We start from the raw sequence: 144,179 nt of genomic DNA, 5'->3' as shown, positions 1-144,179 counted from the left end.
TCGTTGGCGATCTCGTGGTATTGAACCAATACCGAGATCGTGCCAAGGAATGGTACAAGTGGAAGCAGAAGACAGGAGTACGTGCGAACAGTACCGAAAACCGCGGAACAATGATGGAAGGTAATGGAAGCACAAAATGGCTATAATTAGCACAGTTAAACAAAAGCACGTCAAAACAAACACTGGTACAGTTGGTTATAATAATAATTGTTTTTATTAAACCAGTCGTGTTCTCGTGGTAAATGTGAGTCACTATAAGTCAACGTAGTATTCGTTTTCTGTAATTACCGAATTACATTGACAGTTCCTTTAGTTTAAATCAAATGGAAAAAATAACAGATCAACTGAAGACGTGTAAGATAATCATTTCTTTTAACCAACTGTTTTAGAGCGGCTAAAGCAGTCATTTGGGAGAATAATTTGATTTCTCATGTTTTAACTGAGGCCGAAAGAAGTGAGCCATAAAAAGTACGACAATTGCGACAGTACCACTACTAAGTCCTTACATTTAATTTCGACCTTAATGCATAATTATTACTTACGGTGTCATTGAATAGTGTTCCTGAAGAATTATTGCAAATCTTTGTTTGAGACTGCTCCAGAATGTTTTTTGTCGAAAATTATATTTATTCAACACTAATTGTTGTTGATAAAATGGTTAAATGAAGGTGTTTCCCCATTTCACATGCTCACTCATGGTCAACAATTCGAATAAACATATCGATCATTTAATCCTTCTACTAATAAATTGCGAGAAAGTGAGTATTATTTTGACTATACTGTAAATATAACTAAACAAAGTATGTACTAAAAGTTTACATTTTGTGTTCTCAGTCAAAAAGAATTGATCATAAAACAACATAAACTGTTATACTTTGGCCGTTTCCACATTATAAGCATTTGTATTATGTGAAGAAAACTTTACTATCCATGAGTTACATCAATTGTTGGAAATAAATAAAATGATTCAAATAGTTGATGAGTCTATGAAGTTTTGTTGGTCATAAGTATCCAGTTCACATGTAACCTATCTTTTATGAAATTCACATAGCATTGACTACGAGATCTTATTAATTTAAGATATCCATTTTGAATGCTAACAGAATTAGGAAGCAGTTGTTGTTTGTGTATGGATTGATGATGATCAGAAGCATTCGAAATATTATACGAACTAGGAATCCCCGAAATAGTGCAATTTACTGTAAGTAGAACTAGATGAACACAAATGAACGTATTATAGGTGAAATTCGTAATAAGATGGTCGTCAAGTACAAAAAGATCATTAGTTCATACAGATACCACATCCACTACAGCTTAAATGAGAATCCGAATTTCTGCGTTCAATTGTACATCTCTTTAGGTTCACCGTATGTCTGTCAGACTGTGTATTTGATGTAGACTCTGTATGATGTAGAATATACTCATTAGTATTAGAATTATCAACTGAAATTGGAACAAACAAATAAAGTCTTGTTCCTGTTATTATAATGAATTGATTGAAATTTAGGAATAAACTTTCAAAACATCGATTATCTCTATATTTTCATTTCACGGTCACATCATATATGTTCATCAGTTCAATATGCCAATTATCAACAATTCACGCGTGAAAAATATCGCATCAATTATTTGAGGTCATCAGTATGTTTTGATGAGTCATTTCATCGACCTCTTAACAATTTTATTGTTCATAATGTGAGCTACAGTGACTCACGTCATACAGTAGCAATTTCAATTGTATCGCATGTTGATTATAAATATGTGTCTGTGAATTAATAAGAAAAAAAATAAATTTCATTTCGTTGAATGATAAACACAAAATTTGTTTATTATCTTTTACCCAATGTGTTATTATTATTCTTCTAGTAGTGCAGTAAAAATTGTTTTCTTTCCTCCTATTTTAACTGTGTATAAAATAGGTAGTAAACTTATTCCCTATTATTTGTTTATGCTTTGCCCAATCAGTTTTATTAATGATCTTAGCTGGTCTAATTAATTAAGAGTCTATTAATTCGGTTAAGCATAACCAGGAAAACACTAATGCTCGCGCGCGAGACTGATAGGTCCTGGGTTCGGATTCAGCGAGGCGGGGTCGTGGAGACGCACTGCTGAGGAGTGCCACAATAGGACGAAACGGCCTTCCAGTGCTTCCAGGTCTTCCATGGTGGTCTAGCTTCAATTGACTCATGATTTCAACCTGTGAAATACTATGTGTAACACATGACAATAACTTTTAAATTCTAATAGCGCCATTTTTATGTCAAAACTGAGTAGTTATCATTTTCAAATTCAGGCTTCTTGTGATACAACACTAAACCTATTTAACATCAGCAGATAGTAGATTATATGAATAATTGCTCGCAAGCTTATAGACTTCATACTCAAATTAAAACCCGAAGAACTTGACAGAGATTTCTTGTGTGGTCATTGATGACTTTCATAAATTATAAAAACTTTATTTTTTCTATCATAACCAAGAGTTTAAAGGTTTAATATTCTTATTTTGATATCTCAACCAGTGAATCTCATCCATCAACTTGTATACAAACTTTTCTCATGAATATCATATTCTGCTAACATATAACAATCTTATTTATTGTCATTTCTAATCACATGCTTTAATTGGCTTTTATCTAAGTCCTTATACAATTACATTAATTCTATATATTTTCTTGAAAGGTTATAATTCATTATCTTGAACTGAAAAATGGTGCATTTTATTTCTATCATTTATTTTTCTGCATAATGCACTGATATTTAATGACAGTTGATTGATTTTCTTTTGTTCGAAATGTATAATAAAATAGAAATATTATTATAGATTTATTGTAAAAAGAGCAATAAATCGTGTCATTTAGCAAATAACAATCAGTTCTGCGCTCGAGTCCCACGTGTGGGATCGTGGACGTTCATTGCCGAGGTATCCCATACTAGGATGAAACGGCAATTCAATACTTCTAAGTTTTCAATGGTGGTCTAATATTTTAGGTAAAATGATTTCTGATTACTAGTGTTGCTATTTATACATAATTGAGAGTGTTTATTTCTGTAAGGCTTAAAGTTAATCTAAAATACCAACTGAAGAAAAACATGTACTTTTACATAGCATTTTCTGTATAATAGACCATGTCATTTGAAAGCAGACTTTTGTAATGAACTCAAAATACAAAAAAGATATCGGTTTGTACATGTTTGTAATTGATTTGCAATCGGTTTTATTGTACAATACGAAAGCTTTTAGAAAACTTATTGTTCTGTGACAATCACAGGTCAATTTTAAGAAGAGACTAAGTGTTTTGATTAATTTAAATGTTGAACTCATTACATTGAATACCTCAATTGTTATTCAATGAATCTTCACTTGCCGGACCAAAATATTGTGATTTACTTCTTATAACTGATTGACAACTACCGAAAAATCACAGAGTAGTGGATAACAGTTTCAGGACTCTTTTGCAAATCTAGTCGTTAATGATCACAACTTTGTAATCAGTGGCAAAGATTTTGCGATTTTTTGTTGAAAATCAAAAACCAATAAAGTCCAGCCATTTCCGTAGTATGATAGATATGAATGATAGCATTATGGCTTAGTACTGACGATTGGACTATGAACTGATGAATTTGAGAAATATGTCACTAAATTCTAGATAATCATAAAGGTAACATAAATGTTGAGTGATTGGAGGTAATTGAAAGAAAACTCTGGACTTAGATTTTATGTTGTCTGACATTCGTCAGCAAGGTGTAGATATTTGTTAAAGGAACTAATGCACAAAGATGAACCCAGTGTCACCCGAGTTTGCAATCTGAGATCTTACCGCCGAGTTAGAAGAGGGCGTATGGGCAAAATCAGCATTTGAACATTATTAGACGAGTGTTTATGGTTACGCTATAATTTTTGGACGACATTTGAGCAACGCTGAAGTAACCTTGAGAATGTTTACTTGCTTACTGGGATCAAAAGAGGATAGGAACTAGTATAAGGAATTAGGATTTACAGTTGATGGTTACGGTTAGGAACTAGATAAAGCGTTTTCGTCATGAACTGACATCAGCTGAAATGCCAAAACGCTATTTAGCCAAATGGATAAATGAATTTCGTGCCAAAATCCAAGATCTGTTATCTTAAATCTAATTGATTTTTCCCTAAATATAGTTTCGCCTTACTTATTTCAGTTATTCTTGGTCTTACTTATCTGTCAGAGTCCTCACTTTTATAACTTTCCAGAGGAAGCTTGAATCTATTTAAATTATGACCACTGAAATTTTAAAAAAATCACCTGTACACTTAGTATCTTCTAAATACCTAGTATAGAATTCCAAAGAAACTTCAAATATTCACGAATGTTTAAATAAGATAAACCAAACTATTCAAACAGATAACTTATAGAAATCAGTGATGTTTGATGATAAAATAATAGTCGGAAATTTATTGATAACAACCGTTTTATCTTACCAATACAAAAGGTGTATTAAACTTTAACAACAATGTGTTAAGCTTTAAATACACCTCTAAGGGATATAATAAGCACACAAGCATTATTCATTTACTTACCCAAACTAAGCATAATATTAACTGCAATGTTAAAGATATCAAACTTACTTGTTCTCAGATGAAATTCGTACACAATTAGACCTTTCTAACCTAGTTCTAGTTAACCGAATGACTAAACTTTTCTGGATCTAGATTATAGTCTATAAAACTGCCGTATATATACCAGCTGATGTTGGATTGATTGACATAAAGGGAACGGAATGTAGTGCAGATAAACCACGAACGAGCCGCCGTTTATTCTGTTTATTACTTCTTATGTAATCATAGGGTTAATCAATTGTCATTAGCTTCTAGAACAAAAGATTAAGTGAAAATGAATCGAAAACTATAAAATATTAGGAAACTACTCACTGTAAGTTTATTGCAATTAGCAAAACTGGAGTTAGAATAAGAATCATGAACTGAACCAATTGAACTTCAGTAATAAATCATCCTCATATTTACATGTACAGTAATATAGTATCATTGTATGTAGTAGTGAACAAAGTTGAACAACTATATTTCCGATCTACTTATTGTATTTCTGATGATCTATCAATCTCATAATCGTAAAATGCATATTATTTGCGTAATAACTGAATAGTATTTTCTTCCATTAGTTTTAATAAACACTTTATATAGTTAATGTTTAAACTAATTGTATATATATATATATATATATATATATATATATATATATATAGATTGAATACAAAATATACCAGTGTAGACTTCTTAATGTAAAAATCTTGTCATTGAAATCACTAATATACAGAAAAAACAGTAAATTCCAAGTTCAATTTACCTAAAAACAAAACAAAAATGAGATGAATTTGTTTTGTTTGGTTTTTTTTGTGAAACAGAAAATTGGTAATACACATTTATTTATGATCGTACTATCATGTGAAAAATCATCATATAGTCTACCTATAAATGTTTAATATAAACAAAACTGACTGAATACATTTTAATCCAAATAATAAGAACATACATAATCTTATAACCCTAATTATACATCAATAATTGGAAATGATAGCAAAAACAAAACGTGATAAAGTATCAATCAACTAAATCGTTTAAAAGTATTAAGACAATGAAAAATGGATTTGGCTTCATGTAGTAACTTCTGGTCAATTGATCATATTTCAAGTATTCTGAATATAGAACAACAAATGCCAACATAAAAATATATAAATAATAAAATATTTTACAAAAACTAAAAGAAGCAAACAAGAATTTGAATTTACATCTGAAGATGTATGTGAATTTATTACAAAATAACTCAAGAAAGCATCGATAAGAAGTAAATATCAGATATCTGGTTCAGTATAAACAGTGAATTGAATCAAAACCCGTTATAAACTGCTGTGAATGTCATGTTTATCAATAGTCAAAGAAGATAAGGCAATAAAAATAATGTTATATTTCTTTACCTCATGTGTAGTATTTCGGTTATAGCCTGAGGTCATACGCTTTAACTAATGATAAAAGTCAATTAGCATGATTAAACTTAAAGTCGAGGTAACTCAAACTTACATTAGTCCGCCGATTTTGTGTTCCTTCATCTATCCTGAGTCTCGAGTCCAAGTTAATTTAAGCTAATATTACTATATTTCAGGATCACATTATATTCATCTCACACATCAGTATACACATGAATTATCAGACCGTTAATCACTCTAAATAAGTGAACATTCTTTACGTATATTCATGCTATAAGTAAGCGAAAACGTGGCAAAGAGAACATAATTAATTAATAATAATTAAAGAATAATATGAATTATAACAATAGCTAATAAATCTAATGGAAGCTCACCATATATGGAATAAAGAAATATGATACTTCGGTCATCTAACAGTTATACAATAAAAGTATAAACAATAGAAATTTGTAAGGAAGTCAACTTTCGCTCCGTTTCAACACAAATCTAATTACGAAATATTTATAATAAAGATTAAGAAAACAATTCCACATTTCTATACAATTATTATGATAAATATGTTAGGCTACATTGTCTTATTTTTAAAAAATAATAATGTCATCAAGTCTATAATCGTACTCATAGTCTTGAATTATTATGAACCGTTAGATGGTACTATCGTTAAGGTCTAAGCTTTTTCCATTTGTTATTACAAAAGAAGTTGGTCCATCTCATAAAATGCAAATCACAATCATTATTATTAGGTCTAGTAAGCACAGTCTGAGATTCCTAACATACACTGAGCACACAATCAATACGACGTGAACACATACATCTAAAACTCAGCCTGTAGCTGAACCATCATCATAAGTAATGCATGTCTACGGAAACGATGGTCAACATTCAAGAAAGGAAGAACAAGTAGATAGCAATTAATAACAGTCGAACAAGAAGAGATAAATTCAAGGCACACACTGCATACACAGAAACAAACAGGCAGGTAAAGAGGAGCACTCGAGATGACAATCAGAAATATGTGGAAGAGCTAGCAACGACTGCAGAATAAGCTGTAAGAGAAGGAACTATGAAACAACTATCTGACATGACGAAGAAAATAGCAGAGGAATATAGTAAACCGGAGAGACCTATCAAGGATAAACAAAGCAAACTAATCACTGAGATTTAAGAACACAGGGACAGATGAGTAGAACGCTTTGAAGGACTCATCAATAGATCGGCCTCACTGAAGCAACCAGATGTCAAAACAACACACACAGACTTTCCTCTGGATGTCACTCCAACAACGATCGAAGAAATCGAGATGGCCATCAAACAAATAAAGAGTGAGGAAGCAACAGGACCTGAAAATATACCACCTGGTGCACTGAAGTCAGACATAGAAGCAAATGCAAACATGTTCCACGTTCCATTCAGCAAGATTTGAGAGGAGGAACAAGTGCCACTGACATACTCGAAAGAAGCACATCTCTTGTCAAGTGTGAGAACTAAGGAGGCATCATGCCACTAATAGTAACATGAAAAAATATTGACAGGTCGTTGCTGAACCGGATGAAAGACTCAGTAGACACCCAACTTCAAGGTCAACAGATCAGATTCCATAAGGATCGTTCGTGTACAGACCGAAAAACGACACTATGGATAATCGCTGAACGACCAATTGAATGGAATTTGTCACGGTACATCAAATCCCTTGACCATGAGGAAGCACTTGACAGGGTGGATAAGAGAACCTCATGGAACCTTCTCCAACACTATGGTGTACCTGAGAAAACTGTCAACATCATACGAAATTCATAAGATGGACCACATTGCAAAGTGGAGCATGAAGCGCCGCTGACAGACTCATTCCGAGTTAAGATCGGTGTTAGACAAGGCTGATCACTCTCCCTCTTTCTCTTCTGATGGTTGATTGGATTGCGAAGACCTCGACATTTGACCGGAAGCACGGAATACAATGAACAGCTCGGATGCAACCAAAGGATTTAGACTTCGCAGACAACCTACCCTCCTGTCTCGTATACACGAGCAAATGAAGTTCAAGACATACAGTGTAGCAGCGTTCTCTGCTTCAGTAGGCCTCAACATACATAAGGGAAAAACGAAGGTCCTCAAATACAACATGGCAAACACTTGATGAAGAAGCTCTGGAAGAGGTGAATACGTTCAAGCATCTGAACAGCGTTATTGGTAACTAATTGAGGATCTGATACAGACGTAAAGACAAGGATTGGTAAAACAGGTGTCTAATTTCCACATTTGACGAACACATGGAATTCAAAACAACTGTCAGTCAACATCGAAGTCAGAATCTTCAATACGAACGTCAAGACAGTTCGACTGTACAGAGCTGAAACTTGGAGAACTACAACTATCACCGAAAATGTACGAGTATCTCTAAACAATTGTCTACCCAAGGTACTCAATATCCGTTGACTGGAAACCATCAAGCACAGCCTACTGTTGGAGAGAACAAACCGGCTTCCAATTGAAGATGATATTGGAAAAGACGTTGGACGTGGATAGGACATGCCTCGTGAAAATCATCTAACTGCATCACGAGGCAAGTGCTAACTTGGAATCCTGAGGGAGAGGGAAAGAGTGGAAATCAACGAACACACTGTACCTAGAATTGGATGCAGACATCGAAATAATGAACAGCATCTGTAAACAACTCGAAAAGACTGCGAAGGACAGTGTTGGATGGAGAGTGCTGTTGAGCGACTTATGCTCCTTCGCGAGGTGTAACAGGCGTAAGTAAAGAAGTCACACACCTTAGCTTGAATATGTTGTTAGACCCATTATATAATAACCAAATCATTCACAGTTTACTGATGCACAATTTATTGGAGTCTGTGCATATTCTACCTTACAAATAATTATATTTAAGTTTCTATAGTTGTTTCTATTAATGGTTGAAAGCGTTTTCACTAGTCTAGTGAAATTACATAATCTTTTATTTTCTTTATGAGAAGACATAGGATTTCTACATAAATACAGTCTATTTGATTGTGAACGGTAGCCTGGTGATTCATAATTCACGGCATGACATATATACTGCGTTTGGGCAAGGAAAAAAACTATCAACAAATTTTGAAGTGCAATAATGTAGTTTTGTTAAAAGCAAAAGCCTAAACCAAATCACCGTTTATATAACAAGGTATTTCGAAACTTACTGATGAGTCCCGAGTTATGTGACTTATGGCTGGTTCTATTCAACCATGAGCTAACCCTACATATTGGAGTTGAAATGTCCTCTAAGTACGATGGTTAGTGATGAAGTATAATGAAACTTTCTCAACTTAATCATCTAGCTTAGAGGACGCAACAATTTCGACATCCTCATCCTAAGCCATTAATATTCTCGATCATTTCATTAACCCTGCAAATAACTTTACCATATGACTAATAAGGTGAAAATACATCGATTTTATTTCCGTGACAAGTCGTATTAACAGTGACCAAAGTCATAATAGTTGTATTAGTAACAATGCATAGTGGATAAACAGGAAAATAGAATGGAAACTTAGAAACACTAAATCGATTGGTATTAAATTTGATTATTTAAATATTTGTCAGTTTTCTTCACATATCCAAGTTGCGCGTGTTGTACCTAATGTAGAGCCATAATTACATCCTTGTACACTATTATTCACATTGGAAATTTATCATATTCTACCAAGTGGTCTAATTTAATAAGTTCAGAAAGTAAACACTATCCTTTACATATGATATTAGACGCATTTGAACAGAGACTGTGTAATAGTAAAGTGATTATATCGCAACTGATTTCGCTTTATATGGTATTAGGTCAATCAGATAATGCCAAGTTTTCTCGTCCTTCGATCAATGAATAAAATTGTAATCGGTTACAAGACAGTACTGGAATGAAAATGGTTATGAACACCAAATCGTATCACGAATAATAAATTAAGCGTCAGTTCCAACAGAGTTCGAAGATATAAAATCGAAATTGAGCACATGTTGTCTTCTCTGAGCTTTAATTGATTTTCTTTGCAAAACCTTGAGTTAGTCGTTTTTTCACATGAAATACTTTCACTTAAAATTCGAATGATGAACAACTTATTACGGCTGACCGAATAGTCGTTTGTCACTTTTGATAAATTTTTATCTAAGGCACATCCAAACATTTAAAATTTAAGTACTAAATAATCTGGATTATCCGAGTAATTAATGGTAGTTCGTGAGTACATAACTCAATATTTTGGAAATGTTTAATCCTATTTGTCTTGTTTAATGACCTTGTTTGTGACGGTAAACCCAGTAATCATCTCTAAGACATTAACATCATTGGAACTTCAATATATATAGTTATCCTTCATTAATGATAACTAACTTTTGTATATTCAATCAAAGATAAGCTAGCTATTTCGCAAATATTGAAGTCAACCTCTGATACACGAAATTTTTCGACTTTGTTTGATGGAATCACATCATTTTAAAGGCCACCATGTGATTTAAACTCGTGAAGCAATTAACCTTTGACCTTTTTTTCTTAGGTGTTCACCTAAATGCTGTAATGTATAGCGAAATACTGGCGCAGTATTATGCTTCGATTCCAAATAAAAATAGTTACCTTTTGAATGAAAAAGTTGATTGGCATTGATGAGAAAATCTTTTTTTAAAATATATAGAACCCAATAACATAAGAGCAGACAAAGTATCTGAAAAACCAGTATCCCAAAATAGTCAGTAGTGAACTTAGTGGCATATTTGGTTAACCATCATATAAGCAAGTGTTTAAAATTAAATATTGTTAGATCAGTTAAGACGGTTAAGTGAATTGAAGTAATTTTCGTATCATAAAAGAATTACTACATTACTGAAAAAGCGTACGTGAAATCATGATTTGAAAAACAACTCATCAATTGAATAATTTGGTGGTATAATTTTTGATGATTCAAAGATATTCGAAATTAACCTGATCAGTAATGCTCTATTTCATATGGCATATCTTATGACTGAATAGAGAAGCATCTCATTGAAATAAGATAATCTTAAACACTGATATGTTTCTCGTAGTGAAAAATAAAGTATTCAAACGACTAAAATTTAATAATAGAAATGTCATAAAGCAACATACTATCACTCATATTAGTAGGAAAATTCGTCTATATCAATAGGAAAAGTGAGTTTATCTGTTGAATATAATGAAATTGTTCAATAATTTTCCTAAATATATGTCTATAGATTTATTGATGCAAACAAGTTTCAATCAACAGGATAATAATACAGTATACTCCAGAAATGAAGTCCAAAATTACTCTCAGGAAAGAGACAACATGCATAAAACCCTGCAATTATTAAGCAAACAGATCTAACTCTTTCTTCAAACATTATCATGTTTACTAGATCGCAAAAGTAAAAGTGCATATAAACCTGGAGGATTAAACATATATTCAGTTGTGTGCAGTCTAACATACCAATGAATGATAGCAAAATATTCACAATTTCAGTCTGAAAAGAAAACATGATATAAAAACAATATGATCTTCTATCGACAAATATATTATTTAATTAGGTCATAAAAACTCTTGAATCCTGATATTACACCCGTCAATAGTTATCTCAAGTGTTTATTTCAGCGAAATAAAACAGAAAATGTAGACACATAAATAGGTATAAGAATAGTTTAGACTAACCTTGATTAGGCCTAATTCATTGTGTATGCTAGGTGTCATAATACGGCATTTTAGTTTTTTTACGAAACACTTTCTTTCTATTCCTTCAATCCCTGAAAAGAAGGCTTACAATGAATCACGAACCGTCACAGAATCTAATTTTTCTACTCATTGGCATATTACAAGTATATTATTTTTATTTCTTCCATTCTATTTGTTTGTAAACTCATGCACTGTCAAATATATATCTGATTGAATTGTTCGAAAAATTTTACGTAACTACAACACTGATTTTAGATGAACAATTTCTACTCATTGAATGATTTAAAAGACTGACAACTCGAGTGATATACACCATTTAGTGTTTTGTCTGTCGCAGTTATCCAGAGGATTCGATTTGATCAATCACCTACTTAATAATTTCGTGGATGATGAAAGAAATTTCTAGCATATTAACTAACTTAAAAGAACAATCTTCAAATATAATTTGTGAATGTCTCCAACATGTCACAATTTAAGGGATAGATGGCCCTAATTATTCATGAAATGCACACTGATATGCAACATTCTTCATTAACAAAACGAGGCAGTTCCAATTCATCGTAGAAACATAATCATTATAGCCTATCACTATTAATCACAATAGTTTAGATAAGGACTGTACAATATTTCTCATTAATAATCTGCTTTGGTGGATTGAATTCGTCACAGATTGATCTTACTTGGGTTGTTAGTAAAAATCAATGGAGCACTGAACGACCGTTTCGTCTATGATGGTGTTCATCAACAGTAAACTCCTATGAATCATAGTAGGATCGAACATAGGTTCTTCAGCACTTTGCATTAGAACTACTAGAAGAGTGTTTAACGATACTATCCATTTTCAATCAATTCTCAACATGATGTGATGATCATTTCATGTCATCGGTAACAACAGTTTCACCGTCAATACGCCTGAATTGACAGTTATGAGCATTTTCAGAACTTTAGAAGTATTTTTAAATATTTAATAGATAAGCTTGCATTTAAACCAGTAGACAGTATATGATAGCACACTCATGTTGTAGTTTGACAGTGCTATTCTGTTTTCAGTGCATAACTGTAAATTCCATTAATGCATGAGTTTATTAGAGCGATAATTATCTATAACTACTGTTAGTGAGAGATTATTGAAGATGATAACTTAATCAAGTGGTTCTAGCGACTCTGATTTTCTTTTAAGCTTTGACACCTATGCTTTCTCCTCATAGGATTGCACATGACACAAAGTTGAGTACTTCGATTTTAGTTGTATTAGTCTCAATACAGCAATGGTCAACTGAAAATACCAGTTGTATTTCATCGTCGACAAAGTGTTAACAATCAAAACAAGAAAATCTAAACAGCATTAACTACTGTTATAGTGCCATGTGATTTATTCAGACTTTTGACAGATAAATGTGTCTAATCAGTTCAGTTATTTCGTCACTTATAAATTTACTGTTGATACTTGTTCAACTGTGGCTCTAATCATTTTTCATGCTCATGCGTATGATAATATTTATTTTTCTATCCACTTTCTGTACTTCTTAAGTGGCTTACGAAAGCCGAGTCATTTCATTGTTCGTCGAGTCAGTGCACTACCAAACGCCGATTCTTCATAAATTCGCTAGATCTTTCATTCCTTTTCTGCCGTTCAATTTCAACATGTTTAAAATGTGAGTATCATAAATAAAACTCGTATTCAACTTTTGATATCTACAACGTATCGACGTGATTTGTCGACAGAATGTATACGAACTAAACTGCATGAATATTTCAACGGCATCATTACCGCATCAACACGATGGGGTCAACGATGCGGTTCTCACATATGAAATTTGCTAAAGACAGACAGAACAAAGTCGTTTTCTAGACAGAGCACTTTATAAGCTAAAATATTCATTTCAATAAGGGTACAAACATAGAAACATTCTTCACAAAGTATAATTCATTGCACAAAATATTAAGCGTAACATCCAATTCAATCCTTGGGCAGTTTTTCGATTATCTTTTCAAACCATGATTGCATCAATTCAGCACGTTGAGCACCTGTGGCCAAGACTTCTTCGTGGTTCGCCTTCACACTGCTTTCAACATCCAGCACACTTATATTTGTAACTAGTGAAACGGCGAACACTTGAATTCCACAGTGCCGAGCAATTACAACTTCCGGAATCGTACTCATACCTGTAATACATGGTGAGATAAGCGTTAGCACATAGACTTAATGCTCTGTAAATAAATAGACGAAAATGAGAGAGTTTGACTGTTTTTCTTCGAATTAAGAGAATGTATCCTACCTAAAACACGGATCAAAGATGTGAGTTAATTACTAAATGACGTTTGTTACATGATTATTTAATTACTTGTTGAATATTCGAACAATGATGAATTAAACATCTACAACATGTCTGAGTTGGATCGACAGTAAATGCATATGAAATTCGCCAACAGTCAACCAAGAACATGCTCTCAAATATCACATGAGCATTTACCGTATTTTCTCTAAACAATACAGAAATCTGGAGTGAAGACACACCGCTTGCAACTTATTCTCATAAAACTGAATGAGTAGCACGTTACTTCAAAGCACTCAACAAATCTAATCTGACGACGTAAGGTTTTCTCATTATCTGATCAGTTAATTGAACAATAACTGACTGCAGACAGGCACTGTCTGGATGAAAATGGTTATTAAATACCGGACTGTTCCAGAACATCGAAATATCTTACTGGTGATATACAAGGTGTCTTTTGCAATCACCTTCAGAGGTTTCATCAAAAGTCAATGGATAGGCAGTTCCCCGCGTTTGAACTGATGTTCGTTGAGAAAATTTGAGTAAGTATTTTACTCATGCAAGGTACTTTGATTTAGACTAAATATCTGCCTAAAGTATTCTAAATACCAATCGATCATTGTTCTGATATTTTGTGGTTCCCACAACATACATGTTTCATTTTAAATGGATTTCAAAGATTTAATATCTTGAACAAAATAAACCATAGTTAATAGTCACAATCAGACTGATACAGTTTTGAAGCTGCCCCAAAATAAATACACTGTTAGCTACGTCTCTGAAGTATGCATGGAGCTGAAACATTTCCATGTGACCTGTTATCCGTTGATCACACGGAAAATGCTTAACTGATTAAAGCTAGCGTAGAAAATGTCTCCTGTAACTAAAAAAAACCATCATCAACATTCTATTTTAAAAGCATGCAGTTTAAATGTCATTTAAATTCAGTAAATAAATGGTTGTTTAATTACCGACTACATCACAACCCATGTTAAGAAGCATTGTGCACTCAGCAGGTGTTTCGTAACAAGGACCACCATTCATCACGTAAACACCTTGGTGAACCGAATCCCCAAATCCGTTTTCTACAGCTACTTGCATAGCCAGTTTTCGCAGGTCACTGTTATAAGCATCCGAAAGTGCTGGGAATCGAGGACCAAATCTACGGAAATGAGATTAAACACAATGTAACATACTCCTCATGATTCGGTCCGACCAAAACATTATTTAATCCCAGTCCAGGAAGATAAATATGATCTTTTAAGATCACGAAGTCACCAAGTTTGAGACTTCTGTTGAGACCACCAGCAGCATTACTAACCATAAGAATTTTGACTCCCAATAACTTCATCACGCGTATGGGAAGAGCGATCTATGGCAAAGAGATAATTGACCATCACCAATGTATTACCTTGTCATTGGTATATCCCTCGTACATGTGAAACCGTCCTTGCATTACGACTACTTTTCGGCCGCTCAGAGTTCCAAATATCAGGTTCCCGGAGTGTCCAATAACTACAAATGTTAATTTAACGTATGCATCTACTTACCAGACGTTTGAGGGAAGTTGGGTATCTTTGTGTATGGAATTATGGTTTTATCTTTCACCCCATCAGCCAACTTCCCCAGACCACTTCCACAAATGATCCCAATTTCTGGTACGATACTTATCATTTTTTGTATATGATCTGCTACTTTCTTGACATTTTCAATGTTAGCAATTACTGACTCAGGCCTGTGATCAAAATAAGATGTATCTTTTATGTTAACTTACATTTACAAGCAGCAACTTTTGTACGATGCTGAAAGTAAGAGGAGAAAATTGAATAAAACGCAGAATTCATGTTAAAAAACATTAATTAGTTTCCAGAAGTTCAAAGCTAAATAACCGTTTGTTTGATCTATTTGATCGCTTAATTTTGCCGCAAACATGTAATTTGTGTTAACTCGAGAAAAATAATGAATTTCACCAAAAACCTATCTTTTCTTCAGAATTGTCGATTTCATCGCAAATACACTTCCCGCCAGCCGTTTTATGAGAAAAATCGATGAAGGTTTAGAAAATTTTATTCTCGTACGTCATTTTACATACAAGTATCTACTGGGTATCGCTATTTGTAATAAATTTAGTGGTAATGTTCATTTAGTACATCCAGAAGCCTAAGTTATGTAACCTGATTAGGCAGTAATATAATCACAATGATGAACACAATCTTAGCTTTCATTAATTCGCGCACTTTGAGTTGTGGTACATGATACACGTCTAAGATAATCAGTTTGCTTCATTGCCATACTAAAGTTATGTATGGGATCTTTAAGGACGCCAAAAGCGCAAATCATTGTTTTGTTTATTAAATAAGTAGTCTTCAGAGATGTACGCTTGGTGTCCAGGATCATAAAATGAACAGGCTAAAAAGCCCTTAACAGCTACAGAAACTGTCTATAATTGTTCAGTGGATGACTGAATGAGAAAGCTTTGAGTAAGCGAGCTTAAGTGGATTCAATATAAATGATGACCGTTGTATTTCATGTAAAATAATATTTTCGTAGTGATCACTGGAGCCAGGAGGACTGAAAATTTATTTTTATTAACCACTAAAATGTGAGTATCTGAACCGTAGGGCTGTCACTCCCTGGTTACAAAGAAAACAACTGTTTTCAGAAATCGGTCAGTTTACAACACATCAAAGAAAACAAAAATCAACAAAATAAAGTGCAGATAAGTTGAATCATAGTGAGATATACACTAAAGCTGAGCACGGTAGATGTGATGAATAAAAAGGAATGTAAAACAATGAAAATAATAGGATAATGGCTTAGACTTAGATAAAGATGACACGTTCATAGACATAAAGAAATATCTTTAGTTTGTCCCACTTCATTTGTAGTTTCAAAGAATATTATGACGATCGGCAAGCCAACTTTGTTATAACCTGATTAATTCAGATTATACGGCGTGAACGTTTGCAAAATATTGGATATGTAGATCGATCGAATGTTTATAATCTGCATTCTTTCGATCCGGTGTGTACAAAGTGCATGAAACATCAACATAGAGCACGAAACGACAAAAATAACCCAGAAAACATTTATTTGAAGCTATGTTGATAGTTTTATACCTCGAAATTCTCTATAATCACTAAAGATATTATCTTTGAAATTACGAAGTAGAATTCAAATACGTTTTCCGAGTTTGTTCATTTTAAAAATCGATAACAGCATAACGATGAATAGATGGAGACAAAAGAGCCATACAGTTTGTAAAACCTAGCGGGACTTACTGGGTTAACGAGCTGACGCGAAAGCCGGTTTGGAATTCAAAATGATATAAATAGTAAACTATGACCGTCAATATCCAATACATTTGTCAATAGCTTGTATACTTAATTATATCTGGTACAACTCGCGAAGGAGCATAAGTCGCTCAACAGCACTCTCCATCCAACACTGTCCTTCGCAGTCTTTTCGAGTTGTTTACAGATGCTGTTCATTATTTCGATGTCTGCATCCAATTCTAGGTACAGTGTGTTCGTTGATTTCCACTCTTTCCCTCTCCCTCAGGATTCCAAGTTAGCACTTGCCTCGTGATGCAGTTAGATGATTTTCACGAGGCATGTCCTATCCACGTCCAACGTCTTTTCCAATATCATCTTCAATTGGAAGCCGGTTTGTTCTCTCCAACAGTAGGCTGTGCTTGATGGTTTCCAGTCAACGGATATTGAGTACCTTGGGTAGACAATTGTTTAGAGATACTCGTACATTTTCGGTGATAGTTGTAGTTCTCCAAGTTTCAGCTCTGTACAGTCGAACTGTCTTGACGTTCGTATTGAAGATTCTGACTTCGATGTTGACTGACAGTTGTTTTGAATTCCATGTGTTCGTCAAATGTGGAAATTAGACACCTGTTTTACCAATCCTTGTCTTTACGTCTGTATCAGATCCTCAATTAGTTACCAATAACGCTGTTCAGATGCTTGAACGTATTCACCTCTTCCAGAGCTTCTTCATCAAGTGTTTGCCATGTTGTATTTGAGGACCTTCGTTTTTCCCTTATGTATGTTGAGGCCTACTGAAGCAGAGAACGCTGCTACACTGTATGTCTTGAACTTCATTTGCTCGTGTATACGAGACAGGAGGGTAGGTTGTCTGCGAAGTCTAAATCCTTTGGTTGCATCCGAGCTGTTCATTGTATTCCGTGCTTCCGGTCAAATGTCGAGGTCTTCGCAATCCAATCAACCATCAGAAGAGAAAGAGGGAGAGTGATCAGCCTTGTCTAACACCGATCTTAACTCGGAATGAGTCTGTCAGCGGCGCTTCATGCTCCACTTTGCAATGTGGTCCATCTTATGAATTTCGTATGATGTTGACAGTTTTCTCAGGTACACCATAGTGTTGGAGAAGGTTCCATGAGGTTCTCTTATCCACCCTGTCAAGTGCTTCCTCATGGTCAAGGGATTTGATGTACCGTGACAAATTCCATTCAATTGGTCGTTCAGCGATTATCCATAGTGTCGTTTTTCGGTCTGTACACGAACGATCCTTATGGAATCTGATCTGTTGACCTTGAAGTTGGGTGTCTACTGAGTCTTTCATCCGGTTCAGCAACGACCTGTCAATATTTTTTCATGTTACTATTAGTGGCATGATGCCTCCTTAGTTCTCACACTTGACAAGAGATGTGCTTCTTTCAAGTATGTCAGTGGCACTTGTTCCTCCTCTCAAATCTTGCTGAATGGAACGTGGAACATGTTTGCATTTGCTTCTATGTCTGACTTCAGTGCACCAGGTGGTATATTTTCAGGTCCTGTTGCTTCCTCACTCTTTATTTGTTTGATGGCCATCTCGATTTCTTCGATCGTTGTTGGAGTGACATCCAGAGGAAAGTCTGTGTGTGTTGTTTTGACATCTGGTTGCTTCAGTGAGGCCGATCTATTGATGAGTCCTTCAAAGCGTTCTACTCATCTGTCCCTGTGTTCTTAAATCTCAGTGATTAGTTTGCTTTGTTTATCCTTGATAGGTCTCTCCGGTTTACTATATTCCTCTGCTATTTTCTTCGTCATGTCAGATAGTTGTTTCATAGTTCCTCCTCTTACAGCTTATTCCGCTCACGTTGCCATTCTCAGTCCATTGCTTTCTCTTCTATATCTTGGCGGGAATAATCTTGAGGACGAGAGTCTGTTTGCGTAAGATTTGTTCTGTGGCTCCATCACACATTCAGTTCCGTCTTCGTGTACCTGTTGAGAGAGCTTTATTTGTCTTGAAGTGAAGGGTTGAGGTTAAAATTTGGACATCTCATTGAGGAAGTGCAGGCGTTTCTAACAAAACCAGATGCGAATCTTATGTGTCTGCGTCATGTCTTCCCATAGAATGAAGAATCGCGGTAACTTTGGCTATATCCCAGTATTGATGTGGTTGGTGTCTGCCATCCCTGTAGTTACAAGCTCTAGATGCCTCCTGAGGATACTCTTAGGAGAGGAATTTCGTAAAGGAGTACGTCATTTGTTTATTATGATACAGAATTTCGATGGGATGACATTAAGAAGTTTAAGTCCTAATGCACTGTCTACAGTTAATTATCTCTATTACTGTTAAGTCATTTGCAAGCTCAAGTGAGTCCTTCTATCCCATTATGGGCAGCCACCTATTCGCGTCGTCCGTGAGGATTAGTGCTACTGAGTTAAGTTGTTTTACACTTTCATCAATAAGAAATAAGATAAAGGAATGAACAGAAGATGGCCCTCTTGATCCACCTTGATGCAGAACATTCTGCTCTGGAAGTGATTTCGCAGCCTAGATTGAAGTTAGTCAGTGAGATTCGTCATCGATTGCTTTGCTTTAGACATATATGTGGTGCGATGCTAAACTTGTAGTCAAATTCGAAAAAGATTGTATGAACTGGAATCTTCCGGTTCCAGCATCTCGTCCATATGTCCCATTCTATGAAAAGATTATACGCGTTAGACCTTCTTTTCTTGAACTCAGGTTACGCATCCTTGAGGGCGCTGCTTTTGTTCAAGCATCTCCTTATTTCGTCATTGCTCGACACTATTTTGGGTAATGTGACTGGTCTTTTATCAATAATGAATTTTCCTATCTCCTTTCGGAAGATTTGGTATGACATAGGTTGATACCGTTCTTATGAGGTTGTTTGGATTGAAGTACTATTTAAATATTTTACATACCATTATTCTGATGATATCAAATCCTGAAGCCTTTCCCGGTCGCAAGGACATCAGCTCATTCAGAACTAACTTTCAAGTTAGGTGGACGTTTCCCAGACTGTTGCCTGGTTACAGTATAGAAGTACGTATCACATTTTGTAGCCTCCCAGTTTTGTTAGGTGTCAAAATGAGCACTGAATATTTTTGTCGCTTGTCGGACGTTAAAGTTATTTACAAGTTCATCAGCTTTTCTTGAACATGAGCGGGAGAAAACATTCTGCTTATCCTTGTATAGAAATTTCTCCTGTCTCTTGGCACTTTGGAATTGCATCCGTTTCTCAGGATCAAATGAGAACTGTTATTCAAAATGTTGTAGAGAATCCTTCCACATATACTAGGTCCTCCATTTTGTTTATAATACGCAGTATGTGCCTAGTTTGTCACGTGCCTTTTCAGCTTAGGTTTCGCTGTCTGAATGACAAAGCAATCTATCTCTCTGTTGTCACACACTAATTGCTCTCATCACTCTAGTCGGTATGGGATGTGTTGAGGATGTTCTCTCATAACCGCGCAGTCTACATGAGTGTAAAATAATAAGACGTATTCTGCTTCTCCCGCGATAACTCACTTATGATCGTACTAAAGATCACTGTACCTATTTCTTTTTTGACCGGTTAGTCAAACTAAGAGCAAGAATCTAGATAGGTTTGCCATTATTAGAGATTTGTTTTCGGTATTTAAGTAGAGTGGCCTGAGTTGTTCACATTATTATGATGTTTGTTATCTTATCTTACTTTCGGTTTTCGTACTAGTCTTTCATGTAATCATAGTTTAAGTATTGGTCGAAATGTTAGTACTGAGAATATTACTCAGTAGTCTAAAGCGTTGGATATGGAGAAATGTAAGGAAGAGGTGTATAAGATTAAGTGTTCTGAAAGCTCTATTCTTCTATAACCTTTATACATACATATCTTTTGTCTTTTCCGTCAAAAGTCTGAAATTGCGAAGTCACATGTGATCGTTCTGACAAGCACATTTGCATCGGTCTAGTAACTTTGTCACGAGTCTTTTGTTCATGAATAATCACGTGTGCATGTCTTGCGATCGGTGCAACTCAAAGTGATCTAACTTTGGTATGACTTTGGTTTTCATATCATTGTGGTTACTTTCGAATAGGGAGGATATATTTTGTGTCCTTGGAATGAATTAAATACCTCGATTCGGTAGTAGAAACTACGTTTTCAGTTATTGGTAACAGGTCAGCTAGATAATGTCAGTTCGGAATTTAGACTCCAACCAATGTAAAGAGGATGTTTATTGAACTCGCTTGGTTGTGGTACGTTATGGCTTCAAGGTTATACTGACTTCTGATTGATAATCGTGTTGTGAAAACTATGAAGCCTATATGAGTAATTAGGACAGAAATCGTCAAAAGTAACGAATAATGTAAGTGTGCAAACGAATGGCAGATAAACAGGGCAAATAAGAAGCAAAGTAGGTGAAAATGCTGTTTAATCGGTACTAACGGAAATGGTGATTGTGCTATACATGGCGATTTGTTAAGCTTCCAAGTAGCCGCCACACTAGTCGAAGAACCACAAACCTTAGGCAAGTACGGAATTTTCAAGGCTTTTTTACGAAGTGGTCTCTCAAAAGGGCTGTTGCCACATTGGCTGGGAGATATTTCTTGATAGATGTGAATTGCAATAGGAGGTTTGAACCTACCTGAGTGTCTGACAAGTGAATCCGTGCGGTGTCATGTTTTTGACAAAGCAAGAAACAGTTCCAAGTGGTTGTTATCTTCCGACTACGAAAAAATTGACTTATGTTCTCTCTGTATGACCACTGGCATCCAAACTCTCAGAATTCGACCGTAAAAACTTCCTTGAAGGGGAACCGACACAGGCTAAACTTATCGTAGTTATATTGTTCTCAATCGATTAGTATGTAGATGCCCCTATGGGGGTTATACAAGTCCCTATCTTTTTACTAATGTACAGATTTTGGTGTAACTGGTGCAAATGAGGGCTGGTTGGCAAATTATATGTTCAGTCATTGATGAAGATTAAGGAGTATTAAGAAGATTCCTTGTGATATTCTAGATGTTGTGGACCTTCAATTTGCACACAGCACATTTACGTTTGGCCAAAACCTCGACTTTTTTGGCTATGAGTAGGCGGTTCGCTGTCAGTTGATAACTTTACACTGGAACAAAATTCTCAATCCCTACCATTTATTTTGTTCAGGCACTATATTCCATGCAGCACACTACGTTATTGTTGTAAATGGTCCAACTAGACAATAAAAATGTCTCCACTGACTTCGAACCTCATAAGGAAATATATGATCTCTACAGCGATGGAGCTTGATAGACTTTAAACTCGACTATGTTGAGAAGCTGGAACGTTCGGCAGTCTAGCACAATGAATGTTCACAATCGCGAATATCACCGGTGATATAAATACCGTTTCTAATAGGTAGCTGCAGACAAATGCATTCTATGCCACAAACAAATGAATATCAAAGCACAGTCCCTAACTGACATCTAGGATGCCATTTAAGCACAACTGTAACTGTACGTTTTATTAAATATATAGACCAAAGGCATCACCGGACAGTTCGCATAGTGAGTTGCTACAAAAGCTTTTCACAATCGAACCTTTGCTACATAGGTAGATGAATCGCAGAAGCATACAAAACTAATTGTTCTTCGATATGAAAAACTGTTCCTGGAAGATAGTAAATGACCAAATCAATTGTAGATAGCCATACACGGCAAACCAAGAGATTAACTGCCAAGAAATGGGACTGTTTGAAAAACCCGTGGGTAAAATACCCCAAAGTAGCAAATATTTGGTTAAATAACTAAAATTAATAGTGATTCATCCTTACGAAAATATGAGTATGCTAAATACGAGTGAAAACACTGAGGGGAACGATGATAAATACAGCGTGAAACAAAGGACTACTGTTATATTACATGCGGATTTTAGGGATGCTCACATACTGACCAGTACAAAGGATATGACATGTGAAACATGTCACTGTTAATCACCGACTCCAGACATTACGAGGGAAGATTCGTATACGCTAGTGGAGAGAAGCCTCTATGTCACTAAGGTAGGTCCTCAAACATATCAAGATAAACGCTTTATAAATGCATATTGACTGAAACAGGACGGTTGCATCTATGCATCGTTGGTATGGCGAATAATCTTTCCATTTACGTTGGATTTTTCTGCTTAGCATTGCTTATTTCATCTTCTTAACAATCACGCAAAGTTGATCCGTTAATGGTCCAATGGAATATAAAGAGTTCAATATAAACCACCTCTAACAAATTAGCAGCCAACAAAAATTTTGAAGTTTATTGATGACCGTCGGTTCAGAATTACTAGAATTGCAGCCAATTCTTCAAACTTTGAAGTGCATTGAGCCTTAGTGTCACACATGAGAAAATTCAATGAATCTGCTCTAATTCTGAAATCTTTGTGTGTTCACAGTAGTGAAGTTTCTGAATTTTTTTATGTTAGTGTGATAATTAGGAGCATTTGAATTATTGTACGAACTAGGAGTCCTAGAAATAACGCACATTAATCAACAAATGGTAGATGAGCACGAACGAATGTACTGTATTTGAAATTCGAAATCATGCAGTCAGCAATTACAAAGGAATCATTAGTTCATGCAAACACCAAATCCACCACAGCTTAAATGATGATCTGAATTTCTGCAATCAGTTCTACTTCTTGTACTTAGGTTCATCCTGTCTGTCAGACTGTGTATTTGGTGTAGACTCTGTATGTTCTAGAATGTATTCATTAGTATTATGATTAACAACTGCAATTTGAACGGATTCACCTGGGTCCTGGAGTGTTATACAATCACTATGTCGGTTGTGTACTGAAACCACTGATATCTGGAATCTGAACCATAGACCTTTTAACACTATCCTCCCCCACGAAATAATGTTGAGTCTTCATATCCTCAAGTTATGAATGAAGAGGCTTCATCTGAAACATGCTTCTCACATTGACTAGAGTATTCATTAGAAGTGACATCATGATAAGGATAAACAACAGTTGATATGAAATCATCCGAATCGTAATCAAAATCGAGCTCATTTAGTACTTGTGCTTCTCATTGAACAAGTTTCCCACAAGAAGCAAATGCATTATGAGGATAAATAATATATGATATGACATCAAGATTTTATTCTTTTGAAATATTTTCCTCAAATTTATTAAGAATGTCATTGGAGAGTAATGAATCATTAGAAAAATCAGCTTCTATCAAAACTGCATCAGATTTTCGATTATGATTTGATTCACTCAACATATTTTCCCAGATTTCTAAGAGATTTCGTCAGAAATATATGAATCATTAGACGAACGACATCTGGTGCAGTAACATGAGAGATCTGATAGGAAGTCGGTTGATTAGAAAATTTTTTCTCACAATTAATCTGAGTTTCACTCAACTCCGAACTGCTATGTGACTCTATACCGCTTTTTGAAGTTGTGGATAAAGATAAATGATCGTTAGAAACACCCAACCGAATATGATCACAATTACAAATTTAGGCATTATTTGCAGCTGAATGAGCCATAGTATCATAAACTGACTGAATGCGTCTAATCTCACCAAATTTAAAATTACTACATACGCATGGATTAAATGAGTTAAACCTGGACAAACTTTGACCAAACTTGTGCCCATCATGGTGAACCGCATCGCTACACCGCAATGAATTATTTGCACAACCTTGGGAACGCACAGGATTGGGATGACGTAGTAATGTAACGGAAATTTTGATGTCCTGATGAATTATTATACGAAATGTTTCGTCTTTACCACATTAGAAAGTTGTATACTTAACATAGGCTAGCGGTAGTTCGTTGAGAGTTGCATAAGGAAGCGAAATAGGCTTTTCTGATAAAACCAGAGTGTTTATTGAGATGTACGCTTCTTTCCCGATGAATGTGAGGAAATCTGCCACAATATTAACATCCTCATCATCTTCCTTGGTCATAACCCAGATTTCAAACCTTTGTAGTGACTTACTTTTACCAAGAGAACGCGATTGATTATTATAACCAATCGTACCAGTGATTGTTTCACAGTGCTCGTTTGTTTAAATGTGCTAAAGACAGCCATATTACTGCTCCATGTCGATGTCTTTGGTCGGCTAAGTAAGCTTGACACAGGTAAATCCACGGGGCCCGATGGGTGGCATCCTAGGCTACTGAAAGAGTTATCTAACTTCGTTGCGAACCTGTCCGTAACGCAGGGTTGTTTACCAAAAGGAAGGAAGAACGCCATAGTAATTCTTGTCTCCAAAACAGGTACGAAACACAAACCTGAGAATTACCGAACCGTAAGCCTAACTAGTGTGGTTGTTAAAATCTTAGAAAAGATTATTCGGAAGGAGCTGTTTAAGAATCTCGATAAAAACAGGATCCTTTCGGAGAAGCAGAACGGTTTCAGAATAGGTTACTCTTGCCTCACTAACTTATTAGTGGCTCGTGAAAGCTGGTGCGCTCGTAAGGACCAAAAGTTACCTGTGGACGCAGCCTTCATTGATTTCAGCAAAGCTTTTGACAAAGTTCCGCACAACCGGCTGTTATATAAGTTAAGAAATGTCGGGATTGGAAGCAATCTATTGATGTGGATAAAAGACTTCTTAGTTGGGCGTCAACAAAGAGGATGGGTGAACTCAAAGTTGTCTGGCTGGGGAACTGTGCTTCGTGGAGTGCCCCAGAGCACAGTTTTGGGGCCAGTGCTATTCCTCTTGTATGTTAATAACCTTCCTCGTCTCCTATCATCATCGGTCTTGCTATATGCTGACAATGTCAAGTTATGGAGAACGATACGATGTAAGGGTGATAGCTTAGAACTCCAAAATGACCCGAAGAAATTATCTGAATGGTCTCAAACCTGGCAGTTGCCGATAAATACTTCCAAGTGTGTTGTGTTGCATATCGGTCATCAAGGTTCAGATACATACACGATGAATAACACTGAGCCACTTGTCGTCCAGACACGTAATGACTTAGGAGTCATCGTTATCCAAGACCTAAAGACTACTGCACACTGCCGTGCAAGAGTCGTCAAAGGTTTTAGAACCTTATGGTCAATACGTAGGGCTTTTGGTCATGTCGACGCTAAGACGTTTTTGACTTTGTGTACAGTGTTCTTACGTCCTAAACTTCAGTACTGCATACAAGCGGCTAGACCCTGCTTAAAAAAGACAGCAAGCTTCTGGAAAAGGCTCAGAAAACGGCAACTAAGCTGATTCCCGGAATAGCGAAGCTTTGGTATGATGCTCGACTGGCCAAGCTGGACCGTTTACCGTTGTCATATTGCAGAACTAGAGGCGACTTGATTACAGTTTTCAAATTGCTTAGTGTCAAATTCGCACCTGATATGCCCTCATTTTTCTTCTCTTCCAAAACAGAGAATTTACGAGGACACTCCAGAAAAGTTCACAAGCCCAGGACAAATGACTTGTCAGCTGACTATTGACTTTCCCATCGAATCATCAACGAGTAGAATACGTGGTTGACGCTCTATCAGCCGACTTTTTCAGAAAAAAGTTGGATCAACTGAGAGACCACCATTGACAGGACTAACACAGGCCATCAAGCCTCCTCTCCTCCCGAAACTGGAACTGATTATCCTTTGATTGTGACCTTGTACGGGTTCAGTGACGCTCGGTAACCACGCTGGTACCCTTTTCGGCACGATAATAATAATAATAATAATTTTATTCTCAAATAACAGTTTGTTACATGAGGCATGCCAGTTTACAGGCAAGATCAAATTGATACAAATGATACAATATCCACTGTAGTAAATTACATAGCTGGGTTGATAATTTATAAGATATGAATGTAGATGGTTTTAATCAGTGCTGCAGTTGGCGCGCTTCACGAAAGTTGCGTTGCGAATGTGCAACTGATGCTCAAGGATAGGTCCATTGAAGATGGGAGCTTCTAAATGTCGCAACCGTATGTCCCTTTGGAATGTCTAAGGCTTTGAGGATGATGCAGGATGAAATCTTTCGTTCCATATCACAAGGGGGCTGAAAGAGGGAGCAAGTAAAAGAAAGGACGAGAGGCAGGATAGCCAATATTCATGAAGAAATGTTTAAGGTATGATTACTCAGTCTAATTTTCGTTTATTAAGGTATTTGTTAAGAAAGAGCATTTTAATAGGTTAAAGAAAATAAGTGTTAACAAGGTGTGAGTGGACATACAACTGACAAATGGAGGCGATTCGGAAAGGAGCTGAGAGTATGGAATTATGTGTGATTATAAAATAAAATATAGTGCTAGAAACAGTATTGTGATATACAATTGGCTGTCTTTCTTTTTTTATCGAGGCTATTGGAGCCCTTTTTTTGTATTTTTTTTTCAGGTATTATAGGGTCTTGAGTAGGCTTCGTCTATTCGCGAATTGTCTAGTTTGCTTGTAATAGGATTACTGAGTAGGAAGTGAAACCAATTCAACGTTCGTAACACGATTTAAAGAGGTATTTTGCGTGATAAACCAGCATCAATACCATAAGTTCGTGACATCCCACTAAATCATAAGGAGCCGTAATTAAACAAAATGTTCTGCCCTACAGACATGGGTGGATTGAATTTATCTCCCCACCATCATGTTTGCTGGTCAGTAACGCCACCCTCCCTCCTTTTGTGATGTTAGGCTCTCTTACGTTTGTGGTGAGTATGAATACTGCTTTAATCAAAGCCCATAGTTGGAATACACTGTCTCTACTAGGTCCATGTTACAAGCAAATCAGATAGTTGAAAAGTTTGTTTTATGGGTTAGATGTCCATATAGTATATCACACTGCTATGAAAATAACTAATGGTTTAAAGGAGTAAGGGCTAATAGCAAATCAAAAGATATGAGAGGGTATAAAATTGTAGAAAAAAAATTTCAGGGTAAGACAAATAAAGCATTGAGAAACTCACAAGACTTTGTGGCCAAATTTTGAGCTTTGTATGATCGGCCTTGGTAGATCAGCATCCATAAGATTGAGCTATCTGTCTACTTGCAGTAGAAAAAAAAGCATGACTTTTAGGAAGAATAATGTACATTTAACCTGTAGAGATTTGGGAACTGAAAGCTAGGGTTAGGAGCATAAGGCCATGATTAATAAACAATGAATAATAGAAAAGGATAAGCCATATATTCTGTGATTTGGTTATATTCGTATTAGTAACAGTCGAACTTGTTATAATCTCGGCCTCCTTTCGATACCACGAGATCCCCAACAAATACACTTCGACTACAGCCATCAACTGCCTTCTGATATTTGGTTTACGGGGGATTTTATTGGTTAACTGGCACGTAGTCTTCTCGTAGTTGTGTTCATAGTCAACCTCGACTCGACTCCACACTACACCTTTTCAAGTAATCCTCAAAAGCATGAAAATCTGAATGTATGTCCAACCATCCTGCTAGCGATGCCAGTGTGATAATTAGGTGTATTTGAATTATTGTACAAACTAGGGATCCTAGAAATAACACAATTGAATCAAGAAGTATTAGATAAACACGAACGAATGTATTGTATTTGGAATTCGAAATCAAGCAGTCATCAGTTACAAAGGAATCATTAGTTCATACAAACAGCACAGTTAGTTACAGAATCCTGATCAGGGCTTTCAACCCAACAGACTTTAAATTATGCATGCAGGAAGGTAATAATTTCGAGAATATTGTCAATAAGGCGTTGACAGTTTTGTGAAACGTCCACATACTCCGAGTAGATTGAGTAAAACGTAACTAAACTAAATGGGATTAAATAACCATTACTAGAAGTTCTTCCTAGCTCCATAGGGGTCTGAATATTTTTGAAAATAAGATCACTTTTTCAGATTAGCTTTCAGGTAGTTGCTGTAGGGTAATGGATAACGACCTCAAATGTTTCTCTGTGTCCTATTGTCTTTATCAAACGGTCACTTTAAAAATTATATACAACAGGCGACGTGTGTAGATAATTTGATGGGATAAACTATTCTAAAGACAAGTGTTTGACAACCCTTACACTTTCAATATTAGCTTTTCAGGAATAAATATTCTCACGTTATTCTTAAATTCTTTGTATAATTGCTGGCTGCTTATTGTAACTTTATTAATGATTTAACGAGTTCAGGATATCTTTGGGATGTGTTAAAAATAGGTATCATTTGTGTTTCTTATTCAAACTCGAAAAAAATGTGTAATCAAAAACGTCTAAGCAGCGGATAAATTAAGGTACGGCTTTCATATATTAACTTTGTTTGCTCAGGATCCTTGTACACTAGTAGGTTTAGTTGAGAGAATAGCATTACATTGTCAGACTTCTAGCAGGATTCGTTGGGAAAACTCTAAATGAGTTGGATGTCAAGATTTAAAGTAGACAATAAGCACGACAGGAAAAACTGGGAATAAAAAGGGAACACTATTGAAAAGCACCTACTTGCAATTGTAGTTCTGTAAGGTTTTACGGAGGTTGTGTATACTTAAGTGGAGCTACTTGCTTCATATCTCACTGTCAGCTAGGTATTCGAGACATTCACAAATAGATAAACAAAATGAACAATTAATCGAATTTACAGCAACATTCTTTGCGAATGAACGACATAATAATGCAATAGGTCTCCGACGAAGAGCTATTTTATTAGGACCATTATTAATAAGATCATCTTGACAATTCTCAACACCTGTAGATCACCAACTACACAGTTCATCACTCCTTGAAAAATGGCTGCAAAAAAACGTAAATCAAACCGAAGGTCATCGTATTTGGATAGACCGAAAATAGTGTTTACCTAAGAGAATCTGAAAATAGACATTTTAAAAAATCAAGTTTCGAGGATATTTTAAAATCATGAAATCATTTCAAGACTTTTTCAGCTTACAAGGTAGTGCATGATTACTTCGACAAATAAGAGTTCAGTGTCGTCTTGTAATGATCATATGTTCAAGGGGTTTTACCATCAGAATTCAAAGGCGCAACAATAAAAGTACTACGCTCTGGGGACTCAACCAATTCGAACATTTTTTTCTTTCACAAGTCATTCACCGATCTGTGCACTGCTTCTCGAAAATTATAAAAGTTTACTCGTCTTCCAGGAAAGAATGGATGACCCTTTACTTGGGAAAAGCATTAAAGTCATTATAGATACTTAGTAAAAGCAGTCCCACTTCATGAACTTCCAAATGTTTAAAACCTAGTATTGACGGTTTCGTTTTAATTACTGAAAACTCACAAGAGATGAATGAATAACTTATCTCAAACTTGCCAATGGCAACATTTCCGAATAAAAACTTTGTGTCTGGTGATCTTACACATCGCTGGATCATATTTCACTATTAAAACTTGAAGGTTTTGGAATTTTCAATAAAGCGATGTACTGTTTACTGTCTGTTTAATTAATAATCTCGTAGAATAAACCAATAGAGGAGTATAGTTGCTCCTAAATATGGAAAGGATCTTTTAAAATCGCAGATAAAATAACATATTATTACGAAAGGGACAAAAAACATATAACTGAACATTGATACATAAGGAAACGACATATCATGCTTCAAACCAAACACTTTGAGTCATCATGTTACATGGGTCTGCAAAGTGAAAAATTCTCTTTGGAAGTTTGGAATAAAAAGACTGAGTGACCAACTTCAAGCAACTACACATGTACTTTAAAATAACTTTGACTAAGACAAATATCTACTGTTTTAACAACTGAAGAAGCCCAACCCAAATCGGAACAAAATTAAGTAACATGTTTCAAATTAGACATGAATCGAATTAAATCAAGAAACCAAATTCTATGAAATATGACTCTTAAATAATTTCAAATTAAGATAACTTTTTATTTCTCAAACTGTTATGCTGAAACCAATTGATGACAATCAAACAATGGGTACTTGAGAAAAAAAAATCTACAAAATAAATTATCTTTCATTCATAAGAATATAAGTAAACATAAAGCCTAATAGTTGGAAATCATGGAAAGAATAGCAATACATGAATAAAATACAAACTAACTAAATACCATCAATCTCAATAGGTCTAGAACTCTAATAAGGTGCATGTAAGAACTCTAATTTGAAGTACTCTATATGAAACTGTATTGTATTGTTATAACAGATTTAAACATAAAATAAAACATTTTATCTTACAGTGAATGTATTAGTTGTGTTTTTTACTATACACTGTTACAAAGCGAAATGTAGTTGATGAATCTCAGGACATGAAGTCATGCTTTAACTTCTGATTACACTTCAAATATTTTGGATATAGATCATTAGCCGATATAAATTCATATGACTAGGAAAAGGTTTGACAAAATCTTAAAACTTCGGCCTTGATATATTTTTATAAACATATTTAAGTTTATTGCAAATAACCTAATATAGTTTTACTGAGTATACTTATTACCGTATTAAAAATTATTGTGTAGACATTTTATTAAATCACAATATATGAATGACCTCATTATGAAATATACACTCAGAGGTCAATTTCATATTGTTACTCAAGTACAGTTTATTCTTAACATGCATTGTAAGAGAATAAAGTTTTATTTATTTGGCAATAGTAGCAGAATATCTGTTAAAAATGAACAGAAGAATGTTATAAAAATTTCAATGGTTTATATGAATTAATAACAGACTGTTTTACTTGTATTCTTACAGATTATAACAGTCGAACAGTTGATGTTTTTAAGTAAAACATCCATGACGATACGAAATCTGTTTTATGGCCAATTATCTTTGTTTGTTGTAGAATATCAGTGTATTACATTAAGGAAGTTTGACTTTTTATTTCACAGTTGATTACGATCAACATATAACGGAAGTATTAGTGAAGCTTGTTAGATTAAATCAATGCAAGAACTTCCATGTACACTGGAAATAAAATGCAGACAGAAGTGAAACTGACTTCCAGTGGTTTTTGGTTTCAAATAGTTAAACCATCGGTCCTTGTCTAAATCCATTTTCATGTTAACTATTCACCTTACATATTATGTTGAATAGTAAGTGTATGATCATTAATTATTGACTTCAATACGTATTTTTGAAATCACAGTAATCGCGACCGGTAATATTCTACAGTTTTAACAATGAGAAAAATGTCACTGAAGACTATGGATATCTAGAGCAATATATCAAGAATTAATTGAAGCTAGAATTATCGACAGCTGGGTTCCGACTAAATGAACTAAAGAGAACGTTCTCATCACGTAAACAAAATACCGTTGGTTTGATCATAGTCCTCATTGTCCGCAGATTAAGATACTAGTGACATGTTGAAAGTCGTATTTGTGGCGAAAAAAATCTTAGTACTCAACTAATTGCCAGAATAAACCACATCACTGGTGACTGCCTTTTCATGTCAAGACCCTCAATTTTAAAAGTTGCGGCAAATCTGTTAACCATTTAGAAACACCAATAACTGTAGATATGTATAATTTCTACTTATATACCTCTGAAGAACAAACGATTATGGTGTGACTTCAGACTTTGACTATGTGCATTCTAAAATGCCCAAGCGATTTTCAGTTTAACAAGTTATAAAAGCCATTGCATATGTTGCCTTACTATAAGTGACATAAAAGTTTCGATTGTTGCTACGGTTCAGTGGCTAAAAGTGTTTATGATAATCTTTTGAAATTATGAATCTATGTATTTCTTTTCCAGAAAGTGACAGAACAAGCACTTAAGTACAGGGTATATCATGGTGAAAAGTAGTCTGTTTCAGACCAGTGATGTGACGTATGTGATATACCTAGACAAAGAAGTTCGTCAGAGAAATGTGTATCCGTCAACAAAACTCACAGTACAGCCGTACAGTACCACTAATAGTCTAAGGTCAAACTGGAATACTGTTCACAAAGCAAGTTATTTACGAACTTACTGACTAAGCGCAAGTTGTATGGGCTATTGGTGATCAGATGCACCCATTAACTAACTCTGCTGATTGATCGACGAAGCCAAGTGCAATGATTCGTAATCATTTAGCTGACAAGAGATCTACATTCACCTTAAAATAAACCTTATATACAGCTACGAAAAACAAAATAATCATGAGAGAGCGAGAGACAAAATTAAACAACAAGCACTTGAGAACACTTAAACATCAGATTTTAAATTCAGTTTTTTAGAATGTTTCCAATTTATCCATATATACAGGTTATACAGTCGTAATGTTGAATGTGCAGGCGTAATCAAGTGTACTATCCTTCTCCAAATAAGCGGTGTAATATTTTATGGCGTGAATGTTGATACTATATGCTATACACGATATTAATCATATTTAAAAGGAAATTGTGTGATATATTAGTGATTATTATGCAATCAATGGGTGTTTATATACCATCAGGTTAATCAGGATGAACAGTCCTTGACGTAAACTCATTTAGGTGGTGATGTTTTCAATCACTACTCATAAAACAGAGTGAGAAGCGTGTTACTTCAAAACATTCAATAAATCTAATCTGATAACACAAAAATTTTCCATCATCTGATAAATGAATAGAACAGTAATTGACTTCAGACAGACACTGTCTGGATGAAAATGGTTATTAAATACCGGACTGTTCCAGAACATCGGAATATGTTTCTAGTGATATACAAAGTGTCGTTTGCAGTCAACTTCGGAGGTTTCATCGAAAGTCATTGGATTACCAGTTTCCCGCGTTTGAACTGATGCTCGCTGAAAAAGTTCGAGTAAATATTGGAGTAAGTACTTTGACACAAAATCCGATTGATGAATTACCTATTTTGGTTGAATGAATGATTTTTCGCCACGTGGGATAATAAGTTTTCTAATATAACACACATCCAAACACTTTTATACTGGAATGGAGTTCAAGTATTTATGTATCGATGCTTGTTATTGGTATTCAACCCCTAATTGCAGAACGATGTCTACTTCTCAAATAAGGATTTCCCTGTTGCATTTTAAACTACATTTGTAGTACACACGTATATCAGTCCATGTTTTTCAAGTATTCTTTTCTAGTTACTGTCTTGCTGATTCTACCAGTCACGACATCAACAAAATTGATTTTGAAATTTACGAAGGTAAACATATATGCTAATTTGATCCAATATGTAGTTCTCGTTCCTTACCAATATGTGTACCTAAGTTGGAAACACTTAACTAATAGTTGCCCAGTTATTCGATAAACAATGGTCTCTTCAAATAATAAATGAAATATTTTAACTTTGCTTGATATGATTACTTGGCTAAAATTGTCACCATGCAACTAGATTCTTTCCATATCAATTAAATTTTGATCACTGTTCAATTCGAGTTCCTTTGAAAATTACGGTTTCTGGTATTCTCTTAGTAAAGTATTGGTTTTTGAAATCAATGCTGATCAATTTAATTCGAATGGCATTAAATGGAATGTTCAGTTGATGTTAGTTATAAATTATGAAGGTTTTGAATTATACAAACTGTCAAAAACCCAAAGAAGTGTACAGTTAATATTTTCAAGACAACTTCTACTTGTTACATAATTTAAAACATAAATATCTCAGTCCATTATTTTTATATTATTAAGAATCAGGAATAAAGAAATCATAGAGAGATAAGAATGAAAAAGCTTGAATTGAAAATTCAAAATAGGATATCACAACATGGAATAATAAAGAATCAAAACACACTGTGATGAAACATTCGAAAAATACAGTAAATCAAATATTCACTTAATACACTAACCACAAATCAAATGTTTTTTTACGTATCTTTGATGTACTCTTGACTTATTCAAAATTCTGCGCGATATTGTTCATGGTTCTGTTCAAAGATTTTCACTAAAATCATTTATCTAATATACTGGATTATCAATTGAGTCAGGATTAATAAATGAGTTATCAGAATTGAATGTAAGACCACTAAATTCCTTAGTTTTTAATTGATTCACTTTCTCATTGTGAAGTAAATGATTATTTAAATAGACAAACTTCGATATCCAACCTCTAATCTTTTGAAGCATTATTTGTGTCCAAATTCCCTTATGTTTTATTCACTAAATGAATTAAGATTAAAGAAGATTTAAGCTCAAAAATTCGGTGATTAACTATTATTTAATAATCTAGAAATTGGAACTATATGGTTTCCATTCTGACATAGAACTGTATCTATACCTAAGTCAAATGAATCTGTAGTTGAAACTACTATCACTTAGAAACTGTTAAATGTTCTTTAACATATCTTATAATAAACTCTAACGATCAAACATGTTTAGAAGAATTAACATGAACAATTTTTAACTTAGTGAATCTTTAACTCACAAGAGAAAATTGTAACTCACAAAGTTAATCAGTTAATTTTCATGTCTCATAAGGGAACAGTTATTAGTGAGAAGGATAAATAGTTCAAACTTATTGTAAACTGTCCAATGTTATACGATGTTCTGTATAGAAAAACAAAATGTGAAATAATCGTGAATACCATCGGAATCACAAACATTACAGTTTATCATAAATAACTTTTTTCAATAGTTGAAATCATAAGTCAACTGAAGCTAGACCACCATGGAAAACCTGGAAGCACTGGACGGCAGTTTCGTCCTAGTATAGGACTGCTCAGCAGTGCGCATCCACGATCCCGCCCTCCGCGAGATTCGAACCCAGGTTCTATCAGTCTTGCTCGCTAGCGCTTAACCAGTGAAATTACTGAAATCTCCGAAAAACCCCTTCTGATAATTTTTTCTTAAATTATTTAAAATATGAATGCAAGACACATTATTTTCTAAATTAATTACACTGATTTTCTTTCTTTTCTAGAAGAAAAAAGAACAAAAATTTTAATTTCCAGACCATTAAAATTTTATTTTGTTTTTTAAAATATTAACGGAAGTTCAAACTTCGGTATTAATTATTCAAAATATTGTCTAAGTTAATGCCAGTTCAAAATTTGTGTTACTACAAAGAAATTAAAATAATATTTTTTGTTTGTTTGTTATTTAATCAGATTTATTATTATTTTTTAAAAATATTTTATCGCTAAAAGTCACAAAATTAAAATACCTAATTAAAAAGTTATTAAATTTTTGCACATTCCTTAATGATATATAACTTTATCACAATAATTAATATGAAATAAAATTTAAATTCCATACTCAGTATAATGAGATCTTGTTTCTCCGGTTAGATTTTTTCTAATAATAAGCAAAAGAAGTTATCTCAATCATGATATCGGATTAATATTCTTTAACTCGAACTGGAGCCTCTCAGAGGGGCTACTGCCGGCTCCACGTTTGAATAAAGAAAGAGGGTTAGACATGGAATGAGCAACCCCATTCAGTAGAAAACGAACTCGCCAAGAAAATGCTAACCAGAAAAAATGATTCAAATCAATTAAACTCTGTCCTGAGAGTCGGAGGGTCTTCATATAGAAGAGTCATGACGCCTCATGGTGAAAGTCCAGTTCCTTCGGAAGTCACGAAGCTGATGCTCCTTCTGACAACCAGAGTAACCATTTGTTTAGGTACATAGAATGCTCGTACAATGTGGGAGACCAAGAGAGTCTTTCAAATCGCTGCAGAAATGAGGAGATATAACCTGGAGGTGCGTGAGATCAGTGAAACACATTGGACGCAAGTTGGACAACAACGATTAGCTTCAGGGGAGCTTCTGTTATACTCTGGCCATGATGAAGAAAATGCCCCACATACACAAGGAGTTGCATTGATGCTGTACAAACAAGCACAAAATGCACTTATAGGATGGGAATCTCATGAACCAAGGATCGTCAAAGCTTCCTTCAAAACAAAGAAAGAGGGCATTACAATGAACGTCGTCCAGTGCTATGCACCTACGAACGACTACAATGAAGATGTTAAAGATCAATTCTACGATAGGCTGCCGTCAGTCGCCTAGAACTGCCCAACAAAGGACTTGACCATTCTGATGGGAGACCTAAATGCCAAGGTTGGAATGGACAACACCAGAAATGAAGATATCATGGGACGACATGGACTGGGAGAAAGAACCAAAAATGGTGAGAGATTCGCCTTCAATAAACTGGTCCTGGGCGGAACTATATTCCCACAAAACCACATGGACTTCACTGGTTCACACTACGCAAAACCAAATCGACCATATTTGCATCAACAAAAAATTCAGGAGGACGATACAGGATGTGAGAAACAAAAGAGGAGCTGATATAGCATCAAATCATCACTTGCTGGTCACCAATATGAAACTGAAACTCAAGAAGCACCGGACAATGTGGCGGACAACAGCACCAAAGTTTAATACGGTCTTTCTTCGAGATAATGAAAGGCTCAACGAATTTAAGATAGCCCTCGGTAATATGTTCCAGGCCTTTCACGATCTACTCACTGGAGTGGGAACTACTATGAAGAACAACTGGAAGGGAATCTGAGAGACAATCACTGCAGCATGTCATGAGGTTCTGGGCCACAAGAAGCACCATCAGAGGGAACGGATCACTGTTGATACACTGTGTAAGATTCAAGAAAGAAGAAGCGAGAAGGCAGCAACCAATATCAGCCGAACAACAGCAGTGAAAGCCAAGGCACAAACTGAATACACAGAACTAAACAAGCAAGTGAAGAGGAGCATCAGGGCTGACAAACTCAAATATGTGGGAGATTTAGCAATGACGGCAAAAAAGGCTGCAAGAGAAGGAAACATGAGACAATTGCACGATACAACAAAGAAGCTCGCTGGAAATTTTGGTAAACTAAAACGACCAGTGAAAAACAACGAAGGCAAGGTAATCACCAACACTGAAGGACAACGAAACAGATGGGTAGAACACTTCAAAGAACTCTTGAATCGAACAGTTCTACTGAACCCACCCAACATTCAAGCAGCACCCACGGACCTCCAAATCAATGTTGACTCACCAACAGCTGAAGATATCAGCATGGCCATCAGATAGCGGCAAAGTAGCAGGACCAGACAACGTTCCGGCAGAGACACTGATGTCACAGTAACTGCAAAGATACTCCACATTTTCTTCAGCACGATTTGGGATGAAGAAAAAGTACCAACAGACTGGAAAGAAGGACACCTGATCCAGATACCAAAGAAGGGTGATCTCAGAAAGTGTGAGAACTGCAGAGGCATCACTCTTCTCCCAATACCAGGAAAAGTCTTCAACATGGTATTGTTAATCAGAATGACGGACTCTGTAGACGCTCAACTTCGAGATCAACAGGCTGTATTCCATAGGAATCAATCGTGTATCGACCAAATCGCAACACTCTATCATTGTGGAACAATCAATGGAATAGAATTCACCACTCTGTATCAACTTCGTTGAATTCGAGAAGGGGTTTGGTAGCGTGAATAAAACAACACTATGCAGGCTTTTTCGCCACTATGGCATGCCTCAGAAAATAAACAATATCCTACGGAATTATTATGATGGATTAAACTGCGGGATCGTGCATGGAGGACAGCTCACAGACTCATTCGAAGTAGAGACTGGTGTCAGGCAAGGTTCCTTACCATCACCCTTTCTCCTAGTGACCGGCTGGATCATGAAGACGTCAATATATGGGAGGAAGCATGAGATACAGTGGACAGCCAGGATGCAGTTGGACGATCTAGACTTCGCAGATGATCTGGTTCTTCTATCACACACGCAACGACAAACACAGAAGACGACCAGTGTAGCAGCAGCCTCAGCAGCAGTAGGTCTCAACATAGACAAAGGGAAAGCAAGATTCTCCGATACAACACAGCATGCATCAATCCAATCACAACTGACGGAGAAGATTTGGAAGATGTAAAAGCCTTTACATATCAGGGCAGAATCATTGATAAACACGGTGCATCTGATGCAGATGTGAATGCGCGGATCGGCAAAGCAAGAGCAGCATATCTACAAATGAAGAACATCTGGAACTCAAAACAACTGTCAACCAACAGCGAAGGCAGAATTTTCAATACAAATGTCAAAACAGTTCTACTGTATGGGGCGGAAACCTGGAGAACTACGGAAGCCATCATCCAGAAGATACAAGTATTTAATAACAGCTGTCTACGCAACATACTTCGGATCCGTTGGCCAGACACTATCAGCAACAACTTACTGTGGGGGAGAACAAACCATATCCCAGCGGAGGAAGAAATCAAGAAGAAGCGCTGGAAGTGGATAGGACACACATTGAGGAAAGCACTCAACTGTAACACAAGGCAAGCCCTCACATGGAATTCTCAAGACCAAAGAACACATTACGTCGATAAATGGAGACAGACTTGAGAAGAATGAACAACAATTGGATAGAAGCAAAAAGAAAGGCCCAGGACAGAGTGAGTTGGAGAATGCTGGTCGGCGGTCTATGCTCCATTGGGAGTAAAAGAAGTAAGTAAGTGAGTATGTAAGTAAGTAAGTAAGTAAGTAAGTAAGTAAGTAAGTAAGTAAGTAAGTAAGTAAGTAAGTAAGTAAGTAAGTAAGTAAGTAAGTAAGTGATTAAGTAATATTCTTTACAGTTTCCAACAAGTGAATTTGAATTCGGTTTGTGTCTAGAAAAGGAATATCTAATTCAGCTGCTGACAAAACTGTGCAAAGTGATGTTACAAATAAGGTAAAACTACACTCAATATGCATACATTAACTTTAATTTAATAATAAATATTGTATGTCTCCAAAATCAAAATGTCTCTCAAAACACATTTTGCTATGATGAGATTTATTGGGAATGTGTTTTATTTTTTATCTTGTGAACCATATATCAGATATTCTATTTAAAGATTGTCAGAGTCAACAGTACAAACATGCGAATCCTTTGTCGCAACAATAATCAAGTGGTCATCAGATAATAATTTCGAATGGTAGTTCCAAAGAGTTCTAATAAGAAGACGTGATCAGTGGAGTTCAGTTGCGTCAATTGTGAGGCAGTTGCTGTCCAATTATATTAGTTGTAGGTTGATTGAACTTAGCTATGTAAACTAACAGTTCTCAGCACATCGGCCTACAATTTGAAATATCTACGCGACACATGAGTGTTTTATGTTTAATCACCGGTAGGGTCGAGGATATATGCTTATATTAGAAGAATATCAGTATGAAGCAGTTGTTAGTTGCTTCCTTGTTTTTAAGTTAATTATAGATCAAGGTGATTCATGATATTAACAATAAAGTTCAACAATCACCAAAAGCCACTGGGCAGGCAATTAACCATAGTACATTATCCTAACAATGTTCTTGCTAACTTAACTATAGCATCATAACTTACAAATTTTATATAGTTTAGTCAAGGAGCTCAGTTCGAAACGTTAGTTTGATTAGTTCTGTTGGCTTCGTAGTAAGCAGAACAGGTAAACTTCCTCTTCATCATTATAGTTATATATCACTTGGTCAACGTAGAAAGTAATTATTTTTCATACTATTAGCCATAAATTAAAACAATAACACCACATGTTCAAGCACTGTGCTGTTATAATCCTTTCTGTCAGAACCTAAATAAAATTGACCAATTGTAAGTGCATCTACAATTCTGGGAGTGAAGAACATAATACTTCTTTAACTATTAACTTCAATTCATAGAAGAAAAAGCAATCGACATGAACTTTTCATAAGGAACTATTCAAGATGAAATAACTGTCAACTGGTTTAAACAACATTCATTCTAACTCAAGCGTTATTATTCATTATATTTTGATCATCCATTTGATCATGAATATTCGTTTTTCTATGAAACACTTTCTTTCTATTCCTTCAATCCCCGAAAAGGGGGGTTACAATGAGTCACGAACCGTCACAAAATCTAATTTTTCTACTCATTGGCATATTACAAGTATATTATTTTTATTTCTTCCATTCTATTTGTTTGTAAACTCATGCACTGTCAAATATATATCTGATTGAATTGTTCGAAAAATTTTACGTAACTACAACACTGATTTTAGATGAACAATTTCTACTCATCGAATGATTTAAAAGACTGACAACTCGAGTGATATACACCATTTAGTGTTTTGTCTGTCGCAGTTATCCAGAGGATTCGATTTGATCAATCACCTACTTAATAATTTCGTGGATGATGAAAGAAATTTCTAGCATATTAACTAACTTAAAAGAACAATCTTCAAATATAATTTGTGAATGTCTCCAACATGTCACAATTTAAGGGATAGATGGCCCTAATTATTCATGAAATGCACACTGATATGCAACATTCTTCATTAACAAAACGAGGCAGTTCCAATTCATCGTAGAAACATAATCATTATAGCCTATCACTATTAATCACAATAGTTTAGATAAGGACTGTACAATATTTCTCATTAATAATCTGCTTTGGTGGATTGAATTCGTCACAGATTGATCTTACTTGGGTTGTTAGTAAAAATCAATGGAGCACTGAACGACCGTTTCGTCTATGATGGTGTTCATCAACAGTAAACTCCTACGAATCATAGTAGGATCGAACATAAGTTCTTCAGCACTTTGCATTAAAACCCCTGACCATTAGAACTACTAGAAGAGTGTTTAACGATACTATCCATTTTCAATCAATTCTCAACATGATGTGATGATCATTTCATGTCATCGGTAACAACAGTTTCACCGTCAATACGCCTGAATTGACAGTTATGAGCATTTTCAGAACTTTAGAAGTATTTTTAAATATTTAATAGATAAGCTTGCATTTAAACCAGTAGACAGTATATGATGGCACACTCATGTTGTAGTTTGGTAATGCTCTTCTGTCTTCAGCGCATAACTGTAAATTCCAGTAATGCATGAGTTTATTAGTGCAATAATTACCAGATGTTGAAATATTCGATAAATAGGCTGGTTATTTTATTTTAGTTGAAAGTGTTTTGAAGAGATGTGTTCAAGATGTGGTTTACATAAAACACATACCATAAAACCCGCATGTCCTACGTTGGATGTCTTACGGCGTCAAATATATCCACTCCTTAGACGTCCCACATTAAAACGAAATAGATTTCCAGTACTTTTCAGCTTTCAATGATGCCCTCGTTGTGACCAATCAGTGACGAATAGAACCTAATAATTACACCAATCTCAACAGAAACCCTTTCATTCTGTCTGGTTTTGATAATCGATTATGTTTTTAGTTATTTCCAAATCATCGAAATGTCGTGTTGTTTTCATTACATGGTATTACACAAAACGAATAAAATATTTTGTTGAAAAATGTAAACGGAAGTTCAAATGTTTTCAAAACTCTCATTCATACGAGTGATTTAAAATTACAGCCCGTAATAATGCAAAGCACAAGTTCCATTATTTTGTTTTGTTTAATTATAAAAACATTCTCTGATTATACATAAAATCCAAGAGTTACATCCAAGTTGAATGTGATGTGATTCAATTTCTAAACTTGTATTTAAACCAGTAGACAGTATGTGATAGCACACTCATGTTGTAGTTTGACAGTGCTATTCTGTTTTCAGTGCATAACTGTAAATTCCAGTAATGCATGAGTTTATTAGAGCGATAATTATCTATAACTACTGTTAGTGAGAGATTATTGAAGATGATAACTTAATCAAGTGGTTCTAGCGACTCTGATTTTCTTTTAAGCTTTGACACCTATGCTTTCTCCTCATAGGATTGCACATGACACAAAGTTGAGTACTTCGATTTTAGTTGTATTAGTCTCAATACAGCAATGGTCAACTGAAAATACCAGTTGTATTTCATCGTCGACAAAGTGTTAACAATCAAAACAAGAAAATCTAAACAGCATTAACTACTGTTATAGTGCCATGTGATTTATTCAGACTTTTGACAGATAAATGTGTCTAATCAGTTCAGTTATTCCGTCACTTATAAATTTACTGTTGATACTTGTTCAACTGTGGCTCTAATCATTTTTCATGCTCATGCGTATGATAATATTTATTTTTCTATCCACTTTCTGTACTTCTTAAGTGGCTTACGAAAGCCGAGTCATTTCATTGTTCGTCGAGTCAGTGCACTACCAAACGCCGATTCTTCATATATTCGCCACATCTTTCATTCCTTTTCTGCCGTTCAATTTCAACATGTTTAAAATGTGAGTATCATAAATAAAACTCGTATTCAACTTTTGATATCTACAACGTATCGACGTGATTTGTCGACAGAATGTATACGAACTAAACTGCATGAATATTTCAACGGCATCATTACCGCATCAACACGATGGGGTCAACGATGCGGTTCTCACATATGAAATTTGCTAAAGACAGACAGAACAAAGTCGTTTTCTAGACAGAGCACTTTATAAGCTAAAATATTCATTTCAGTAAGGGTACAAACATAGAAACATTCTTCACAAAGTATAATTCATTGCACAAAATATTAAGCGTAACATCCAATTCAATCCTTGGGCAGTTTTTCGATTATCTTTTCAAACCATGATTGCATCAATTCAGCACGTTGAGCACCTGTGGCCAAGACTTCTTCGTGGTTCGCCTTCACACTGCTTTCAACATCCAGCACACTTATATTTGTAACTAGTGAAACGGCGAACACTTGAATTCCACAGTGCCGAGCAATTACAACTTCCGGAATCGTACTCATACCTGTAATACATGGTGAGATAAGCGTTAGCACATAGACTTAATGCTCTGTAAATAAATAGACGAAAATGAGAGAGTTTGACTGTTTTTCTTCGAATTAAGAGAATGTATCCCACCTAAAACACGGATCAAAGATGTGAGTTAATTACTAAATGACGTTTGTTACATGATTATTTAATTACTTGTCGAATATTCGAACAATGATGAATTAAACATCTACAACATGTCTGAGTTGGATCGACAGTAAATGCATATGAAATTCGCCAACAGTCAACCAAGAACATGCTCTCAAATATCACATGAGCATTTACCGTATTTTCTCTAAACAATACAGAAATCTGGAGTGAAGACACACCGCTTGCAACTTATTCTCATAAAACTGAATGAGTAGCACGTTACTTCAAAGCACTCAACAAATCTAATCTGACGACGTAAGGTTTTCTCATTATCTGATCAGTTAATTGAACAATAACTGACTGCAGACAGGCACTGTCTGGATGAAAATGGTTATTAAATACCGGACTGTTCCAGAACATCGAAATATCTTACTGGTGATATACAAGGTGTCTTTTGCAATCACCTTCAGAGGTTTCATCAAAAGTCAATGGATAGGCAGTTCCCCGCGTTTGAACTGATGTTCGTTGAGAAAATTTGAGTAAGTATTTTACTCATGCAAGGTACTTTGATTTAGACTAAATATCTGCCTAAAGTATTCTAAATACCAATCGATCATTGTTCTGATATTTTGTGGTTCCCACAACATACATGTTTCATTTTAAATGGATTTCAAAGATTTAATATCTTGAACAAAATAAACCATAGTTAATAGTCACAATCAGACTGATACAGTTTTGAAGCTGCCCCAAAATAAATACACTGTTAGCTACGTCTCTGAAGTATGCATGGAGCTGAAACATTTCCATGTGACCTGTTATCCGTTGATCACACGGAAAATGCTTAACTGATTAAAGCTAGCGTAGAAAATGTCTCCTGTAACTAAAAAAACCATCATCAACATTCTATTTTAAAAGCATGCAGTTTAAATGTCATTTAAATTCAGTAAATAAATGGTTGTTTAATTACCGACTACATCACAACCCATGTTAAGAAGCATTGTGCACTCAGCAGGTGTTTCGAAACAAGGACCACCATTCATCACGTAAACACCTTGGTGAACCGAATCCCCAAATCCGTTTTCTACAGCTACTTGCATAGCCAGTTTTCGCAGGTCACTGTTATAAGCATCCGAAAGTGCTGGGAATCGAGGACCAAATCTACGGAAATGAGATTAAACACAATGTAACATACTCCTCATGATTCGGTCCGACCAAAACATTATTTAATCCCAGTCCAGGAAGATAAATATGATCTTTTAAGATCACGAAGTCACCAAGTTTGAGACTTCTGTTGAGACCACCAGCAGCATTACTAACCATAAGAATTTTGACTCCCAATAACTTCATCACGCGTATGGGAAGAGCGATCTATGGCAAAGAGATAATTGACCATCACCAATGTATTACCTTGTCATTGGTATATCCCTCGTACATGTGAAACCGTCCTTGCATTACGACTACTTTTCGGCCGCTCAGAGTTCCAAATATCAGGTTCCCGGAGTGTCCAATAACTACAAATGCTAATTGAATGTATGCAACCACTTACCAGACGTTTTAGGGAAGTTGGGTATCTTTGTGTATGGAATTATGATTTTATCTTTCACCCCATCAGCCAACTTCCCGAGACCACTTCCACAAATGATCCCGATTTCTGGTTTAAAACGTGCTGATTTAAGTAAATGGTCTGCAACTTTCTTAACATTATTCATGCTAGCATCCACTTGCTTGGACCTACATTTACTTGTAATTTATATCAGTTCAGCAGACTTACATTTTCAACAAAAGATTTCTGAATGATGCTGAAAGGCAAGTGAATGCGAGAATTAATTTATTTTTGTTTATTAACTGCTTTGTAAAATTTGGTTTCGAATAAATAAATGGCGTACTACTAATAAGCTATTTTTAAAAAAATTATGAACAACTTATCGCCTCTGACCGTTCGCTCTCTGGTATTTAAACAGTTTCTTTATAAACCTGAATTTTCAGGTGTATTTTAATTCGAATATTTTAAATGAATCTGTTTTCATAGTGTTCTCAAGTTCCACTTATAAACGCACGCTCGCGAAAAAAACTATACAAATAATAGATTGAATGACTCGGGAAATCTTTTCTTTTTGCTCTTACAAATCACAATACTCTATTATCTAGTATTTTACCTCCTTAAAATTCACGGAGTTGTAATTCTTAAGTGTTTTTTGGACATCCAGACTTTCAATCAACTCGGTAACATGAGTAACGTTGATACAGTCAAATAAAAAGAAACCCTTAAAGGCAATATAGTGAACTTACTGGTAACACGAAAACTGCTTTCCGATTCAAAGATTTATATACAATGAAATTTAACCTTGAAAAGGTTTCAGTTTGTTTTAGTGCTGAACAATAAACTTTTCCAATATCCATAATATCATTTACTCTAGCTTGTATAAATCAATTGGTTTCTTTACACTCTCTTCACGTTGTCTTGGTACGGTTACGTGTATTTGATGATGTCCAGTTGGTGGTAGTCTAGTCATTTAATTTCATTAGTTCTAGTCAGTGTATTACTTGTCGATTCATAATGAGTGCATTCGTCTTGATACAGCACTATACAGTTTTATTCTGATGATCATTTGTAAACATTGGATTTGGCGAATTTTGATGTTTTTTCACTTCATCAAATCAACTTCATGTCTTTAGATTCGCTTCAAGTTGTGAATTTCTATGTACTCATATGTAAATTACTGCAAAATTCCGGCCTCTTCTCTGAGACTCTATTCCTAATACGCAATTACTCAGAGTTTCATAGTCTTTAAATACCGTGGCAAACTGGACAGTGACAACGACAAGTTGTTCTAATGTTGTAGAATTAAGTTCTAATTCGGTATTGGTACTTCTATCATAACAGACCTGATCCCAAATGTATAGATTTGTCACGATGTGACTACCTAATCTAAAAGATATTAAGTCAAAATCGCATCATTATTTATTCTGGCTCGTTGTATCATAATCACCAGTAATGTAATGTTTAGCGTTACACAAAAACACATTTAGGTTGGAGATAGAACAATATATTCAATATGAATAAAAGGAATAAGTTACACAAAGATGATCACACCTGCAAGGCTAAGCCATACTGTCCTATTAAATGAATTGAATGTTCCTGGGTTCTCCATGGTCGGCCTCCTCACCGTACTGAATATCTGTTTTCCAAGTTATCTCATGTTCAGCTTTGGGGATATTGTGGTTAAGACTAATACCACAACGGGGTGTTCGTGAGTTTTTGAAGTTCTTACTCGCTGATATTTAGTGAAAGCGTTGAACCAGTGTCCGATTATGTTTGTCCTTCTGCGTAGCTGATTTGGGATCCTTCAAGCTGATTTCGGCACATGTTTCGTAAATAATTCAACATTTTTGATATTTGAAAATATTAGCATGTTGTATGAAACATTTCATATTGTGATATTCGTGGTATGTGACTGCTGTTTGATAACTTCATATATCATCGCTTAGTCCGGCTATCACTATTTGAGAACGCTTTATAAAGATTTTCAAATTCGTAATGGAATCCTTCTATACTACACTGAATCGGAATATATTTGAGGTAATTCCTAAGGCTTTGAATATCACTTTTTCGGATAAAATTTATTAAACAACTCCTAGCTAGTACGGAACTCAGAAAACAATGTGGACAATGGATTGCAATTTACTATTGTGCAGCGCAGATAACAAAGGTGCAAGTTTATAGAGCGAATGTGAACATAGTTATGAATAAGAGTGTATAAAGCAGATTATCAAACAGAAAACAAGGATGAGAGAAAAAGCGATTGAACTGATGAAAATACAAAGCACATATTTAGAGGTGCCGCAAGTATCCGGAGTTTGACAACACCATACCCAGTATAAGCTGTCATTATCGAAATATGACAACCAGTGAAACCGGGAGTTGCAAGCGAAAAGGGTTGGAAGATATACTTGATAAAATATTGATATATCGAGAAGTGACTAATCTAAACTGGTTGGTGGTTGTAGGAGAATTGAAGCTCGGATTATCCACTCCAGATCTGGTGTAATTGCGTGACCGAGCACAATCAGCTAGATGAGTACAGTAAAACTAATGCCATCAGTATCAAATGTCGAAAACTTACAGATCGATTGATTTTAGAGATTTATTTACCGCTACATATTTAATGTAAATTGAATCAGTTATCGAGTCATTTAGGCGGCTAACATTCGGACTAGTATGAGGGATATGTTTGTACGCTGCATCATGTTACAAACAGTATATTTCCATACAGGACTGACAGATATACTGTTGCTGTTCAATCAACACCCCGTGAAATTCGTTTGTTGAAGAAGTTAACGATAATAACTGCAAGCAGATTCAAATGCAAGTAGGACGTTATAACTTTCTGTGTCAGAAAACTACATTCAATTCTGTATTTTGTTCTAGTGATTCACGCGGAGCACCCATCTACCTCTGGTATTTATATGTATTCTCATGGTCTCATGTTCTTGGAAAATCATCAACGTGCTTTCGACTCAATGTCCTGGACTTAAAACTTAGATAAAAGCTATAGCCTTGTTTCTGATGCACAGCATTTAAAATATCAGTCGGAATTACTGCCTTCAAAATTAGTTATTGTATCAACAACATATGAAAAACATATCCACATATGCTAAACATCAATTAAATCGCAGATTGTAATTTATGAAAAATCGCCAGGTAGATCACGAAAGTTCATTGTTGATTTCTGAATATTCATCATACTACGACAATCTCATTGAAATGTGTTTGATAGAAATTGATATTTGCAATGCAGTGATCGTTCGAAAAAGAACTACTTGTAAATCCTAGCTTCTACTATACTTTTGTCTAAGAACTTCGTGAAATGGAACAGGAATGCATGTCGACAGGCATAAACTATGATTAATTGAGCAAGGAATGTCCCCTTCAATGGATTCTCGGTGCGTTGTGAGAAAGAACGACAGATCTTAAATTTATTGGTGTGCGACTTCGTAACGGTTCATAAATATATTTGAGAACGCTCAATATCAGAAAACTTTATTACCATACCTCAGAATAAAGATATAAACTGGGAGTGTAGAATCAGACTATATCCACAGGATGTTACTTAACCAACACATGGTTGCAAGATGTAGTGGTTAGCACTCATGAAGTTTGTAGAATTGAGAATTATCTGGTGCCTGAATCGATTGTAACGTGAGATCGCATGTTGAAAACAGAGTAGTCGTATCTCTATAATATTTGAATTGTAGTATGAACTAGGAATCCCAGAAATAACGCAATTGAATTAAGAAGTAAGACAAGCGCGAACGGATGTATTGTATTTAGAATTCGAAATCGAGCATTCAACAAGTACAAAAGAATCATTAGTTAATTAAAACACCACAATCTCTTCATCAGCTAGTGAGACAATTTTATCATATGGTTGTGTAATTCTGTTAATATAATTGCTAGGCACTTGAAAGTCAAACTGTTGAAATACTATGGGTGCATCATTTTGACAGTTTGTAAGTTCTTCCGGGAACAATCAATTTAAGACAATTTTAAATTTGATTTGCGATCACCACAATACGCGTGGTAGCTTTCATCCCCGAATTCATGAAAGTGATATAATCGTAATGATGCGTGATATGGTAAAAATCTCTAGAGATATTTTGTCATTACGACAATTTACTTTTAAGTATAATCTCAAGACCTTTCCGAATGAAGCAAACAAAGTGAAGAATTCTAAGTTTAAAACATTTTCTCACAGTATACGCACGGAAATATGTCTCATCGGTTTGTGAAGGTAAAATGATTTGATCCGACTTCAATATATATTTTGGTCAGATTTTCTTGTACATCTGTCTATACTCTTCACTATTTAATATAGTAGTTCGGTGAGCCTAAATTAATCGTTGCAGTTTGTTTTCCAATAAAGGTTTAGTTACTCTTTTAAAGTGTTCACTGATAGAGCTGATACCACTTGTTCTACCAAGGTGTCTGTTTTATTCTAGTGAAGATTAAACTACGGGTAACTCCTATGGACTATGAATAAACTAGTATTGTTTATATTTATAAGACATACAAACATCCAAAACATTATAAAAGATATGGAATAACAATTAAATGTCAACTGGCGTCTGAAGATACTTAAAGGAAACAAGGTTCAGGCATTTTAACTGCTCATCGTAAAGGAAATTTGTAAAGACCCATCACTAACTTTTTCCCCACATGCCGAACACCTTATTAAGACATGGATTGGCAGTTTGGATACAACACTCAAGATGTGGTCTTACATAGGTGGCATATAAAATCTGATACATCTCCTCGTCGAAGCATTTGAATGCTCAGCTAGGTGACCATAACTCTCGAAAACCTTTGGTGTCTGCTGCGTTGCAACACTCAGTTGTATTTAATTCGTGAATTACTGTCTTTCCATTCCTGCACGCATGGAAGTGATTCACTGTTGATAATATACTGACGAATATTGCAGTGTCCAATGTTCATTGACACAATCTTTATAGAATTAACTTCTAAGCCCCGACTTTGAGGCAATCCAACAATTTGTTTAGGTCAGCTTGGAGATCGAAATGATCAACTTCACTACTTATTATTCTCCAGATACTGACATCATCTACTAACAATAGTGTCAGCGACTTAGACAGTCGCGGTAATTCACTGAAATAGATAAGGTAATAGAGTACCCAAAATGGTGTCCTGGGGTACATCACTTTCGATTCGTAGCCTATTGATAAGAAAAAGACTCGGAAGTATTTCCCGAACTTCAGCAGCTTTCAGGTTTCCTGTAGATCTAAATAGGGCAACTTGATGGCATATGCGTTGACAATTCAATGAACGATAGTGTTATGGACTACAAAATTTCATAATGAAAAAAGTGGCTGTGCTTCGCTAACCAATCACCTTTGTAACCGTCATTACATAAACCTTAAAGGTGTTTGAAATCTGAAGTCAAAAAAGAAGCAGCGACTACACATTTATCAGCAGATAGCTCAGAGTGGCGAGTCGAGTCAATAGTATTAAATGCATATATATATATATATAGGGAAATGAATGAATCATCGAGTCAATTAAATATTTAATGGTAAAGCTGGCAGAATGAATATATGAATAGGCAGAAAGTAAGCAATGCTCAAGCATACAGAATCATACATTCGCAGCAATACTAAAGGTAAAATGATATAGATAGTTTGTTACTGTACGAATGAATCGGTCCGTTAAATAAGTTAACAAAATGACTTAATCAAACTGGATGTGAACAAAATCAATTGCACGTGAGATGCTATAAGTTGTTCCTGAATTTCACAAACAGTAGCCCCTTAAGATTATCCATGTAACTCTTGACGAAACTATGAAGACGAAAATCGAAACTGCATAGAAGATTATTGATGCATCACAACTACCGATAAAGAAAAGATAACATTTGTTTACAAGTTCCATATATCGTTAAGTAAAACATACAATCACGAAGAACTTATAATGAATGGCTCCTGTCGAGTCTCTACACATTCTTAAACTCCAGGCCATGTTTTTTTATCGTAAACAATATTACGCAAAAATAAGTATTGTAGATTCTGGAAACTTTACTAATTAATAGTCGTTGACTTTAGTCTCCAGTATCATCGCGAGGTGCTCGTCATATTTATCACACCTGTTGCTTATCCATTTTCCGGATTACTTTGATCTGTAAAAACTGATAACTTCGTTTGGAGAACGAAACCGCCAATCTGATACATAAAGTCTCCCACAGACTCCGGTGTCCAAGATTGTGATCATCCATAAGGTTTATACTTCGTAATTGATTGAATTTATCTGCAGGAGTTCATCTGCTTACGTTTAACAGAAGCATACAATGGCAAAAAACAGCGTGTCACAAGCGTTCGATGGTTACCCTGACAAACGCTTGTTTCTATCGTATAAGGCCTGCCACAGTCAACGACAAACATCCAATTCCCGTTTTAGCATTCCATGTAGACACAGGGAATTTTCTAAGCTTCAATAAGACCTAAGCCTACAATTTTAAGCTTAGGTTTCATTGTCGGCTCATCTTAAACTTCTCTTTAATATCTTCCCTGCGATTAACAGTAGGGTTCGGACTAACAGATTTAAGCAAAAGATTCCTTCTTAATGCTTTTTCTTCCCTAGCTGAGGGGACGTCAGATTGGTATATAACTCTAATGTTGTTGGGGAGCTGGTCGAAAGAATCTAGTTGTAAACAATTTTTGTCATTATTTGCAGGTTTTTCTGCATTATGGGAATTTCGAATATATATTTGAGCCTGTGGATTAACATTTTTTATAAGAACTAGTAACTCATATATTTTTTATGTCCAATTATCTCATTATTTTTATCCACTTTGAAGTATTCACTGAGTCAAGGTAATCTCGTAATTTTATTGGTCCACCCACTGTTATTTTAACCGTAACATGAATTATATATATATATATATTCAACGGACATGCCTTGCCATTTTAACCGATGTAAACCATATAAATATCTCATCGACATGTTAGCCATATGTACAGCAATATTAATGAACTACACATGTTCTATTAAGTTACATCAAGATGACAACTCAGCGCCCACACTATGGAAACATACAGTGACATGATCATTTTTCGTATTTGTAAGTATTTTTGCTTCAAAGATTTTGCAGATATCATTAAACGCGTATAAAAATTATCGAACAGAGATTCGTATCTAGGAGAAAATAAGGCCAATTTCCTCGAAATGGTTTTGGGAGTGAACGTCCACCATAACATTATGAGTCAAAAACTGGATCATTACCCAGGCACTAGCGCAGAGAGTTCCTCTTTATATTATTTAGTTTGAAAAACCACTGGTCAACCAACATGCAACTAATTACCAGGCTTCCAAATTTTTCCCCGTAGATTTTCTTTACTGAAAAATTGAAAGGATAAGAGGACATCAGATGAAAAATTGTTATCAAGTAATTTAAAGGCCCTGATCAAATAGCGTAAAGGTTGCAGCTGAATTGGAAATATCCTTGTAATTTTCATTCACAGAGGACATTGAGATCACTCCGGCTGGGAGAGCATTTCCTAGTGGAGTAACTGTTAAAGAGAAGTGATGGCATCCTGATATCAAATCACTTGGAATTCTTTTTAAGGTGAACGTGAATAATCACAGGTGATGGAGTCTGTACTCGCTAGACTTACATTTGAACTTTATCACTCACTTGGTTTCCCCCTTTTTTATTGGTCTAGCGGATTTGTATCACTTTTGAAGAGAGAGAGCGAAAAGAGTGTGGACGTCAAGCTGGAGCCATGCGCACATTCTGAGCAGTGTTAAGAACAACATTGATTCGACTGCGTGAAGTTGTCCATGCATAAAGTGAAGAGTTGCGCTAGCCTTGTCTGGATCCCTTACGTAGTTTTAACGTGTATATAAGCGCTTGGTGCTTACAAATACAAGACTAAGCTTTGAGAAGAAAATAAAGAGTGGATTTTCGTGGAGTCTCTGAAATACTTGTAGCGTGGCGTCGAGTTGAGATTAACTATGAGCACCGCTACCAAGAAACACTTGCCAGGTAAATCAGAAGGCGGAGGTTGAACGTAACCAGATTTATTTCGTTGGCGATCTCGTGGTATTGAACGAATACCGAGATCGTGCCAAGGAATGGTACAAGTGGAAGCAGAAGACAGGAGTACGTGCGAACAGTACCGAAAACCGCGGAACAATGATGGAAGGTAATGGAAGCACAAAATGGCTATAATTAGCACAGTTAAGCAAAAGCACACTAAAACAGTCACTGGTACAGTTGGTTATAATAATAATTGTTTTTATTAAACCAGTCGTGTTCTCGTGATAAATGTGAGTCACTACAGAAGCCCTCCGCTAGAAAGGGTTTACACATTCGATAAATAGCGGTTTGAATCGTGGGACTGATCGGCTGACGAGCGATTGTAGGACGGAAGAACTGGCGAACAGGAAAGCGATCGTTGACCGTCGATTTGCCAACGAAGGTCGTTTTCGGAGAACGATACCAGGAGCGATGTGCTGTATGTATTGCTTGAGTTGGCATGCTACACCAGAGTGGTTTGTATCCAGAATCTGAAGAGGGAGTTCGTAGGGGTCCGGACCAGAAACGCTGCAGACGTAGGACGAAACCACGTTGGGCCAAAAGACCAGAAGCGACTGTAACGACCATGTTCGAGACCAAGCGTATGCCAAGCATTCGAAACCAAAATATCGACTGAGTGAGTTGACAAGAGCATGGGTGATCAGGCCAGCTTTCGCCAAAGTTGACTGAAGTCGACGGAACCAAACGGAGATGGTCGAAGGCGTGGGCTCAGGAAACAAAAAGAAAATCAAAAAAGAGAAGAGTGTAGCGTGCGTGTAGCATAGGAATAACCCTACACCGTATCGGTTGTTGACTGTGCGATTAGTCGCGGAAGCGTACGGGCAACCGTACTCGGCGACCGGAACGTGAGACGGCAGTCTCGTTCGTATCGCGTGAGCCTGCAATCTCATCCGAGGTCAGAGGCGGCGTGGTCTGCTGATCTGGACGTGAGACTATCGTCTCGTCCGTAGACGGTGCAGATGACGCGTGCTGTTGACCGGGACGTGAGAATGAGGTCCCAGATATATCTAACGTGGGATCTGAAGATTTAAGAATCCCGCTAGGTTTGATAAGTCTAGCATTGAATCTCAGGTTATCAGATAGGGCACTGTCATCGACGTGTGCTGGTTTGAGACGATCAATGCTGACGATCTCGACGCGGCCATGTCGATCAACCTTGAAGGTCTTTTCGTGACGAGCGATCACGTGAAAAGGGCCTTCGTAAGGTTGTTGCCAAGGTTTGCGTACCGAATCTACTCGTATAAAAACATGTGAACAGGTAGATAACCCTCGAGGGAGAGCGACCTGTCGATGTTGTATTCGAGTCGACACCGGAGACAGCGTTCGCATAAATGCAGACAGTCGATGGACGTAGTCTGATTTACCGAAATCAGGTCTGCTCCGTGATGTGAAGAATTCCCCGGGCAGACGCAATGTCGTGCCGTATACCAGTTCAGCGGCGGAACATTGTATATCTGCCTTCAAGCTCGTTTGAATACCTAAGAGAACGAGCGGTAAGGTTTCGTGCCAGTCGTCGTTTTCGTGTGCTCGAAGAGCACTTTTAAGTTGACGGTGAAACCTTTCGACTAAACCATTTGAAGCTGGATGGTAGGCGGTAGTGCGTATGCGTTCCGTACCAAGCAGCCGAGTAAGTGAGGAGAATAATGCGGACTCAAATTGTTGTACTCGGTCAGTCGTGACAGTCGAGGGACAACCGTATAGAGCTATCCATCGTTCTACGAAGCGGTGAGCAACTGTCTCCGCCGTGATAGACGTGATGGGTATAGCTTCGGGCCATCTGGCGAAGCGGTCGATGCACGTGAGTATGTGATCATACCCATGCGATGGTGGCAGTGGTCCTACGATGTCTAAGTGAACGTGATCGAAGCGAGCATCAGGCGTAGCGAACGTGCCAATGGGGGCAGCTACGTGCCTGTGCACTTTTGATCGTTGACATTGTAAGCATTGCTTCGCCCACATTCGAACATCTTTATTCATGGACGGCCAGACGTATCGTGCAGCGATGGGACGTAATGTAGCTGCGATACCTGGGTGAGATAATCCATGCAGGGCATCGAATACGAGACGGCGATAAGCAGAGGGTACGATGGGTCGGGGAAGACCGGTAGAAGTATCACATAGAATGGTGCCAGAAGTCGTGGCTAGAGGTACTTCCTGATACTGAAGGGACGTAGAGCGTGGTGCTTTTGTACAACTGGGATCGTTTGCTTGGGCAGCGGCCATAGCAGGAAGATCGAGCACCGGCAAGGTAACTGCATTCGTTTGTATTCGTGATAGAGCATCGGCAACACAGTTCGACTTGCCTTGGATGTGGCGAATGTCTCTCGTGGACTGGGAGATATAGTCCAAATGTCTGCACTCTCGTGGTGAGTAGCGGTCAGACTTGGTATGCAAAACATACGTTAGGGGCTTATGGTCGGTGAATAAGATGAATTGACGTCCTTCTACTGCGTGCCGAGAATGTTTGATGGCGCAGTAGGCTGCTAGCAGCTCGCGACCAAAAGCGTTATATCTCGTCTCCGTGGTAGTAAGGCGTCGTGAGAAAAACTCGAGGGGTTGCCAACTACCGGAGATATTTTGTTGCATGACTGCTCCTATAGCAACATCGGATGCATCAACCGCTATACTAAGCGTGGCTGCTGGATCGGCATGGGCGAGAAGAATGGCTTGCGCAAGAGCCATTTTGATTTCAGTGAATGCAGTACGTGCAGAATCGTTCATTTCCAATCTGCGTGGGTTGCCGCGTAGTAAGTCGGTTAGTGGTCGTAACCGTTCTGCCGCGTGTGGGATGAAACGACGGTAGAAGTTAACCAAACTGAGAAAAGCCTTCAGTTCCTTGAGTGAGGACGGCACGTTGTACTCCTTTATTGCTTGCACTTTGTCCTCACAAGGTAGAATACCCTCTTGCTTGATAACATGACCCAGAAATATTATTTCTCGTTTACCTAACTCGCATTTGTCTGGGTTAACTACTATTCCATTATCCGAAAGGCGTTGGAATAATAGCGTAAGATGTTGATAATGTTCATCTACGTTTGATGGTGCGATTAACAGGTCATCAATATAGACGTGAACAAAATCGAGGTCTCGTACAATGCTATCGATAAACCTTTGAAAAGTTTGAGCAGCATTCCGTAATCCAAATGGCATTCGTAGGAACTCAATCAAACCGAAAGGAGTCGTGATAGCAGTTTTTCGATATCTTCAAGAGCGACTGGGATCTGATGATATGCTCGTACCAGATCGATCTTGGAAAAGATAGTCGTGCCCTTGAGCGATGCCGTGATGTCGTGTATGTGGGGGATGGGGTAGCTATCAAAGCGCGTAACTACGTTAAGAGCTCGGTAGTCGCCGCATGGTCTCCAACTAAGCCCATCTTTTTTGCGCACCATGTGAATAGGAGAGGCCCATGGACTGTGAGAAGGACGAATATTACCAGTAGCTAGTAAATTGTCAAACTCACGTTTAGCGAAAGCTAATTTGTCCGGTGCCAGTCGGCGAGGTCGTGCCGTGACTGGCGGTCCGCGGGTGACTATGTGGTGTACCACACGATTGGTCACCGATGGAAGCTCCTCGAGTGGTTTAGTGAGTACGTGGAATTTCTCGAATAAAGCGTGGAATTTATCGTCACGCGAGTAAAAAGTGCCGAGGATTCGGTACGTGTTCATGTGGGCTTTACAGCCCATAAATGTGCTGTTCGACGAAGTATCGATTAGCTGCAGCCTACGTGAATCGACAAGCAATTCATAGTGCTGTAGAAAATCGATACCTAGTATGGCTGTGGGAACATCAGCAATGATGAACGTCCACAGATACCGTCGTCGGTTGCCCAGGTTGACCGCGAGTTGTCGTGTACCGTAGGCAGGAATGACTGAGCCATTCGCAGCGCGTAGTCGAAGCACTGTGGCTTGTGACTTGCTGCTACCTCGTGGTACGACAGAAACTTGGGCCCCAGTGTCTACTAGGAACCTAGCGTTTGTGCGATAATCGTGCACATAGAATAGGCGACCAACCTGGGGAGAAGGGCTGGCGAGTACGGCCTCTTTTACTCGCCGGCGCTGGCGTTTCCCGCCTTGTATGAGCATGGTGCTCGACAACGGCGGGCGCCAGACCCGAAGGACCTATGGAACCAGCACCAACTGTCACTCGCTTCCGAAGCCGCCTTTCGGCGTGGCTTGGAAGATGCCCTTTTTAGGAGAGTGGTGACGGATTTGCGAGAACTTGGGCGGGCTCGGGGGACGTAGGGTTGGGGTATGTTACAACGGTCTCGAAAACTAAGACGCGTGTGAATACACCCGTCCCTGTCGCCATGAGCTGAGGAATGACCGGCGTCCATGTCTACCTTAGGACGTGCCGTCGAAGCAACTACATAGGTGTCTCTATTACTAGTACTCGCCAAAATTTTGTCTGCTATGAGGGCTACCTGGTTAAGCGGTGAGTCCTCGAGCAGTGCCGTCACAGTAGGTTGGATATGAGCTGGTAGTGACTCGAGCCACAATTCCTTAACTATTTCCGAGTCAGATGCTGTTGGTCCTGCAAGAGATTACAGGCGCGTGAGGTGGTGGCTTGGTTTAGCATCACCCGGGGGGTGACTTGCTAACAGTGTCCTCAATCGTTCCTCCCTCGATGGGAGGAAATGTCGGAGAATTGCCTCTTTGAGGCGATCATAAACATTAGGCACATTGGAATTGAGGATGACCTCACGTACAGCAACTAAATGGTCCCCGAGCAGTGATTTGAGAGCGAAGGCGTACTTTTGCCTTTGGCTCGTGATGCGACGAGTCTCGAACTGAGACTCTAATGCAGCAAACCAAACCTCTGGGTCGTGAGGGATGAATGATACAGGTTGAAAGTGAATGGCCTGTACGTCTGAGTCTATAAAATTAATAGAATTCTTGTCGCTATCCGTCATGTCGTGTATATTATATATTAAAAATTAATATAAAAATATACGACAGACGTGGATAGATAAACTATAGACTCACCAAATTGGCTTCTTTAGGAGATTTCACCAGAGGTTGAGTTGTGTTCCAAACTTTGGGATCACCAATTGTAGCGTGGCGTCGAGTTGAGATTAACTATGAGCACCGCTACCAAGAAACACGTGCCAGGTAAATCAGAAGGCGGAGGTTGAACGTAACCATTAGTTATTTTCATAGCAGTGTGATATACTATGTGGACATCAAACCCATAAAACAAACTTTTCAACTATCTGATTTGCTTGTAACATGGACCTAGTAGAGACAGTGTATTCCAACTATGGGCTTTGATTAAAGCAGTATTCATACTCACCACAAACGTAAGAGAGCCTAACATCACAAAAGGAGGGAGGGTGGCGTTACTGACCAGCAAACATGATGGTGGGGAGATAAATTCAATCCACCCATGTCTGTAGGGCAGAACATTTTGTTTAATTACGGCTCCTTATGATTTAGTGGGATGTCACGAACTTATGGTATTGATGCTGGTTTATCACGCAAAATACCTCTTTAAATCGTGTTACGAACGTTGAATTGGTTTCACTTCCTACTCAGTAATCCTATTACAAGCAAACTAGACAATTCGCGAATAGACGAAGCCTACTCAAGACCCTATAATACCTGAAAAAAATACAAAAAAAGGGCTCCAATAGCCTCGATAAAAAAAGAAAGACAGCCAATTGTATATCACAATACTGTTTCTAGCACTATATTTTATTTTATAATCACAAATAATTCCATACTCTCAGCTCCTTTCCGAATCGCCTCCATTTGTCAGTTGTATGTCCACTCACACCTTGTTAACACTTATTTTCTTTAACCTATTAAAATGCTCTTTCTTAACAAATACCTTAATAAACGAAAATTAGACTGAGTAATCATACCTTAAACATTTCTTCATGAATATTGGCTATCCTGCCTCTCGTCCTTTCTTTTGCTTGCTCCCTCTTTCAGCCCCCTTGTGATATGGAACGAAAGATTTCATCCTGCATCATCCTCAAAGCCTTAGACATTCCAAAGGGACATACGGTTGCGACATTTAGAAGCTCCCATCTTCAATGGACCTATCCTTGAGCATCAGTTGCACATTCGCAACGCAACTTTCGTGAAGCGCGCCAACTGTAGCACTGATTAAAACCATCTACATTCATATCTTATAAATTATCAACCCAGCTATGTAATTTACTACAGTGGATATTGTATCATTTGTATCAATTTGATCTTGCCTGTAAACTGGCATGCCTCATGTAACAAACTGTTATTTGAGAATAAATTATTATTATTATTATTATTATTTAGTTGGCGATCTCGTGGTATTGAACGAATACCGAGATCGTGCCAAGGAATGGTACAAGTGGAAGCAGAAGACAGGAGTACGTGCGAACAGTACCAAAAACCGCGGAACAATGATGGAAGGTAATGGAAGCACAAAATGGCTATAATTAGCACAGTTAAACAAGAGCACATAAAAACAAACACTGGTACAGTTGGTTATAATAATAATTGTTTTTATTAAACCAGTCGTGTTCTCGTGATAAATGTGAGTCACTACATATTAATCCAAAGGTTAGCTGAATATCTCACAGACCCTAAACTACCACTATAATTCAGAGGTACTTCACGCTTCCAGGCTCCTAGTTTAGTTGGTCTATGAAGCTGGCACTAAAGACCTTTGACACCTCTAAGCTATTGAGATCGAATCCACATGACTTATTTAGAGCACAGATCCCTTGGCTTGTGGGCTTCTTCCTGGCCATGAATCGGTAGAGATATTCGGGGTCAGCTTGGACTTTAGCTGCTAGCTTGGCCTGAAAACATACCCTATTACTGCAGACTCTAATGGCTCTCAATGCCAAGTAAAAGCTAAGATTAGAATCCTTCATGGAGACTTTCAAATTGTTATGGGCTCACCGTTTGGCCAGTAGCAAGCGTTCTATGACTCGTCTAACACAGGGTCTTCGCTTAATTTGCGGTGAAAAACACATTTAGGCTGGAGATATAAGAATATATTTATTATAGATAAAAAACTGTTACGTAAGTAGGACCAGTGATAGAGAACCCTGCCACTACAAGAAATTACATTAAAATGCTGTCCGTGGTTTTAACGAGCGACAAGCTTGTGGCAAAATTCTTATTTTTGTGTTATATCCCATCAGTAGTCTGTACCATTAGCGGTTTGTGATGCTCCTTTCCTCTAATTTGTTCTTTGCTTGTTTATTTTATTAGAAGTAGGGACCTGGGTGTGATCCTGATTACTTGGCGGTGAATTCACTTTTGGTTTTCGTGTTGAATTGTCCCCTGTGGGGTTCATTGTCTGGTTTCGTGTTGAGCTTTTTATAGTCCTGTTTCTAAGATCGGGGAACGTCGACTTATTACTAACCTCTGACATAAGATCTCTAGTTCCGCTAGTCGCCCTTGTGGTGAACAAGATGAACATGCAGTATGTATTCTTGTGAGCGTCCTAATATATGAATATGCTAGTGGAAAAGTGAGTTTTTCCTGTTATTAGTGAGAGATCAGTAATGTCACGTCAAACTCGAAGACAACGCCAACCATTTAGTAGTAAGCTCTATGTCTTTTTTGTAGTAATGGATTCATTTCTTCATATCCCCTAAACTTTTCAATGCCCAATTTTTTCAGATTATTAATATCACGTTATTTAATATTGGTTTTAGTTGAGTATGAATGACCGGATGAGTCCATACAGAAGAGACGCCATTCTTTTAGAAGCGAAGTTTGCTAATCTTGTCTTAGTATATTAGAGCATTACATCAAGCGTCTTCACTATTTACCTCATTCTATACCGGGTTATATCCCCTAACCCTTCGTTCTTCTATTGGTGAAAGATCACTTTATTCCTGACTATACAAATTAAGTAACATAATAAAGTCATAAGAATGCCCAAATTTCACATATTCATGCCACCGAAATACAAGTACTGATTCATTAAGTTAAACGCAAAACAGTATCTATATAATGTTCGAGTGAAGTACGTTTGAAGTGCCTATGAATAACAAAAGCACTTCACATTCAAATAAGTCTTATATTTGATGCTATATATCAAAGGACTAGATATTATCATTGTTTTGCTTATGGAATATCCAAACAAATTTTCATCGTCTTTGGATGATTTGAAAAAATCAAGTATAACATTAACTTCAGTTCTGTTTCTGGAAATTTGTGAAACCAGTGGAAATGACTATTATTGTTAGGGCTTCCCTTACCAAAAAATTATATCAGCTATGGCTTATCTGTGCAGTTTATTCCCGTGGTGTACCACCTGGATAGCTTCGCTTATAATATTTTGGAATGATGGATTGATATGGACGTAGCTCATCTCCAGTACTTGATCAACCTTGTGCTCAGTTATACGGATGACTAGGATCAGCATACCTCTCAGTACAGAATGCTTGTCAAATAGCTGCCATAATAATGCTAAATACAACAGCTCTCTTCTTCCACCTACATAAGTACGTCGTTTGCGTTCCTCCTATTAAATATAATTGTCATTAAGACCACACTGCAGAATTTTGACAGCAAACTGATCAAAAACATTTTTGGCGACACACTGAATATTGAAAAGCTGTCACAACCGGGTCACGAATGACAGAATACGACCTCTTCTGTGAGTGTGTTACTCCGATTTGTCGCTGATATTCATTTGCCAATTCAACTAGCAATATAGGACAAGTCAGTCTCATCAATGTTAATCTGGAACTACAGTTCGTATAAGCAAACTTATTTCGCCTGACCAATAGCACTAATCCACTTGGAATGAGTACGACTAATGTGACTCCTTAGCTCACGCTGTGTTATACTGAATTGGTATCAATAATGATTTTCCAACCCACGTAACTGTAACTAAGTGATCAGTCTACTCTGTCCCAAAATACAGTCGGAGAACAGACAGCAACAGAATATAAGAGTACAGACCAGTAACGTATGAACCCAGATATGGATAGCTCAAAAAGCAAACTCCATCATGGATTTGCGTAAATTTTTATAATCTTCTAAATTATCAATAATTGGGAATGTTCAGTTTGTAGGAAAACGCAAACAAACGACTGTAACACGCAGCATGATTATAGTGAGCAAAATTGTCAGTAATTCCACAGTTTGATGTAATTCCATACATAATGATGTCATTAAAGAATACTTGGTTCCCGCATCAGAACCGCAAAGCACTATTTCGCTTTTAAGTTCATGTGGATGTCTTGAAATAAGAACTCCAATTTTTTATTGTAATATAAATAACCATTCAGTTAAAACGTTGAAATCCTACCTTAATTAATATTTTATTTCTTTAATTCTGTTGTAACGTTTCCCATTGATGGATATTTAACTCACCCCGAAAATGTAAGGTTTCTATCTGTCTTCATTGTTTCTGGTGTTCATACGTAATGCTATGTCTATGCCACTTATTCCTGCTATTGAAATTCTTGACCTTGAACAGCAGATTTTAAAAGATAACCTGAATTAACTAAGATGTTCAACGAACACAACTAGAAGTCATTCGTGAAAGCATATCATCCATTTAATCAGAAACGCAGGTTTCGTTACAAGTAGTGAAATTACTTAGTTTTCCAAGAATAAAACATCTGGAGATTATATCGAGTGTTGGAGACGGATAGAATAGACGGATAAAATATTTCGAAATGGAAAATAGGTACTATAAAGATCAAATTACAAAACACGTTAGGTTCACCACTACATAAATGGTATAGATAACTAAAAGTAAACTCAATATGCCAAAACAAAATTAAAGAAACACAGTCTAGATGTATAATTATAATGAACAGTATTTGGAAAATTTGCTAACGGATATCGAAAATTCACCTTACTTCTGGGTAATCTTACATGCATTTAGTAATATTAGGTATCTATGCCTGAAAATAATGTAAAGATATGATAACAAAACATTTACGAGGTATGTAAAAAGTGAACAGGTGCTTCCAAAGAACGCTCCAATCCAATTAATACACACTCAACTCAAGTGGTCATAATAAGTAAAACAAATTACCTTCCACTTCACATTCAACATAAAAGGATAGGTCAAGCAAACAAACAAACAATCAGTGTTATGAAATGTATAACCAATGGTAAAGATGATGTGACAGAAATTGATTGTTACATCTTAAAATTTATATAAGGATTCAAAATGTGCGATAAAATAAACAAAATAGAGAGTACTTAAAACCTATTCAAAAGGTTATAGTGTTACATTTACACGGTAGAAATCTATTAAAGTATACTTTTCAAACTACTACAATGACAGAAGCTTATTAGAAAATATCATCGAATAGAAAATCGATCCACTGAAGTCGCACATACAGTAACAACCTACTGTAAAAATATAATGGTTAAAGGATAAAAGAAAAAGATTTATTTACGGAAATTCAATAGGTAACGCTAATATACATAGAGTTCTGTTGTCACTACAAAACTTATTACTAATTGTGATGGAAATTACCTTATCCATAGAAAGAGATTATAAATATTTGCATCAACTATATTATGAAGTTTCAAACAACAATTAAGATTTAATGAACAAACACCACACAAATGATTATCTAAAAATCAAATTTATTAAAGATAAATCTTAACAATTTAATAGGAGAATTGACAAGAATCAACGACTTTAGACTATTCATCAAATTTTACAATTGTAAAGATTCTCATTTTGATCTTTATTAAACAAACTATAAAACAATATAAGATATTGTTTTCTATTGTCGAAAAAAAAGGAACTCGAATAACTTCAAATGATCTTTATAGTTAAAATTAGTCAACATAGACAATAATATAATGCAAAACGAAACCAAATCACTTACAAAAATATAGTGTATCACATGAACAAATTAGGCACGAAGTTCATATTAACATTTATTTTTTAAAAAGGTAAGAGTTTTCAATTTATGCGGATCATTGAAATTGAAACAATTCGCCCGATGATGTTTAGGAATGTCTTACAAAGAAATAGTAACATACACAAAAAAAAATGCATGAACGCTTCTTTGCTCTAACTATTCGACGAAAAACAGCGTATCCAAACCAATATAAACATGTAACATACATAAATTATTGGAAATATCTAAGATACGTAGGTTATCACCTCACTTTCAGTTTGTCCATTTGTACAGATTTGATATGTAAATATGATGTAAGAATAAAAATAACAATTCAAGATCACTATTGTTTGTATTCTAAAGAAACTTAACTATTGATATTTCAAGAAAATTATGACTTAAAAGAGAATTTCTGATGATCCATACAACACGTATCCAACCCAACCCACAATACTAACGAAAGCAGTCGTTATAAAGATCACAGACCATTGGTTTGTAGCTTCTAATATATAACCAACCATATAGACACCTACAAATCCTGGAAATGTACCAACGGTAGCCATAATTCCTGTCACGAACAAAAAATCAACAGAAATGAAACGATGGAAAATTATACAATCAAAAAGTATGAACACAAATTTCTTATCCGACTGAGAATTATGAATGATAGAGTTTAAAATATAGACCATTTAGTTCCGAATCGCCGGTCCGAAAATCCCGTTGCAGAATCTGAAGGATTAGGGTTCGGTCTCTCAGGTGATGGGGAGTTCACAGAAGTGAGTTGCACAATATGACGAAACGTCTGTGTACAGGGACACCCAGTATTCAGTGGGACTCTATATGATGTTATTTCTAAAGGTAAAAACTATCCTCATAAACATTAGCAACCATAATGTAAACGCATGTGCACTAGCGACTAATTTCGAAATGAGTTAATGAAGTTCCAGAGAAATGTCGTGCTTGTGTAGTTCAGACATAAGGAAGTGAAATAGCTATTATCAGTTGAACTGGATGATCATCATATTACACCATGAGTTGATCGAAACAAAGTGTGGACCGATCGATATCGCGCTGGATTCTTGATGAGATCGTAGGTGTGTACTGACGAGCCTCACAATAGAAAGAAACAGCAGTCAAAAACTTCTCGGTTTTTATTCGTACAGTAACTAGTGTATAACCATCACAAAAATTACCTATTAATTATAGTCTAATTGTTTAAACCAGCCGCAAACATATCATGAATTGATTGAAAAACAGAAATGCATGAATATTTAAATATTGAGTAATTCCTACTTTTTTGCAAGACATTAACCGAAAAAAAACCTACCGTACAACTGACCACCATGATTGGGAGCCATATCTTGAGGATTTAACAGTACACCACTGCAATGAAAGCCTAAACAGGCTAATGCAAAAGCCATACAAATTAGTGACCCATAATAATTATCCAGAGATGATAAGATGATAAGAAATAAAGATGAACCCAAAAGAACAACTGTCTGTATAATATAGAAATGAAATTAGTATGCATATTATTGGAAGATCAAGGAAAAAACAAGAGATGACGAAACCAATTGTTAAAAAGAAATACTCAATTGTACAATGTTTTTCTGCATAGTCTACTAACACTGTCTCTCATAAGCTTATGGTTTCGAGGATTTAATACCCTTAGAATTTATAAATTATGCAAAAAAGAACTTAACACATATATCTTAAAAATATTTCAATTACCAACTACTTCTACTATACACACACGGTCGAGCTTCACTGCTGACGGTTTTTCATCAGAGCTCCGAGAATTACCTCTCGTCATCAGTGAGCACATGATTATTATTAGTATATGGATGGTTTATAGACGTTTTCGAGTTTCATAGCACGCATAATCAATTAACCTTAGTTAGAAAACCACTGAAAACCAGGAAACATTGGACAATATATTTTATAATAGTATGGGATTCCCCTGCAGTGTGAGTCCAGGACCACGTCGAAGATTGAACCTGGGATGTTTTATACTCAATCTAAGTCCCTAACCCTTAAACTATTGAGCCAAGATCAACCGTTTAAAATATTTTATACTTCTGAAATTATTGGGTCTAGATTTACGGCATCGTTGGAATTAAAGGAAGAACACCATTGAAACTTTATCTGTTAGGATTCTCTTAGAAAAATTTTGTTAATCATTGTTAGCAAAGTCAGGTTAATTTGAAATTAAAGTTGTTTAATTCAATATTACTAGCCAATATCTATAACCAAGTTCACGTAGCAAACTCTAAACAATCATTTTAGTGTGATAGTTATCGCTAATAATGTTATTATGTGTTACACTATGTATCTAAATCATTCTTGTTTGAACATTCGAAACAGTAAAGTATAATATTCTGCTTATTATTATTATTCTGTGAATATATACAACTAAAAATGTTTCGCTTTTTTAAAACCATAAACTGATTTCCTTTGAAGAACCAGTTGCGAAACGAAGCAGGTAGCTGTTTACTTCATGTTTTAGCGGAGCATACACTCATGAACTTATATCGATCCAAGATCACACCTAATGAATCTGACAATAAGCGATATAATTGTGAAATATTATTGTGGGATTTAAAAGGTCCGGATTCTTAACTTTAGTAAATTGGTAATGTACCATAGGTAAGCTATAGTCTCAGTCCCAATAAGTTGATTTAATAGGTTACAGTTTCTCATTGACACAGTGTGAGAATTTATTTATACAAGTAGGTCATTATCAAACAGCATGATCATAACTTAGTAATATGCTTGTGATGCATTATGTTTACAGTAAATACGTGCTCTTTCCCTCTAGTTTCCAATAATTTTTCTGTGTTTTCTGATAAGCGCTAGCTTAGCCAATCGTTTAGCATCTACAAAAATCAGTATATTATACAGCAAAACATTACGGCAATATGTGTACGAACTCACCGTAATTATTTTCCTCACTATTGTTACAGATACACCTAAAAATATTTTAAACTAAGTGTAGATAAATTGATAAGGTTTGTAATACAATAATCCTTGAAATATAACTAAATGGATATCTGGAAAGTTTAAATAAGAATGAATCATAGTAAATTTGATACTTATTTGTTAAATTTACAATTCGGACTGTACTATTCGAACCTTGCACAAAATATTGATTAAGCAGTGGTCTGCATCAACGTCTAAACCGATTATGTAGAGCGAAGTAGTTGAAGAATCGATCACTGTACTTGTCTTGTAAGTCTCATTAGTCCTGAAGAGTCCGCTTGTTTCATTTGTGACGTAGGTGTGGTGTCCGTTTGTCAACAAAAAAGCTGTGCTGAAGTTCGCTTTTCATAGCTAAATGACTGTGAAACAAGATGTACGAAGGTAGAATACATGCTTAGACTGAGGGATTCGATACTGAAAGTCTTTGAAATATTGCCTAATTTTCGTGGAACAACCGACTAAACAATCTTATAATTGTGTAGAGGTGTCGGACCGGTTGGTGAGGTAGTGAATCTTTATCGACTGAAGTAGAACATGAGTTAAGTATGACTAATCACCACCTATCTTAACAGATGTTTACTGGTTTACGAGTATGGTGTAAGAGAGCTAAGGGCAGCCAACCCAAAAGATAATAAAAATTCATGAAGTTTCTGACTGTTAGTCTAAACCATGTTTGTAGATACAGCCTACCTGGTTGGGGTCCGTGTGATATACGGTTTTGATTTCTTTGACATTCATCATAGTAATTTCACCTCGTCATTTTATTGTGACATGGCAACTTCAATCAATGCGCACTTGTGTTGATTTTTACTGAGGTTTTATAATCATAAAAAAACATGCTTATTTTAGTGTGACATATTTTTAGTTTTTATTTGTTGATATCTTTTGAGAGAGATAAAACTTACAAAGAATCTGTTTTGTTTTTTTAAAATTATTACACATATGAATCATAGAACTTGTCTTTGTTAATAAATAAAATGGGACTAATTTCATTATTCCAATTTCACAAAAACCTATACAATCCAGAAAAGTGTGAAGGACTACAATATAAAGAAAAATGATGATTTATGTAAGCGAGAACAGTGAATATCATTTGCACTTAAAGTAGGGAAACTAATAAACTGATTTTAAATTTAAATGAAAATAAGAAAGACCCTATCTTTGTAAGGATATGACCACCGAAATAGGAAAACGAAAATGAACCCCTATTGCGCTTAAACAGGACTCATAGTTACAGAGTTTTACTAGTGGAAATGAAAAATAAATCAAGATGCTTTTGAACTAATGAACAACATATTAAGCAACTTCGGGTACTGGCAACTACCATTGGTCAATAATCGTCGACAAATTTATCAAGAGAATTCTATGACGAAAAAATAATACAATTACCAGTTTTAATCCAGTGATCAGCTAAGGAACCAGCTAATAAAACAGATGGGAATATAATTAGCCATGGGACCATATTGAAAACCCAACTCTAAAAGATAAACAATTCAATTAGAGACAAGGATTACTTTGTAAAAAAAACAATAATAAACTTCTGTAAAACAAAACAATAAGTAAACTGATTTTATTATCAATATAGGATTGTAAAGATTGCTGAATTTCATTGGAATCATGAACCGGTCAATATTCAGCCATCATTAAGTCCCATATTAGGGACGAAATGGATGTCCAGTGCTTCCAGGTCCTCAATGGTAAGTCTAGCATTGACCGGTTCATGATTCAAATGAAGATAATTTTATCTCCGGAAAATTCCCATTATATTAAAAACACGATTGTATGAACGAAGAATATTCTTTTCAATAATTTCTCATCAGATTCTACAATTATCTCATATCCAAATTAATAATCCATAAAATTGGCCAGATTTAAGGCATAGTACATCATTTGGAAAGTGTGATATGTGAACCAACAATTGTTGTTTGCTATATAAAATCAAATCAAATCGTTCATGTTGGGGCTGACTAATATGAAGTTGTTGGTTGGAAAGAATATTCTTCGTTCACATAATTTTATGTCGATGACTTCAAATTTTAAACAAACGTACAATATTCCCATCAATGTAATAGTTTTACAAATGTGATTTGGTGTGAAACTTGCACGAAGGATAATTATGATTAGTTACGAAAGTAAAATACCAATAATCGTAAATTATAACCAACTTTATCATTTCGACCAGTAAATCTATTAATTATAATTTTCAAATGTTCACTGTGGTATGATTATGGTAACGATTTATTTTCTGTTAATTTTTATTCTCGTAATGAATTAAAAAAAACACGATTGTAGAAAGTAATCAGAATTCTTGTTTGCCAAGTAACCTAAACTATTTTTTACATGTTTTATACCAAATTACATATTTGATCACCCTTTTTTATCGACATTAAAATAATGTGCGTCTTTGTGTGAAGTCAGAACAGCAAACAACGAAATGAATGCTCATTTCATATTCAGCGTTGTATAATCTTGATTGTTATTGCTTAACACAGGAAAATTAATAAGAAACTAAGAGAAATTTGATATGAACAGCCAATCAGAAGTAGCTTAATGTGAAGGTCAGTTGATGGCAATGTGAACTGATCTCAAGGGCAAGTGCATCTCATTGGCTAGGAAATCAATCAATTTCCATGCTTTTTTTCAACTCTAATAGAAAATTTATGTTCGACATCGATTACTGTGTATTTAGTTGCGAAACACTACATAGACAATTATTCAAAAAATCAACAGTGCAAATGTTAACATTTGTGAACAGTCTAGAAAATAAATTACAGTACATACACAAACAACAACTACTATCAAGTAAAAAACTTTTTAAACTGAAATCTCACTCTTGCATCGGGATAATTGTCGTGGAAATACGAAGGGCACCAGTTGAGGATAATATAAAATGTATTATTATGAACAAAATTAGCCAAAAGCATAACCCTATAGACAAACACGGAAAGAGAGCAACAATAAAGAATGTGATAAAAAATAAGCGTTATGAATTAAGACAGTTTGAAAAGGATATATAACTATGTTTGGTTTTCGTACAAGCAAACCAGACCAAATCATACCATAAAATAAAAAATAACTGCACAAGATCAAACCAAGAAATGGCTGTGATTGTGAGAAATAGTCATTATTCTACAGGGTATAACTTAAAAATAGTAAATCGTATAATAATAGTCTGTAGGTCAAAACAAAGCTTATAATAAGAGGAACATAAATATACATAAGATATTAGTCTATTGACAGCTTTCAGAAGTCATCCATAATTTAATCTTCGCCAGGACATAACAAACCTGTTCCTGCCATCTACATATTATGTTTTTATTTGTTTTATATACAATGTGTCCTTTATATATTACACCATTGAGTTAACTGGTTCTATGAATCCGGTGTTCATCTTGCTGTGCTAATGAGGTGTGGCATTTTGGACCGATGCACATATGTGCCTGGTCCTACGTTGTAACTGAATGACTGACTTTTATTTATTTTAACACATCATCATGTCTATTAAGCGCATAACCCATTCAGGCGCGTTTATGAAAAGTTTACGACCATTTACTGTAAAAGTTACAAAAAAGTACAATCAGAGACATCCTGGTGGCTGGCAATATACACTGAGAAAAATGAATATTATTCAGATGTCTATGCCTGAACTGCTAACATCTAACATCGGATCACTAAATATTCATCGTCAGGATCGATCAAGAAATAAGAAAACGAAACATGTTGAAATATTTTGTGCTAAGAATTCTATATTGTACCAAAAATATAATATTGAATAAAGCCATTATTAATAATAATAATGGTAATAATAATAATATACAACGATTGCACACTAAGTTGAGTCAAAAATCAATAAAAAAGGCAATAAACAATACGCTATTGAAAAAATAATTAGCTTAGATAATGTCATTAGTAGATGAAGATTGTTAGAACAATGATTAGCATAATAAATTCTAAACAATCTGTTAAGAAAATTTATGTATGAAGAATAAAAGGTTAACTAGACAAATCAGATGATCTAAGAAAATAACGTTTAGAAAAACACAATGTGAAACTCAGCAAGCTGAATAATAAAACAATAATAATAACGTAGGCTTATGGTAAGGACAAAATTTTTTCACGAATACACATGCAAGGGGTGCCTGAATTTCCATATTACTAAAGCTTTAGTAAACCTTAGTATATGTTCATGAACACTTTTGTACAAAATCGCAAAAGCCGAGTTACGATCAACCTTATGTTTCAAACATGCGTTTAGCTATAGAACGTGGATTGTTGTCATCTGTTCTTGTAGAGTCATTTGATTTTATTTGTTTCCGTAGTTATTTTAATACATGTTCAGATTTATTATTATTGTTATTACTATTATTATTATAGATCCTCATAAGCTTCTTAGAACCTCATTTGTATTGAACTATAACATAAGACGAAATAACAAACACTGGTGATTATAAGGAAGAATTCGAACGACATATAATCAATACTCTAACAAATTTCGCTGTCATAAACATTCATCCAGTTCATATAGGAATCCGTGAAAAAGATTTACAACAGTGGCTATCTACTATTCTTTTTTACATTTACACAATTTTTGGAAACAATCTTTCTTAAGATAACATCTGTTGCCAACTCATAACAAATATTTGATCAATTCACTTGATATTGTTTTACTTGAATCTTCGTTTCGTCCTGTTTGAGACTCGTCAGATGGATGTACCTGCATCTCAGGACGAAACGCGCGTCCTGGTTTCCACTGCTAGCCACTATCCATCTTTGCTTATAATGCTTGTAAATTAAGGCAATATCGAGGCATACGCACAGTATGCACATATGCCAATAAGAGACTGATCAATTTCAGTCCTAAAACATCAATGGGAAAATTCAAGTAAAACAATATCAAGTGAATTAAACTTCAACCCATTGCACAAGCAAGTGGCTATCAGGACTCAGTAGCTAAGTGGATAACGCGATGGCGTTTGAAGCGAACGGTACTGAGTTCGAGTCCCAGAGTGAACATCAACTCTGAGATGCAGGTACATCCAACTGACGAGTACCAAACAGGACGAAACGCGCGTCCTGGATTCCACTGCTAGCCACTATCCATCTTTGCTTATAAATATTTGATCGGTCAATTTTAATGCAATCTTCACTAGTTTCAAAAAAGAATGACACAAGGAGGAAAATATATCGACTATGGTGATGAATGTGAGTGAATTTAATAGTATTTAAGTATGCAATAGATTGTAAGCATTTATATAAGCGCTTCGGAGTATATTAACTATTAAAATACATGATTTGTCAGTTCAACAAATTAAGAAAACAGAAAAATGTATCTTATATTTGAAAGAAAAAAAAAAGGGTATTCCACCAAAATGAGCAGGTCAGCAATAAGGTCTTTGTGTTATCGATTATATAAAGAGATAAAATTTGTAGAAAACTGAAATTAAATTCCTTAAAACAGTATGAGATTAAATACAAATTCCGTTAGTATGGTGACTTGTTACTGTCTATAAGAAATAATACAATCAGTCGTTCTACTATGTGTTGACAACTAGTATGAAACGGTTTACATTTAAAAGAAACACGTTTGTTGTCATGAGTTTGTGAAAATATTTATATTTTATTAGAGCAAATAAAGAGTATTAGATTAACTACGATTCTATTCTATTGATTCTTAAGTATTTTACAATTAATGCGTGTAGAACATCATTAAATACATTTTCAAATTGTAGTGAGTATGAGATAATGTTTAACTTCCAAATGACTGATTGAAAATTTGATACACAGAATTATATAGAAATGATTTCACAAGGTCAAAGTATATATGTAAAGTTTATTATCGGTAATTACTGGCATTTAGTTTGTGTATCTGTTTTATAACCTTAGTCACCAGCTTTCATTTAATGAATAACCTATGGTTATATCTTCTACTTTAAAGTTATTGTAATTTGAGCACGAGCCGTAGATGCTATTTTTTATATTCTAATTGATCAGTTTCAGCATAAATTATATATTCTCGTTTACTCAGCGTCGTGATTAACTATTCATATATTTACACATGTACATTTCTGATTTAGTTACGTGAACACGGTGGATTCCGCTCTCGTCATCTTTTCTTCTCTTATCAAGCAGAGTTGACTAAGCAAGTCGTTGGTCGACGAGCGAGATAGTTCTTCTGCTCCCAAAGACAGTTGACCACAAGTGGAATTTATCCATTCGCATTCTCAAGTTTACGTCAATTAACCTAGGGCATCAAAGCCATTAACCGATTCTGAGACAACTCTCTCAGCATATCTAACTAGAGAGAAAGTAGAAAGACCAAGGACCCAACAGTATTTTACTGTAAGGACCTATCAATTTAAAATCTGTTTGAAGTTGATACAAGCAGATTTAATTGGATCACCAACAGATGGGTATTGTAACCCTCTGTATAATTTTGTTTTTTACTCATGCCCATGTATCTCTTGCAACTCCCACCACTATTCGATGTATACAAGAGTTTTACTTTTATCTTTTATGAATGACTACAATCGGTTCAGGAAGCCAGTCACTAACTATTGCACTGTGATATATTGGTTAGTGTGAACTATCCCCCTAGAGCACAAATGATTATCAAGTGACGATTGTCAAGTGACATGGATCAGATTCAGTAGTAATGGTGCCTTATAAGTGGAAATTACTTTTACAAGACTGGTAGGAACCTGTGTTTGTACTAACCCTGGGTAGTGAGCATTTAGACACAGTAGAGAAATTCATGTCAATCTAGGCCATTTTTGGCGCCTTTGTGATGTTACTCTGACTTTACAAGGTCGGATCTACAGCATTATTTGACGACGCTGGAACTGACTGAAAGAGCGGAGATGGTAGGTGTATGACATGTCTTGGTACAGAAGAAAGCTGTACACGACTGGCTTCTGTTGAACCTACACTACTCTCTGGTTGAGGTTTTTGGAGATATTGCGACACAGTCGTTTACGATTTATGAGAAATTGCTTAGAATAGAAGCCACACGGTCTTTCTGTAAATTTTATCATATTCACTTTCTTTACTCTATCTCCCCACAATCTCATTTTTATCGTATGGCGCATATATATTTTGGTGCCCCTTTGTACCATTAATTATGTGTTTAAATAAATGATATGTGAAATTCTCTTAAACATCGGTGTTCTAAAATAATCCTGCACTCTTTGTTCCATGAAATCATCCTTTTCCATAGAATCATAGTGTCTGTCCTTAATGTTTTCTATCAACAGTAATACTGTTACTATGTTTGCTCATGTGACATTAATCTTAATAATTCCATCTTGTTGATTTACTATGGTGTAGAAACTTAAACCGACGGGCATATGTGCTAGTTTTTACGATCCTAATGATTGGATGAATGACTAAAGGGAAGACGATGAGCTGATCCATTTACTTCGGAAGTCCGTAAAGTAATAAAAACCAAGTGGTACATGTTTCGTCAGTACGTTTAAACAGATATTAAGCACAGTTTTTACGGAGAAAGGTCCAAAAATATACCTATGTAACGTGAATCATATGAATTGTTTATACGTACATACGTACCTACGCTATTGTGAACGATTTTGAGCCATGTCACTGATTATGAAAATCACCCAAACCTTAATCAGGTAATCTGAACTTACGTAAATGGCTCAGCACAACAGTTAGTGACATCATGAACAGATGCTACCTTTTCGTTCACCCTCCGCTATCAATCTTCGAACCTAGTCCTAAAACAACCATTATCACGCATCGACGTAGGCAGATGACGATACGTAATACACGTCCTAACCATCTCAGACGATAAATATTCACTATCACATCAATCGATTTGCCATTATTACGCAGTACTCTGCGTCTAGCTTGAGAATTACAAACTTGATAGTCGCAAGATACACGAGGAGTGGTTTGAATATACGTATGACCGAATAGTAGTAACCAATGAATATGCTGCTCTAAGGTCCAAAAATATAACCATTTTCTACTCTACAAGTTCCCACTTTGTTGTAGATTATCATAGATAGCCTTGAGATTGATAAGATGGCTAAACTTATGTTACTGTCAAGATAAATTTAACGAAATACATGATTATATTTGGATGGATAGAATCCAACAATATGAAATGAAATAACCATTATCGATGATCAAAGATGAAGACCATAATATATCATAAAGTGATAATGTACTAACCATGAGATATGAAAATTACGGGTTCGATACCAGTACGGTCAAAGAAGGGCAATTATAAGAAATTCTATAGTAAAATAAAACAGCAGTAGAATACTATGTACTTTTAAATAATTACAAAGCAAATGTCAATCTATTAAAAAGACAATTACCCTAATGACAATTTAATTTTTTCCGCTTTTGCTAGTTTTGTTTAAAACTATACAGCAAAATAACCTCAAACTAATTAAAACTTTTTAATTCATGTGATTTTCATAAACAATTTTTCCCGTCAGTCAGTCATAAGTGTGGATACAGTCAGAAGTTCACTAACAATCATACAATTAAGAAGTAAACAAAATTATCCGCTATGACAAAGTCAATAAAACCTGTCAAAATAATCACGTAGAAAATAGACATAGACATTTAAAAATCATTTCTTAACACTTAAAACACTGTGTAATTTCGTAAGATACATGAATTTGGCCCAGACGAGGAATTAACTTCATCTCAATTAATTCCCTATTGAAAAACAATAGAGATCGATATGGGCAATAAATTTAGCCTTCATCCCAAACAAGTAAACGTAAATTTCAAGTTCACTGTCCCAATAGAAGGCAAATACATTATAAGCTATTAAAGGTTTAACAAAACATTTTGAAATTGTATCGTATAATAAAGTAATAGTATGGTGAGATTATGATATAAAGAAATGAAGTAATTCATACTTGAATATAATCAAAATATATTGACCTTTGAATCGATAAATTCAATATTACATTTTCTGAAAATAGATTTTATCACATGGCTTACGGGTACCGCGTTGTAGTGTCGGTTATTATGTTAAGTTCACATAACTTATTCTAGCTTCTGGACAGGCTGATTTATCCATTCAACTTGAGTCACGTATTAACCTTGTTAATTATTCACTTATCTACCCTGATTGTTTTTATATAGGCGTATGTGTGTTTATATCATATCTTACTCATCAAATGTCTGTAACTTATTTTTGTCCGGCTATAAATATCCATTATTGATTGATTAAATCGAGTTGGCTCACACGCCTTCTCCATCACGCATTTCGCTTCTCTCTTTTTTCCTCGCTTCGATTTTTCGCTCGCTTGTCTGTATCAACGATTGTATGAAATATACGTATTCGAAATTCACTTTCATATTTGACTTATTTAATTCTGTTATTCACTGACGTGATTTAAGTCGAAAATTATATACGAGGATATCCAATACGTTTATTTCAATTACACTTATACGATCCAATTGGAGTCAGACACCAGGTCACTAAGGTGGAGAGTCCGTCGATAACATCATCCGATCTAAATGACGTCAAAAAGAAGAGCCCCACTAAGGCATGATTTGTAACATTGTGGTGTGTGCTACTTGTGTCGACAGATATAAGTAGTATGTGTCATCAATCGAAAGTGAAATGCCTGCCGGCAGAAGGTTAAGAAGATCGAAGAAAAGAGAACGAGAACAGAGAATGATTGAGAACGAAGGAAGAATCAAGCTTGAGACGACTGACTGACATTATGCAAATGAAGTATTGAATATACGATTCTCAGATTTTACTAAGACATCCTGTAATACTGTATTCGCATACATTCGGTTGTCCCCAACTGTGTTATCATTCACTACAACATTTGGAAGTAAGATAGTTCATGACCAATAATATGCTTTAAAACACAGTCGATAATGAATCTGATGATATGAATCAAAATTATGAGAATCCTACACTTAGTTAAGTGAAATAGGTTTACTTATAGTTGCTAATAATTACATAATACTGATAATACATAGTAATACGTAAATTCACAAAAAAAGACGAAAAAATCAATTCATTTATCAGGTATAGATTCATGTACTCCAATTCGAACCCGTTTTAGTGCTACTACCCGTTTATTTAAGCAGCTATATATATATATATATGTTTCATTGTTTTGCTACGGTTTGTCTTCCTAAAAAATGAAATAATTGTACAAAGTTCATTGAAAATAATATAATTAAACAAACTATACATTATGAGCAAAGATATATGGTGGCTAGCAATGGAACACAGGAAGCGCGTTTCGTCCTATTTCGGACTCATCAGCTGGATATAATCTGTATTCCAGAGTTAGTGTTCACGCCGGGACTATAATCCAGTACCGTTGGCTTCAAACGCCATCGCGTTATCCACTTAACTACTAAGTCCAGAAGATTCAAACAAACAATATAAAAATGAATTAAAATCTGTATATTAGTTTAGTAAAACCTATATTTTTAAAATGTAGTTCTAAATCAACCAAATAGCTTAAACTTCCAACTCTAGAACCTCAAAATAAAATCTATCTTGGAGTCAACACTAAAAACATTTAATATTTAACAAATCAGTACGATGAACTATTTAGCCGAAATAAAAAGTGAGTTTTCACAAATTCCAACGACAATTAAATATATTTCTCGGAAGAGATAAAGTTTACTATGCAAAAAAAGATTTGTTCAGTATTACAAGATCAGCGATAACTTTTCATTACTGCAGAATTATACTGAAAATCCCCTTTAAATGACTACACATAAACAAATGGACAATGTACAAAACATTACCTTGAACAAAATGTAATAGCTTACCAAAATGGTTTGTGTCTGAAAAGAAGAGACCAGTTTAAATGTCGTAAAGGTACACTAGATACAGAATCATTATCGATACTTTTTGAGTCTATATAGACAAATGTTGATTCTGACGGCTACAAAAGAAACAAAGTAGACAATAACACAAGACCGACATGAATATAACTTAAAAAGATGAATATATTTACAGTATCGATAATAGAACGTATAAATACACTTCGTCAGTAATTTTTTTTAAATACAAGGTAAATGGATTTTCAGAAAGTAATGAAGTGATTGATTAGTTAAAATGATTATATATAACATCTCCAAACACTAATTTTCCCGATTACTGCTTATACTCTTATTACCTCTACCACTACGGGATTTGAATCGGCCACTACATCTGTGTGCTAATGTGGTGTGGCAACTCGAACTGATGTACGTACGTACGAAGTTCTACGTTGTTACTGACTGACTGATATATATATATATATTGGAACAAAGAAGCAGCAAATATATATATGCTACACTTAGTCATTCGATTTGTATGAGGGCTGGAATACTGCCCGAGCACTCAAACTGAAGCAGGAGTTTCCTTAGGGGGCCAGTCCTCGAGCCATTGACTTAGAGGTCTAATCCACAAGGCAGTGAAGAAGCGTTAGTAGATGCAGTCCCATGGTAGCCGGTGACCAACAATAGGTTCATACGCCATTTGTTTCTTCAGGATCCTGGAGCCCATGTGCACCACTGAACTGTAATAAAAGTTTTTCAACTCCCCTAGGTGGACCCTCCGTGTCCTCCAACCTAGTTAAAGTGATGGAAATTAGCTTTTCGTCCTCTCAATTTGGTAAACAACACCCACGCCGCATAATCAATGCTTGGTCTTCGGGATTATTTCTCCACAATACCTTTTTGTAACTGGATACAATAATTTCCATTGTAAAACCACCTTTAGAAAAGGTAGGATGGATTATTACTACACAGTTTTGAGCTGAAATAAACTTAATAAACGATACAAAACAAATTCCAAAAACAAAATATGCTGTTCACTACATTCTTTATCACAACATCACTGGTAATAAGTATTGATACTGACTTGTAATACATAAATAAGATCAAAAAGGTACAAAGGATAGTGACAAAAGGGGTGAGTAGTTAACAATACTTATAAACCCATCCACGCAAAATTGGCTTAATAAAAGAAGACTTAAGTTATATACGACTTTAGTAGGGTGCCTTAAATACTCAGACGACTATCTGTGTGCAGTAAAATCTCATTAGAGCTATTGATAAATAAAATATGATTATTCTTAGATAAACCAATTCTTTAAATCCTCAAATAAACTAAGCCCGAGTAAACTGTTTTTACCACGAAACGTAATTAGCCTGATCCTGATAAACATTGGGTGGCATTGGTTTACGTTGTTTACAACCACTATTTCTCTTTATTTACCATTTCCATCAGTATGATCCGTCCTTAAGGATGTACATAACAGCAAGTATGAACCTTCATAGGATATGTGTACTGTCGTTCACATATTCCTTTCATAATTTTATCATCGCATTATATGAGAAAAATGAATTTGTAAAAAGTAACATAAAATAACACTGAGTAAATTCACAATAAATTATTTTATCAAACTAACCGTCATTTTTTCTTCCACATCTAATATTTTAATACAATTTTCTGACTTCAATTCCCGACTTATTGTTACATTCTTGTTAATAAAATATGAATTTGTTAGTATTCTAGGTAAAATTAAATGCAATTTATGTGGTCTCTTAGTTTCACGGGTAACAATTAAATAGACAATGTAAGACCATGCAAAAAATGATATTCCAATCCAGAAAAACGGTGTACGCCAGCCATCATTTTCAGCTAAGTAAGAACCCAGTGAACCACATAAGATTGTTCTGATATGATAATGAAAGACAAGAAAGTAATATTAAAATATTTTCGAAAAAAAAAATGTCAGACGATAAACCGATAACAAAATAAAACAGCATTGATTAACACCATGAGAAAAAGAATAAAAAATTGACCAGTCTAATGCTATGTAACCTATAATTCTGCAGATTTAATTATATCAGTTAGTCAGACGTAATTAACGTAGAATCTGACACAAATGTGATGACTCAAGTTCCTAGGTCTACACGGCGGCCCGCTTGAATATCTGGGCTACCTGTTTCTACCATCTAATTATTTCAACAAGTTGTCTGTCATTTTGTTTTAGGGTCGCATTATGTCTATTAATCGCATAACCAATATAGGCACGTTTATGAAAAGCCTAAGACCTTTCGCTGCACAAGTTACAAAAAAATATAATAAAAGACATCGCGGTGGTTGGCAATATGAACATCAATCGTATGTCGATTCCCGAGCTGCTAAATTCTAATTTCCGATCACTAATTAACAAGGTGGACTATCTTCAATTCCTGCTAAGTCAAAATGTGTATCGTAATTGTGGTTCATCACAATTCAAGAATCTTGGTTAAATGATTTACAGGACGACTGCCTAGTATCACTATGTAATTTTAAAATCTATCATCAGGATCGATCAAACAATAAAAAGAGGTGTGGCGGCAGCGTAGCTATGTTTGTAAACGTGAACTGGTGTCGATCTACTTTTGTTTGTTTCAAGTTTTCAAATGACTTTATTGACTGTCTAACATTAAGATGCCGTCCAAAACATCTGAATAAATACAAATATGTTTATGTTACGAATGTCTACGTGACTCCAGACTGCACATCATCTGCGCTATTCATTTTCGCTGATGAAATCACTGAATTCGTTGTTACTGCCGTCAGTGATTCGCTTTCAGTTGTATGTGATGATTTCAATTCATGTGACTGTCGCTTCCTTACATCACTAGGTCAACAAAATGTAGTATATTTTCCTACACGGTTGAATGCTCATTTAGACTTTTTTTTCGTTAATGACGTGGGTATATATGTGACTCGTAAACGTACTCCATTTTCTGGCTCGGACCACTGTATAATTCGTGTTCTACCTAAAGTATATGGAAAGCATGGAACGAGTACACTCTTACATCAAACCAAGAAAGTCAAATATATGAATTACTCAGAAGAAAATATTCGAAATCTGAAAAAGCATGCTTCGTACGACTAACTAGGAATTATTTATAGATGACTCACTGGGAAACACTACTGATGTTATCACTTGTTACCTTATATTCTGTTTTGATATTTGTTGTCTCACTGAAACCATTTTTGTAAGTCTTGATCGACTTAAATCTTCACAATTAAAACGACTACGGAGGGTGAAAGAAAGAATCTACAAGGAGGAAAACTCTATTGAAGTTCGTAAGGTAAATGGCCTAATAAACCTAGAGATTAGACGTCTCAACTCTATGTTTAATCAAAAACTTCTGTCTTGTAAATACTCTCCAAGTATGTGGAAACTCTTTAAAGAACTTACAGGTGACAGGCTGAATGTTTGTGGGTTAAATAAGTCCTTTGTCATCTGATGTAATGCTCCCTATATCCACAAGTTTAAAGAATAGTTGTGTTCCTAGTTTCACTGAAACTGATGTCCTAAGATGTCTCCAGTTACTGAATTCATCCCAATGTCTAGGACCTGATAGTATCCCAAACCTCTTCTATAAAAAAACATACTGACGCTCTATGTTATCCATTCACGAGTATCTTTAACAGATCCTTCTCAAGTAATCTCATACCGAAAATGTGGAGACAGATAAAGATAATCCCTATACCTAAGAAAGTATCTGGTGATAAAAATGTGAAATTTAGACCCATAGCAGTAACTTCACCTTTCCTTAAAACAATGGAAAAATTATTGATACTTCCACTTCAACCTGCGATATAAGAGCACATTGATCCGTATCAGTTTGCTTACACATGCAAAAGAAGCACCTTAGTTGACATTGCTGTTCTGCATCACAATATAGTGTTCAGCTTCTCTTTTTGATTTTATCTCAAGACAGATTTTACCCAACAAGGTAATCAGCGGCAACACTGACAGCTAGATAACCAATTGACTATGTTCCTACCTCTCTGGAAGGGAACAGTACTCTGCGTTTGGAGGAAAGTGTTCAACGCCCCTACTGTCTCATGAAGGTATGCCATGAGGAGCTTTTCTTTCACCTCTTCTCTTTTTTTCTGTATGATCTTCCATCCTCCACAGAAAATACTTTTGTGAAATATGCGGATGATCTCACTGTATATATGCATATTACCTATTATTTTTTACTGTATTGACGAGAGTGTTGAAGGCAGTTGGCAAGGTGTGTGGTGAATCGTTTGAGGTCATTAATAAAATGGTTATGGGTAAACATCCAAACTCCTGCAAACTTCTGATAAGTGTTATCTTCTCAGATCCCAATTATTCCCTTCATTCATAACTTTCTTTTTGTGTATCTTTTGGTAGAACGAGACGTCAATACATTAAAATCCATGCGCTCAAGCAACGGTATAAAAGTTCCGTAATATCTTACCTAGCAAATATACTTTGTGACGAATGGGTTGTTAGAGTTTATCTAGTCAATAACCTGAATTCTTAAACATGTCTCTAGTTTGAAAAGTTGTACAGATTCTGATATTTTTTCGTCTTTTCCTTTTTTGTTGTTTTTTCTTTTTGTAAAAGAAACTTGCCGAAATACCTCGTGCTGAGAATTCTGTATTGTACCAAAATATAATATTGAATAAAGCCATTAACAGTTTTAATAATAATAATAATAATAATAATAATAATAATAATAATAATAATAATAATAATAATAATAATAATAATAAAGACGAGATGAGAATAACAAGATAAATCACAAAAACAATAGGAACTGTAGTAGCAATGATACACAAGACATTCAAACCTTGGGAATATGGTTTGAAAAGACGGGGTGGGAAGATATACATGATTAAGAGGAAGATAAAGAGTGAATGCATTTGTGTTATTGTGATCGCTTCTGAGCCATGTAATCTAAAGTCTCTAACAAATGTTTATGGTTATTTTACGAACTTCAAAAAGATAGTCTATATCTACAACTATGGCTCAAACCAACATTCAATGCGTTTGGTGAATAATGGAATGTTTTAAGTTGATTTCCTGTAGCTTTCTTCCAACCTACTACTACATATTCTTTATTATTCCTTCATTATAACCCTTAAAAAGTGAACATTGCGTATAAATAATTGTGAATTTGAAAAATTTACAGAAATATATCCAATCAGGTCAGTCACTCAGCTACAACGTAGGATCAGGCACATATGTGCATCGGTCCAGGTTGTCATACCGCATCAGCACAACAAGATGAACACCGGATTCATAGCAGTGGTTAGGTCAAAGGTGATAATATATAAGAGAAAGATTGCACATAGAGATATAGTACAAGAAGAAAGAATTGGTTCGTAGAAAGAAAGATATGAAGTGATTTTAATCTCTTAGTTTAAGGGAAGACAGGGAGTGTATACACCGACGCCATTGTGATCGATTCTGAGCCATGTCACCAAGAGTCTCCAACCATTGGTTACGAAAGTCACGCGGACCCCAACCAAGTAGTCTGCATCTACCAACATGGCTCAGACTAGAAGTTAGTGTCTTCAAGCACTGATGCCACGTTTTGGTTTGGCCGCCGCTAACTTTCTTCCAACCATCTCCAATACCGGATAGCATTGCACGTCGTGGTAGTCGGTGTTCAGGCATACGTAACACGTGGCCCAACCATCTCAGTCGATGAAGATTCATAACCTCATCAACTGATTTACCATCATTCCCTAATACCCTGCGTCTAACCTCACTATTACTTACCCGGTGATCCCAGCAGATATCCAATAACCAAATTTGTCCTAACACCTACAGACTACTTATTATTTGTACTAAGAAAATAGACGAGAATCACATTAATAGCAAGTTCATCGCAAACGAGATATATTTTCGAGGAAATTATCATGAATACTAATTACAGAAAGATTAACGTAACCAGAATGCATTGGATGACCAGCGCCTTCTAAATTAAGCAATTTAGGCAATGACCTTTCACTATCTAAATTATTTGGGTAGATAAGCTTAACTGTAAGTAGCTGAGGATCAGAAACATATATATCTTGGACAGCACATAGAAATAATCACTTTATTGTATTCTAAAAGATTTCTTACAAGTTTACATTTATTATCAACAACAAATGATTATTAACAGCTAGTTCTCAACGAAACAGTCTGGCAAAATTACCTGCATCTTATGTAAATAAGTATCTTATGAGCAATTTTGTATTATAATTACGATCAACATAACTATTACAAATGGCTTTATTCAATCTAATATGCATAGTACAACATAGAATTCTCAAAATAGACTATTTTAATAAGTTTCTTTAACCAAAAGAAATCGATAACTGGATACATTTATTTATGAAATAAGTAAATAAATTATCTGGAATTTAATCAGATGCTTTTTAATAAGATTAGAATCTGTACAACGTTTAATTAGCAGCACATTTAAGAACACAAGTTATTGACTAGGCCAGCTCTAACAATTTATTTGTCACATAGTATGTTTAATAGATTAGGTATTGTAGAACTTTTATACCTTTGCTTGCGTGCATGGACTCTAATTTATTGATGTCTCGTTCTACCATGAGACATGCAAGGAGAAATATGTGAATGAAAGAAATGTGGAGAAAGATTAAAATAATTCTGATAACTAAGAAAGTATTTAGGAATAAGAATGGAAAATCTAAACCCACAGGAGTAACTTCACTACTCGAAATAATGGAAAAACTATTGCTACTTCCACCTCAACCCGCATTAAAAGAGCATATTGATCCACACCAATTTGCTTACTTATTTCACGCATAAATGTATTCAGTAATCGATTTATTTTGGTGAAAGAAACTTATTAAAAGTCTATTCTGAGAATTTTATGTAGTACTATCTATCTTAGATTGAATAAATTATTGATAACAATAATAATAACCATTCCTGCTTTACCTCAATACACAGATTTTGTTAAAAAGATTGATAGGTTACACAACGATTCACCATTTTATTGAATTAAACTCTACTTCAGTTGAGTGAACTACTGTCAGTACCAGAAAGAGATTTCAACAGTGTTGCTGAACCGAATGAAAGATTCAGTAGACGCCTAACTTCGAGAACAACAGACCGGATTCCGTAAAGATTGGTCGTACATGGACCAAATAGTGACGCTACGGATAATTGTTGAACAATCAGTTTAGTAGAACTCGTCACTATACGTCAACGTCATTGACTGTGAGAAGGCGTTTGTCAGTGTGGATAGGACACTATAGAAACTTCGACACTATGGTGTACCTGAGATGGTTGTCAACATCCGGAATTCATACGACGGACTACAGTGCAAAGTGCTGCATAGATGACAGCTGACAGACACATCCCAAGTAAGGACCGGAGGTAAACAAAGCTTTTTACTCTCTCCCTTTCTCTTTGTTCTGGTGGTTGACTGGATTATGAAGACCTCGATATCTGACAGGAAGCACGGAATAAAATGGATAGGTTAGATACAACTAGACAGTTTGGACTTCTCAGATGACCTAGATCTATCTCATACATACCAACAAATGCAGGTCAAGACAAACAGTTTAGCGGAAGCCCCTATAGCAGTAGGCCTCAACGTACATAAAGGCGGCCTATGCTCCTTCGTGGGAGTTGCGACGACAGGCGTAAGTAAGTAAACACAGTTGAGTGAATTTATGTTAATCCGTTTTCTAGAAGTCTATAGTTAATAGTGACTTGAAATAAAACACGCTTTTAAAAGATTTTAAAGGCTATTACACTACAAACTGCGAAACTGAGATTCATAAAAATGTTTATAAATACATACCCCAAATGTGTACCAGCAGTTATCACAGCAAAAGTGATATTTCGATTGGATACTTGAACACGATTGGCCATTAAACTTGCTAAACTCGGATAGTAAAATCCTGAAAGTTTGGTAAACAGATAAATATTAGGAGAGTTTGTTAATTTTGTAGAATTGTTATCAAATGGTGTGTTAGAGTAAGAAAAAAGCAACTTGAATGATGCCAAACAACTGTTTCGACATAAAAGATATAATTTAGTATCTTAACTGTAAATATCATGCTGTTTAACTTTCATAATTGTCATCATTTTATCACATTTACATTAAAGCATGCCTTATTTTTACAAGGTCCACTCCAAATTTATGAGTGCCTACATTCTGTGATATCACTATTAAAGGTGATAACCGTTTTTTAGTAGGTTTGAAAACCAAAGTAGACACAGTACCTTCACTGGTTAAACTGTCTTAAATTACATTTTACTTGATAGCAGTTGTATAAAGAAATAAATCGGAGATTGTTTTTACTTATTACTAACAATATATACTTTGACTAGTTAATTTTATTTTGATGGATATCTCTAACCGATAATATTGTCCTTCATCAACTTTATTAAGGCCCAAGTGATTAACCAAAAATATATATGAAAGCTGAAACGTAATCAGTCAAACATTCTCCAATTCTGCCCATCGTAACAATACATCAAAACGAAAAGTTATGTAAAAAGAGAAGCACGTATAAAAGTTGCAAAGTTAAAACGTTCAAATTTCTTTCCATTGATTAAAGAAAAGTAATTAAATGACATAACAGTCAACATAACGAAACAGTACAATTTACACTCCGTTATGTCCTTGATCCGTCTACCCACTACTATGCAGAGGATAACTTGTCTAAGTCTAGATTAAGACCTTGAAGCGATAGGGTGACTGATTTAACCTTGAAGCTACAGTTCGAAGTGAGACTAACTGCTTAGGGTAGAGACTAAAATTATCCTGTCACCTGATTGACTGACAAGCACGAGAGAAAGAGAGAAGACAAGTCAATTGGAACACTACTCGATTTATTCCCAATTCCGATCTGGTTCCCGATTCAGATTAGTGTAAAAAATATAAATGAATAAACAGATGACTAACCAGACCACAATGCACAAAAAATTAGGAAAAATACAATCACGTCCCAAAAATGGGTATCACGGTAGAAAATAGTACAAAATATTATGTTTAAATTACAATAGCTTTGGAACAAAAAAGGTTATGGCAGTGAATGATACATCAAAAGAAAGCCTTTGGTCTGTAGAATAAATTAAAAACAAAAATACGTTTTAGTGCCTTACAAGCCTTGAATTAAATGAAATAACATTCCCAAAATCAGCTTCCGTAGTTTGTCAAGGCTTCTTGTCTCTTTGTTCACATCACAACCGAATTATATAATAAATACATAATAATAAGAAAATCAGACTATACATAGTTGGTCACACGAAAAAATTAATTGTCCCACTAAAGAAGGCACAGGAAGTTAGCAATTACCATAGCAACATGGGTGGAGTACAATTATTCAAATATAACCATAGTAGCATGTCATAAATGAACGATTATAACATAACATAAAATTTGAATAATGTCACCAAGGAAAAAGTAACCATGGCCCTAGAACTGGGACAATTCCACCTTTGAAACAGTCAGCTCTTTGAAATAAAAGCAGAGTTACCGTGGTAAAATTTGACTGAGAAAGTATAACTGTTAAGCGATTTTTTTTACCTATAGACTAAATTCGATCCAAATCACAAAATATTACGATAATGTATAGGTATGTCTAGTACAGTATATTTTATTCGATATTACCACATGAAATCTTTATTTTACTATGTATCAAGATAAAGCTTGGTAGACAACAATTACATGGCTTTAATTATCACGCACTTTAGAAATGCAGGGTAAACAAGTTATGAAAAAAAACAGTCAGTCATACTTAAGATTTATACGTTGGCGCCCTAAGCTACACTATTCCAACTCCAACTTCAATACGGTGGTCATTGGTGAAAGAGACTACTTTGATTCTCGACTAACTACAGGACCTACTTCAATGTTCCATTCACACTGTCTGGGAATGGAGGGTAGTTGTAGAGTAGCTGAAGGCCAGCTGAACTGTTCTCTGAAATGTTCCGCCCATCGTTCTAAACGCCTGGACTGGGAGCAGATGAGTGTATCGTCTTTTTCCGATATAATCTCACTTACACTTGACTTATTAATTCCAGTTGACTTATGCAAGTTTATTGATCAAGAGCCATTAGAATTCAAAAAACATTTACGATAATCTCTTATATACCAATTACAATGATTTACAACAATGAAATAACACCCACCCAGCAGTTGTGTTACGCAATACTTATATAATATCACCTTAATTATGAAGTAATATTAAGTAGTTGGAAGAAAGAGGATTGTAACAATCAAGGTAATTATTCGGAAAATCAAACAGTTATCACATTGCATAGTATATAAAAAGAACTAACAAAATATTTCGATAAAAGTTTGGTAATATAGTAGTTATGTAAGAATCAAGAGATTAATGTTGGTACTATGTAAAAAATACAAAAGTATAAGAAATTGGAACATTGTTTAAATATTTTTGAAGAAAAAGTTTTAAGTAGACTTCAGCCAAACACTAAACTGATGGCCAAGGTAGCGTGAGTGGATGTAAACACTTCCATCGGATCCAAGTCAAGTTTGTGAACACGGATTCCAACAGCTTCAGCAATACGCAACAGACGAACTCGTAAACCATGTGTTAAATTTCATGTAATACGGTAGATAACCTTAAAAGCATTATTCAATCCAACTTGGTGACCTGTGTCCACCAAGTAAACGAGAAAGGAACACTTAAGCACTTTTATCTGTCCTTTGCTCAATCAAGACGGATGGTGTTCTGTTATACGATGACGGACTTGGTGAACTGTAAGCTTTATATGACTGACTCCAAAGGAGCGGTTAAACTGCTGAACACACATGGACGTAGAGAATTCAGGAAATCTAACTAGAGTAAATGTTTTTAGGACCACCTTTCTTAGTTCTTGAGTTTGTTGAGGATGATGTCCTCAATATCTGACTCCAAATAATAATATCCCGTAACTGAGTATTTTAGGTAGGCTTAATCTCCTAGTAGAATTGCGAATTTACTCGAGATTATTAAAAAGCCTGAACACCAGTTATAGAGATAGTTTATTGATAATGAATAATAATAATCCACAAGCGTTCGGTGAGCAAGCACACGATGAAACAGGGAGAGTGTGTGAGTCTATTAAAAATCCATATATATTTGAGAGTTAATCGGGTGTGGATAGATTATCGATTATCTGAACATTGAGACCAATAGGAAGATAGCTTAAGCGTTAATGTACAGACATACTTTCGATCATACACACCGAAATTAACATAGTGGATTGAGTCTGAGTTACAATGACTAGATAAATGATACAATAGTCAAATGGGCTTGCCACATAAGCTCCCATCCAGAACATTGATGTTTTTATGTACCAAAAAAAAATTGGATTAACATCTATGTTCGACAAAGAGATAAAGAACGGAACTGTTTTAAAAATGAAAGTACAACTCAATATGATGAGTAAGCGTAAAATTGTAATAACAGCTTGTGTGTTGAAACGTTTCATATCGTATATACAAGTGTATATTTAACATTAATGAATTGTATAAAGTTAAAATGTAAGCATAATGATGATCCGTGGGGCCAATAAATAAAAAAATAGTAATCAAAATAAAGTAGGATTTTTATGTGTTATAAGAGTAGTCTCAGGATTTGGTCTAGATAAATATAGTGGTTGCTACATACCTATCTGGCCAATGTACTCTTCTTCCTGATCTTGTTGTAGTTTGTGCTGCTGCTGAACTTTGATTTGAAGTGTTGCTTGTTGCAGGTAGTTTGAATGGTGCTTGCTCTGCTGCAGGTTTAGACGGTTTTACAGTTGTCTGTTTTTTCTCAAAAATATTTCGTCTCATACCGTAAGGTACAAAAGGGCGAGTTTTACCTGTTGAGGTATCACAAGTTAAGGTGTCCTTGTTGTTTATGGGGATGTTTTGGAATAATAATTTCGTTTCCTTAGACTGCAAAAGCTTTTGTAGCTCCGTATCGAGCTTTTGATGCTTTGCCATTTCTTGATAGTCTATATCAGGGATCGAGAAGGTATTGATATTTAATCTCGATAGTGCATCTGCTGCCTCATTTGCATTGCCTTTAATATAGCGTATATCAGCTGCAAATTGTGAAATGAATTCTAGTTGACGAATTTCGCGCGGACTATATTTATCATGATTGTGCATCAAGGACTTAGTTAGGGGTTTGTGTTCAGTATATATCGTGAAAGAATTGCCTTCTAACATATAGCGAAAGTGTTTGATGGCTAAGTAGATAGCCAACAGTTCTCTACCGAATGTGCTATATTTTGTTTGCGTTGCGTTTAGCCTTTTTGAGAAAAATGCAAGGGGTTGCCATTGTTCATTGACACGTTGCTGAAGTACAGCACCTACTGCTACGTTAGAAGCGTCGGTCATTATTGCTAAAGGTGCATCAACCTTTCGTCGTGCTAGTAATGCCTCTGTGCTTAAAGCGCTTTTCAACTGATCAAATGCTTGAATTGCTTGCGGTGTCATTGCTAATGATTTAGCTCGTCCCCTTAGTAAATCAGTTAGTGGTTTTGCTAAGTCTGCACATTTAGGGATAAAACGTCTGTAAAAGTTGATCATCCCAAGGAAACGTCGTAGTTTCTTGAATGAATCAGGCAAAGGATAATTTTTGATAGCTTGTGTTTCCTCAGGAACTGGTTTAATGCCTTGCTTATCAAGTACGTGACCTAAAAAGGTGAGGGATTGTTTTCCGAACTCACATTTGTCAGGATTGACCGCTAACCCATACTCGTTTAGCTTCTCAAAAAGCATTTTCAGATGAGTTAGATGTTCATTTTCATCTTTGCTTGCTATAAGTAGGTCATCTATGTAAGCATACACAAACGGTAAGTCCCGTACCACTTGGTCAATAAAACGCTGGAAACTTTGTGCAGCATTCCTTAATCCGAAAGGCATACGGACGAATTCGTATAGTCCAAAGGGGGTAGTAATGGCTGTTTTAGGAACATCGTCTGGATGAATTGGAATGTGATGGTAAGCACGGACGAGATCAATTTTTGAAAAAATCGACACGTCAGATAGGCTATGAGTGAAGTCATGCAGATGTGGGAGAGGATATCTATCTGGTATGGTCCGGCTGTTGAGAGCTCTATAGTCACCGCACGGTCTAACTTCGGAAGAGTTTTTCTTAGGTACCATATGGAGCGGTGATGCCCACGGACTATCGGAGGGGCGTATGGTGCCCAACTCAATCATTTTGTTGAATTCGTTCTTTGCGATAGCCAGACGAGAGGGATCAAGGCGTCTTGGACGTGCGAACACAGGTGGACCCTCTGTCTTTATGTGGTGTACGACGGTATGCGTCGGTTTGTCGTGTTTGAAACTCGGTCGTAATAAATCTGGAAACTGATTAAGTAAATTGACGTATTTGTCGTTCTCATGATGAGGTTTAACTAATAAATGTATGGAAGTCTCATTTGATATAATCCCTCTAATTTCCTTACTCTGTTCGGCAAGGACAAGTTTCCTATTTCTGACGTCTACCAGTATTTTGTGGAATTGCAGAAAATCAATGCCGATTATAGGAACGAGGATGTCCGCTATGATGAAACTCCAGGAAAAATTAGATTTAGGACCGAAATTTAATTGCAACCGCCTTTTGCCGTACGTCTTGATGTCAGACCTGTTTGCAGCTTGCAGTTTTAGTTTGGGGTCAGGTGTGTTCTTCTCGAGTGCAGTAGGTGGTACTACACAAACCTCTGCCCCAGTGTCGACTAAAAACTGTGTGCCGGTTCTTTTGTCTGTAACATATAATAGACGACTGTCTTGAAAGTTGTGGTCTGTGAGTGCAGTCGTCATTAACCTACGGTCTTGACGTTCCTTTTTCTGTGTGCTTGCAAAGTTACAAGGTGGAGTACATTTTCTAGTTTGTTTGCCATATGTTCTATGGTACCAACAAATGTTGTGTCTAGTAGTGCTTGGACTACGTCGTCTACGGCTTGTGGATGTTCCTCTACGCTTGCTATGGGAGGCATTCAATAATTGGATCTGAGCTATCTGTTTCGTAAGGGTATCAACTGATCGTCGTAACTCGGCGATCTCGTCAGCTGAGCTTGATTGGATTTGAGATACAACGTGAGTCTTGGACCGTTCGTAAATTCTGTCGGCTATGTCTGTTAGTCTATCAAAATCAACGTCTTCGTCTCCAATTGCTAGTATCTGTTGAATGTTTTGAGGGAGACGTCTGAGCCACAATTGATATAGTAGACGTTTGTCTACTGTACGATTTCCTAATAAGTTTGTCATGTGGCGTTTTAACTGTGACGGTGTATTGTCACCTAGCTCCACGTTGGCTAAAAGTTGATCAATTGTCTGTTGGTCGGTGAGAGATGTGACAAGAATGACCTCTCTTTTAGACAATCGAATGGTGAGTCAGGATCCGGCTTAAAAATGACATCCGGCACTTGTTCAATGACGTCATCTGGCAGCAGTGAATTTGCATAACTAAATTTCGTACTCTGGTTTGTGATTTTGTTTGCTACAAAAAAGCTTTCTAAGCGAGCAAACTAGAGTTCAGCCTTTCGTGGATTAAAAATGGGTAAAGGTACAGAGATGGCACCCACGGAAATAGATTTAGATGAAAGACTTAGCGAATTATCAAGTGCCATGATACGAAGAAGCAATAGTAATAATAAGCCGAGGATTGTAATATACAATATGAAGAGAAATCAAAAATAACAACAAGAAATATATGTAAGACTCACCAAAAAGAAAAACTGTCACTTTTGGTTTAAATATGCGAATATACAGCAATAATTCCAAAGGGACAATGTTATGGATGGATTTATTATGACTGTTAATGAATTGTTAATAATTGTAATAGTAATTCCAATGTGAAGTTCTTTAAGATACGCTTGGATAGTATGCAGCAGAATTCGTAGAGGAATGGTGTGTGTTCTAAAAGCGGTTCACCAAAATGTTGAGGATGATGTCCTCAATATCTGACTCCAAATAATAATATCCCGTAACTGAGTATTTTAGGTAGGCTTAATCTCCTAGTAGAATTGCGAATTTACTCGAGATTATTAAAAAGCCTGAACACCAGTTATAGAGATAGTTTATTGATAATGAATAATAATAATCCACAAGCGTTCGGTGAGCAAGCACACGATGAAACAGGGAGAGTGTGTGAGTCTATTAAAAATCCATATATATTTGAGAGTTAATCGGGTGTGGATAGATTATCGATTATCTGAACATTGAGACCAATAGGAAGATAGCTTAAGCGTTAATGTACAGACATACTTTCGATCATACACACCGAAATTAACATAGTGGATTGAGTCTGAGTTACAATGACTAGATAAATGATACAATAGTCAAATGGGCTTGCCACAAGTTACAATTTCTTCGGTAGCATCATTTAAAAATTGTGAACTTAAGAGCAGTACTTTCTTCAGAATGGTAGATACATTTAGTCTTTTTTCCATATCATTCATGTTTGTTGATGAATTTCATTGGATATCCGTCCTTACTAAGCAGGTTACGAATATTATTCAGCTCATCAGAGAGAATCCTTCTAGCACGATGTGTTACGATCTTTACCAAGATCCTCTTATATCTGATTGGTACAGTACTATAGAAATGAGTGTATTGTCCGAATTCGAACTTTCTATGTATCCTATTCTAAGTGTTTCATCTACTCTTCTTGTAAGTTAGACATCTACAAACGAACAAGAGAAGATAGAATACTAAAGAGGGACACATAAAAAGTCTGCAGTTGGACAATATACTCGAAGACCTCATGCACTGTTAAGATATTTTAATCTGACCATCCAAGCTTTTTCCCAACCTAATTCTACACGAGCTAATATGGGTTGATTAGACATATGTGACATCCGAAAAAGATATAATAATAATAACTAGTGATAGAAATAGGATAACAGTATATGGAGCATTCAGACAAAACGTAGTGAATTGTACCGGGTGGAAAGATTTTTAGGCCGTATTACTCAAATCAATCGCATTTCTATGAACTAAACCAGTTATGCATAACACTATTTTGTTTAACAGGTACTGAACCGATAAACTGACTTTTGAAATACTTCTGTTCAAACTGTAAGAGGTTCATCCAAATCAGACACTAATTTGACTAAAAATAAGTCGACAGGGATAGAAAAACGACAGCATAGCTGCATGGTGACGCAAGCTATTACACAATACATCATTATAAGGTGAGAAAATCAAGAAGAGAAGAACCAAAGATAAATACTTAGTAAGTAGTAATAAAGTAGGGGGAAAAGGTAAGGTAGATGGGTAAGTACAATGTATGGAAAATGTAAAACAATAAGACCTAGTTGTAGGTTATATTTAGATGATTGAGTTTTTTCTAGAACCTTCATTTAGAAGACTAAAATCTTGCTAAATGATACGAATTATCGACTAAAAACCTAAGGGTTTGATTGTATGTATTTATTTAATCACCCTGACACTCTTTACATAGTATTCCACACAGCACGAGACGTTGAAGTTGGTAATGACTAGACACACAATATGAACATTCCCCAAAGCCAATGGACATTGTGAATAAAAACCCATTAATGTGGAATCGGATACAAAAAATATCCACAGACCACACCCAACAGGTGACAATAGTGTAAATGATCTGTTCTGCTTGGTAAATAAGAAAATATCAATATTATATTAGTACATAATTTATGGAATATCTGCACAACGGTATGACAAATTTATTGGAAATTCATCATTTAAATATGAACCTTTGTATACAACAGGTAATGTATTTTGAAAGTAAGCAAATAAACGTCTAACATTAAGAAGGTATAAGCACTAAACAGAACAATCGGATAGAAAGCTATGTAAGATGGGCTAACTTAAACATTTGCGTTCTAAAACTTCTACTCGAAAACAAACAATATCAGGAACGCAATGATACATAAAACTTACCTTGAAATATCCCTAGTAAAAAGCGAGTAATTATGAAAAGCCCATATATATCATTTGAGCCCAGGTTGATACTTGGGAGCCATATAAAGCAAACGGTTAGTATAGACCAACCAACAGAACTGATTGCAATTACAATTTCTCCACCAAACACATCACTTAGATAACCACCCAGGTACTGTGTAACAGCGTAGCCCCAAAAGAAGATGCCCATCATGAAACCCTGTAGAAAAAGTGGTATCACATAAAAGAAGTTGCTTTAGATCATTATCTGGTAACCCTCTTGTAAGACACTAAGGCATTAAATTCATAGTAGTAAGAATACTTTAATGGACGCAGTGATGTGTTTGCCTCAATTATGAATTACATTCTCTTTATTTATTAACCATTTTTAGTAAAATATCTGAAACAGATAACAAATACAATAAAATGAAAACTACTCAAGTAAGACAGGAATTTTTACATATGTGAGTCGCTGATTGAGATCAGAACTAATGAGCATTTCTTCCCCTTAGATTATTGAAGTTTGCATACACAACTAATCTAGAATCAGAGTTGTCCAACTCCGATGGATGCAACTTACACATTCACAGACCTATGTTAAATGTCAGAGAGCCGTCTTTGTTGATTTTTATGACAACCCTGCTGCATGAATGAAGAGAAGCAATTTTCTTACGAAGTTCGCAAGCGCTTTATCATTAAAGAGTATCTCGAAAGACAGACCAGACCCCTATTATATTATGCCGCATTTCCGCTTTAAGAGGTTTAGCACAACCTACCAATCAAGCAAAGAAGTGTGTTCCCCGTTTTTAGCCATACCCACTTTGTGAAGGCGAGTGTAGCTAATCAGCTGACCAAGCCCTGACAGATAAACTACAACCGAAAATTAAAAAAGAATGATTTACATTGAAGTACTTTAACCAATAAAGCGACGGTACAGTAAAGAGAATAGGTTTGCCGGTTTTCAGCACTAAAGTGGAGAAGCTTGCCAGCTGAAAACAATACCCCATACGGTACATTTGGCAGAAGTAAGGAATTCACTATTCGGTTGAACCATCATATTTGAAGAGCAATTTTTCTACTCTTTAGATGATAAAACTACAAGTAATCCAAATGTTTAAAAGTAACTTTCTCACCAAGTTTTTTGGGTTATCCAAATTAATTAAAACCACTCCATAACAACCGAAACGTCTTATTTTTTATTTGTAAAAAGGTTAAACGGTCGAACATATCAGCAATTCATCAATTTGACTGCGAAGATAATTGCAACCTTGCAAACATTTATTAAGAATTGCTAGTTTTATTGAAACTTCCTTCAGACTTACCATTTCCTTACGATTCCAATTCAATTCTGAGGCAATAGCAACGGAAGCAATCGGCATTACTGCCCTAGAAGCATAGAGGCCAACTGCACCAATAAACAGAAGGCACATCCATTTATGTCTTTCGGTTCTGGTAAGAGAAAGAAAGTAGGATAGTTAATAGTAAAAATTTTGGAGTTTTTCTAAATATCAAATATCCAGGTTCCCACAAACTAAGAACTATATTTAGCAATGATCAAACAGTAAAAATAATTAAACCTTTGGGTTGACTTTATAGTGACTTAAATAAAATAATAATAATGACTACTACCATACCTAATGAAGGGTAAATTTTAAAAGCAGATCCAAAAATTATCAATATGTTGAGAATTAATTTAAGGTGATAAAGACCATTATTTCTTCAAAGGAAAAAAATATGACAAAAATGTTCAGAAACAGCCAGGTGATAGTCAGTTGTAATTAACATAGGGCACGACAAAAATGTGCAATGGGCCAAATTGTCTATACAATACAAGGCAAACGTGAAATTTTTTAATAACATGAACGGAGAATAGAAAGCATTCTTCTTCCAACTGTGTTGTTTAATTTTCTATAGGATTTTATATTATTAGCCAAATACATAAAACCGACTAAAAACAGATCAGTGAAAAGTTTGTGTCGATGTAACGTAACTTTCACTTCTTGAAGATATTTAAAATTAGTCCCGATGCATTGATTTCATGACAAAAGTATGACTACTGGGGGATACATTCGAAGTACAAGTATTATCTTTGTAGTGACTAATTTAAGAAAAAAATTATTTAATTACGCTACCATTAATAGAATATGGGTGCAAGAAATTTAGTACACCACAAGTATGAGTGGTTGGGCCAAAAAATATATATATAATATCCTTCACAATATTGCTGTTATAAAACCTTTCAATGACTTGTTTGAAATGTTTGTAAAATAAAATTTTTTAGAAAAAACTGACTGCTTCATGTAAATTTGGTTAACATATGCTGTCAGGTTAAAATTCAAACTTAGTTTGATGTATGTCGTGACATTTAAATTACCAATTTTTTTAGATAAAATAAACATATACCCTGTAAATCTTATTATAAACAAGTGTCGTAGTAGATAAGTGACTGTGATGTTCTAAAACATCTATGTGACTCACCAACCTTAAGTATTCAGCTCTTAATCCAATGACTCGATAAGAGACAACTATATGACACAGAAAATTAATCGAGGTACTTTTGGTGTCGAAAGTCAACTGAGCTTCCTTACATTTTTATGAGGTTAATGTGTATACTTATGCGGATGGTGGCACTGAATTGGATCTTAGTATTCGATTGGATAAGACTAATTTGCTCTTAGTGCAATAGTTTACATTGGGGATTGACATTCATTAGATAACCACTGAAGACCAGAAAGCAATGAACAGCTGTTTTGACCTAGTATAGAATCTTCAGCGGTGTCTGTTCACCACTTTACCAAGTAAAAAACCCAGGACGCACGCGTTTTGTAGTGAGCTCTTAACATTTAAACAGCTGAGCTGGAATGGAATTGTTTGCTACTTTAGATCCAACCAATTTGTGATATTGAGCAACCAACTTTTAGTGAAATTGACGGCCCCCAAATGTAATGGTACGGCCGAGGGCGAGGAGGGTTAGCTCTCCATCGCGAATGGTCTCACATGGCCGCACGTAAACAGCTATTACCAGGGAATTCCTAGTCACTGACTTCTTGCGACGAAGGTGTTGCTTACGAAATTGAGATGGCGAAAAGCGAATGTTCGGCGGATTAACGGGTTGGTAGACCCTCCGTGTCCACCTAGGGGAGTTGGAAAACCGTAATTCCAAACCAGTGGTACACATGGGTTCCAGAACCCTGAGGGAACAAATGGCATGTGAACCCTATTGTTGGTCACCGACTACCATGGGACTGCTTCTCCTGACGTTGCTCCACTGCCCTGTGGATCAGACCTGTAAGTTGAAGGCTCTGGGTGTACCACCCTAAGAAAACCACCTGCTTCGGTCTGGGCATCCGGACAGTATCACAGCCCACACACAAATCAGGTGACATGTGTGGCGTATATGTATTCGATGCCTCTTTGTACCAATATTTATGTGTTCAAATACTAAATAAAAAATAAATAAAGAACTCCACATGGGCAGGCGAACTGATGGATGATATCAATCACACAGAGCAGACTTTAGCAGGGAGCATTTCTGACCATTACCCTGCCTGGATACAGTCAGTAAAAGGTCAACTAGTTCATTCTGGCCAACTAGCTGTACCAGAGACCTCCTTCAAAATCATTCATTCGGGAAGAACCAGATTAAAAAGAAAATAGTATAAAAAATCACTTTCAAGTACACAATAGTCTATGCCATTGTCTATACGAAAATAACAAGAAATAAAGAGTAAATTTTAAGGCCAGAAATAAAAAACCCGCACTACCAACTTACCGGCTCCACATGGTGGCCATCTGATTCTGAAGAATATAATACAAATGTCGACAAATATTTACGAGCAGATTGTAGAACGAATTTAGTCAATTCAGTCTTCAATAACCAAGATAGTAGGTTGGCAGACCTGTGTTAACCCTTGCAGCTTGTATTTTAGTGAAGGTTCAGCTTCTCTTTGAAAACGTTCGCTGATGGTGCTGATACCACTTGTTCGAGTAAGGCGTCCCAGTCATTGACTACTTGACGACAAAAATGGAACCCTACTGTAAGTTTCTGAAATCGCGGTTTTTGAACCTTCTTGCTATGGCCTTGGAGATGATTAGTTCTGGAAGGAGCAAAAGTATAAACATACAAACATCCAAGACATAAAATATATGGAATACCAATAACATGTCACCTCGCGTCTGAAGATACGATAAGGCGACAAAGTTCAGGCGTTTTAAGTGCTCATCGTAAAAGAAATTTGGAAAGACCCTTCACTGACTTTTTTCCCACACGCCTAGCACTATCGATCGTGTCAGTATCCTTAATAAGAAATGGATGGCTGCTTAGACACAGTACTCAAGATGTGGTCTTACATAGGTGGCTTATAAAATCGGACAAAACTCATCAAAGCATTCGAATGCTCGGTCAGGTGACCATAACTCTCGAAAGAAGGACATCTCATCAAGATACCAAAGAAAGGCGATCTCAGAAAGTGTGAGAACTGCAGAGGCATCACTCTTCTCCCAATACCAGGAAAAGTCTTCAACATGGTATTGTTAATCAGAATGACGGACTCTGTAGACGCTCAACTTCGAGATCAACAGGCTGTATTCCATAGGAATCAATCGTGTATCGACCAAATCGCAACACTCTATCATTGTGGAACAATCAATGGAATAGAATTCACCACTCTGTATCAACTTCGTTGAATTCGAGAAGGGGTTTGGTAGCGTGAATAAAACAACACTATGCAGGCTTTTTCGCCACTATGGCATGCCTCAGAAAATAAACAATATCCTACGGAATTATTATGATGGATTAAACTGCAGGATCGTGCATGGAGGACAGCTCACAGACTCATTCGAAGTAGAGACTGGTGTCAGGCAAGGTTCCTTACCATCACCCTTTCTCCTGGTGACCGGCTGGATCATGAAGACGTCAATATATGGGAGGAAGCATGAGATACAGTGGACAGCCAGGATGCAGTTGGACGATCTAGACTTCGCAGATGATCTGGTTCTTCTATCACACACGCAACGACAAACACAGAAGACGACCAGTGTAGCAGCAGCCTCAGCAGCAGTAGGTCTCAACATAGACAAAGGGAAAGCAAGATTCTCCGATACAACACAGCATGCATCAATCCAATCACAACTGACGGAGAAGATTTGGAAGATGTAAAAGCCTTTACATGTCAGGGCAGAATCATTGATAAACACGGTGCATCTGATGCAGATGTGAATGCGCGGATCGGCAAAGCAAGAGCAGCATATCTACAAATGAAGAACATCTGGAACTCAAAACAACTGTCAACCAACAGCGAAGGCAGAATTTTCAATACAAATGTCAAAACAGTTCTACTGTATGGGGCGGAAACCTGGAGAACTACGGAAGCCATCATCCAGAAGATACAAGTATTTAATAACAGCTGTCTACGCAACATACTTTGGATTCGTTGGCCAGACACTATCAGCAACAACTTACTGTGGGGGACAACAAACCAGATCCCAGCGGAGGAAGAAATCGAGAAGAAGCGCTGGAAGTGGATAGGACACACATTGAGGAAAGCACTCAACTGTATCACAAGGCAAGCCCTCACATGGAATTCTCAAGACCAAAGAACACATTACGTCGATAAATGGAGACAGACTTGAGAAGAATGAACAACAATTGGATAGAAGCAAAAAGAAAGGCCCAGGACAGAGTGAGTTGGAGAATGCTGGTCGGTGGTCTATGCTCCGTTGGGAGTAACAGGTGTAAGTAAGTAGTGTACGAAAACAGTCGTTTGGGCAGGTATGACTATCATATTCTCACTATCTTTCGTAAGCGGTGCGGTATCTGGTTATGGTCTTTTAACAAATATTCCGGATTTTCCAGTACTTATACTTAAATGATTCGTGGCCTGTCGATAAATACAAGTCCCAGAATTACTTCCTACGCCTCATCATTTTTCAGGTTTCCTTACAGGCTAGCAACTTCTAATATATCACACAATGCCCGCCGCTTTGAGGTCTACAAATTTATCAATTCTAATATAGATGTATCCCGCAGTAATTGAAGAGCATTCCAGGTCTAGCATGAGCCACGTTCCTTTGACAACAATTGTATCGAGACTTAATCCATCCACCATCAAACGTGCCTCGGACGTTTTATTTCTAAGACTATGAGGGTGTGTGTAGCACGCATTTAAGGTATTTTTAGAGTCGTTCGCTCTACTCATGAAGACCACGGGAGCACTTTCTTTACGACTTGATCACCGGAAAACCCTCAATATTAGGGTTTGTTACGTTTTTTCACTTCCACGTTTTTTAATTCATTAAGGGCGCTCTGTTACTTGATTCGATCTATAAGTAAACGATCTGGTTGGATACGTAAATTCAAATCACGAGTTTCGAATGTTATGTAGTATAACATCCCCTTACTCGTAACTTTCGAGTGTTACCTTCAAGTCCCTTCTTGATTGAATATTGCCTCTGACCCACCTCCCGAGTCTTATTACGTTAGTAATATAAACTGCTAAAACTTCTTTTGACAATACATTACTGATGGTAGACCCTACTAAATTAAGAACGTGTGCACGCTTTTCAGTAAAGTCACATTTTTACTCCATTACACTCCAAATTAAATTAGGAACGGATTTTACTTTCTTGAAAGTGATGTTTACGGCTTTACATAGTGCTGCCGTCTCCTGCCTGCAAACTACTGAGCTTTTCTTTAGATGTTTATGGATACGAGCTGTTTGACGCGGAGAAATTACTTCAAATAATAATGAGTGAGATCGATTTTTTTTCAGTCACACAACAGTCAAGACTTACTTGGGGATATGGTGGAATATTTTGTGATTCACAATGAGATTCTGACAAAAACTGATTAACGAAACAGGTGTTTTATATGGCTGTTTTCTCGTTCATTTCCCATCAGTTAGGACAACTACGTTAGAACTACCTAACACGATGGAAGTTTCATCTGGGTCTTCAGGCACGTCTGAGAAAAAAATGATGAACAATAACCAGTGGTATTTCACTTTCTATTCGTTTGTAAAGGATTTTCCCTATATATGTCTCACAGTCGGGTGTTTAGTTCATCCCGTAATAGCACTTATCACACCGAGACAACATTTGCTGTCAGTACTTATGTTACTAATCAACGTATAACCGACTTCATTGCTGGCCAACGCCAAAAGCTTCGTTCCCTTTTGTATCTGTAGCAACTGAGTCGAACAGTAAAACATATAGAGCCGATGGAAGTTAGGTTTAATGTATATTTCGTATGCAGTGAGACTGAAACGGTTACAGATTCTGCAAGACCATTTTTTTCCGCTCATGACATTGCATCCCCCTATCCACAGAATTAAAGCTCTTTGAATGCAAACATTTATGCGGTGAGCCGATCATTTTATAGATATTTGCAAGGGAAAAGTAGACAAAGTACATACATAAAACAGTATAATAATCATCTCCAAAAGGTATCATAAAACAGACTTAAATATAATTCAGAAATAAGAGCACAATACTAAATTTAGATGACATGAAATATAAATAAAAACTACAAGTACCATAAATATGGGCTTTGTTGGAAGCCACGCCAAGGTTAACCGACAACCTTGATATCTAATACCCACTCGTTAAACAATAATAATCAATTTCTTTGTGACTCATAAAAAATTGATCCTACAGCACAACTTTAGTGTCTAGTAACTTCAAAGTCGCAGAATGTGTGAAGGCGAACGTCAATATGTCTTTTAACTCCCATAACTGCGCCAGTCCTGTCTCTTGAATGAAGTGGTAATTATCTTAAGTGCATTCTGTCTTGACGTTCTCATTAAGTAAACTTTAGTTCCGTCAAACAATAAAACATTTTATGAAGTTATTCAGTAGCTATTGAAACTTTCGGACTCCTGAGTTAATCATAGTTTGATGCGGTCACTTCTGGTTCCTCCATGTTTGAGTGAGAATAACTCTTTCGGCGAATATATTTAATGACATGTTCGAAATTTCACTAGCTAATCTGATCTATTATGAAATGTAATTTTTTCAAATTGCCGACTTATTTCGATCATCATTTGATATTATCCCTTAAGCCGTTCATTATTTTTGAGCACGTGAACATTCATTAACAGAACACATCAAACAACTACTGACACGGAGCACAAAGTTAAGCTCGTAGAATGACAAGGTGTTGAAAGTTCAACATCTCACCCGTGACGTTCTAAATATACAAGAGAAGCATATACAGCCATTGCGAAATCACTGAACCTGGAATAAATTGTGACGTAATACTGAATATGTTCATCATAACTGGAAGTACTCGAATTATTGTAATAACTAGTATTTCCCTAAACAGTACCATTTAAGCCTGTCAGAAACCAATGAACACAAACGGACGTATTGTATTTGGAATTCGTTATAAGCGGGTAATCAAGTGCAAAGGAATCATTAGTTCGTACAAATACCATGGTGTAACAAAGCATCAATCTAATGAGCAGAATATTGGTGTATCCCAAACTTTAAACAATGAACGTCAGGCAGCTGGAACATTCAGATCAGTCTTTTAGTATACCTGTACTACAAACGTTTTCGAAACACTACGAACTAAAAAACGACAAGACAACACCAAAACATTTCCTAATATATTTTTATACCGTTAGGGATAGCTAACACCACGAAAAATCAGTTTAGAAATAACCCGTCAAGTACTGATTTTACAAAGTAGTATTGGGAGCATTCGAGAGGTACATAATTTATGCTAACTTGGTTCTTAAACTGAGATTAACAGCTGAACAGTTTCGGTAAAATCATTCCAAACAAACGCACGGCTTACGGCTTGAAACACTATTGTCCGTAGGAGAACTCACATTCTAAATGATCGGAAATTAATTAACTCGAAAGTCACTTGTGATCAAGTTACAGACAACGTTTTCAAATGATTTCAAAAAATTAGGTCAGTTTCCAGTAGAGTACCATAAAGTTGTCTATTCCTCTTTAACTTCAAAGGGTTTAAACAAATTTGAAGTATATGCGAAACGAGCCTAAAAATCCGGTCTTATTCCTACGTTTAAATGCAAAAAGAAAGGCCTGGTTAACCTAAATCTATAATATCAATTATTTGAAAATCTGAAGTAGTTTAATGAGACTTACAAAACCATAAAAAACCCTGAGTATTCACCATAACGTTAATCGTAAACAACATTGTTGGTGATAACAAATAAGTTCAGACACAAGACTCAATATTTTACTGAGATTACACATTTTACTAAATGACAGTGTTCAAGAATCGCAAATAGCATCTACGGTTTTTGATCACTCATATGTTGAGATGTCTATAAACATTTCCGCGAAACGTAAATACATCTTACATTCATCTATACACATTCGTTAGAAGAAAGAATTCTCTGAAGACCTACTCAATTTCTTTCCATAAACGTTATATTAGTCAGTCTTTCTTCGTGCATTGTATCTTATCCTTTTTTCCACAACTTGTAGTGACTCACATTTATCACGAGAACACGACTGGTTTAATAAAAACAATTATTATTATAACCAACTGTACCAGTACTTGTTTTAATGTGCTTTTGTTTGACTGTGCTGATGACAGCTATTTTGTGCTTCCATTCTTATACTTACACTTTGATTGTAACTTCGCGTGAGTTCGGTTACGTTCTGTAACCAAGCTTGTATCCTGGCACGATCTCGGTATCCTTTCGATGCCACGAGATCGCCAGCAAATAAACATTGACTTGGTCCATTAATTGTCTTCTGGTATTTGGCTTCTCGGAGATTTTATGGGTTTCTTTGGTTACGTTCAACCTACGCCTTCTGATTTATTTGGCACGTGTTTCTTGGTAGCGGTGTTCATAGTTAATCTCAACTCGACTCCACGCTACAATTGGTGACCCGTATTTTGGAACACGCCTCAACCTCTGGTCAAATCTTCCAAAGAAGCCAATTCTGTGAGTCTATGATTTATCTATCCACGTCTGTCGTATATTTTCATATTTTTTAATATATAATATACTCGACATGACGGATAACGATAAGGATAGTATTAATATACTAGACTCCCATTTATGTGTACCGAACTCTTGTTACTTTTTATTCGCGTGATGATGAATTCCACGCTTTATTCGAGAAATTTTCCCCTATTGACTATTCTCCACGCTGACCCGGCTGCTTGGTACGGAATGCATTCGCATAAGCATATCTGTCAACCACCCAGCACCAAATGGTTAAGTAAACGGTTTCACTGCCAGCTTAAAAGTTCTCTACGAGCACACGAAAACGGCAACTGGCACGAAACCTTACCGCTCGTTCTTTTAGGGATCAGAACGAGCTTGAAGGCAGATATACAATGTTCCGCCGCTGAACTGGTATACGGCACGACATTGCGTCTGCCCGGGGAATTCTTCACATCACGGAGCAGACCTAATTTCGGTAAATCAGACTACGTCCATCGACTGTCTGCATTTATGCGAACGCTGTCTCCGGTGTCAACTCGAATACAACATCGACAGGTCGCTCTCCCTCGAGAGTTATCTACCTGTTCACATGTTTTCATACGAGTAGATTCGGTACGCAAACCTTGGCAACAACCTTACGAAGGCCCTTTTCACGTGATCGCTCGTCACGAAAAGACCTTCAAGGTTGATCGACATGGCCGCGTCGAGATCGTCAGCATTGATCGTCTCAAACCAGCACACGTCGATGACAGTGCCCTATCTGATAACCTGAGATTCAATGCTAGACTTATCAAACCTAGCGGGATTCTTAAATCTTCAGATCCCACGTTAGATATATCTGGGACCTCATTCTCACGTCCCGGTCAACAGCACGCGTCATCTGCACCGTCTACGGACGAGACGATAGTCTCACGTCCAGATCAGCAGACCACGCCGCCTCTGACCTCGGATGAGATTGCAGGCTCACGCGATACGAACGAGACTGCCGTCTCACGTTCCGGTCGCCGAGTACGGTTGCCCGTACGCTTCCGCGACTAATCGCACAGTCAACAACCGATACGGTGTAGGGTTATTCCTATGCTACACGCACGCTACACTCTTCTCTTTTTGATTTTCTTTTTGTTTCCTGAGCCCACGCCTTCGACCATCTCCGTTTGGTTCCGTCGACTTCAGTCAACTTTGGCGAAAGCTGGCCTGATCACCCATGCTCTTGTCAACTCACTCAGTCGATATTTTGGTTTCGAATGCTTGGCATACGCTTGGTCTCGAACATGGTCGTTACAGTCGCTTCTGGTCTTTTGGCTCAACGTGGTTTCGTCCTACGTCTGCAGCGTTTCTGGTCCGGACCCCTACGAACTCCCTCTTCAGATTCTGGATACAAACCACTCTGGTGTAGCATGCCAACTCAAGCAATACATACGGCACATCGCTCCTGGTATCGTTCTCCGAAAACGACCTTCGTTGGCAAATCGACGGTCAACGATCGCTTTCCTGTTCGCCAATCTTTCCGTCCTACAATCGCTAGTCAGCCGATCAGTCCCACGATTCAAACCGCTATTTATCGAATGTGTAAACCCTTTCTAGCAGGGGGCTCCTGTAGCGACTCACATTTATCACGAGAACACGATTGGTTTAATAAAAACAATTATTATTATAACCAACTGTACCAGTGACTGTTTTAGTGTGCTTTTGTTTGACTGTGCTGATGACAGCTATTTTGTGCTTCCATTCTTATACTTACACTTTGATTGTAACTTCGCGTGAGTTCGGTTACGTTCTGTAACCAAGCTTGTATCCTGGCACGATCTCGGTATCCTTTCGATGCCACGAGATCGCCAGCAAATATAACTCGACTTGGTCCGTTAACTGCCTTCTGATATTTGGCTTCTCGGGGATTTCATGGATTTATTTGGTTACGTTCAACCTACGCCTTCTGATTTATTTGGCACGTGTTTCTTGGTAGCGGTGTTCATAGTTAATCTCAACTCGACACCACGCTACAAACTCATGAAAAAACTATTTTGTGGCGCTTAATGTTCTTTGATCTGGGCTTTATACATTGATTCAGTTGAAATTGGGAATTTTTATTGCTGTATGATCTCGAGCCATTGAAAGTAATACCTAGTTCAAATAAACTCGACATTACAACACGCAGAGACTGGAAATTGTTGTCTTTTGGCTGCCAGCTAGGAACTGCCATTCGAATCCTTTGTAAAGAAATTCTGCATTGCTTCCTTGATATGTTAGCAATTCATTAACCATTTTTGTGTTTAGTTTGCTACTTCGTGCAACAGTAACATTTGACAACATAGCGCAAGCTTATTTGTTTAGTATCATATGTCTTCATTCAGTATACTTATTTTTACATCAGAAGCACTAATATTAGGCACGAAGTCCGTGTCACGATATAGTTTTTCATGAATGACTGGCAAATTCTTCATATATTATTGCATGGGTATCCGGCTAAGTCGGATGAACTGCGTTTTCACTAAATAATAGTATACTGGTCGTTAGGCCTTTTCGACTATAAACACATGTAATTCTAATGGAGTAATCAACTTTACTGGTCCATCTTGGAAAGCATTTATTCATTCCGTAATTTAGATTAAAAAAATATGTTTGTCAGATTAGATAATTCTAATAACTCGCAAAAAACCCAAAAATGCACATGAAATTAAGACATTACACGGGGATCGCGAAAAGTATGCATTTAATGAATTATTGAGTTAAAAACAGAATTCCATCCAAAACAAAATTATCTCTAACATGTTGTACCTGTAGGAAGCTATATAGTTAGATGCAGCAAACAATTTGTACATGTGTCAAGAACTTATACATCATAAAACTTTTGCGAAGCTTGCAAGATAATTCAATCCATCAGTGCAACAAACCAATAGGTCTTCCGTTGTAAATGACCAATATTAATATCTATAGCTAACAGTCTCGGAGTATTGAGACATACCATTTGAGAACCATACTATGTGGATGGTTTCGAATAATGAACTGAAGCAAAAATAACGGTTGTGCTGAATTTTTGTAAGCCAACCATGTAGTCATCTATTAAGGTTGGTGCATGAACAATGAAACCTGATGTTTTGTGATCGAGTGTACCTACTTTTTGAAAAATGTCACAACTAACTGCAATATCCGACTCGATGACATGATGTTAACAAATTAAGGACCCAAAATAAACACAAAACATATTTACATTGGTTGATATAAAGCGCTGAGATGTGGAACTACATGTAGCAACATGAGTGAAAAAGACCCGATTTCCCCTCTGATATTTGAAAATTGTGTTAGTCTCGAAAGTGCAACCAATGTTAGATTTAATGAAACAATTAGATACGTAGATAATTAGTTTTATTCTGAAAACCAACGTTACTACAATATTCAATGCAACAGTTCTTAATCAATCCATAGAATAAGTAATTATTAATCAAAGTATATGCGTGTAATAATGAAGTTAAATGTTATGCAAACCTTGTTTCATAAATAATAAATTATATAACTCATAGTAAAAATTTGAAGTTTAAGGAACTAGAGACTAATAATATTATTATTGTAAGTAACCGTTGTATAAGTATATAAATGTATTTGGTTGTGTACAACATAATCTTTTCTATTTTATTATCATATTAAGCAAACATTTCAAATATATTCCATATTTCAACAAATAAAATAACACATATGACAAATCATCTATGTAACCGCAATGATTTACATTAATCATTGTACAATACTGTAAATACAACTTCTATATTCAACAGAATTTGTACTCATCAAGACAACAATTTTTTTCTCTTTAGCTCTCCTTTCTATAATTTTATTATTTTTTTTCTAATTCATATTAGCAAAAAAAAGAACGAATAAATTGATGTATGTCTCGTACGTAAAAAATCATGTATTTATATGCAAGAAAAAGGAGTTGAACAGTTAACCCAACCTAAATTAAAAATGAATATGGAGTAATAAAATCATTGAATGAGAAGACAACACGTTTTTTGACTGTTATTTTCTAGGTTTTCATAGATGGAAATAAAAGTGGCAATCGACTCTTTTTATGTTTCTTAATGTCGATTTGATGAATCTAGTTTACTTAGACGAAGTGCCAGTTCGAGATCAGCTTCTTCTTGTTTCCGAGCTTCTTCCTCGATTTGTGCAAGACGTTGACTTTCAATGATAGCCCATGAGAGTCTTGCTTCATCAGATAACGGAACATCACTGCCACCACTCGCAGATTTCATATTCTTTATTTTATTTATTAATGATGGTGAAGATGATGATGGGGAATTTTGTGGATCCTTTTTTATACTTTTACCAGAAGGTTTCGATTTTAGAGAGAATGTTGATTTCTGATTAATTGAATTACTACCGCCAACACCAGTAACGCCACTAACTGAATGTTTACGATATCTTGATGGAATAGTAGCCATTGTTGACGATAATGATGATGAATTATTAAAGTCTGTAAAATCTCCATCAAAGTTAGCGGGATGAACTGAAGTAGGAAAGTTAGAATTATCATCCACAGACTGTAAAAATAAAATAAGGGAATATAAAAGTATCATTAGTACTCAATATCACCATGCGAATTGTTAATTTGTCCAATTTCGGTGATATCGAGAACCAATCTAAGTTGGAAAACCACTGAAAGCCTTAAAGCACTGTACACGCATTTAGTCCTAGTATTGTACTACAAAACAGTCAGCATCTACAAGGCTGAGGATCGAAAACAGAACATTCGGTATTAAACGCAAAGACTAGACTACTGGACACTCTGAGCCACGATCCAACTGTAAACAAGTTTAAATTAAGTCAATTCATGATATTACGTAGCCGGAAATCGAATCCACTAAAAACATTGGTGAAACATAATGAATCAATTGGAGATAGAAAAGTGTATACCGAAAGTTCAAAACTCGACTCCCGGATGATTACAGACAAGGAGTTCCGTAACACTAGGACAAAGCAGCCTCCATTTTTTCACGTTTCCAGAAGCTCATTAAAATGAATCTGCTCGTGACATCAATAAAATATTATATATATATATATATATATATATATATATATCGGGACAACTAATGGATGGAAATATTAGAATTATTCTAAGAATAATTATTGTATGCCATCTCATTGTGTAGTTATGAAATTCTTGTCACAAGCTTTCATTCTATCTACAAACTATTATCATATGTTCTACCTTTCTTAAATTATCTTCAAATAATTAGGAACTATCATTGAGGTTGTTCGAATTATGTAGATATTATGATTTCTTAATTGTAATATTTTGTAGTGATTTAGATGATGTATAAAATAGTAAACGTCTACTGAATCCAAAGAATATGGAAGACATAGTAAATACAACAGTTTCCCCTTATTCTGATAACATTAAACTTACTTATTGTATTAACTCTTTAATTCTTTACAGCCCTGAATTCAGGCTGACTGACGCCAAACTGATGTTAATTACTAACACAGATTCATGTCGATCTGCACAAATATTTATTTTTTCGCTTTACAATCATATAAAGGAAGTTATATGTACTAAACTTCTGTGTCAGTCAGTAAAATGGAATATTGAACCTGACAAATACATGCGTCGGCTCAAGTTTCGACATTATGACAGAGAGATAAATCTATCAAGACAAGCCCCAGATTATTAAAAGTGGTGGTAGTATTAGCAGTAATTGCAGAAAAGATTAGATGTAAAACAAAGTAATACAAAGATATTCCATGATTCAGAAACTAAGTGAAGATGAAGAGTGAATACACTTGAACTATTGTAAACGATTATGAGCCACATTATTCTACGTCTCTAACCACTGGTTACGAAAATCATGTGGGCCTCAATCAGGTATTTTACACCTGTTAACACACGAGTCAGTCCAATTGTCAGTGACTTCATGGAGTGATGCGGTGTTTTGGTTTGACCGCCCCTCGGATTCTTCCAGCTCACCCTTACACCAAACAACATCACCCGTCAAGGTAGGCAGTAGCTGGGTATATGTAACACATGTCCCAACCACGTCAGATGATGAGAATTCGTTACCCCACCAACCGAATCAACATCTTGAACTTGTGCTCTATGCCTAACCTAGGCATTGCTTACCTTGTGTTTCCAAAACACGAACACTGCTTCGAAGACATCTATTGTCAAGTATTAGCAATCTATAAATATCTATCCCTAATAAACATGTTTCACATCCATAAAAATAAACAGAAGATTGGTATTCAGTAAACCCGAACTTTGATTGACAGGTGGACATCTCGTATTCTTTTACCTGTTTATCTTTTTGAAGCCTTCATTTAAAGAAGACAACTCAGAAACTAATTTGTAATAAGAGCATTCAGAAATTTTGAGTTTGTTTCGGAAGAATACCATAAGTGAAACAGATATCAAAAATCATAAGCAGTGAGTTTTCTAGACATATAAATCTCTAAAACTAATGTTGGTATAATCTGATGCTGACAGTTCTTCAATCAAATTCCACAACCGAATAACATCAACTAGACAGGTGTTACTAACTAGAGCATATGAAGCATCTGAAAACAACTGCTATAAATAAGTAGTGGACTGAACAATCAAAAATAGGAGACAAACTTTATGATTAAATAGTATCAAAAAGCTCCTTATACATCGTGGCATTACTCCTTGAGATAAACAAAGTAAAAAATTAATAAAAAAAGAACAAACCAACACAAAGAGAATCTTGTATGTTTACGTCACAATATTTTCAATAACAAGAAAACAACACCTACTTTGAAAGCTCGAATAGATTTACCAGGAGTTGGTTGAGTTTTTGGTCGAGGTGGTGGAGACTTCTTTACAGAATTCATATGATTCTTTATTTCTCTGTTATTAACCATACCTGTATTCATCATAAATGAGGTACTTGAAGGTGTAAATGGATCACTACCAAACGGATCAGTCATGTTCGATAGCTCACCGTTGGAAGGTCCAAATACCTATTTGTTATTTGTGAATTTGAAAAGTAATTACCACTAGCAATTTAACTGATAAGTTTTATGTATGATAATCTGTTTATATTGCATACAGTATTTCTTTATATAAAGCATTTCAAATAAATCGAATTCGCATTTCATATTAATAAATATTATTAATAATGTTAACAGAGACAATTTTTATTTGTGAAGTAGTTTGCCTTTTCCGTTGTAGATATTCATGATTAACTGTGGTCAGTTTGTGTTAGTATATGAGCTCCAATAAGTAGACTGTTCGATGTTGATTGTATTTGATACAAATAGTAAGCAGATGAACTGCACATAAAGCCCGATTCGTAACGGTTAACCTTATTAAACTGTAGGAGTAAAAATGTAGAAAGAATGTCTCCAGGATCAGAACGAATGGTTTATCTATGCTACAATTACGCATACAATTTGTGAAGATGGATCAAGCTTTGATTAATAAAATGCCAGAAAAACTATGGTAATCTTATTCCTATGAAATTATTAAAATACCTAGTGGGAAATCAATAAAAACTAATAGTATCAAAAAACAACATTTACAATGTGTTACTTAGAGTTTAACGTACAGCATCGAAATCTGCTCCAATCAATGAATTTTCTGGAAGTACAGTAGGACACACGCTGTCCGGTTTAAAAGGATCAAATGCTGAGGCTATAAATAAAAATATGGGAAAAAGTGCTAACCCACTATTAAATGATAATTATCCTTAGAAAAGACACTAGAATGCATGTATATTCAAAGTGATTTTGATTCCAAGATGAAAACCATTTTCAAACTGAACTACTCGTTACAATTCGCTCAACAACTAAACAAAGATAACATTCTTTTTCGAAAACTTGCATTATTAAATACGATATTTAGAGAATTATTAAAATGAGATGAAACAATTCAATATCTACAAACTGACATCATAATACCATAAATAAATCTCAAACAATTTAAAAATCATAGAATTCATTTCGAAAGGTATCAATATTGCAAGAATTCGGTAGTTACACTTTAATAGGAAAGAAACAGTTCATTGCATTCTCCAAATGATCCCAATAAAAAATGAGTTCGGTTTATTATGTTTAATATTATTAACAGTATCGTTACAATTTTAATTATTATTAGTTTAATATAAATCAGTGACCATTTACAATAGATAAAAGAACTCGAAAAGAAGTCAAACTACCCGAAAATTTATTCATAAAGTGCACACTTCTGAAAAAATAACATTTGCTATAAGAAAATCAAATACATATCTCACCTTACCATTAGACCATACATGGTATGCACTCTGTAGTATTAAATGTATAACATAGTAAACAGAAAGTATATAGAAATGCTTCAGTCTGATTTATTGGAAATAATGAACTAGGTAGAATTAGTGAGTCATTCATATATAATGTAGAAACTGGCACAAATTTCCATCAGTTGAAGTTGCTACACCGCATAAGTACAGAGAGTGCTATAAGTGGAAATAGTATTATTGATGGTAAAAAAAATTATGACCACAAAATGGGCATGATGGAAAAAAAAGGATTTGTGGAGTAGGTTAAAAAACTTGTCAAAATCAAAAAGAAACTTAGAATCCAAGGGAGGAGAAAGATTAAATGCAACTGCACCATTGCTAAAGATTCTGAAACATTTCATTTAGTCTCTAATCATTGGTTATGCAAATTATGCAGACCTAAAACAGGTAGTATAGACTTGCCTACACCGCCCCGTTTAATAATCAACAACTTCATGGACTGATGCAATGTTTTGGTTTGACCGTTCCTAGCTTTCCTCAGAACTATATCTACACCAGCCATTACCATGCATCAATGTATGTGATGATAATATGCTTTTATTAAATGCTACTAGTACAGTAAGTATACTAAATTTAAAACGGTGATGAGAAGTTTGTGAGACTAAACTTGTTAAAAAGTAACCTAGTGTACAAATAACTGTAAAGAAATATTCTATCAAAACCTTTGGGGAAAGTAACCAATAGAATCTTATATAATCAAGGATGGATAGTGGCTAGCAGTGGAATTCAGGACGCGCGTTGTGTCCCATTTGGGACTCTTCAGCTAGATCTACCTGCATCTCAGCAATTGGCTATTAGGACTCAGTAGCTAAGTGGATAACGTGATGGCATTTGAAGAGAATGGTACTGAGTTCGAGTCAACTCTGAGATGCAGGTACATCCAGCCGACGAGTCCCGGATAGGACGAAACGCGCATCCTGGATTCCACTGTTAGCCACTATCCATCCTTGTGTATAAAAGCTTGTGAATTAAGGCAATATCGAGGCATACACACAGTATGCACATATGCCAATAGCAGACTGACTAATCGCAGTCTTAAACCTCAATGGGAAGATAGAAGCAAAACAATACCAAGTCAATAGAATCTTAGTTCAAATGCAACCATAATAAGAGATGTATTATTTGTTATATCCCAAGTCCAACCTTGGTATTCATACCTACATAATAATAATAACGGATATAGCTTACCAATAGTATTTGGAGACTTTTTATCCTTGGCCATCTAGATATAGAAAAAAAGAATGAGGAGACAAAGTAAATAATGTACTACAGTTTTATTAAGCACCTGCATCATATATAAATATATATATATATAATAACCAATGCTGTGTCTTATTCCCAGGAAATGTAAGTTATTTCTTGATCAATCGCTTGTACTTATCATTTGACAGATTCCTGATTGGCCTAATGCATCGCCTTCACATTCATTCTGTCTGTACCAAAGATCAATTTTTGTCATATTAAAATTCTTCTTGATTCATCTGCTGAGGTTTATCGAGCTTTCGTACTCCAAAAAACAATAAACGATTTATCGTGATTTTGTCACACAATTATGAATTAATCATACCAACATGTTGTGTTTTTTTTTCACATACATTTGCTCCGTAAATTTTATACGTCTATTCACTAGGTCATGATGTAACATACTTATTGACCATCCATATAGACAATCCGTACATTTATTTACTTAAAGGACGTATGGTATTATAGTCTCATAAACTTATTCCTCACGTACTATTGTACCATCAATGAAATAGTACATTTTTCTATCTGCTTATTCAATGTTCTTCGTATATCTTTCAGGTTAATTTATCTTTGAATACAGTCACTTTTTTGAACTAAATTCTTCATACTGAAGGCAAGGAGTTCTGGGGATATTTTGGTACAAGCCAAGGGAATCTAATCTTTTTGAGATATGATGTACACATAAAGTCGTTAACTTGATTACTTTTAATGAGGGTGTGTGAGCATAAATGTTCATCACTTTCTTTATTCACCACATCTCTGTAGATTTCTTTTTTTGTCTGATTATAATAAATGTTGGATCGCGTTTAATAAAATTTAGTTAAATTTGCCAATAAAGTTCACATGCATTTCTTTCGTCTCTTATCGTTTATCTACATTATCGAATGTTAAACATTTACGTTTATCAATTACTTTTGTATTTAAATTTTATATCAGCATTGTTATTAATGATACTTGTCAACAGGGTACATAAGAAGTCGAATAGGACAAATAATTTATTAACATCATTACCATTATACCTCGTTTTTATTATAAAGTAATCCGAAGGGACAATAAAAACTAACCATAGTAAAAATACAATAATTTCAGTTTCAAGTATCAAATCCAAAGAAATTCCAATCTGTCTCCCAGAAATAAATAATTGTAACGGAATTTGATAATCTAAGGATGTTTGATGTATTTAGTGTTTAATCAGAGGCTAATATATTTAAATTGTTAACAAAAAATCGTTTTACTCGGCTATAAAAACCAGGTAAAAGCAGTATTTAAAGACAAGTTTTAACTAATACAAGTGACAACATATGGATGGATCGACAATGCGAAAACGGTATTGATGGTTGCCATGTAAATATTCAATGCTAAATTAATTTGCCTTGAACATATACTGAAGATAATACAAATATAAGTTCGTCGACAAAACTTACATAGCGATTGGGTTTAGTTACTATCCTTTAACTTCTAGTTGTACGGTATGGGCTTGAAGAGGTATGCCATTAGACCTCGGTGGTTCAGAAGGAAGGACATGTTTATCTATCTTAATGGTACTTTTTCTGTTCGTTGGCCATAAAAAAAAATGGTTTGCATAGGTCAATGAAAGCAGTTCCCTTAGTGCCTTGTTTTCCGATTATGGGATACTTTTTTGTTACGTACAAGGCGTTGGTGATTTCAGTGAGTAGATAATTGCACTGAGATGTTTAATGAATTGCTTGTGATGAGTGTATGCATGGGTAAAATGGATAGAGTTCCAGAATATCTTATAACAAGTTGATTGAGAAACGTGATCAATCGGTTTTTTTCTATCCTTTTTACTGATTAACTAGAAGGATGAAACTAATGTTGTGTCGAATATTAGTTTGTCTGTCGTATAGCTTGTCTTTAATTGTACATCGGAGTTCAAGGAGAGCTAATGGTGAGGGATCACTCCAGTTTGTCGTATCAGGTTGTGACATTAGCGAGCTTTTTAATTGGAGGTGGAATATTCCCACTGAACTATTCTATACTCGGTAGACCATGGTAGTAAATTAATGGACTCCTAGGGGAAGGGTGACCTCATGAAACAATATCGATTGAAACTTGGATCCGCAATCCGTAGTGATAGTGTAATTAACACCAAAGTTGAAAATCCATTCATCCAAGAACACAGAAGTAACAGTTTCGGCAAAGGTATCATTATAAGGACATACAATCCCACATTTGGTGAGGCAGTCGACGTCTATACACGTATATGTGGGAGATTTGGATAGTTGACATGTATTTGCTGAAGACGTTTAAAACTTATCTGGTTAGACAGTTGTGTGTCAATGAATCTCACTTTGCTGGTAGTACAAGTAACTTCAAACACTTAATCTCAACATTCATTATTGCCCAAACGGAACGATCTGTTACAAAATTCACCGAGACCCGAATGCTAGGGGAGTGATGGAGAATGGAGACGCTGAACATTTTCTTCGTTACTATGACAAAAATAAGCGGTATCGGGTGGAACGCAAAGATAGAATCCCAAAATGGAGTAGGATTGGTCCTAAGGATTAAATTAGACTATTCAATAGAGACTCTCAAATTTGGATTATCTAACTGGAGCTTAGCCATGTCACTTTGTTGAATAACTATGTTGACTTCGCTTATAGATAATGCATCTATTATTACGTTCGACAGATGTGATATCAGTGGTGAACTGATATGTCAAATCTAGCCATCTGATTACGCGATTTCAGTGCTTATCAGATGAGGTAATAAACGAATACCACACACATTTGGGGTCTGCTAGAATCGTGAAATCGTGACCTTGAGACAAAATGGCCAAAATTTTCAACTGATAAATAAACGGTCGATAGATCATGACTAAACGCGTGAAGATGTGTTTGAGCAGAATTTAGGCATTTCTAAAAGTATCAAACGAGTGATTTCATCGTTTAGTTGTTAATGCTTCAATTTATAAGACCAACTGAGTTGTAGAGTGAGTTTTAGGTGTTTCAACATAGGAGCACTCGATAATGTTGTTTTCGCGTCCCAAAAGGTAGTCTTCACTTAATGAGAGAAATTGAATTCCTCTTTATTCCCTCTGAGCAGTTTGGATAGAGGTTTTACGATGGCTCTACATTCAAGTATCGAGTGCCGATAGAAATCCAACATAGCCACAAAATGCCATAACTTTTTACTAGAATCTTGTTAGGAGTAGCTTAATATAGTGGCAACCTTTTCACGTGAAGATTTGGTTTCGTGTGAGTCAATGTGATGTCCTAGAAAATCTAAGGTAGGAACACAAAAATTTGTTTAGTGGAGTTGATGACTATCAAGTAAAGTTGAAAAAATTCAAATAAAGTCAGGAGGTACTTGAAATATTTGTTCGGTAAGGAACTGGTGATTAAAATATCGTCTATTTAATTTAAAAAAACAGAACCAACTCCTCTGGTGTTCTTATTCACAAAACTATGAAAGGTTTGAGCCTCATTCTAAAGTCCAAACGGAAATCTCAGCAATTCAAGCAGATCAAAAGGTGATATGATTTGTTTTTTTTTTCAATATCCACCAGTCTCATCGGGACTTAATAGCAGGTTCATATTAAGTCAATTTTTGATCATCTCAGTTTATATGAAAGGAAAGGAATCTTTTGGTAATCAATACAGGAATTATCTCGACTAATGTGCTTTCCAAAATCCTAGTATCAATAATTATTCAATGTTTATCTAAAACTCAGTTTGCTTTCAGACTAAATCGTAGACGATTTGGATCCGCTTCAAATTATGTTGATATTTTTATATCATACTATTAGACGTATAACTTAAAACTGTAATTGAAAATCTAAATCTCACTAATCAACTATAAAACTTGTTTTTTCTGTTTCACTATCTGAAAATATTTTTGAAAACCAAAAAAAGCTATCGTGATCAGTGTATATCATACGAAAAGTAACAATCCAACCAACGATAATCACAAAAAGGAAGTTATAGCAGTAATTCTTTCTACATAAAAAAGTGTAGGCATTTATATGATATAAACAATTAGAATGAAAATTCAGAAAAACAAAGATATAGTGTGTATGCACACGGTCACAAACACACAAAGATGGTGTAATGCATAGGATTCGGTAACACTGAACAAAACATTAACACAAGACAAAAGAAATATTTTATAAACTAACAGAAAATTTCACTTGTGTTACTATGATAAGATTCAATCTAGTATAAATTTGTGTATATATTTACACCTATTAGATATTTATAATCAGAAATTCATAGACATGAATTGAAAACAAAAGGTGACGATGATGTATCAACACCATATAGCACGATTTACTTCATTTGATTGACAAATATAACCGGTAGAGAACAGAATGCTTAATCACACGATAATTTTTCTCTGTAGAAAAATAATATCTTTGTTTGTGGACATCATTAAAATAGGTTATTATTATTACTACTTATTAATTAACAAATTCATTTACAATAAAACTGAACAGCATAAAACGTTGCCTAAGTAGTCTAGAACAATTTTATTAGTCGGTAATATTACTTAACATGTTTTTACAATAGGTTGATCACTGAGTAGTGACCAATGTCATATATGTCAAGTCTTTCTTAATGCAGATCGAATTCTATTAAACACTAGCCTAATTGAACAGTAATCGACAGGAAACCGTGGACCTAAATTTCATGCTATGTGGTACGTGTCAGCAAGATATACTTTCAATCTACCTAGTGATCAATCAGCTGTAAATACATCTCATTCTTACAGGAGGTCAGTAGCTACCCGGCGAGCTCAGTTGTAACATCTCTGACTTTGAAGCTGAGTAACATAGCATAGAATCCGTCAGCGAGTTTCCGTCCGTTCAAGATTACAGGTAGACCTTGCTGACGAGTGAAGAGTAGCACAAAACCTAGGTCCAGGGTTTCCTGTCGACTACCTCCAACCATCACCTTACCACTAATATTCATCATTCATATATCTATATTTTTAAATTCTGAACAGTCATTTAAGTGCATTGAAGTAGTTATTCCAGATAATGTTTCAAGATAAATATATGGAAGTTGTTATTTTTTAATACAGTCACATGAAAACACATTGTTATTGCGAGTGGAACATTTGTAAAGAGAGAAGCGATATTCAATGATATCACTTTTTGACTTTTATTAATCACTGGACAAAGATGAATGAAACCAGTACCTTGTATCTATTGACGTGACTTCTGACTGGCTGTATATCTTCAGTTAGCCAATTAACATTCAAATAGTGAGAAAAGTTGATAACACCGAGTATGAGAAGCAGAAAGACATTATTGTATACTTTTAGGAGCCTGTATGGTCTTGGGATAACGGAACCCGATGGTTAAGGACGTCCTTAAAGATCACTATTGATAATAAACTTATCTTTCATCTTCCTCAAGATTTTCGCCAACATCTATGCAGCCTTCTCGGTTACATCCTTCAGAAAGGATTTTTAAGTAAGTTCAACTTCATCTGATATTATGAAAGATAATTTGATAATATAGTCATAAAACCATTCTTATTTGGAAAATTCAGCACTTAATCATAATTTCTCAGATCAAATAATTTAAATTTATGAATACAACACACTGGATTCATTCGATTTTGTCTATTCGTTTAAGGATGTCAATGTAATTTGCAAAAAAGTGATATCATGGAATGTCGCGTCTCTCTTTACAAATGTCTCACAGAAACAATGTTTTCTAATTACATTGAGAACAACTTCGATATTTGTATCCCGAAACATAACATTTTGTATATGTAAAAGACGTCGAAAAAATTGCCAAACGAAGTACTGAGCGAGATTTGAAATGATGATTTTCAATATTTCGGTTCATATAACCAACTTAGTTTACTTTTTTTAAAAAGAGTCAAAGTTATTAAACAAAACAAGTAAGATTTGCATAAAATGATCATATATGATTTTCAAAAAAAAACATTAGATTTTAGTTGCATAGCTGAGTAGCTATCTAGACTCAGCAGATAAATAGATAACGTGTTAGGTGTTTGAAGCTAAAATAGCTAAGTCCGAATCCGGAAGTAGAGAATAACTCTTGGATCCAGGGACACCCAGCTAAAATGTACGAAATATGACGAAAGGAACATTTTCGATTCCACTGTTAGCCACATCCCATCTATTATAGAAAAACTCGTGACAATGACTATATAGAGGTAATTTGCATAGGATGCACATATGTTAACTTAGACTGATCAAAATCCAGTCAAAAATATCAACAAAGGTATCATCCAAAAACCATTACAAATTGCATTACTGTATTATTGTGTGTGTGTACTACACGACTTTCTTTGAGAAAAGGATCCAAAGATATAGCTACGTTGTGAACTTGACCGACAGAATCCCGACTATTAGTAATGAGTAGACAGTGATGAATCCATGGAAATCTGATCTATCCATATAGCCGAAAGTGCCAGCCCGAATAAACAAGTGACAACATCGTTAACTGCGACAGAGCAGAACAAAAGTTTAAGTATATGAGATGATATAAGTTTGTTTAAGGTTACTGATATCTTTAGTGGAAAGAGCACACAAACTAGAAGCCCGTATATTCAGTTTTTATCAACCTATCTTAAATTATTTTAAGACTAATTCAATGCAAACTAATACGGTGTTAACTGACCAATTTAACATATAATGAAACACATAATAGATTTTGTGTAGTACTTAAAACTAGCAGGAAATATACCGGCAAGCCTGCAATCATCATACATTCAATAAAAGTAAAAAACTTACAAGTACAACATTCAAAGATACATTTTACACTCGAATAAAAATTAAAACCACTGAGATAATATAACTAAAGTCGAACACTGAACTGACAACCTAAAGTTAACACATACAACACGGGAATTAAAAATGATAGAAATAATCAAAGATGTTCTCATTATTCAGAATTCCGACGTTATGGAAAAGAAAAAAACGATTGTTCCGTGTTGTTTGATTTCCATAAGATTTTATCCCGAAAGATATCCATTCGTTAAACTATTTCTTTACGTAAAGAAAATTGATAATGTTAAGTTAAACATATACAATATATACTGTACAGGGATGATAATTTATAAAATAAATGTGTACAAATATAAACCCATGTATTCGTTATCATCTTCAATATGTAAACGGATAATTACATGATTATCAGTTTGTATGGGAAAAGTAAAAGCACTGTTACAAAGAAAAAAATGTTGATAAAATTACACTAACTACTAATAATGACCGAAATAGTATTTGAAAATTCACTTACTAAATATGATAAACCAAATGGATCTAAACCGAATGGATCGGAATCCTTGAATGGATCATTTGTACTTGACAAAGCAAATGGATCCTCAACAGATTCTGTTATCATATAAAATAGATGAAATAAAAATAAGAAAAATTATGTTCACAAAAGGAATAAATTTTGCTAGATATTTAAACAAATTTATATAAATTCATTGTTGTATTGATTGTTTAAACCTTCCCATTGATGTTTAGGACTACAATTGATCAGTCTTTGATTGGCATATAAGCATACTGTGCGAATTGTCGTGATATTGCCTTCAGTCACAAGCATTATTATTATTATTATTATTATTATTATTATTATTATTAATGGCTTTATTCAATATTATCTTTTTGGTACAATATAGAATTCTCAGCACAGGGTATTTCAACAAGTTACTTACTGAACAACGAACAAAAAGGCAGTAGCAAATACAAAAAGAAATTAAAAAGATTTTTAAAAAAATAATAAAATTAAAAAAACAAAAAAAAAACTACAAACTTTTTAAAATTAAAGACACGTTAAGAATGTAAGTTATTGACAAAGATGGATAGTAGCAAGCAGTGGAGGTCGAGATGCGCGTTTTGTCCTATTTGGGACTCGTCGGGTGGATGTACCTGCATCTCTGAGTTGGTATTCACTTCGGGGCTCGAACACAGTACCGTTCGCTTCAAACGCAAACGAGTTATCCACTTAACTACTGTTTATAAAGTAAACAGCAACAAAGCACAGAATATCACAGAATTAACGATACATTTAATGCAAAATTAAATTTCTATTTCTTAATATTTTCTTTCCTTTTAATTTTTCATAAAATTGCTTATCACTAAGATAATGTGGGAAATTTGTGACTTAAAAGGAGGATTTTGATAATGTTGCGTTTTCTACAACTGCGTGCATTAATAATTATGCTTCTTTCTTCTTCTTTTGAAACAACACTAACAGTAGCAATAATTTTCCCGAACGAATCAGAAATTTCCTATAAGTGGCAGACAATTTGGTTTGCAAAAGAAAAATGCATTCGAAATAAATGTTGAAACAGTTATAAAAGTTCATATTAATATCTAGTAACATTCGATCGTAATCTCGAGTGATATTAGAAGTATGAGGGCTAATGAGTAGTTTTAGACGAATTATCTCTGTACTTCTAAAGCTTCACCGCCTTAGATGGAAATTTGTGGGATAAAGTGAGATTTGGTATATTTATGGCCAATTTTTTCTAACCCCTTACATTCGTTGTGGGAAGTTGATGACAAGTGAAGACAAGCATAAGTTAATAGATGACTTTTTCAGTTCACAACTGATGTCAGTGTTAATAAATAATTTGAAAAGGTTTATTATTCAATAAGCAATAAATGATAATAATTTTCCTCGAGATAAAATTCAAACCGCTGGATCGCTTTAGGTAAGTAAAACCTCAGAGTTATTATCAACACAAAATAAACGAAATCTTGATCGGATATCATACATTTTCATGATTATCATTTTTGTTACCTATCTACAGATTACTGCCGACGAGTAGATCACGTCTAACAGAATTTCATTTTCTAATTAAGATTGATTAAAATTCCTACATCTAATGGAAGTGAGTCAGCAAGAAACTGTGTTCAGAAATAGTGCGATCGTAATAGACTAATACGGCAGAGTAGTTCGCCAAGTGATAACTCATGAAAACAAAACACTGATATCAAGATATTGTGAGATTTATAACCGATAGGAACTTTTCACTACAAAGAAAAAAAGCAATAATAATCACCAAATACAGATTGATGCATTTGGCTTTGCGGTCTAATGATACTACACGGTTGCCTAAACCCATGTGGATCGAGCAGTGCTTGAATCTGCAACTGAGCGACTGAAAGTTGAACGTCTTAATCACTAAGACAGTCTTGCTAGTATTATAACGAAATAAAATATTGAATTAAATAGTTCATTAAAGAAACAAGTAAATTCTCAGGTTGTTTAGCAGAAAATACGACCAGTTCAACAATGCAACTAACATGCATGAATGAACACATACATACTCACACCTGTATGTATAACGAGTTATCAAATATCTTAATAATTTAGCTGATAAGAGATAATTGTAAAACATTAGTAAATTAACATAAATTATAGTTTGTTTACATTGGAATTTCTAATTGACTCAATCGGTTGGATAGAAAAAATTATCACATAAGCCATGGCCACTCTGACATTCATAGACAATAGTTACACACACATATAGAGGTAGTACAAATGCATAAATGATATATATATATATATAAAACCTTGGCTTCCAATTAGCTTTTATTTCACCACCAATCTGAAAATAAGTTATATTGAATTGTAACAATAAAATCAATGACTGGAACAAATATATACTGGGAGACATAACAAGCATCCAAAATTTAGTCAAGATCTATGTTTTAGTTCTAACGATGAGTAAACATCAGTGTTGAACAAATTGTAATCAGTGGATTCACTTTTAAACTTTTGAATTAGACAGTGAATAATTTACAGCTACTTGTCCAGTGTTACGTACAAAATTGTACATTTAGGTAAACAGTGACTATGTGTAACTGTACGTGAAAAATTATGAAAGGAGCAGAAATAAAAATCTCCCTCGAAGTATGATGCCGAATAAAACACATCGTCCACAATGTGTTCCATTCATTCATTATTTACATTCATTAGCCATGACCACATACATTAGAACCCGGTTTAATACATTACTATCATCTGTACCTGGAATTTAAGAAAATGAAAACACTATCGGTTGCTCTTTTAGTGATCGATTGGTATATATAACTCACCTTTATGAAACTCATTGGCTTTAGAAGATTTGAAAGGATCATTACTATCAAAAGGATCGTAAGGAAATGGAAATCCAAGTGAAGAATTTAGAAGACCTCTTTCATTCGTCTTCCAATCACCACCCGATACAGTATTCATTGACATTAATGGAAGTGGTACAGAGTGAGCACCAGTTTGGCTTCGTGCCATATCAAATGCTGAGAAAGTTGATATACCAGTAGTAAAAGAAGGCGCATTATTATTATTTGGCCAATTTATACCATCAAGACCTGTATCGAAACTTCTTAAACTATCTTTTGCACTCTCATCAGAAAGCTAAAAAGAATGAAAGCCCAAATGTAATTTGCATATAGTTAGCCAGTCAGTGTAGAACATGACACTAATATATATCAACCTAGGTTGTCATTATCATATTATAATGATGAGATAAACTTAACAAGGTGCATAGCATAGTAATCGTAGTAATAACAATATTGTTAATAGTACGATAGAATAAGCATAAGGAATATAGTTCAAAAATGAGTAAATATGACAAATAAAAGTACCAGATAAGTTTAAAACCGAAATTCGAAAGGAAGATAAAGAAAAAACAAATTTCAGAAATGTACTGATCAATTTCGAACAATGTCACTCACTAACACAGATCTCCATACATTAATCACGATCATTGAGTTGGTTAGATCCGACAGTCTGGATTTACTCAATGAGATTCAGATTAATAATCGATAACCTTAAAGTGATACACAATCAATTTAAATACAAGTAGAGGATTTTTGTTGTAAAAACCAAAAGACTTTGTGCAAAATATAAATATATATGTTTTGAATCCCACTAGTTTAAAGAACCGATACGTTGGAAACGATTTAATAATAAACAGATCCAAAATAATTTAAATAACGAAATGACTTTAAGAGAGCGAATTCAATTCAGTATAATTACAACTCATTGCTGATGATAGTCATACTAATGCCGAAAAAGTATACTCAACAAGATAACCTTGAATACTTTGGATTCAAAAATCAAAAGAACCATACAAAGATAAAGCATTTTGAAACAGTAGTTTAAATATTCTATAAAATGTAAGCTAACGGTGAACAGATAAGTAAAGACGATGTGAGCAATGAGAACGGGTAAACAATCGTTCAATTAGGCGAAAACACAGATATATATGAACGAAGAATTTTTTCTAACAAATTCTTATCACGTTTTACAACTATATATCTCAATTAATAATCTAAAAAGTGTCGAGTTTTAAGGTGAAATAAATCGTAGCATGTAAACTTAGTTTTTCGATTAATAATTTGGATATATAACTGTAAAACCTGAACAGAATTTATTACAAAGAATATTCTTCGTACATATATCTGTGCTTCAATATGATGGGAATTTTTCAACAATTACGCAAACTTAGATTAACCAAAAGCGTAGAATATTAATTTATGCTAGAATTATGAATTTATTAAACGAAAACATAAAATAATCAAAATCATTAATTAATTGGTCAACTAACCAGAGACTTAACCCTTGCCTCATCTGGTTCTTTGATATTTTCATCACCATTTAATAGACCGTTATATTGTTCAAGCACTTCTAACAATTGACCACGAGTAGATTCTAATGTTTCAAGTTTAATGTTAGCCTAAGAATTAGAAAACAAAAACTATCGCTAACAATAAGTCAGTAAAATTTAAACGAAAAAATCAAGCAAGTATACTGATAAACAAGTTTAATGTAAGACTGACATCTAGTAGCAGCATCATGCTGGTAATCATGAGGTTTAGTAATGTGTACTTAACAGGTTTAATAGTATTAAGACGCCAGCTCTTGTGACTTGGATAAACCACTAACTTCTACTTGCTAACACTTATAGAATTGATAAAAGCAAAGAGATGGTTAGTTTGCAACAAATGTATGGAACGTGTCAATCAAACACAGTAGACAATATACACAGTTTTTTCATTACCTAACTGAAACACAAAAAAAGTCAGATGCAACAATGTGACTTACTTGATCTACGCGAGACTGGGCTAAACGGTTTTCCTTTTCAATTTGTTCTAAACGGCGTTGGTTTTCAATTATTTTGTCTTGTAACATCGCTTCCTCTCGTATTAATTCATTCAACTCATTACGTAAACAAGCTATTTCTTCTTTTTGACTCTAAAATTGTAATCGATGAATGAAAATAATACTAAATAATATACTAGGACACAGAATATTCAAGTATCAAGACGTATTCGACCGTCACCAGTGGAAATACTAAGTCAGTTGTGCCGAAGTCCGATTGAATGTGTTCTTACATAGTGCATATCACATCCAAATACATGTTGCTACCTTAAAACATTTGGTTTATGTAACAGAAGTTGATCAATATGACTACAAATCATTTTCCCTAGTAAAATTTTATACGAGTGTACATAAGTTACCAACTGTCTCCGCTTTCTTTCGATGTTATTGATGCTAACTGCCCATAGAGAATTGATGAAATACCATTTATGGACAACAACTTTCCGAATGTTTCCAGATCTCCCGACTCACTTATAAGCTTTTCAACCAACTATATCCACGGACATCCACGACAGAAGATATTTGCCGACTATAAAGATAAGCAGAAAATTTTCGGCTTTTTGATTTCTTTACAATACCTTTTATGTAGACTATATATATATATATATATATATATATATATATATATATATATATATATATATATATATATATATATATATATATATAACCAACTGATCACACAAAATACTGCTAATACATCCTACTTTCAACTTGCTCCCTTCCTCATATTTTCTTGTTTCGCTTAACTGTTTCATTGATTTCTACAATACTTCTAGCATCGCCTATGAATAACAGTGAACCAATTATAATTTCAAAGCATGCATTACTAAAGCAATAGAATACGTGCGCAGTAGACATATCCAAAAGTGCTATTCGACTTGCTACAAGGGCACCGTTGAGCCGATGTCTTAAGAAACAATCTCACAGAGCAAGCTCCGAACAAGTGGATAACAAGTCTACTTTGATTAATTTCCGTAACAAATACGGATGAAATCAAATTAGGAATCAATTACACACCTCTTTAGATTCATTTAGTGTCATCACCTGCTCACGAATCCATGATGTCTTTTTTAAAAGCAGCTAATCGTATTGTAGATACTTAATAATGACTGGCATTAAAACAACTCATCAGACGGTCGACGATGAGTAGCACTTTTGGGTTGAATGGTGTTATTTAGAAATCTCGTTCGCAAGTAGTATAGAACATAACTTCAAAAACAAACTCATTAATCATGAGAGAAGTACATACCGTTTCCAATATTATCTATTTGTAGTATAAATCACTCATTTACAACATACTGTGCTGTGCCATAAGCGAGAACACGACAGTGCGATAGAAGAATGGCAGCTTTTAAATAGAACAACCATACAGTATAGATATTCATCAGAATTTATAAACTAGTTGAAAGTTTATAAAAATAATGAACGGAATTTAGGGGTGATAAGACAACATAAAATGTTCTAAAACATCACAAATTAAAAACATACATTCGTTGAGGCTTGTTGACAATTGATTTTAATACGCATTTCTTCAACTTTTTGACGTTCATTCACGACATGACTTTTGATTTCATTAAGCACATTTTCTAACGTATCTTTTTCACGACTATAATCGCCTAGTCGACGTTCGGCTTCCACACGTTGATTAGCTAGATTACGAATTGTATGATTAAGGGTATCAATTGTACGCTGTTTTGCAGTGGCTTCCGATGCTCGACGTTGAGAATCTTTGGCCATAGAGACATAATCAGATTCTACTGCAGATTTTTCACTGAAATGTTTTATAAAAAATGAAAACAAAATGTCAATAAAGTGTTTATTAACCAACCGCAATATGAAAATGTGTAAACACAAGATTACTTAGTGCACATAAACCTCAGACATACATACTTTTAATAACCTTTAAGAAAAAGAAACAGAAAATAAGAAACCTAATTTTTAATGTGACTACACAAATATAGTCAAGTTTGGGCAAAGAATGTGATGTGCATGATTTTTCAAATGTCAATTTATTGCCCCGTAAGGTAAAATATAGTTATCAATGATCCAGTTCTCAATAAATCCTCATAATATCAAGTAACTAAAATAATTTCTATTGCATAAATGTTAAATGGCTCAGTTCAGTTACAAAAACAGAAGTCAATTGAATCCCCATAGATGAGACATCTGTCGATCAAATAGCTGCATCAACACTTTATTATTATGATTATGATTATAATTATTATGACAATTATTATTATAATCATTATTGAAATTATTATTATTATTATTACTATTGCAGTAGTAGTAGTAGTAGTAGTAGTAGTAGTAGTAGTAGTAGTAGTAGTAGTAGTAGTAGTAGTAGTAGTAGTAGTAGTAGTAGTAGTAGTAGTAGTAGTAGTAGTAGTAGTAGCAGCAGTAGTAGTAGTAGTAGCAGCAGTAGTAGTAGTAGTAGTAGTAGTAGTAGTAGTAGTAGCAGCAGCAGCAGCAGCAGCAGCAGCAGCAGCAGCAGCAGCAGCAGCAGCAGCAGCAGCAGCAGCAGCAGCAGCAGCAGCAGCAGCAGCAGCAGCAGCAGCAGCAGCAGCAGCAGCAGCAGCAGCAGCAGCAGCAGCAGCAGCAGCAGCAGCAGCAGCAGCAGCAGCAGCAGCAGCAGCAGCAGCAGCAGCAGCAGCAGCAGCAGCAGCAGCAGCAGCAGCAGCAGCAGCAGCAGCAGCAGCAGCAGCAGCAGCAGCAGCAGCAGCAGCAGCAGCAGCAGCAGCAGCAGCAGCAGCAGCAGCAGCAGCAGCAGCAGCAGCAGCAGCAGCAGCAGCAGCAGCAGCAGCAGCAGCAGCAGCAGCAGCAGCAGCAGCAGCAGCAGCAGCAGCAGCAGCAGCAGCAGCAGCAGCAGCAGCAGCAGCAGCAGCAGCAGCAGCAGCAGCAGCAGCAGCAGCAGCAGCAGCAGCAGCAGCAGCAGCAGCAGCAGCAGCAGCAGCAGCAGCAGCAGCAGCAGCAGCAGCAGCAGCAGCAGCAGCAGCAGCAGCAGCAGCAGCAGCAGCAGCAGCAGCAGCAGCAGCAGCAGCAGCAGCAGCAGCAGCAGCAGCAGCAGCAGCAGCAGCAGCAGCAGCAGCAGCAGCAGCAGCAGCAGCAGCAGCAGCAGCAGCAGCAGCAGCAGCAGCAGCAGCAGCAGCAGCAGCAGCAGCAGCAGCAGCAGCAGCAGCAGCAGCAGCAGCAGCAGCAGCAGCAGCAGCAGCAGCAGCAGCAGCAGCAGCAGCAGCAGCAGCAGCAGCAGCAGCAGCAGCAGCAGCAGCAGCAGCAGCAGCAGCAGCAGCAGCAGCAGCAGCAGCAGCAGCAGCAGCAGCAGCAGCAGCAGCAGCAGCAGCAGCAGCAGCAGCAGCAGCAGCAGCAGCAGCAGCAGCAGCAGCAGCAGCAGCAGCAGCAGCAGCAGCAGCAGCAGCAGCAGCAGCAGCAGCAGCAGCAGCAGCAGCAGCAGCAGCAGCAGCAGCAGCAGCAGCAGCAGCAGCAGCAGCAGCAGCAGCAGCAGCAGCAGCAGCAGCAGCAGCAGCAGCAGCAGCAGCAGCAGCAGCAGCAGCAGCAGCAGCAGCAGCAGCAGCAGCAGCAGCAGCAGCAGCAGCAGCAGCAGCAGCAGCAGCAGCAGCAGCAGCAGCAGCAGCAGCAGCAGCAGCAGCAGCAGCAGCAGCAGCAGCAGCAGCAGCAGCAGCAGCAGCAGCAGCAGCAGCAGCAGCAGCAGCAGCAGCAGCAGCAGCAGCAGCAGCAGCAGCAGCAGCAGCAGCAGCAGCAGCAGCAGCAGCAGCAGCAGCAGCAGCAGCAGCAGCAGCAGCAGCAGCAGCAGCAGCAGCAGCAGCAGCAGCAGCAGCAGCAGCAGCAGCAGCAGCAGCAGCAGCAGCAGCAGCAGCAGCAGCAGCAGCAGCAGCAGCAGCAGCAGCAGCAGCAGCAGCAGCAGCAGCAGCAGCAGCAGCAGCAGCAGCAGCAGCAGCAGCAGCAGCAGCAGCAGCAGCAGCAGCAGCAGCAGCAGCAGCAGCAGCAGCAGCAGCAGCAGCAGCAGCAGCAGCAGCAGCAGCAGCAGCAGCAGCAGCAGCAGCAGCAGCAGCAGCAGCAGCAGCAGCAGCAGCAGCAGCAGCAGCAGCAGCAGCAGCAGCAGCAGCAGCAGCAGCAGCAGCAGCAGCAGCAGCAGCAGCAGCAGCAGCAGCAGCAGCAGCAGCAGCAGCAGCAGCAGCAGCAGCAGCAGCAGCAGCAGCAGCAGCAGCAGCAGCAGCAGCAGCAGCAGCAGCAGCAGCAGCAGCAGCAGCAGCAGCAGCAGCAGCAGCAGCAGCAGCAGCAGCAGCAGCAGCAGCAGCAGCAGCAGCAGCAGCAGCAGCAGCAGCAGCAGCAGCAGCAGCAGCAGCAGCAGCAGCAGCAGCAGCAGCAGCAGCAGCAGCAGCAGCAGCAGCAGCAGCAGCAGCAGCAGCAGCAGCAGCAGCAGCAGCAGCAGCAGCAGCAGCAGCAGCAGCAGCAGCAGCAGCAGCAGCAGCAGCAGCAGCAGCAGCAGCAGCAGCAGCAGCAGCAGCAGCAGCAGCAGCAGCAGCAGCAGCAGCAGCAGCAGCAGCAGCAGCAGCAGCAGCAGCAGCAGCAGCAGCAGCAGCAGCAGCAGCAGCAGCAGCAGCAGCAGCAGCAGCAGCAGCAGCAGCAGCAGCAGCAGCAGCAGCAGCAGCAGCAGCAGCAGCAGCAGCAGCAGCAGCAGCAGCAGCAGCAGCAGCAGCAGCAGCAGCAGCAGCAGCAGCAGCAGCAGCAGCAGCAGCAGCAGCAGCAGCAGCAGCAGCAGCAGCAGCAGCAGCAGCAGCAGCAGCAGCAGCAGCAGCAGCAGCAGCAGCAGCAGCAGCAGCAGCAGCAGCAGCAGCAGCAGCAGCAGCAGCAGCAGCAGCAGCAGCAGCAGCAGCAGCAGCAGCAGCAGCAGCAGCAGCAGCAGCAGCAGCAGCAGCAGCAGCAGCAGCAGCAGCAGCAGCAGCAGCAGCAGCAGCAGCAGCAGCAGCAGCAGCAGCAGCAGCAGCAGCAGCAGCAGCAGCAGCAGCAGCAGCAGCAGCAGCAGCAGCAGCAGCAGCAGCAGCAGCAGCAGCAGCAGCAGCAGCAGCAGCAGCAGCAGCAGCAGCAGCAGCAGCAGCAGCAGCAGCAGCAGCAGCAGCAGCAGCAGCAGCAGCAGCAGCAGCAGCAGCAGCAGCAGCAGCAGCAGCAGCAGCAGCAGCAGCAGCAGCAGCAGCAGCAGCAGCAGCAGCAGCAGCAGCAGCAGCAGCAGCAGCAGCAGCAGCAGCAGCAGCAGCAGCAGCAGCAGCAGCAGCAGCAGCAGCAGCAGCAGCAGCAGCAGCAGCAGCAGCAGCAGCAGCAGCAGCAGCAGCAGCAGCAGCAGCAGCAGCAGCAGCAGCAGCAGCAGCAGCAGCAGCAGCAGCAGCAGCAGCAGCAGCAGCAGCAGCAGCAGCAGCAGCAGCAGCAGCAGCAGCAGCAGCAGCAGCAGCAGCAGCAGCAGCAGCAGCAGCAGCAGCAGCAGCAGCAGCAGCAGCAGCAGCAGCAGCAGCAGCAGCAGCAGCAGCAGCAGCAGCAGCAGCAGCAGCAGCAGCAGCAGCAGCAGCAGCAGCAGCAGCAGCAGCAGCAGCAGCAGCAGCAGCAGCAGCAGCAGCAGCAGCAGCAGCAGCAGCAGCAGCAGCAGCAGCAGCAGCAGCAGCAGCAGCAGCAGCAGCAGCAGCAGCAGCAGCAGCAGCAGCAGCAGCAGCAGCAGCAGCAGCAGCAGCAGCAGCAGCAGCAGCAGCAGCAGCAGCAGCAGCAGCAGCAGCAGCAGCAGCAGCAGCAGCAGCAGCAGCAGCAGCAGCAGCAGCAGCAGCAGCAGCAGCAGCAGCAGCAGCAGCAGCAGCAGCAGCAGCAGCAGCAGCAGCAGCAGCAGCAGCAGCAGCAGCAGCAGCAGCAGCAGCAGCAGCAGCAGCAGCAGCAGCAGCAGCAGCAGCAGCAGCAGCAGCAGCAGCAGCAGCAGCAGCAGCAGCAGCAGCAGCAGCAGCAGCAGCAGCAGCAGCAGCAGCAGCAGCAGCAGCAGCAGCAGCAGCAGCAGCAGCAGCAGCAGCAGCAGCAGCAGCAGCAGCAGCAGCAGCAGCAGCAGCAGCAGCAGCAGCAGCAGCAGCAGCAGCAGCAGCAGCAGCAGCAGCAGCAGCAGCAGCAGCAGCAGCAGCAGCAGCAGCAGCAGCAGCAGCAGCAGCAGCAGCAGCAGCAGCAGCAGCAGCAGCAGCAGCAGCAGCAGCAGCAGCAGCAGCAGCAGCAGCAGCAGCAGCAGCAGCAGCAGCAGCAGCAGCAGCAGCAGCAGCAGCAGCAGCAGCAGCAGCAGCAGCAGCAGCAGCAGCAGCAGCAGCAGCAGCAGCAGCAGCAGCAGCAGCAGCAGCAGCAGCAGCAGCAGCAGCAGCAGCAGCAGCAGCAGCAGCAGCAGCAGCAGCAGCAGCAGCAGCAGCAGCAGCAGCAGCAGCAGCAGCAGCAGCAGCAGCAGCAGCAGCAGCAGCAGCAGCAGCAGCAGCAGCAGCAGCAGCAGCAGCAGCAGCAGCAGCAGCAGCAGCAGCAGCAGCAGCAGCAGCAGCAGCAGCAGCAGCAGCAGCAGCAGCAGCAGCAGCAGCAGCAGCAGCAGCAGCAGCAGCAGCAGCAGCAGCAGCAGCAGCAGCAGCAGCAGCAGCAGCAGCAGCAGCAGCAGCAGCAGCAGCAGCAGCAGCAGCAGCAGCAGCAGCAGCAGCAGCAGCAGCAGCAGCAGCAGCAGCAGCAGCAGCAGCAGCAGCAGCAGCAGCAGCAGCAGCAGCAGCAGCAGCAGCAGCAGCAGCAGCAGCAGCAGCAGCAGCAGCAGCAGCAGCAGCAGCAGCAGCAGCAGCAGCAGCAGCAGCAGCAGCAGCAGCAGCAGCAGCAGCAGCAGCAGCAGCAGCAGCAGCAGCAGCAGCAGCAGCAGCAGCAGCAGCAGCAGCAGCAGCAGCAGCAGCAGCAGCAGCAGCAGCAGCAGCAGCAGCAGCAGCAGCAGCAGCAGCAGCAGCAGCAGCAGCAGCAGCAGCAGCAGCAGCAGCAGCAGCAGCAGCAGCAGCAGCAGCAGCAGCAGCAGCAGCAGCAGCAGCAGCAGCAGCAGCAGCAGCAGCAGCAGCAGCAGCAGCAGCAGCAGCAGCAGCAGCAGCAGCAGCAGCAGCAGCAGCAGCAGCAGCAGCAGCAGCAGCAGCAGCAGCAGCAGCAGCAGCAGCAGCAGCAGCAGCAGCAGCAGCAGCAGCAGCAGCAGCAGCAGCAGCAGCAGCAGCAGCAGCAGCAGCAGCAGCAGCAGCAGCAGCAGCAGCAGCAGCAGCAGCAGCAGCAGCAGCAGCAGCAGCAGCAGCAGCAGCAGCAGCAGCAGCAGCAGCAGCAGCAGCAGCAGCAGCAGCAGCAGCAGCAGCAGCAGCAGCAGCAGCAGCAGCAGCAGCAGCAGCAGCAGCAGCAGCAGCAGCAGCAGCAGCAGCAGCAGCAGCAGCAGCAGCAGCAGCAGCAGCAGCAGCAGCAGCAGCAGCAGCAGCAGCAGCAGCAGCAGCAGCAGCAGCAGCAGCAGCAGCAGCAGCAGCAGCAGCAGCAGCAGCAGCAGCAGCAGCAGCAGCAGCAGCAGCAGCAGCAGCAGCAGCAGCAGCAGCAGCAGCAGCAGCAGCAGCAGCAGCAGCAGCAGCAGCAGCAGCAGCAGCAGCAGCAGCAGCAGCAGCAGCAGCAGCAGCAGCAGCAGCAGCAGCAGCAGCAGCAGCAGCAGCAGCAGCAGCAGCAGCAGCAGCAGCAGCAGCAGCAGCAGCAGCAGCAGCAGCAGCAGCAGCAGCAGCAGCAGCAGCAGCAGCAGCAGCAGCAGCAGCAGCAGCAGCAGCAGCAGCAGCAGCAGCAGCAGCAGCAGCAGCAGCAGCAGCAGCAGCAGCAGCAGCAGCAGCAGCAGCAGCAGCAGCAGCAGCAGCAGCAGCAGCAGCAGCAGCAGCAGCAGCAGCAGCAGCAGCAGCAGCAGCAGCAGCAGCAGCAGCAGCAGCAGCAGCAGCAGCAGCAGCAGCAGCAGCAGCAGCAGCAGCAGCAGCAGCAGCAGCAGCAGCAGCAGCAGCAGCAGCAGCAGCAGCAGCAGCAGCAGCAGCAGCAGCAGCAGCAGCAGCAGCAGCAGCAGCAGCAGCAGCAGCAGCAGCAGCAGCAGCAGCAGCAGCAGCAGCAGCAGCAGCAGCAGCAGCAGCAGCAGCAGCAGCAGCAGCAGCAGCAGCAGCAGCAGCAGCAGCAGCAGCAGCAGCAGCAGCAGCAGCAGCAGCAGCAGCAGCAGCAGCAGCAGCAGCAGCAGCAGCAGCAGCAGCAGCAGCAGCAGCAGCAGCAGCAGCAGCAGCAGCAGCAGCAGCAGCAGCAGCAGCAGCAGCAGCAGCAGCAGCAGCAGCAGCAGCAGCAGCAGCAGCAGCAGCAGCAGCAGCAGCAGCAGCAGCAGCAGCAGCAGCAGCAGCAGCAGCAGCAGCAGCAGCAGCAGCAGCAGCAGCAGCAGCAGCAGCAGCAGCAGCAGCAGCAGCAGCAGCAGCAGCAGCAGCAGCAGCAGCAGCAGCAGCAGCAGCAGCAGCAGCAGCAGCAGCAGCAGCAGCAGCAGCAGCAGCAGCAGCAGCAGCAGCAGCAGCAGCAGCAGCAGCAGCAGCAGCAGCAGCAGCAGCAGCAGCAGCAGCAGCAGCAGCAGCAGCAGCAGCAGCAGCAGCAGCAGCAGCAGCAGCAGCAGCAGCAGCAGCAGCAGCAGCAGCAGCAGCAGCAGCAGCAGCAGCAGCAGCAGCAGCAGCAGCAGCAGCAGCAGCAGCAGCAGCAGCAGCAGCAGCAGCAGCAGCAGCAGCAGCAGCAGCAGCAGCAGCAGCAGCAGCAGCAGCAGCAGCAGCAGCAGCAGCAGCAGCAGCAGCAGCAGCAGCAGCAGCAGCAGCAGCAGCAGCAGCAGCAGCAGCAGCAGCAGCAGCAGCAGCAGCAGCAGCAGCAGCAGCAGCAGCAGCAGCAGCAGCAGCAGCAGCAGCAGCAGCAGCAGCAGCAGCAGCAGCAGCAGCAGCAGCAGCAGCAGCAGCAGCAGCAGCAGCAGCAGCAGCAGCAGCAGCAGCAGCAGCAGCAGCAGCAGCAGCAGCAGCAGCAGCAGCAGCAGCAGCAGCAGCAGCAGCAGCAGCAGCAGCAGCAGCAGCAGCAGCAGCAGCAGCAGCAGCAGCAGCAGCAGCAGCAGCAGCAGCAGCAGCAGCAGCAGCAGCAGCAGCAGCAGCAGCAGCAGCAGCAGCAGCAGCAGCAGCAGCAGCAGCAGCAGCAGCAGCAGCAAGCAGCAGCAGCAGCAGCAGCAGCAGCAGCAGCAGCAGCAGCAGCAGCAGCAGCAGCAGCAGCAGCAGCAGCAGCAGCAGCAGCAGCAGCAGCAGCAGCAGCAGCAGCAGCAGCAGCAGCAGCAGCAGCAGCAGCAGCAGCAGCAGCAGCAGCAGCAGCAGCAGCAGCAGCAGCAGCAGCAGCAGCAGCAGCAGCAGCAGCAGCAGCAGCAGCAGCAGCAGCAGCAGCAGCAGCAGCAGCAGCAGCAGCAGCAGCAGCAGTAGTAGTAGTAGTAGTAGTAGTTAGTAGTAGTAGTAGTAGTAGTAGTACTGTAGACTCAAGCTATAAGCTGTAAGCCCCAAAAATGTAGCATAGCTCCACATATCTTGATTATCCAACCTTCATATTATACATTATGTGACGAAGTTAACAATAATTCGTGATAAGACAACTTAATTATGGTGATAACAACTTTCCTCTAACACAGTTCACATATTACATGACTTCAGTGATAATCGAAAAGGTTTTCGAATTTCAGTAATGCTTCAGGGTAAATACTTAGTTTTCGTGTATGTGACAAGCGAAAAGTTTTTCGAGGACTTCATATGAGTATGAAACAATTTACTTACCTGTTAATTTTTATTTCACTAAATACAAAATTCCGCTAATCCACCCAGTAACCGCCAAAAAATAAACCCTTTATTTAAACTACAACTAAAAACGCTCTTTTTATTTGCCCGTTTTTAGTTCGCGAAATATTCACCTTATTTTCAAGTGTTTTATATTCATATGTTTTAAATTTGTATGCATATATTATTTGCCCAGATCTGTCAACCCTGACTTCTGTCAATAAACTGATAGTCTGTTGCAATATTCCGTGTTAGGAGAGAAACAAGAAATGGAGTATAAAGGTATTCTAGTTCGAGCTATATGTTACCGCCGCCTACTTTATTACACATCAGGTTTGTTGAAATTAAGGAATTTTACTTTAAATGAAATCACTTGACCAATAGGTCTACAGATAGAATCCCCATAATACAGATCATAATAACTGCTTAGTAGCTTACACAAATAACAACCAAATTATTAAAAAATATTCATTAAAACCCACCAGGATAATTCTAGTAAGTACACTCAGTTTGATGGTCAACACAAACTGAATACTAGTATAGGGGTTGTGGAGATTATTAAGTTTTTGATTGAGATCATGAACCGATTGATGTTATACCATCACAATTGAAAACCTGGAAGCACTGGGCGGCCGTTTCGTCCTATTGTGGGACTCCTCAGCAGTGCGCATCCACGATCCCGCGAGCGGGATTCGAACCCAGGGCCTTCGGTCTCGCGCGCGAACGCTTAACCAACTGAACCACTGAGCCGGCATCCAATGGTGATAGTTTCTAACATCAACCAATCCACAATAGGACGAAACGGCCGTCCAGTGCTTCCAGGTTTTCAATTGTGATGGTCTAACATCAATCGGTTCATGATCTCAATCAAAAACAAACTGAATACTTTATCAATAACAAATACAAAACGATAATTGAGCAAGAAAAACCTATGCTACAAAAATTGAACGCAATAATAATAACATACCGGCTTAATGCTTCTATTTCTACAATTAGTTTGTTAGATTCTTTATAAATAGACGGATCTGGAGGAATAGGGCGCAAACTTGGTGGAAGTAAAGCGGGTGGAAGTACATTAGGAAGGGTACGATTAGATAAGCCCGCAGATAACTGTTCCGTTGCCAAATGCATGGCCACTGTAAACTGTTCACTGTAAATACAAATAAAATTCTTACAAGATAAAATACAGCTCAAATTCTACTTTAAAATAAATTGGACAAAATGACTAAGAATTTACAATTAATGGTGCGATAAAGTGTTCGATATTCCAAACATGGATCCTAAAGCCTGGTAAGATAGTGAAAACATCGTTATTACGCCTAAAAAGCTACGGATCATACGATAAAAATAAAGATATAATATACATGCAGTAATATATAGCTAAAGACAGTTAGATATGTAGCGGAGTATACCAATAGAAACTAATCATAGAAGTAAAGTAAAATACAGCATCATAACGAACTGTAATAGCAACCGGAAAATTATAATATTTACTTATCAGTGAAGACAAATAAAGTATCGCAGATAATGTAGAAATGTTAATTGAATTGAAAGACATTTACCTGTTTAACAAACCAGTATTTTGTATATCAACCAGCTCCCATATATGAGCGAGAATATCTTGAGGTAAACCGGATCGCATCAGAATATCTCTCACTTCAGGGCCTGAAACTAACCCATCAGCATCCATATCTAGGGCAGCAAAAACTCTCAGATTTTTTGCATGTTCGTCTGCTGAAATAGCCCATTCTGGAAAATTATACGACTGAAGATAAGGTTGATGACCAGACAGAGCCCAAACAGTGGGAGTTGTATGAGTTGACTGTGTAGTTAATGTTTCACCGGTTGGAAAAGCCTAATTGATTCAAATGTTTGCAGTAAAAAACAGTAATATTATCTAAATTAAATTGTATACTTTTTCTGAAAGTCAACCATATGTTCATTCGCTAGTAATGTAAGAAAAATATTTTATCATTATTGATTTCAGCCCGAGCTTTATGAATTACTTATGAGAGTAGCAACACACCTAACGACTAGGTACCTTTTGAAACAGTTAGTCACAACAAAACGAGTAGAAATTTAGGTATAATTACGTTACAATGAGAATAAAGTTTCTCTGAATAAATAAATCGGTGGGGGAGCAAATGTGTACTTGATGAAATCATCACGATTAAGACGACCACTGTATTGCCTAAAACCATTAATAGTAATAGTAATAATAATAATAATAATCTAACAACAGAATATCTACAGAGAGCCAAGTTAATTCGAACTGATAAATTATTTTGATACGATACCCAGGCCTAACAGTGATGTCCTATTTGATTGCAGAATGAGACCTACGAGCTAATTCCTTTTCATCAGCTTTGATATTTTATGTTTTTTTTCTGTTTTTATAATCTGTAAATAAGCATTTTATTTTATTACATAAAAATCTCATCTGGCCAGTGGTGTTGCCTACATCAATAATCAGTTCTTGTAAGCAGCCATAACGCGGTACACTTAGTGTCACTCGTTACCATTTATCGATTAGCATTTTATCTAAAAGCCGATAATTCCGTATCACTGATCATTGAAAACCTCTCCCATGCAAGTGCAGACTGATAACCAATGGCTTTACAGATTTTTATTCATGTTTCCGTTTTTAGATAGGTTTATTTTTGCTTTAACTAAAAATAAATGTTGTACACGTATCATAGGAAATACACTGAGTATAGCCCCCAAATGCCCTGGGTATGGCCGAGAATGGGGAGTCAGCTCTCCCTTTCGACATCCTCTCACATATCAACGCGTTTACAGCCACTACCAGAGAATTCCTAGTGACTGACTTCTCGCGGCGAATGTCCTGTTTACGAAGTTGAGAGGACGAAAAGCGAATGTTCGGCGCCTTAACCGGGTTGGTAGAAACAGAGGGTCCACCTAAGGGGTTGGAAAACCCTGATTTCATACCAATGGTGCACATATGCTCCAGGATCTTAAAGGAACAAATGGCGTATGAACCAATCGTTGGTCACTGACTACCATGGGACTGCATCTATTTACGTTGCTCCACTGCCTTATGGATCAGACCTGTAAGTCGAAGGCTCTGGATGTGACCCCCTAAGAAAACAACCTGCTTCGGTCTGGGCACCCGAACAGTATTACAACCCACACACAAATCAACTGACTTGTGTGGCGCATACGTGTTCGGTGTGCCTTTGTACTAATATTTATATATTCAAATAAATAGATAAAATAAACACTAAATATACAATCTCAGTAACTGATCGACACAGCTTAACAACAAAATCTACGAACAAACGAAAGGGACACCAATGGGATCACCAATATCAGGATTGATCACAGAGGCAGAGATGCAAAGACTAGAAGCCGCTATATTACCAGTGATCAAACCAAAAGTTTGGATTCGCTATGTAGACGACACCTTCATCATCGTCAAAAAGAATGAACTAGAAAACACTTACAAACTGATCAACAACGTCTTCGATGACATTAAGTTCACCATGGAACAGGAGTCAAACAACAAACTAGCATTCTTGGATATATTGATCGCTAGAACCGACACAGAAAAACTGGAAACTCAAGTATATAGGAAACCGACCCATACAGATCAAATTCTCAACTACAATAGCAACAACCCAAGAGCTCACAAAATCAACTGCGTACACAATTTGTTCAAGAGGGCGAGGACACACTGCAGCACACTGGCAGCACGAAGAAATGAAGAGAAATACCTGAAGGATGTATTTCAGAAGAACGGCTACCCAATAAACTTCATCAAAAAATACCAACCGCACGCAGCATTAGAACTCAAGTCAAGCACAAAAATCAACAGAAGGATCACCCTACCATATATACAAGGAATATCAGAAACCGCAACGAGACTGCTGAAAACCTTCGGAATAGGTGTGGCACACAAACCGACAAAATCACTACAATCAATCCTATGCAAACCAAAAGATGAAATAAAAAGGAAGACAAATCAAACATCATCTACAAAATAAATTGTACCAACTGCGAAAAACACTACATTGGACAAACCGGACGCCCCCTTCACCTTCGCCTACATGGACATCAATTAGCAGTCAAACGCCGTGATACTTCCTCACTTATATCAATACACGTGGACAACTGCGGACACTCATTCGATTGGAAAAATGTGGAAATCTTAGACAGAGGAAACTCCAAAAACACCAGAGAATTTCTAGAAACCTGGCACTCAGGTCAATCAGCAATCAACAAACATATTGAAATCAATCCAATTTATCAACCAATCAGAAAAATCATGCACAAATATAGGAACAAAAATCAAACCAATGGGAGACACAACCAAAACAAAGAAGTAAACAATGACAAATTTAAGGTCAATAAGGACCAATCAACATCGAGGTGCGCGGAACAAGCTTTGAAACACATATGGAGAAATTCGAACACTTCACTTCTATCTGAAGTTTGTGCTGATGATGTCGTTCAGAAGAACGATGAAAGCTCCACGACCAAACCATCCAGCTCAGAGAACAAAACTCCACCAAAAACAACTTAATCACAAACATCCTACTTTAGAAGTCTAATTGCAGACTAGCGGTTCCTCTAAGCGATTGGGATTCAAACGACCGCCATTGTCCCCAACTTTTAAATCTAAAAGATTATTTTATAGACTAGTGGTCAAAATAAAGAGCAGTACTTAGTTCCACGAATTATTTTGAGATTAAGGAGATAAATAGTTACATATCCACTCTGGTACTTTACGATGGTTAGTTTATGGTTTGTCGAGAAGTAACTGATGGTCCTAACCCCGTTTATTCTTCAAATTTTAATTAAAAATACGGAAAAATCGATTTCTCAGTATTAGATATACTGAGTGTCAAATGTGAACTAAATTTCCTTCGATCATCCTAATCCCACCACGATATAGGCTCAAGGAAACAGTTCTCGTTGACAGGTTAGAAGTAAGAGTTGAGGAGCTCAAACACTGTGTTTGACATAAACACTATTAGCAACAGTTTGAAAAAAAATAAACTAATGTGAATGAGATTATATTGTCCAAAAACTTACAATATAATGGCCGGTAAGCTAAACAACCCATATATCAAATAAACTAATCACTCAATTTCAATCAAATTTTGAACTCGTCACTAGAACTTTTTTCTAACAGTCACTAACATAAAAACGACGAATTTTTTTGAGTTTAAGCAGTTTGACGTCATCACTATTAACATGACAGGGTCCTGAGTATTACAGGTACTGATCATACTTAAATTGAAATACACTGACTGATCCATTCCCAACAAATTAGTACTAGTGGTTGAATCGCCCCCTGAATGCCCTGGTACGGCCGAGAGTGGGGAGAGTCCGCTCTCCCTCTCGAAATACTCTCACACGGCCACGCGTATACAGCCTCTGCCAGGGAAGTCCTACTCATTGCCTTCTCGTGGCGGGGGTGTTGTTTACGAAAATGAGAGGACGAAAAGCGAATGTCCGGCGCTTTAACCGGATTCCAAACCAATGGTGCACATGGGCTCCAGTATCCTGCAGGAACAAATGGCGTATGAACCAATCGTTGGTCACCGGCTACCATGGGATTGCATCTCCTTACGATGCTCCACTGCCTTGTGGGTTAGACCTTTAGATCAAAGGCTCGGGGAGTGGCCCCCTAAGATAACCACCTGCTTCGGTTTGGGCACCCGGGCAGTATCACAGCCCACACACAAATGATGAACTCTTTATGTCTATGGAAATTATTTTTCTCGCTTCGAAAAACAATCAATTGATTCAAATTATTATCATTACAATTATTGTCATTATTAATACTATTATTATTATTACCATTATTGTCATTATTATTATTACTATTATTTTCCACATTATTCACCCTCTTTTATACTTATACAGCGGCTCGTCTTTGGTGGAAATTCGACTGTATCTAAACGTTCTCGAGTCACTGTCCGGTTGAAAACTGTATGTTACCACCGAATACGAGTAGTGAAGCAGTTTTTCTGAAACCACGTGCACTATTCAAACTGGCTGCCTTCAACGTTCGCACAGTTATGAAGGTTGGACAACAGATAGGGCTGGCTATGTCTTTGGAAAGTCTTAATATTGATGTTTGTTGTCTATCCGAGACCCGTATTCAAGACTCTGGTGAAGTACTACAAATTCGATCTCCATCTGTCGCTTCAAAAGCTTGTTTTACGTGCGCTTATCCGGGGACCCTGTGGCATCTTCGTCTGGTCTTGCAGGCGTTGGTGTCGCACTAAGCGCTAGAGCTGAGGCAGCACTAGTCGATTGGATCCCCATTAACAGTCGGTTATGTGCTGTTAGATTAGAAAGTTCCATCAAAGTGAGAAGAAATCGGCGTGAGAAACGATGTCTTTTCGTCATCTCCGCCTATGCCCCGACAGATTGCAGCCCGGATGCAATCAAGGATGAGTTTTACCACCAGTTATCTGTTTTTCTCCAGAAAGTGCGTTCGACAGATATTGTAGTACTAGCCGGAGACTTGAATGCTCAGGTCGGGCGTCTAGGCACAGAAGAGAGTCGTTTAGGTGGCCGATGGGGACTTGTTGGTCGCAGGTCAGATAACAGGGACTGTCTACTGCAACTGTGCACAGACCACAACCTGTTTCTGGCTAGCACTAACTTTCGGCACAGTCATCGCCGATGTGCCACCTGGCGTCCTCCCTCTGCATCTCAAGCCTGGACTCAGATTGATCACATCGCGATCAGCTACCGCTGGCGTGGTTGTGTACAAGACTGCCACTGCTTTTGGAGTACCTATCTGGACTCTGACCATGCCTTGGTCTGCGCCAATCTTGCCTTACTTTTCAGTGGCCAACGAAGTGACCACCACCAAAAGATTGATGTTAGCAAGCTGGTTGCAACTTCTGTTGCAAGTAAGTATCGAACCGAGCTAGCCTCTAGGCTAGCTACCACTCCACCGAAAAGTATAGATGAGCATTGGTTGCAATTGCATGACGCCATGAAAATGGCGGGAACAGTCAGTTGTGGGTTTGCGAAACGTCCCGCTTTTAAGCACTGGGTTTCTTCTGGTTCCTTACAACTCATTGAAGCCCGTCGGTCTACTCCGGGTGACCGTGAGTTTGACCATAAACGAAGGATGTTACGTAAGGAAATTGGGCAAAGCTTGCGTAAGGACCGAGAAGCCTGGTGGTCGAAGCGTGCTAATGAGCTGGAAGCAGCAGCTGCATCTGGTAACTACCGGAAGCTCTTCCAGCTCATCCGAGCCACTGGCAGCAAGAAGTCTGGTGTGAGTGAAACAATCTGCGAGGATGATGGGATGCCAATCACTAACATTCATCGACGTCTTGGACGATAGGCAGGATTCTTCGAAGGGCAGTTCAACTGGCCTGCTGCTCCGGCAACATCGGTCAGACTGTCCTGCCCTCCATGGCCGGTGACGACTGATCCACCAACGTCATAGAATGAGTCGATAGTTGTCCCTATTTTTAAAAAGGGTTCACGTCGTTCCTGTAACATCTATTGGGGGATAAGTCTACTTCCGATTGCGTCCAAGCTATTGGCTTCCGTCATTCTTCGTAGGTTGTTCAAAACCCGAGAAAGATTGACTCGCGAGGAGTAGGCTGGGTTTCGTTCCGGTCGAGGATGTATTGATCATATCTTCACCCTCCGCCAAATGTTAGAACACCGCAATACTTATCAAAGGCCAACAATCGTAGTGTTTCTTGGCATTAGGGCTGCCTTCGATTCGTTGGATAGGACTGTTCTCTGGGATTGTCTATTGAAGAAGGGTGTGTCTGAGAAGTTTATTGACATCCTAAAAGCCCTATATACAAACACCTCAGGCAGAGTGAGGGCATACAACCACCTCTCTCCATTGTTCCATTCGAGCAGTGGGGTTAGAC

The 144,179-nt window shown here is 37.2% G+C and overlaps 7 protein-coding genes across 9 annotated transcripts in view; 1 reads left to right on the top strand and 6 right to left on the bottom strand.

Moving 5' to 3' along the window:
* Window positions 1–12,955: 12,955 nt before the first annotated feature.
* On the bottom strand, window positions 12,956–17,367 carry MS3_00002870 (uncharacterized protein). Its single transcript, XM_051210525.1, has 7 exons — window positions 17,215–17,367; window positions 15,708–15,735; window positions 15,484–15,668; window positions 15,345–15,448; window positions 15,130–15,305; window positions 14,905–15,095; window positions 12,956–13,823 (listed from the first exon to the last, which is right to left on the bottom strand). Coding segments are annotated over exons 2-7 (864 nt in total). The 5' UTR covers window positions 15,710–15,735; window positions 17,215–17,367; the 3' UTR covers window positions 12,956–13,617.
* A 25,777-nt stretch (window positions 17,368–43,144) lies between these two features.
* MS3_00002869 (uncharacterized protein) lies at window positions 43,145–46,085 on the bottom strand. The gene is made up of 7 exons (XM_012941498.2): window positions 46,038–46,085; window positions 45,520–45,547; window positions 45,295–45,479; window positions 45,156–45,259; window positions 44,941–45,116; window positions 44,716–44,906; window positions 43,145–43,635 (listed from the first exon to the last, which is right to left on the bottom strand). Coding segments are annotated over exons 2-7 (864 nt in total). The 5' UTR covers window positions 45,522–45,547; window positions 46,038–46,085; the 3' UTR covers window positions 43,145–43,429.
* A 7,237-nt stretch (window positions 46,086–53,322) lies between these two features.
* MS3_00001089 (uncharacterized protein) lies at window positions 53,323–56,877 on the bottom strand. The gene has a single exon (XM_051208598.1). It carries the CDS (start codon window positions 54,244–54,246, stop codon window positions 53,611–53,613), a length of 636 nt encoding a protein of 211 aa, XP_051070523.1. The 5' UTR covers window positions 54,247–56,877; the 3' UTR covers window positions 53,323–53,610.
* A 3,657-nt stretch (window positions 56,878–60,534) lies between these two features.
* MS3_00002868 (uncharacterized protein) lies at window positions 60,535–103,167 on the bottom strand. Of its 2 annotated transcripts, XM_051210524.1 has the most exons (12): window positions 102,377–103,167; window positions 98,617–98,941; window positions 96,167–96,293; window positions 94,845–95,064; window positions 85,767–85,866; window positions 79,577–79,844; window positions 77,949–78,064; window positions 69,992–70,088; window positions 68,550–68,637; window positions 67,116–67,150; window positions 65,509–65,680; window positions 60,535–64,749 (listed from the first exon to the last, which is right to left on the bottom strand). In XM_051210524.1, the coding sequence occupies exons 2-12, from the start codon at window positions 98,634–98,636 to the stop codon at window positions 64,580–64,582; spliced, it is 1,413 nt and encodes a 470-aa protein (XP_051070522.1). In that variant the 5' UTR covers window positions 98,637–98,941; window positions 102,377–103,167; the 3' UTR covers window positions 60,535–64,579. The 2 variants fall into 2 exon arrangements, with proteins under 2 accessions (XP_051070522.1, XP_051070521.1); XM_051210523.1 differs by having other exon boundaries at window positions 67,116–68,637; window positions 79,577–82,586.
* A 1,259-nt stretch (window positions 103,168–104,426) lies between these two features.
* On the bottom strand, window positions 104,427–125,928 carry EPS15_1 (Epidermal growth factor receptor substrate 15). 2 transcript variants are annotated; one of them, XM_051210520.1, is made up of 7 exons: window positions 125,877–125,928; window positions 124,366–124,681; window positions 121,550–121,644; window positions 114,250–114,283; window positions 112,333–112,418; window positions 111,539–111,745; window positions 104,427–109,311 (listed from the first exon to the last, which is right to left on the bottom strand). In XM_051210520.1, exons 2-7 carry the CDS (start codon window positions 124,553–124,555, stop codon window positions 108,847–108,849), a joined length of 1,077 nt encoding a protein of 358 aa, XP_051070518.1. In that variant the 5' UTR covers window positions 124,556–124,681; window positions 125,877–125,928; the 3' UTR covers window positions 104,427–108,846. The 2 variants fall into 2 exon arrangements, with proteins under 2 accessions (XP_051070518.1, XP_051070519.1); XM_051210521.1 differs by lacking the exons at window positions 121,550–121,644; window positions 124,366–124,681; window positions 125,877–125,928 and having other exon boundaries at window positions 104,427–112,418; window positions 113,017–121,301.
* On the top strand, window positions 104,443–106,642 carry MS3_00002867 (uncharacterized protein). Its single transcript, XM_051210522.1, has one exon. It carries the CDS (start codon window positions 104,888–104,890, stop codon window positions 105,812–105,814), a length of 927 nt encoding a protein of 308 aa, XP_051070520.1. The 5' UTR covers window positions 104,443–104,887; the 3' UTR covers window positions 105,815–106,642.
* Window positions 125,929–136,618: 10,690 nt separating the features above from the next.
* The window catches only part of EPS15_2 (Epidermal growth factor receptor substrate 15), a gene marked incomplete at its 3' end in the record, with an annotated part of 13,259 nt that continues 5,698 nt past the window's right edge, over window positions 136,619–144,179 (bottom strand). Inside the window, exons 4-6 of the mRNA XM_051218671.1 lie at window positions 137,859–138,151; window positions 137,264–137,446; window positions 136,619–136,682 (exon numbers count right to left, since the gene is read on the bottom strand). Coding sequence (XP_051070517.1) covers window positions 136,619–136,682; window positions 137,264–137,446; window positions 137,859–138,151 — 540 coding nt within the window. The remainder of the gene's footprint in view (window positions 136,683–137,263; window positions 137,447–137,858; window positions 138,152–144,179) is intronic.

The sequence above is a fragment of the Schistosoma haematobium genome, chromosome ZW (assembly GCF_000699445.3).
Source record: "Schistosoma haematobium chromosome ZW, whole genome shotgun sequence".
Lineage (NCBI taxonomy): Eukaryota > Metazoa > Platyhelminthes > Trematoda > Strigeidida > Schistosomatidae > Schistosoma > Schistosoma haematobium.
The sequence above is the reverse complement of the archived record's forward strand: the minus strand, read 5'-3'. Positions and strand labels throughout refer to the sequence as shown.

Bases quoted from the DNA above. Each gene is read 5' to 3' on its own strand.
- MS3_00002870 (XM_051210525.1), bottom strand. The intron at 15,449-15,483 runs GTAAGTAGATGC...TAACATTTGTAG, and splicing joins CAACTTCCCTCAAACGTCTG to TTATTGGACACTCCGGGAAC. The intron at 15,306-15,344 runs GTAATACATTGG...TCTTTGCCATAG, and splicing joins AGGGATATACCAATGACAAG to ATCGCTCTTCCCATACGCGT.
- MS3_00002869 (XM_012941498.2), bottom strand. The intron at 45,260-45,294 runs GTAAGTGGTTGC...TAGCATTTGTAG, and splicing joins CAACTTCCCTAAAACGTCTG to TTATTGGACACTCCGGGAAC. The intron at 43,636-44,715 runs GTAATTAAACAA...CATGTATTACAG, and splicing joins CATGGGTTGTGATGTAGTCG to GTATGAGTACGATTCCGGAA.
- MS3_00001089 (XM_051208598.1), bottom strand. From the start codon at position 54,246: ATGAGATTGCAGGCTCACGCGATACGAACGAGACTGCCGTCTCACGTT.
- MS3_00002868 (XM_051210524.1), bottom strand. From the start codon at position 98,636: ATGGCCACCATGTGGAGCCG. The intron at 79,845-85,766 runs GTATGTATTTAT...TTATCATATCAG, and splicing joins ACTGCTGGTACACATTTGGG to AACAATCTTATGTGGTTCAC. The intron at 68,638-69,991 runs GTGAGATTTCAG...TTTATCTTTTAG, and splicing joins ACAATTATCCCGATGCAAGA to AGTTGGGTTTTCAATATGGT.
- MS3_00002867 (XM_051210522.1), top strand. From the start codon at position 104,888: ATGTGTACCGAACTCTTGTTACTTTTTATTCGCGTGATGATGAATTCC.
- EPS15_1 (XM_051210520.1), bottom strand. From the start codon at position 124,555: ATGGCACGAAGCCAAACTGGTGCTCACTCTGTACCACTTCCATTAATG. The intron at 121,645-124,365 runs GTGAGTTATATA...ATATGATAACAG, and splicing joins AGCCAATGAGTTTCATAAAG to AATCTGTTGAGGATCCATTT. The intron at 109,312-111,538 runs GTAGGTGTTGTT...TTATTTTTACAG, and splicing joins AATCTATTCGAGCTTTCAAA to TCTGTGGATGATAATTCTAA.